At 40.1% G+C, this 144,179-nt stretch overlaps 2 protein-coding genes across 3 annotated transcripts; one reads left to right on the forward strand and one right to left on the reverse strand.

Annotated features, from left to right (window-relative positions):
• The first annotated feature begins 22,692 nt into the window (after positions 1–22,692).
• LOC129761852 (prothoracicostatic peptide) lies at positions 22,693–109,426 on the forward strand. 2 transcript variants are annotated; one of them, XM_055759658.1, is made up of 3 exons: positions 22,693–22,931; positions 108,285–108,774; positions 108,835–109,404. In XM_055759658.1, exons 2-3 carry the CDS (start codon positions 108,297–108,299, stop codon positions 108,960–108,962), a joined length of 606 nt encoding a protein of 201 aa, XP_055615633.1. In that variant the 5' UTR covers positions 22,693–22,931; positions 108,285–108,296; the 3' UTR covers positions 108,963–109,404. The 2 variants fall into 2 exon arrangements, with proteins under 2 accessions (XP_055615633.1, XP_055615634.1); XM_055759659.1 differs by lacking the exon at positions 22,693–22,931 and adding an exon at positions 91,001–91,153 and having other exon boundaries at positions 108,835–109,426.
• Positions 109,427–126,195: 16,769 nt separating this feature from the next.
• Positions 126,196–129,273, reverse strand: LOC129772005 (run domain Beclin-1-interacting and cysteine-rich domain-containing protein). Its single transcript, XM_055776175.1, has 7 exons — positions 128,891–129,273; positions 128,206–128,834; positions 127,159–128,139; positions 126,931–127,098; positions 126,683–126,880; positions 126,469–126,622; positions 126,196–126,399 (listed from the first exon to the last, which is right to left on the reverse strand). The coding sequence occupies exons 1-7, from the start codon at positions 129,137–129,139 to the stop codon at positions 126,223–126,225; spliced, it is 2,556 nt and encodes an 851-aa protein (XP_055632150.1). The 5' UTR covers positions 129,140–129,273; the 3' UTR covers positions 126,196–126,222.
• Between the last annotated feature and the right edge of the window lie 14,906 nt (positions 129,274–144,179).

Raw genomic sequence — 144,179 nt, forward strand, 5'->3', positions numbered from 1 at the left:
TATTCATTAATACTTTGTACATCACGATGCACGTAAGATTGTATTCTGTATATATATATATATACAGCCATTCCATGCCAAACTAATATAGTGGTTCTCAGCTCTTCGTCAAAAGTGGTAATTTTGTTCTTTATCGCAAAACATTAAACTCGTATTTTTTTAATTTGTCATTAGGGTGCCCATTTCCATTTTAGGGTGATCCCAAAAATCATTTTTTCCACTTTTTCCCAAAATGACTTTTTTCAAAAATTTATAACTTTCGAACCACTCAACCGATTTAGATGATCGACATATCAAATTTAAGCCAATGAGCTTTAATTGAGAAATATTTAACTTGCATATAATATGGATCCTATTTTTAATATGGATTGAAAGCTGAGAACTTTTGCATAAAATATCTCGATATCAGAGATGCTATTTTTTTCGTTTTTGAAATATGATTCATATCATCGACATATCAAATTGAAGCTTACGAGATATATTTTTTAAAAAAATATTACTTTTGCGAAAAAAAATTGAATTTTGTTTTTGTAATTATGGATTGAGTTAGTTTTTCATAGTTTTCTCGGTTAAAGATAGGAGCGCTATATTTTTTTATATTTTTTATGGAAAGCTGAGGAGTATTTACTTAACATATCTCGATATCAGAGATGCTATAATTATCGTTTTTAAGTTAGAATTTTGTAAATTTAACATGTTTTAAGTCTTCGATCAATATTCATATGTGACTAAACTAGACCTATGCTACTAGAATCCAATCTTCCCGCAAGTGTGAGTTTTGCTTATTGGCTTCAATTTAATATATCGATCATCTAAATCGGTTCAGTAGTTCAAATGTTATGATTTTTTGCAGAAAGTTATTTTTGGACAAATGGGGAAAAATGATTTTTTTTTAAATCATATCTAAAAAATGAAAAAATAGCAACCCTGATATCGAGATAATTGTGTAAAAAATCCTCAGCTTTCAAGAAAAAATATAAAAATATATAGCGCCCTCTAGTTCAAAGTCATAAAAAAAATAAAAAACGACTACAATCAATAATTACTAAAATATAATTATGTATGTCGCAAGTTAAATATTTTTTTATAAAAGGCTAGGTCAATTTTATATGTCGATCATCTAAATCGATTCAGTGATTCAAATGTTATTAATTTTCATTTGTCATTTTTGGGAAAAAGTGGAAAAAAATGATTTTTCGGACCACTTAATAACTTATGTGCTGTAAGTGTGTTTAAATGTTTCAACGATCTACACATACATACATACACATACATACACAAACATACGCGTTGTTAATTTTTATAAAACACAGTATTTCTCCGTTGATATATTGGACATCCACCAAGGCTTGCGGTCTTGTCGTTTTTATTTTTAAAAAAATGCAGTGTATATTTTCCATCCGCAATGCAAGGCTATACAAGTTTTAGACCACCACACGGCCATGAACCATGTCTGTCGTAACAATATCGAACAGTAACCCATATTTCGTCATAAGCTGACCCGAAGGCAAATGTAAGTTGTTGAAAATAGAATGAAAATTTTTATTCGATGTTGTTTAAATACATAGGTTGCATAGTCCTGACCCTAACTTAACTATTTTTCAATAAATCTCCTTGCATTTCAGCAAAACAATCTTGTCTAGAACAGAAAATAATTATCAGAGACAATTTTCGTTCAAGATTTTTCCTTACCTGCAGAGAATGCAATTCTCGCGTAACTTTTGAAAAGGTCCTATGTAACAAATGTAAACAAATCGTGTTAATGGATGCACGCTATTAGTTTTCAATCATTGAATGTATTACAAAAACAATCGTTCACGTATCTATCTTCTTCATCTTTTGTCGCCGATACAAAAAATATCCAATGTACAGATTCGAATTTTAAGCACCCGGCTGTCACTTCGGACGCCACTTTCCTCCGACGGCCGAAACGTCCGAAGTAACAAAGCAGTCAAAACAACTCGCAGTCGTTCTTCGGTCGTTTTGGAATTTGTTTCTTACAGGTGTTGTTATCGATTTCAGTGCAATTCAACGAGTGATAACAATAGTAATCAGTCTTTAGAACGAAATGCTGATATTTGGATTGTTGTTTATTAGTTAGTTTCAAATTTTTATAGTGCAACGTAATATGTCCAATGTGCAAACGCGGGCAGTCAAAACGTCCAATGTAACATTTTTCGCTCCGAGGCTTCAACCTTAATCTCAAATCACGGAACAATAGTTACGATTGGTTTTACGAAGTTATTCTTGACAGCTAGTGGTGAAAACAGTGATAAAGATTGATAGCTTTTAAGACAATTCGCGAAATAATGTTCGGGTCTTCAACTACGTTTTTCTCGAGTTGGCGAAAATGTTACATTGGACCTTTTCAAAAGTTACGCGAGAATTGTTCATTAATTGTGAATAACCGTATCCTCTTTTTCGTCTGCAGTGATGTCAAGGCAAAAGTACTTATGTGTATGAGTTCCAAACATCATACACACCAGATGGGCCAACAAGAAGGACTGCCGGGCCGCAGGTTGAGTATCGCTGGTCTAACGTCATGTGTATTGATATATATACTAAATATAATAACTTTTCTGTATTAAAACTATGGAAAAATGTCATATGATGAGTCAAATATTTTTGATGTGATGAATGTTTTACAGATATGTCTGTAAATTTACAAACATATTTGTAAATCTGGCATCTCTGGTGGTCTGAGAATTTATTGCAAGAAATCGCTTGAAAACATGCAAGAATTTGCTTGAGAATGAAGTGGATTGAGTCCGCACCACTTAGGTATTAACCACTGGTGGGCTTCCAGTATCGAGGAAAATGTGGAAATATCTAATCATTGCTGGAAAATAATCTACCAGTTCCCCTTGGAATTGAAAATTACATTCAAGCGAAAGAGTTTATTTTAATGTTTTCTATCCATAAAATATCCATATAATACATTTGGGTTTGTGATTTGTCAATCAAGTGCAGTTTAGCAGGAAAGTTTCTGAAGATTATTATTCAGAACAAGGTTTTTCGTATCCTATATTGGATGCATAAAACCTTGTGCCTCCAACGTAACGCTCTCGTTTTCAAAGTCCCCCAAATATTCATTTATTCATTCATTCAGAATGGATTTAGATTCAACTTCAAACAAATGATCTCTAAATCAACGATAGTCCTACGTCACCCTTGCGGTTATACCATACATATAACCCACTTCCTGTTTTTTTTTCAAATGTATTCAAAGACTCGTGTCAATGAAGCGCCACACAGTCTGATAAGTGAATTGATCTATTTACGTGTGCTTTGCTCTTCTCTCACAAACACTATTACCCCATTTTTACACGAGGGTTTACCTATACTACTACAATGGCTAGCTTCCACCTTCACCTTAATGCGGTCTGGACAATATATCATTAACAGTGGTAACATTGCAAATAAAAACCTTAAACAATGCTTCATAAAACTATTTAACAAAATTATTTTTGAAAACATATGATGTGTTCCTAATTCTGCGCACCCATAAAATGTAAATTTATTTGTCAAAAAGGCTCTTTTACTTGTAAAATGGGAAACAGTTTTCACGTGACAACCATCCTGAACGCTATTTGCGATTTCCACAGGAAGGCACTGTTTAAACGGGAATAATACCAATGGCGGAGCCAATATACCAGTCGCACTGACTGAAAACTGTGTAGCATTTTCACCAGCTGGTGCCAAAACCACTTCTATTATTGCAGGTGTATGACACGATTATCGCTATCTCACTCTACCTACCGTCACCGCCTATCTCACTATCCCTCTGCTGTAAAACTTCATCATCGACATCACGATATGTCAGATGGTGGTAAATTGGTAATTCGCGATGACGTCGACGTCTGGTGGCGACTTCAAGCTAGAGCCATAATTTGGGTCCCAAAATTGTTAGTGTAATCTCTACCAGATTAGAAGACACGGAGCCGGTTTTCAAATTTTAAAATTTGAATGAAAATTTTCACATTATGTTGTTTAATTATTAGAAACACGTATTTCTGACTTTCATTCAACCATATGGTCATACAATTCCAACATTGTTGCTGATTTTTTTCTTTATAATATAAAATTGTCTTCATAAACAATTTTCGTATGAGACATTTTCCCCACCTACAAACAAAAATGTTTTTATTTAAACAGAATACTAATTTGATATGGAAAAGATAATTTTCATTCATAATTTTAATTTTGAAAACGTTCATTCCGACTGAAAATCAGCTATTCTTTGACGCTCCCCTAAACTAGTAAACGAAGTTCACTACCGTCAACGCGGATCGCTGTTTTGAAGAAAACAAATACTTCTGACTTTTGAGATGTTGGCACCAAAAACATGGCGGGTGCCATACGGCTGTATTATTGGTACAAGTCTTACGGGAGGTATCGTCAATGTTGAACACACGAGAAAGCGCACTTTGAAACTTTCGGTTGATGTCGGGATGGTGTCTTAAGGCCCATTTATACGTTGCTAGTAGCTGACTTGTCAATGAGCAGCTACTGACCCGGTGGACTCGCTTGACAATTGGTTCACTCGCCTTGTCCGTTCACACAGTGTGAGCTGCTGGCAAGAAACTAGATACTACGGCACGGGTTTACCAGGGATGCCAGGCGATTTTTCAAATGTCCATCAAATAGTCAGAAACAGCAATCAGGTCCGAATTTGTCAGATGATTGATCCGAAATCGATTTCTTTATTGGCAGTTCTCATCTTAGGTTTTCAGTTGAATGTATCATTACACAATTTTATAGTGAAACACACGCTGATCGTGTTTAAAAATACATACTTTGTCCTGAATTTCTTTGAACTGAAGGTACTATCCGAAAAAAGCAGAAAGAAAAAAAAGGATTCGGGCCAGGAATTGGATGCAAAGAAAAGGAGCAACAAATACAATATTTAAGGAACTCTTCGATGAGGATCCCCGAGATTACAGAGCAGTGTTGAGAATAACATCTGAACAAGTGGAAAAACTGTTGGATTTAATTGCTTCACAAATACAACGCCAAGATACACTCATGAGGGATGCTGAACCTGCAACAGTGAAATTAGAAATGACATTGATGTGCCTTTCTTCTGGAATATCGTTCAGATTGTTGTCGATATTTTTTAGGATCTCGAAAGCATCCATAGCTAAGATAATTCCGGAAGTATGTGATGCTATAAATGGCAGTCTAAATGATTTTTTTAAATTTTATTTATTTCGCCTTGCCAGCAGTTTCGTGTATCAATTTGTCAAATGAAAATGATAGTAGATTTGCAGGTGGAATAAATACGCGTCAAAAATTAAAATAATGAATAAAAATGTGCTTTTTTAATTCGAATATGTATTCTGTTTCTTAGAAAAATACTTTTTATGCAAGTGGTGAGTGAATTTTGAATGAAAATTTTGAATAATAATTCTATATTAGAGATTCCCAAGAAAACTATCTCAAAAAAAAAGTGTTTCCCGCCAGCGTGCAAAACGAAATAACAACGATTTCGTTTAGAAACTATGAGGGTTTTATTTGTTTTTCCAATAATTTTCAAGTCTATAAATAACTTCGCATATTTTCAAATATCTTAATAATAGAGACATTTCTTTACATTTGGCATCCCTGATTCGAACGCTGAATTCTGTTTTTGACGTTTTGAGGGATGCGAGTGCGAGTAAATTCAAAAAACTTTGAATTAGCTCGCACGCCGGATCACACATGACACTAACTGGCATGATGTGTTCACACGGTGTGAGTAGCTGCACTGCAGTAACTGACTAGACCGACTCGTATGCTTACTCGCACCGTCATGTGTGATCCGGCGTGCGAGCTACTTCAAAGTTTTTTGAATTTACTCGCACTCGCATCCCTCAAAACGTCAAAAACAGAATTTAGCGCTCGAATCAGGGATGCCAAATGTAAAGAAATGTTTCTATTTTTAAGATATTTGAAAATATGCGAAGATATTTATAAACTTGAAAATTATTGGAAAAACAAATAAAAGCCTCATAGTTCCTAAACGAAATCGTTGTTATTTTGTTTTGCACGCTGGCGGGGCACGTTTTCTTTTTGAGATAGTATTCTTGCGAATCTAAATATAAAATCATTATCGGGCACAATTTTCATTCAAAATTCACTCACAACTTGCAAAAAAAGTATTGTTCTAAGAAACAGAATACATATTCGATTTAAAAAAGTAGATTTTCATTCATTATTTTAGTTTTTGACGCGTATTTATTCCTCCTGCAAATCTTATATTAATTTCATTTCACAAATTGGTACACGAAGCTGCTGTCAAAGCGAAATAAATCAAATTTTGAAAAATTTTTTAGACTGCCATTTGTAGCATCACATACTTTCGGAATTATTTTAGCTATGGATGCTTACGAGATTCTAAAAAATATCGACAATAATCTGAATGATATTCCAGAAGAAATTCACATCATTTCTAGTTTCACTCTTGTGGGTATAGCAACCCTCATGAGTGTATCTTGGCGTTGTATTTGTGGAGCAATTAAATCCAACAGTTTTTTTTTCACTTTTTCAGGTGTTATTCTCAACACTGCTCTGTACTCTCGGGGATCATCATCGTAGAGTCCCTTCAATATTGTAGTTGTTGCTCTTTTTCTTTGCATCCAATTCCTGGGCCGAATCCTTTTTTCTTTCTGCTTTTTTCGGATAGTACCTTCAGTTCAAAGAAATTCAGCAAAAAGTATTTTTAAACACGACCAGAGCGTATTTCGCGATAAAATTGTGTAATATGAAATTAAACTGAAAACCTAAGACGAAAACTGCCAATAAAGAAGTCGATTTCGGATCAATCATCTGACAAATTCGGATCTGATTGCTGTTTCTGACTATTTGATGGACATTTGGAAATTCGCCTGGCATCTCTGGTAAACCTGTGCCGTAGTATCTAGTTTCTTGCCAGCAGCTCACATTGTGTGAACGGACAAGGCGAGTCAACCATTTGTCAAGCGAGTTCACCGGGTCAGTAGCTGCTCATTGTGAAGTCAGCTACTAGCAACGTATAAATGGGCCTTTAGGAAACCAACTCAGCCGAACATTGCTAAAGGATCGTATATTATGTTTCAAACTAACCGAGCAATCAGTGGAACACAGGCTTGCGAAGGAGACACCGCCGCTTTCGACGGCAGGTCGGCGGTGGACTAGGATCGCGTCATTTTGGAGTCTCGATTACTATCCTCGCTAAATGGGGACTTCGTCCCCATTACATTGACCTCAAAATAAATTTCGAAAAACGAAAACGAGAAAATTAAATTATAATAGACACGTGAGGCATTTAAGCCGGGTTCAGACGGAGCGAGTAAGCATACGAGTCGGTGTAGTCAGTTACTGCAATGCAGCTACTCACACCGTGTGAACACATCATGCCAGTTAGTGTCATGTGTGATCCGGCGTGCGAGCTACTTCAAAGTTTTTTAAAGTTTAAGGGATGCGAGTCCCTCAAAACGTCAAAAACTGAATTTAGCGTTCGAATCAGGGATGCCAAATGTAAAGAAATGTCTGTGAAATTATCAGGCACAATTTTCATTCAAAATACACTCACAATTTGCAAAAAAGTAATGTTTTAAGAAACAGAATACATATTCGATTTGAAAAAGTACATTTTCATTCATTATTTTAATTTTTGACGCGTATTTATTCCACCTGCAAATCTACTATATTTTTTATTTCACAAATTGATACACGAAGTCGCTGGCAAGGCGAAATAAATAAAATTAAGCGAAAATGTTCATGTAAAATTTCAAAAACTGACCACGTAAATTTTTTTTATTGGCCCAAAAAAAAAAAAGTCTTACGGGAGGTATCGTCAATGTTGAACACACGAGAAAGCGCACTTTGAAACTTTCGGTTGATGTCGGGATGGTGTCTTAAGGCCCATTTATACGTTGCTAGTAGCTGACTTGTCAATGAGCAGCTACTGACCCGGTGGACTCGCTTGACAATTGGTTCACTCGCCTTGTCCGTTCACACAGTGTGAGCTGCTGGCAAGAAACTAGATACTACGGCACGGGTTTACCAGGGATGCCAGGCGATTTTCAAATGTCCATCAAATAGTCAGAAACAGCAATCAGGTCCGAATTTGTCAGATGATTGATCCGAAATCGATTTCTTTATTGGCAGTTCTCATCTTAGGTTTTCAGTTGAATGTATCATTACACAATTTTATAGTGAAACATACGCTGATCGTGTTTAAAAATACATACTTTGTCCTGAATTTCTTTGAACTGAAGGTACTATCCGAAAAAAGCAGAAAGAAAAAAAAGGATTCGGGCCAGGAATTGGATGCAAAGAAAAGGAGCAACAAATACAATATTTAAGGAACTCTTCGATGAGGATCCCCGAGATTACAGAGGAGTGTTGAGAATAACATCTGAACAAGTGGAAAAACTGTTGGATCAATCATCTGACAAATTCGGATCTGATTGCTGTTTCTGACTATTTGATGGACATTTGGAAATTCGCCTGGCATCTCTGGTAAACCTGTGCCGTAGTATCTAGTTTCTTGCCAGCAGCTCACATTGTGTGAACGGACAAGGCGAGTCAACCATTTTTCAAGCGAGTTCACCGGGTCAGTAGCTGCTCATTGTGAAGTCAGCTACTAGCAACGTATAAATGGGCCTTTAGGAAACCAACTCAGCCGAACATTGCTAAAGGATCGTATATTATGTTTCAAACTAACCGAGCAATCAGTGGAACACAGGCTTGCGAAGGAGACACCGCCGCTTTCGACGGCAGGTCGGCGGTGGACTAGGATCGCGTCATTTTGGAGTCTCGATTACTATACTCGCTAAATGGGGACTTCGTCCCCATTACATTGACCTCAAAATAAATTTCGAAAAACGAAAACGAGAAAATTAAATTATAATAGACACGTGAGGCATTTAAGCCGGGTTCAGACGGAGCGAGTAAGCATACGAGTCGGTGTAGTCAGTTACTGCAATGCAGCTACTCACACCGTGTGAACACATCATGCCAGTTAGTGTCATGTGTGATCCGGCGTGCGAGCTACTTCAAAGTTTTTTAAAGTTTAAGGGATGCGAGTCCCTCAAAACGTCAAAAACTGAATTTAGCGTTCGAATCAGGGATGCCAAATGTAAAGAAATGTCTGTGAAATTATCAGGCACAATTTTCATTCAAAATACACTCACAATTTGCAAAAAAGTAATGTTTTAAGAAACAGAATACATATTCGATTTGAAAAAGTACATTTTCATTCATTATTTTAATTTTTGACGCGTATTTATTCCACCTGCAAATCTACTATATTTTTTATTTCACAAATTGATACACGAAGTCGCTGGCAAGGCGAAATAAATAAAATTAAGCGAAAATGGTCATGTAAAATTTCAAAAACTGACCACGTAAATTTTTTTTATTGGCCCAAAAAAATGATCTTTGCAAAATTTCAGCTCAATCGGACATGATTTAGGGGTGCCTCAAAGCGCTCAAAGTTTAGTTTTTTTATCCTTGAAAATCTTCCAAGGTGGAGTAAAAGAAATTTGGAAAATCAAATTTTTTTCATCGATGCCAAATGACTTAAAAATGCATGAAACGTCGAGATCTGGCGTAATATCGAAAAAAAAATTTTGGCCGAAAATCGACTTTTTGGGACTCCTTCTTGTTATCTGAAACAAAAAATCAAACAGATTCTAAATCAATAAATATGCTGTTATTGCATGAACCTCGGACAAGTCAAAAACATCTTTTTTGACAAAATGGTGGTCGTTTGAAAAACAAAATGCGATTTAAAACGTTTTTTCTTACGTTTCCCGATTACTTTTTAAAAATAGTAAAATTAAAAAAAAAACATAATTTTTTAGAGGTTCATGCGATAGAGAGATGCATACAGATTGTATTCATATACATTCGGCATAAATCGGTTCAGTAGAACTTGAGATATGGTATAGGGGAACCGCAGGTAAGACGGACAATGGGGGTATAATGGACATGTGGTTGATTTGTATAGTTGCATTATGAATTTCAAATTTCTGTTGATGGGAACCCCTTCTACATGCTATTCTATAATATTTAAATCATCCTATGACAATGAATACTGATTGAAAGTGGAATTGGAAAACAAAAACCAAAAATCAAACATGATTCCGCGTGTGGATGTAATTTTTCCGGCTTCGCTATTAACCCTTTCGTTACGAGCGTCGTCTATAGACGACATCCGTGCCACATCCAGTGTGTACGAGTGTCGTCTATAGACGACATCCGCGCGACGAGCTGTGTGTACGAGCGTCGTCTTTAGACGACATGAAATTCATACTGCTCTTCGATCACATCAGCGTGATGTGCATACTCTTCGGCGCAGTGCTCCGTACAGGGGTAGCATTTCGGCGGAGCACACTGACGTAATGAAAGGGTTAAGCATTTTGAATGGTTTAATTGCAAAATTGAATTCGCTGATGCTTATATTTCGGTTTTTCAGTTGACAGAGAAGCGATATTAGGTATGTACGGAAAAGTAAATTCTTTCGTAAGTGGTAAATTTAAATTATTGAAATAATTGCACTGGTGGGGTTGAAATGGACAGTCACACCCATAATCACATCTAATGCATGATGGGAAGTGAAGGGAAGAATATTCAACTCTATTTTATATTGCTTTCTCTTTTTGTTCTATCTCAGTTACTGGACACACATACACTGAGAGAGAGCGAAATTATTCCTCTCGCGAGCGATAAACTATTACGCTTCGTATATTATTAACCTGTCCATATTCCCCCAACTACATGTCCATTATACCAGCATCGAACAAAATGTTCTACTTTTCGGCTTGTTTTAATTTCAGTAAAAAACATGGGAAACGCATTTTTATAAAACAGTTGGCTAATTATTTCGAAAACCAGTATATGTATGTATAAAACATGAGTTTCCAAAGATATAATTGAAGTTCTTCTTAACATGTTCGTCTTACTCCCATCTCCTCTACGCTAGTTTGAAAAACTAGTTTCGAGAAAAACACGTTTGAAGTTCATTATTATGGCCGTACCAGGTTAGATACCGCATCATTAAAATAGTGCTAACTCGGTGAATAATGGGATTTTCGGTAAGTCCTCTCTAGGGTATATTCTTGAATGACTATACTAAAGAAATATGAAGAGAAAGATTTTTGATTTTTTTCAAATTTCTAGACTAGAATACTGCCTTAAAACCTCATGATTTCGGATCTGCAATACTTTTTTTGGAAAATTGGGGAGAAGGAAGAATTTGTTGCGTCTTAGGGTGCACATACACTGTTCGACCGAAGCCAAATATTCGACTCTTTTTGACAGATAACATTTGATCAACGTGAACTGATCAAATATATTCGACCTAAAATATTTTTTCGGTCTGTTAATCAAACCTCTCGGTACACGGTTGAATTACCTTATATATTTCAGTCGAATTCTTTCCATGTTCGATGTTTGACATTGTTGATGATAATTAAAGAATGGCAAGCAAAACAGTGTTTGTACAAATTTCAAACCAAACTTTATCTGGCAAAAAGTGACAAATAATTGACCTCCGGACAAACAGTGTACGCCCACCTTTAGCGTTAATACTAAGGGTGCTCATACACTGTTTGACCGAAGCCAAATATTTGACTCTTTATGACAGATAAAAATGATCAACGTGTACTGACCAAATAAATTCGACACAGGAAGACTTGCTGAAAAGAAGCTTTTTGACCGGATTGTCCTCCGCAGTCTTCTGACTTTTGCCAGATGTGCAATAGGGATCTCTCCAGATAGAGCGTGTAACTCATGGTTAATGCGTCCACGCCATTCGGACAAAGACTCCGAGTGCGTTAAGGTCCTCAGCGAGCAACGTGGTCGTTTTAAGCCATAGAGAACTGCCGGTCTAATCAGTGTTTTGTACATCTTTAACTTGGTACTTGTTCCTTGTTCAACTTGTTCCTCAGAAACGCTAATGTCAACGTTTAGTGATGTTTCATTCGTTGTATCTCTGTATCACATCCCTCCTATCCGATCGAAAAACTACAAATGACACGAGGCGAAGGTTGTGCAGGCCATTGATCATTCACCGAGAGCTGAAAATTGTACCGCTCATGACAACTCTACACGAGCTGAAGATTGTTCCGACCAGTGACCATTCTATCCTGGATTCCTTGAGTAAAGAGAGTCGTACGGGGGGCGTTGCTGATTAATGGTCAGCTGCTGGATACGTTGCTTTGAATGTATGATTCATATTTCATATCGGCTGGGATTCAAGCGCTGGCTAAAATCAGAGCTCGGAACACATGCCATGCCACAAAAAAATCAGGTAAGAACAAATTGGTATTTCAGCCCACCAATACCAATCAATGGAATATTCACATTTAGGAAAGCTTCAAAACTAGAATGGATCTCAATATTGACAAATCAAAGCCTGGAGGTTCTGGTAACAGCAATGATGGCAAAACCGCCAGTAGGATTTTTGCGAATCCCGATACAAGTTCCGAAATAACCGGCTTGGATTTGGAATTGATTGAACGACTGCGAAATATTCTTATAGAAATTTCATGCACCGAGCAGATAGATTCAGAAAAAAATTAACGATTACTGAATCTACACAGCAAAACATCAAGTTGACCTGTACTATTGATACTATATGACTAATGCTATGCACAGAATTTTTCTTCATTGCTATAGAATTATTCAAGCCGCAATATTAAAATACAATGCTTACTTACGTTTGCTTACTTCGAGAACGATGCATGAAAAAAAAACATAATTTTTCGTACATGTATTTCTCTATAATCTAATATACTTAAGTAATCAAGTGGTAACAATATGAATGAATGTAAGCAACTTCAAGATGATTGTTTTTGAAGAAACATCTAGAAAACGCATCTTTGCATGGATTAAAGTTGAATAAATAGTACCTGTGTTATTGCAGCGGAGAATACTCAATCCGTTCGTAAAGACTTAATGAGCTTTTTCGAGTGGTCGAGTCAACAATGACGAATCCAATTACTACGGAATATAAATTCGTGCAGTCGTCGTCTCATTGATTCAATTAACCCGCCGCACCTATCAATCAATGGCGGCTCTGATCAGTGACCGATAATGCCTGTTTATGCCGTGTGTGGGTTCGTTTCCAGTGTTCGATTCAACCCACACCGTATGGTACTTGTAGCAGATGTTTGGCACATTTTATGGTCCGTAATAATATAATCAGCAATCAAAGACAGTACTCATTGACTCTAGTGCTAATCTGGAGCTTCGATTTATATTAATGTTAAAATAGATAATGTTTTCGGCGCTTGTAAATGGCGAATAAATTGGCTGATGGCGCTCATCATTCGATTGTCGCTGGTCGATCGAGTTCACAGGAGATTGCGTTGGAAAATACTGGTGTATTGAGTTTCTGTCATTCAGAAATTTGATCCAATGGAAATATTTTTATCACTTTGATCATTTTTCCCTATTCTAGTCAGTAACTGTGAGGTTTACTTAATAAAAACTGCGTGGTGGTAACATCCATGCCTCTCACGCTGAAGGTCACGAGTTCAATTCTCACTCCCGACATTCTTCCAGAAAATGGAAGTACAAGTGACGAACCAGCCAAATGAGTTGAAAATCACTATAATACAGATAAAAAAAAATTAATAAAAACTTAACGAGGCGTAAGCAGTGTTGCCACACGTACATATTTATCTGGAAAGGTAAAGTCTTTTCCGTTATTTTCGGTACAGCTTCTGTACGGTACAGATTTTTGTCATAAAGTAGATTGGTACAGATTTTACGCATGTGAAATTTCTTCATTTTTTTTGCTCAGTGCTCTTATATGAAATCACCAGAAATGCATCTCTTGGCACGGCGGAGAACAAAACAAAACATATCTGTGAAGCTTGATGTGATGAACTGATTTGTGATTCATGCATGCTTCTGTTGTTGCCCTTGTCCTACAATGGGAATTTACAAGATCTGTCGAATTACGAATTGTCGGTACTCTAAAAGAAAAATTGCGTTGGAAAGAAACATGTGTAGGATTTGATGCCTAAAATAATTCACAGTTCCCTCGCATTTTTTGCGCTTCGATGCCTTGTTTCTAACGTGCTCACTATGCCTCACTCCTCGGCAACCGTCGAGCGATTTTTTCCGAATATAATCAAAAGAGGTATATTTAAATGTATTCGAAATCGGCCCAGCAACGACACGATAAACGCAATTTTAAGATAATAGAATTTGGTTAAACATCGTAGCGGCAGCTCAAAAAATTTATTGAAGGATATTTCGCAATCTGAATTTAGCAAGACTATGTAAAGGGTATTCCAATAGGGACGGTAAAAAAGTAGACCGATAGGGACGCCATATTTTTTCCCGCTCTCTTGACATTTCTCTTCAGTAAGGTTTGATATTTCATAATGGAAAGATATACGATCCAACAACGAGTCGAGATTATTCAAATTTACTACCCATATTCGGAGCCAATGGCCTCAACTTTAAGAGCGCTACGTCCAATTTATGGTCGTCATAATCGTCTTGCCAGATCAATAATTGAGCGTCTAGTGGAAAAATTTGAATCCACAGGTACAGTACAAAATGTTTCCGTGCCAGTGAGATAATGAAGTGCCTGTAGTGTCGAAAATATTGCTGCCGCTAGCGCATCAATTGAGGAAGACTCAAATCAGTCTCTCACGCGTCGTTCTAAAGCGTTGGGCATCTCTGTGACGTCGTTGTGGTGAATTTTGTGAAAAGATATTGGCCTACATCCTTACAAGATCAAATTGAGGCAAGAACTGAAGCCTCTTGACCACCAGAAGCATCGTATGTTCGTGAAATGGGCTGAGCAACAACTTGCAAAAGATCTAGATTTTCATCGAAAAATCATCTTCAGCGAGGAGGCTCATTGCTGGCAGAATGGCTCCGTCAATAAGCAAAATATGCGATGTTGGTCAGGCAGCAATCCACACGTACTCCATGAGTCACCATTGCATCCCGAAAAAACTACGGTTTGATGCGGTTTATGGTCCGGTGGCGTAATTGGACTGTACTTCTTCCGTGATGATTAAGACCGTCACGTTACTGTGAATGGGAATCGCCACCGCTCAATGATAACCGAATATTTTTGGCCCGATTTGGATGAAATGGACTTGGATCATATGTGGTTTCAACAGGACGGCGCGCAAGCTACACAACGAATTTAACAATCGATTTATTGAAAACCACGAAATGGCCCAGTCAATTGGCCGCCTCGGTCGTGCGATTTGACGCCGTTAGACTATTTCCTGTGGTGCTACGTCAAGTCTATGGTCTATGCCAACAAGCAAGCCAGCGACGATTAATGAACTTCGTACGAATATCGAACGTGAAATTGCAGCAGTATCGTCCGATTTATGATTGAAAACCGTCAAAAATTGGGTTTTGCATCTGGACTTCTGCAAGCGTGCCCGTGGTGGTCATGCAAAGGAAATCGAGTTCCATACATAATGGCATCAAATGTACTTTCATATGAATAAAGAATTTCATTGATATCAAAAACCGTTTTTGCTTTATTTAAAAAAAACTTTTGTAGCGCTCTTATTGAAAAACCCTTCAAAAGTATAATCAAAAACTCGTGATCCGAGGTTTGCAAGTATTAATCTACGTTTAATATAAATGTCGTATTTGTAGTGAGTGAATGTAAATATAAATTAAATAAGTACAGGGGAATTTCGATATAACGTACCCTCGATATAAAGTCACTCAATATAACGTAATTTTTACCTCGATATAACGTACACATTTTCAATGTGTAAAAAGTATTTTCGGAATAGGTATTGAGAGTTTCATGTCAATTTTACGGGTTCAACAAAGGTGGCCTGGGTATAGGTTCCCGAATTTCAATTAGAGCATTGGAAACCCCATAAAAATAATCTATCTTTGTGTTGTGCATTCTGCCCATAGCCAGGGCTTTCATTCAAATTTGCATTTTTGCATTACATGCTCTGCGATATAGCTTGAACCAGGTGTATGGCACCATTATCGCTACTTCACTCTACCTTCCGTCACCGCCTATCTCACTATCACTCTGTTGTAAGAGTTCATTATCGACATCACGATATATCAGATGGTGGTAAATTGGTAATTCGTGATGACAGTGGCATGGTGTCGACGTCTAGTGGTGACTTCAAATTAGGGCCATAACTTGGGTCCCGAACTCGTTAGTGTAATCTCTATCAGATTAGAAGACACGAAGCCGGTTCTTAAATTTTGAAATTTGAATGAAAATTTTCACATCATGTTATTTAATTATTCGAAACACGTATTTCTGACTTTCATTCAACCAACTCTTATACAATTCCAATTATACTTTATTTTATACCAGCGGTCGTAGTAGGCGTATCTCAAATATTTTGACAGCAAATTGTTTGGAAACCCTCTATCTTTCGACGGTTAAATTTTCACGTTGATCCGTTTTGTTTTGAAAAAGTTGTGCAGGATGGATGCCGGGAGAAGACATTTGATTTTGAAAACCGCGTTAAAAATCCGGTGTGGTCAGGTACTCAAATTACGAAATCTTTGGCTAATTCGACAGTGCATGATATACTAAAACGTTTTCGTGAACGTGCATGTGTTGTTCTGATCAGGAGACGCGTCTTAGTGGAACATACAATCGGAAGCTGAGGATGAAGGTATTGAGATAATCAACGCAAACTCTCGGACTACGACATCGCCACAAACAGAACTCTAACCAAAGTCCATATCCGGAGAGTCTATATGGGACAAGGTTATCGTAATTCCTGTGCCTTCAAGCAAACAAACAGGACGCTGAAGCAAAATCTGGTGGCCAAAAGACACGCTCGAAAGTTGTACAACAAGGTTTTGACGAAGTATGAAGGAAACGTGCTGATTGTTCACGAAATATACGTGAAGATGGATTTTAGACAGTCCCCAGGTTTGAAATTCTAGAAGGGCATTGCTAGAGGTGACGTTCCCAGCAAATTTAAGTTCGTTTTTGCTGATAAATTTTTTAGGAAGTTCTTGATTTGGGAAGGATATTGCAGCTGTGGACAGAAAACCAAAGTTTTCGTCACAAACAAGACAATGGACTTAAGCCCCCTTTTGTACAACTTCTATGTAAGCGACATCGACAATTGTCTTACACAAAATTGCAGCCTAAGACAACTTGCAGATGATGGAGTGGTGTCTGTCGTAGGATCAAACGAATCCGACCTGCAAAGACCCTTAGAAGATAGTTTGAACAATTTTTCAACCTGGGTCATTGGGCTAGGGATCGAATTCTCCACGGAGAAAACAGAGATGGTGGTTTTTTCTTGGAAGCATAGACCAGCAAAACCAAAGCTTCAACTTTTGGGTAAACCGATCACTCATGCTATGTCATTCAAGTATCTTGGGGTCTGGTTCGACTCCAAATGTACTAGGGGGGTCCATATTAGGTATCTGAGTAAAAAATGTCAACAAAGAATAAACTTTCTCCGTACAATTACCGGCACCTGGTGGGGAGCCCATCCCGAAGATCTTAAATGTTGTATCGAACAACTATTCTCTCAGTGATGGAGTATGGCAGTTTCTGTTTTCAATCATCTGCCAAAACACACCTCATTAAACTCGAGCGAATTAAGTATCTTTGTCTCCGTATCGCGTTGGGATGTATGCCCTCAACGCATACCATGAGTCTCGAGGTTTTGGCAGGCCTACTCCCACTAAAAGATCGCTTCAATTTATTATCTCTTCGGTTCTTCATCCGGTGTAAGGTCATGAACCCATTGGTGATCGGAAATTTTGAGCAGCTGATCGAGTTAAATTTTCACTCCGGATTCATGAGTTCATATAATGAATTCATCTCCATGCAGGTTGATCCTTCTTCGTATATTCCCAACCGTGTTTGTTTCTTTAGCTTGATGATCTGTCCATGATATACAGATTACCAACGATCGAGGATCGCTCCAACGATCTTCGATGAAAAGTATGGGGGTATCAATTGTGATAATATGTACTTTACTGATGGGTCCACCATGGTTAGCACCTCACACAGTCTTCAGAATCCTTGCTCAGTGTATATTGCTGAATTGGCAGCAATTCATTGGGCGTTGGACAGCGTCGCCTCACGACCTGTTGAACACTATTACATTGTAACGGATAGTCTTAGCTCTGTCGAAGCTATCCGTTCAGTGAGGCCGGAAAAGCACTCGCCGTACTTCCTTGAGAGAAATTTTGAGTGCTTTATCCAGACGCTGTTATGTCATTACCTTTATCTGGGTCCCTTCACATTGCTCCATTCCGTGTAATGAGAGGGCTGACTCATTAGCAAAGGTAGGTGCAATTGAAGGCGATATTTATCAGCGTCAAATCGCCTTCAATGAATTTTATTCTTTAGTCCGTAAAAATACCATCGCTAACTGGCAACGAAAGTGGAATGAAGATGAATTGGGCCGGTGGTTTCACTCGATTATCCCTAAGGTTAGCCTCAAACCGTGGTTCAAAAGTCTGGACTTGAGTCGGGACTTTATTCGCACCTTCTCCCGACTCATGTCCAATCACTGTTCGTTAGATGCGCTACTCTTTCGTTTCAATCTTGCCAGCAAAAATCTCTGCGTCTGTGGTCAAGGTTATCACGACATCGAGCATGTTGTTTGGTCGTGCGAGGTGTATCTTGTCGCCAGATCGAATTTAGAAAACTCCCTTCGGGCCCGAGGAAGACAGCCCAATGTGCCGGTGAGAGATGTGTTGGCTCGGTTAGACCTTGATTACATGACCCAAATATATGTTTTCCTTAAAACTATCGATCTTCGTGTGTGATTGTCCCTATGTCTTCATACCCTTCTTTTCATCCATTGCGAGCGTTTGCCCCCCTTGGTATAAACAATAAAATAAGTTGAAATGTAAATATACAATAGATGTACGAATAGATTTAAGAATTGAGTGTGATCATCAACATTGTAACAATTCCCTTATATCCCATCCCCTTCCTGAAAGAATATGTCACCCTTCTAAACTCGAGTAAACCGCGAGTAATCGGTTTTCCACCTTACTAACCGTAGTGTTAGGAAAATTGTATATGTATAGTTTTAAAAATACATTTAAGAATTCGGCTCCTTTAAACTAATGTAACTGAGCCTGTAAAAATAAACGATTTATAAAAAAAAAAAAAAGACAATGGACTCGAAAATGTATTGGGGAATGTGCCTGCAGAAGCGTCCGGTGAAGTTTTGCCCAGATGAGCTGCCACTTCAGTCGAGGGGTGCTTAAGTGGTACCGTGATAATGGGATCGATGTCATTGAAAAAGACTTCAGTTCACCCAATTCCGCCCAATCGAAAAACGGAGTTGGTACCAAAGTGACCGAAGAGATCGTGGAATAAAGTGACCAACCGCTGAGATTGACCAACAGAGAGTCCAATCTTTGATGTAGGGTATCCGAAGAAAAGTACAAAAATTTATCAAAACTGAAAGGGAATAATTAGTACAATATTTTTTCTGAAAGAATAATAAATTATCTATATTTTGATATAAACACATTTTCTGTACCTTTGACCAATCCCGAGATACAACTGGTTTTTGATTGTTTGATTGTTTATTTGAACTATAGGCTGTAAGCCCGTTACCCTCCTTCAAATTATACATGAAAACAGAAAATACACATTTAAAACTTATACATTTAGTTGGTCTCTTAAATATAATCTTAATCTCCTTCGAATTTCATATTCACAGAAACAACATCCTGCAGCATGTTGAACTGACGCATAAATCTTGTTGACGGTTCATGCTGGGTGTAGTTTCTGTACCTCACGGGTAGGTCAAACACCCTCCGTCGACGAAGAGTAGTTCCGCTTTTGTCCGTGCGAAAAGAACTGCTGCAACCGTATGTTTTTATAGCAAAGCAAACTATTGTCAATTAAAAAAAAATCCATCACAAAAAAACTTTTTGTCTCATATTTGAATGACTCATTTGTACTTAATTGTGTTTAAACCCTTCACACAATTCACGTTTTTTGGAAAAACTCAGTTCCGAAAATTCCCGGAAAAGAGAATTATCTTTAAATTACAAACGATTTTTTAAAAAAGGTTATTTTACTTAGATCGGCTTCAGAAAAATTACTCTTTATTGTCACTTACAGGGTGCTAAATAAGTTTGTATACACGTTGAAAATGTGCTAAAAAATTAAAATGCAAGATATTCTTTTCTGCGTATTTTTTTTTGAGGCAATGTTAATTGTGAACCTTCCAGACATATTAGCAGGAAACATCCTCCCTTTGGGATGAATGACGAAAGAATCGCACGAGGCACGCAACTGGTCCATCGGCATCTCGTCCCAGAGATGCATAATGATCCTTCCCGTATACGTCCCGAAGTGCCGAGGCCACAACATTCTCCAGATCCTCGGTCTCATAGTGCGCGGTGTTCATTTTCACGTTTTTCTCAATAAACACCAGTGGGAGCTTCCCACGCCTGGATACGGCCTCCAAACCATCACTGATGCGGTGCTCTGGAGCCGTGGACTGTAGATAAACGCTGTGGGACGGGGAGATGCTGGCGTCGGTGCCCACAGCCGATCATTTGGACATTGGGCGGCTGTCGCAAGACAAAGAGTTTCTCATCAGAAAACACGAACTCCTGACCTTCGTGCCGCGAACGTATCAGTTTGGACCTGTCCAGCCTCTTCTTCGTTGTAGCCTTCGTTACCTCGTGAGCCTTGCGTTTCTTGTACGACTTGTATCCCAGGTCGTTCTTCATGATGCTGTGGGCAGTTCTGATCGACACATTCAGGTCAGATGCAGTCTTCTGGATCGAGCGGACGAACCCGCTCCCTCACAACCTTGATGGCTACCGACGGATGGTGGTATAGATGAAATTCCGCTTAACCGCGTGGGATTTCAACCACCGGAATATGTCGTCGGGTCCCTCACATCTCACAAACAACTTTACTACGACATCGCGGTAATTCTTTATCAAGCACGGTGAACAAACAATAAATGACAGCAGATCGGCACCGTGCGCGTCGGTTGACCTATACATGAGGTTTAAGCTGACACGAATACCAATACACAAAATGCACATTCGAGCTTATTGAACACCCAATATATTTCCCATTCTAAATTTTCCTTTACAATATTTATGTTTGAAAAATTATGTTTTTTGATATTGTATCATACACCACACATTGTATTTGTGTGGGGAATAAGTGGATTAGATTGGTAGTGTGGTAGAATTAATTTCGAAGCTTTGCAGAGAATAAGTGACTCTTTGCTTTGATAGGAAGAAAGAATATCTGTCTATCCTCGGCTCCACGAAATCGTTCTGGACAGACTGTGTATTCCGGCGACTTCTGTATCATAAGAGCGAATTTTCTCGAAAGCATGACAAGTTTGCAATGAAAGACGGAGTAGACGGAGTAGATATGGAATGAAGATTATTTTGATGGAAAAGCATTAGAGAAAGCCATGAATATAGTAATATTTATGCTATCTTACTCACTAATTATTGTTTTAAACTTTTTTTAAGTCTTCCGTTCTTTGCATATCAGAATAAAACGCTTCTTAAAAAGAGCCATTAAGTCACTCGAATGAGTGACTTCGTTTCATTGAACGCTTGGCTCTGAGCCGCTGGAATGAACCGTTTTGCTCATCTGTAACTTAAATTCTGTCCATGTTTAGCTTGATAATATTTGTTGAAAAGATCAATAAACTTTTATTTGCTGCTAATAGTATGAAACGGCCAACACATTTTTGTCCACCTAATATAATGGGATTCTCTAACATTACGATGCCCTGCATAACTTTCTTCGAACCAAATCATTCGAATACAAATGAAGAAAAAAGTATAAAGCTTCGAACTAGGGCCTCTGGGGAATACCTAGAACGCGAACGTACAAATGCAACCGCATCTGAAACTCACCTGAAACAAACAGTCCTCTCTAACAAGCAACACTCATTTGCGTGACAAATTACATCCGAGAGATATGCAAATTATGAAATCGCTGCACTATTTCTCCTTCAGTGCTATCATCCTCATTAAGTGCGTTGGTTTGAAGTTTGTCTCAAATCACACTAATCACTAAAAAGAATTACAACAGTTAGCCGTTTTCTAAGCTGTAAGTTTTCCAATGTTTAGCACTTGTATTAATAATTCAACTGCAATTGTAATTTTTTTCAATCACCGGAACAAGTATCGGCTAAATCAAGCATCGAGCTCGAGATAATATCGTATTCAACCGTTCCACCAACTTTTGTTTCCCCCAAAGTGCTGATGTTGTAACTATTAGGATAATTAAATTGGCTGTAAATGATGACTTGAGAACAATTAACGAATAAAGCTAAATATGTTGTGTATTCAAAGCACTCAGCATGTTGAATACCATTCCTCAATTGCACAATAAAAACGATGCTAGGTTCAACGCAAAGGATTGCCAGTGATGTGTGGTTGAAACATGACTATAGTTCGGAAAAGTGATTGAGCTTGCGGTTTTTAAAATTATCTGAAAACGGACCGTAAGCTGTAGAAATAAAATCTTAATCGCTGAAAATTAAATCTACATACAAGAAAGAGAGAAATTAGCTGATTTCGAGTAAAGTTTGTCAGCTGTCTCTCGTTTATTCATGTTTTTTCCAGCCTCCCCCACATGTTGGCACTAACCGTGAGGCAATAAATTTCCGCTCAAACAAACGCCGGCTGTCGGATCACGGTTCGCTTTTCCCCGATTCCCCTGAGACTTGCGCGGTTTTCTTCCCGCGTTGTTTCTATATAAACTCGTCACCACAGTGTCTCTGATAACAGTAGTGAAGTTTCCGGTTGCAGAAGAAGTTATCCACGCAGTAGAGAAAGTGAAAACACACGTGTGCGAATCTTCCTGGCGGTAGAAAGAAGTTTAAACCTCCGTTGCCCGGGGTGAAGCCACTAAAAGTGACCGTAAAGTGTGCGTGTATTTTTCAGCGTACAATTGTGATACATCTCCCATCTGGTTCAGTAGCCGACAGTCGTTGCAACTGGTATGTGGTGTGTGTATTGCGAGAGAGTATTGAATTACAAACCACCAGAAATAGTATCGAGGTGGCAGTTATAATTGAATATCCACAAGACATTTTTCTGATACTGTTGGTTGATTCGTAAGATACACTTGTTGATATCTCGTTCTTCCGGCGAATGGTCTGTTTATTCGTGGTGCTAACAAACGCCAGGATGAAAGGGGAAAAATATCAGTCGGTATAATTATGAACATTATGTATCGTGATTTGATCGAGAGGGCTTAATGATAGAACACGAACCTGATAATCCCGTCGATATCCCGTACATTATTCGGCGCAAATGATTGCATACTATTAACTTGTCTGACTCGTAATTGACTTGTGCTGTTCAGAGCTAAAGTCAGTAATTCACTTCCATGAATGTCTGCATTGTTATGGTGTGACTTGAATATGAGAAAACAATTATTCACTCAGCTGAAACTCATTAACTCAAACGTGCCTTAAATTTAAAACTAGCCAAGCTATTTCTTCGTTTCTGCTCTAGTTGGGGACATTTACATTGTTCATACAAGAGAAAAAACATCATATCGTCAACAGAATTAAAGAGGCATTCTGGAAATTACCCGTGGTGTCCGGTTTACATGAGAATAACGGTTATAGATAAAAATAAAAATCTTTTTTTTTTATCTGCTGGTAATTAACAGTTAATGTGTTTTCTACTTTGACATGAACGGATAATTGTAATAATAAAATGCAATGTTCCTTTCAGGATCCTATGTCCTATGTATTCATTCACCATGAATGAAAAAGGATTGAATGAAGATTCAGGCAATTGACTCCGCTTGTTGTGGTACAGGAAACGAGAGAATTTGTTTAGCCTGCAACAAAATGGTATTCTGAATATTACGTGCGATTGCTCAGTATATTTGGTGTGAAGAGTGACTTTCGAGTGTAATGACACGTTTACATTAGGGAGATCTATAGCTATAGATGGATTTATTCGTGCGAAAATAGATGTAATCACTGGTGAGAAATCACTAAAGATGGAAGCAGTTCTACTTCAGGTGAATAAATTCACCGAAAATATGAATAGTGAATTTCAGTTTGATATTTTCCTTCAACTGTCTGTCTCGTCCTATTTTGTGGGTGATTAAAATGGGCCACCACTTGCCACTAGCAATGTGCAATGTAAAATGTGGAGCATTCGAAAAAAACTCGTTCTAATTACACATGACCTAAGCACGGCGAAAGTATACTAGACTGTAGACAATTTTTTGAAAAGTGGTGGCACTCTGTGATTACCCACTAATTAAGATGAGACAAATAATTAACAAACCGTTAAATTGAAAGTTACTAATCAGAGCAACGTGGAGAAACATTGTCGTTCACTAAGTTGAAACACTGTGTGTCTCCATAATATCAGTGATATGATCTCATGGCATTGAATTCAACGAGAATTGATACTGCACTCGAAAGTCATGTGCTATGTGCAATGCAAAATGTTGAACTAAATCATTTCGATTTTTATTAGTTCATTCATTTACTCATTCAATCAACATTATTTTATCGTCTCTAAAATAGTTTTTCAATTATCTGCAATGTATGTATTTCCAGACGCATCTTCCTGAATCGATTATTTAAAAATGAATGAAATTTTTCTATTATATTCATACAGTTTTCGGCCAGAATTTAATTCATTATGATCACCATGTGATAAAAAAACGAGCTCTATAAGCTATAGGTAAAAAGTTAAATCGCGGTTAAAATCGCACCTGCATAATGAATAATTGTGCTAATCAGCGACAAAAAAAATGACTAAGTTTTTCAAATGATCAATTTTCGACAAACTTGATAGAATGTACATTTATGTAATAGAAATACCATTCAAGAACCTTTAGATTGAGTGTAAAATAATCCTACTTCACATAAAAACGGGGAATGGTTTATATTTCTACCTCGTCCTAACTTGTTCATCGAATCAAAGAATAGTTTAACTATTCATTATATTAGGCTATCAAAAAAGTCCTGCGGTATTTTTTTTGAATTTTCATTTGTTCATAAAGTTAGTTACAATCATCTGTTTTAAGTCAAATATGCGCCGTTTTGTTCGATGACTTGTTCCCAACGAGATGCCAACTTCATAATACCCCTGTTATAGAAGCTCGCTTCCTTATTGGCAAAAAATTCGGATAGCCAATTTTCACAGGCCTCTTTTGTGGCTAACTTCTGACTACCTAGCTCGTTCGCCATGGACAGGTGGTAGTCACTTGGTGCAAGGTCCGGACTATACGGCGGATGCAAAAGAACCTCCCATCCGAGCTCCCGGAGCTTCTGGCGCGTCACCAAAGAAGTGTGTGGCCTGGCGTTGTCCTGATGGAAGACAATGCGGCCTCTGTTAATCAAAGATGGCCTCTTCTTCATGAGTGCTACCTTCAAGCGGTCCAGTTGTTGGCAGTACAGGTCCGAATTGAGCGTTTGGCCATAGGGAAGCAGCTCATAATAGATTATTCCTTGACAATCCCACCAAACACACAGCAGAACCTTCCTGGCCGTTAATGAGAGCTTGGCCACCGTCTGAGCCGCTTCAGCGGGCTTCGACCACGACCGTTTGCGCTTCACGTTGTCGTAAATGACCCACTTTTCATCGCCAGTCTCCATCCGCTTCAGAAACGGGTCGATTTTGTTGCGTTGCGTTTTTTTTTGCGTCAACGTGTGTGGCACCCATACATCGTACATCGATACCCATACAGCTTCTTTGTGAATCCAAGCTTCTTCAAATGGTTAATAACGGTTTGATGACTTATCCTCAGCTCTTGGTCGATGCTACGGCTGCTACTATGCCGGTCTTTCTCGGCTAATTCAGCGATTTTGTCGCAATTTTCGACGACAGGCCTTCCGGAGCGTGGCGCATCTTCGACGACCTCTACACCAGAACGAAAACGTTGAAACCATCGTTGTGCAGTGGAAATGGAAACTGTATCGGGTCCATAAACTGCACAAATTTTATTGGCAGCTTGAGATGCATTTTTTCCTTTGTCATAGTAGTACTGTAAAATATGTCGGATTTTCTCTTTATTTTGCTCCATATTTGCGATACTGTAACTCACAAACGACTTAATCAAACAAAACACTGTCAAGGACTATATTATAGCGCGCAAAAATAGCTTTCCAACAAGCTATAGTATGACTCGATACAATGAATACAACTAGAACTACGCGCTTACAACGACACCTCGCGGAAATACCGCAGGACTTTTTTGACAGCCTAATATCATTATTTGTTTATCAATCTTTCAACAATAAAACGAAAATTGTGCGGAGCAAAAATATTAATCATTAGGATAGTTAAAATCCTATGAAGTGAGGGGATTCAAAAAAATGTCGTGCCGTACATGATTCCAGCCCTTTTGGTTATCTGAAACAAAGAATCGAACAGATTTTGAAACTGTAAAGATGCCGCTATCGCATGAGCCTGGGACAAGTCGAAGACATGTTTTTTTTTGAGAAAATGACGACCGTTTGAAGATAAAAATTCTGTTTAAAACGTATTGTTTAACGTTGCTCGATTTTTAAAAGATAGTAAAACTAAAAAAATATGATTTTGGTTTGGTTTGGTTGGTTTGTGCGATAGAGAGATGCATACAGATTGTATTCATAAAAATTCGACATAAATCGATTCGGTACATCTTGATATATAATGTACGCCAGTTTGAAAAAACTAGTTTCGAGAAAAACGCGTTTGAAGTTAATTGTTATGGCCGTACTAAATTAGAGATACCGCTTCACTAAAATGGCTCTGACTCGATAAATAATGGGATTTTCGAAAAGTCCTTTTTAGGGTATATTCTTGAATGCCTAAACATCAGAAATATGAAAAAAAAAAATTATTTCAAATTTCTAGAAACAGTCTAGACTAGAATATTGCCTCAAGGAGAGACCCCGGTCTAGAAGTTTGGTAAAAATGGAATTTTTATTTTTTGCATTTTTGGGAAGCTTATGTCCTCAGAAATGTTTTTTTTATCCCATTTATTTATTTCTTATGCTTTATAATAAATTACACAGTAGTAGTAGTAGTAGCCATTTAGACGTTAGGTTTTTCTGTTCCATTACATTATGTTAATTACACTGTAGTAGCCATTTAGGCGTAAGGGTATTCTATCTGTTCTTCCATTGTTCAGCAGACCGGACAGCGGAGACAGTTGATATTGATCATTGTTGGGTTATTTATAGAACAGAACAGCAGCCCGATGTTTCTTGCAGAGCAGAGCAGTTGTATGGATGAATCGATCTTATTTCGATCGTGGATCGTTCTCCATCGCGGATGATGGTTGCTTGGACGTAGTTATTCTATAACAACACAAAAATGGTCAATTGAGGGCCCTGAGTTTGAACTCACGATCGATAGCTTAGTAAGCGAACGCGTAACCAAGTGGCTACGAAGACCCCCTGTCACAAATGTTGTCATTAAAGGATTTTTCGATGTTTGATTTTGTTGGAGAATTACAGCCAAAAGTATGAAGTCACCTCTAGAAATATAGTATTGCTGTACGAATTTTTAAACGCGTTTTTCTCGAAATTATATTTTTTCAACTGGTGGTATCGATATTTCAGGACTACTCGACAGATTCGACTGATTTTTTTTAATCAACATGTAAACATTTTTCGATTTCTAAGCTTCTAAAGAAAAATTTTTCATGAAAAATAAATCATTTTCAAAAAATGGCTGCCATTTTGGCAATTTTTTAATTTTCAAATACTCGTATGTGGCGCTTTAGCTATTGTCCTGAAGATTCAAAACATTTATTGGAATTCGTTCTGCGAAACCCTGCTTCAGAACCGATACCACCAACAAGATTTTCAGACAGCATCTACGCATCCAGCTGTCAACAGCGTAATAATCATCATTCGTGCACTCAAAAAAATGGAAAATACATCTTCAAATATGCCTTAACCAATAACCAAAATATCCGAACACTTCACTTTATTCCTAACATCCGAAAAAAACACGAAAATTCATTATTTTTGGACCTTCCAGGCAGGGGTCCCCCCTTAATAAAATCATAAATTACGATTTAAAATGCAAAAAGATACATTTCCAGAATTGATCCTTCGGCTCCTATTTATATTCTTGTCACAAAGGCTTGAAAATTGTCACAAAATCAGATGCTCAACAATTTCTGCTAAATAAGCGTAAGCCTTATATCAATCTTCCTTATTAAAATTTGCGAGTAGTTCACTGTTTCCACGAGCCTTCAAAAACATTACGATCGCATCCTTTGATTTCAAAGTACCAATGAATAGATTTGATGCAGTGAATAATTTTGATGACTGAATAAAATATATTCAACTAAGGCTCCAGTCTTGTTTTAGCTCAACATTTTCGATCATATCGGAAAATCGTCTTCGCATGTTTTAGTTCACTAACGAATACTGTTGCACACAATTTCCCAAGAACTGTATTCACCACTTGATGACTTGATGAGAGCTACTCCTATTGTGTGGTTTTCACGCCTCGCAGGGCCCAATCTTCGAAGATGAAAAATGATCCTCTCAGTCGTTACACTTCGACTAGCACTATTTCGGCATTCGCTGTCAACATGCATTCAATTCACTAGAAATGAATTTTGCTGTTTTTTGTTAGTGTGAAATGTAGCCTTTACAACGAGCCTGTACTTGAAATTGTATGATCGATATTACGCGAGATATTGATCACTAAAGCCAACAATCGAGAAAATAATGGATAACTTTTTCCCTAACCTAATATTAGAAGATACATACTGCTGCTGAGCATTATGACTTAGGTTCCGTATACAGTTTTTCTTGTTGAATCGCATGTAGATTTTTTTTATATTACTTTTCTTTGATGGTCGAAATTTCACAAAGCATTGGAATTTCATAAATATTCAAAAATTCATATCTCAATTTTGGAGATTTTCCCACTGCACGGTTATACATCAGACTTTGTTGAATCAGAAGAGATTTCAAAAAAAAATCCGACGGGGGGATGTTTTGAGGTATAAAAGTATATAATATTAAATTCAATTTTTGATTAAGATTTTATAACAGAATATATTTAAAATGTTATTTATGTTCAATGATTTCCCAACAACTTTGTTAACACTAGGTTTACGGACGTTTTTTTTATATATCTATCTCTACGAACACCCGCCATTTTTACGCAACACACAACTAGGGATACCATTTGGTCGGAATTGAAAATCAGGACACTTTTCTCAGCTACGATTATGACCAAACCTTTGTCGTTTTTTGAGATATAAAAAATAAAAACAAATATGTCAATATATCTATTTATTTAGTATCTCGGTCGATCCGATTTTTTCGAGCAACTGTGAATTATTAGGCACTAGTAGGTACTTATAAAAATCAGCGCATGTAAACTGTTTCAAATTAAACTTAACAATTGTTGGATGTTTAACGGTTTCAACTGCTAGACGATTTCTCTCATCGCTCTACTGAGATACAATCAAAGAAAATAAATGGCTCGCAATGGGTGTTGTGTCCCGGAATCGGAAAACAATACTTAGCAATTTTCAACAATTCTGAATATACGGCAATATTGACGTTACTGTTAATAAACTTACACAGTTTTGCATTGCAATTCAAACTGAATTACACATCATCGCTGGAGCTCAAAAACCTCTTAAAGTTAACAAACTGATCAAATATGAGGTTGTTGTCGATTTGAATGTTTCTTTTTTTGAGGTATATGTTTTCTCAATGTTTTCATAGCTTATTGTCGGATTTTAGAAGTCCAGCCCCTGGAATACCTGGAAACAATTGAATATTGAGTTTTGTGGGTCTATCTATATAATGTAGAACTCTGAACTCAGTTAAAGGTTCTGTTCATATCTCCAAGTAAGTTTGTGTTGTTTTATAGACTTCTAAAGTCATTGCAATTCTGCACATTTCCGTTCTTCACCTTCCTTCCTTATCTTGACGAGTTTCGTTTTGACAGCCAGATGTACAAATTTAACACTGGTTCTTTCAGCTATAGAATAACGTATTTCATCAATTGTTCGCAGTACCTCTACTACGGTGTTGCAACCTAAGAGAGCGCGTAACAACAGATAACACTCACTTAATTCATATTTGAAAAAATTGTTAAGTAGCTTAGTTGGCTGATTTTACGACAGAAAACATGATTTTGATGCAGAGAACATCTGCAGTATTCGGTTAACTGCCGTCAAGAAACTAAGCCAGCGTGTTTTAGTGTGCTACAACAACTTGCGATATTCGATGTCTGAAAAATCGCAAAATTCTATCAACTCTGCCGTCCTTACAGTATAAATCGAAAAATAGTCAAAAATTTCTAAGCCGATGAGTCCATGTCAAAGGTCTCCATCTGATCGAGACCATGGTGGATAGCGTTATGCAGGACGTGAGTAGGGCATCCAACACCAACAAGGTTGGCAAGGCTGAATGTTTGTTTTAACAACTGAAAAATATTTTCCTTCCCTCTTCGGTTTATACCACCAAAATTAGTGTTCGTGTTGTCTCTGCTAAAAGCTACCAATTTTACTTGCGAACTGTGCTTTTTAAGCACATCTGTATGAATAAAAAAGGAGGGTTATCTCGGCCCGTAGATCAATATAGTTGAGAGAAAAGTCGGAAAATTTTAGGGAAACTCTGACGGAAGGTCGAAAAATTCGGAAAATTTAATTCCCATATATTCGAAAATTATATCATGATAAGCGTTGTTAGACAATTCGATGTTTTCGCTAACGAAGTTGATCTTTGTTCGAAGGTGGAAATGAATTTTCACGCGAAATAACGCACTGTTATACCTTCTATCTATATACATAAAAAATAGAATGTCAAAAGTGTTGCTAAGTTGCTAAGTTCGGAAGAATTCATATGAAAAAAAAATCGGGTCGAGACGAAGTTCGCCCGGTCAGCTAGTTTCCAATAATTCTAGCAATCGTACTAGCCTTTTCATTGGTTACCTCTTGAAGATCCAGAATTCGCTCTTGAATGCCACCATTCGATAAGTCAAAGTACTGTACGACGATTGAAAATAGCTTTATGTTTCCGTGATTACTCCCGCCCGTATTTAAACTGATTAACGAAGCGCCGGAAAGATCTTTCAAGATAATGTCAATTGAGTGCGACAAAAATATTCCAAAAGTAATGGCTTCTGTCTTCGTACGAGCACATGAGATTTTTTTGGCAGTTTCGCAATAGTGCCGAAGTACAATCCATGGATCTGAAACTGTTATGATACATACATTAAGCAACTGAAATTTTTAAAATCTAGAAAATCTAAAAAAAGTTAATCTCAAATCGCACTCTGACATTAATTGACATTCTGCCTTTCATTCTTTCTATTGTTGCTTTTCGGTAACAGTTGTTTAACGCTTGCTTCATTTGAGTTAGAGATGTCTGATAACTCAGAACTTTGTCCACATAACGTTCGCGTCAAATTGACGCATATCCGTAAAGAAAGGTATATCACACAGAGAATTTCGATATTCCAACACTTTTGAAGAAAATAGACTTCAATATATATCTACCTTGATCAATGGATAAATGTCATTACAACAGATAACATAGAAATGCAAACGGTTTTTGTAACTTTCCCTATAAAATTCGAAATGCGTCAAAATGACGCGTCTCGTAAACCTAGTGTTAAACATCATATTTTAGTCAGAAATCTGGATATTGAGTTACGATTTTTTTTAAAGAAAGATCAATGATATGCTTCTTCGAGAGCGTGATTCAAAGGTTTGGACGTAATTCGTGACTTTATTCGTGTAATGAGTAGTTATGTCCAACCACTACTCGCTAGATGTGCATCTCCACAGAATAAATCTTGTTCAAAGCAATGTCTGTCGGTGTGGAAACGGTTACGATGACATCGATCACGCAGTTTGGCAATGTACGGATAATTACGCAGCCAGAGAGTACCGGCTCTTAAGAATGCTCTTGAGGTCCAAGGAAGACAATATTTGTGAAACGGTCTAGTATAAGAATGTTGTGTTTTTGTTTTTTTATTTTTTTACGTTATTAGTTTGTTTGTCTTGTCCCCTCATCTCACCGTCGCCCACCCTCGACAGCTAGTCGAACACCAGATGCTATCCCTGGTCATTATGCACAATGATACTCATATTCATATCTCTAACCTGACCCGTCCCACAAAAATTGTTGCCCCTCTAACCTCGAGTAAACCGCGAGTAATCGGTCAAAACCTATTAAACTTAGATTTAAGTTGAAATTTTGTATAGACAAATCTTCAAATTAACGGCTCCGCAAAGCTTAAGCGATTGAGACTTACAAATAAATGATTTGGAAAAAGATCAATGATTTTTAATACGCTGTCCAAAAAATCAGTCGTATTTTTTTAATTGAATTGAATTGATCATATGATAATGAAAATTGTGATTTTGGGTAGCTTCCATTATATATACCAAGTTTCAATGAAATTGAAGAGAGATTGGAGTCAAAATTTGATGTTTTTCGGCTGATTTGGCGTAGAATTGCTCCATAGCGACATCTTTACTGATTTTGACACAACTTTTTTTTAAGCGTGTAGAAACTATCCGTGATCTAGGGTTCACGATTGATAGCAAACTCCGGTTCAACGAACATGTAAGCGCGACAACCGCAAAGGCCTTTGCCGCTCTTGGATTTATCCGACGCAATGCAAGTGGCTTCACCGATGCATACGCTCTAAAGGCACTATACTGTTCGATTGTCCGCAGCATCATGGAGTATGCTGCTCCCGTATGGTCACCTTATCATGCAATACAGAGTATTCGGATGGAAAGGGTTCAACGCAGCTTCATACGGTATGCTCTTCGACAACTTCCGTGGAATGATCCAACAAATCTGCCGGACTATCGAAGTCGCTGTAGACTCATTCATCTTGAAACTCTAGCCGATAGACACAGCAACCTTCAGAGACTGTTTATATTCGACCTCATCATTGGAAACATAGACTGCCCCTCTCTTCTGCAAAATATCAACTTGTACGCACCTTCTCGTCAACTTCGTGAGAGTGATTTATTTGTAGTTAGCCGTCATAGAACAATGTATGGGTACAACAATCCTTTTGATAACTGTGTTAGATCGTTCAATGATGTAAGTGCTGTTTTTGATTTTAATTTGTCTAAATACGTGTTCAAAAATAGATCAAGGAACTTAGACTAAGATTCAGTCTGTGGAGTTTTTAAAATTCGAGACCAAGTAAATAAATAAATTTCCTCACTTCACTAGCGTGCAACTATTCTAATTTTGTATATTTTTCCCTCTCAGTTCTTGTTGTATTGTTAACCAGATAGATAAACAAATATTGAAATAATGGATAGTAAAATTGTTGTATGTTCTATTTGTTCAGAGCTCGAAAAAAACGCCCTAAACACGGGCGTCTACACTAGAATATCCTCTCAATTTCGATCGATCTGTTTGAATTTCAATTCAGCTCAATTAGTACGAAAGAATATGATGTTGATGATGTGTATATACTTACGAAGCCTAACCTGAGATGGTTGTCAGAAATTAGAGGAATGCATCTTTTTCTGATGAATCAACATATGTTAGAAAGCAAGTGTATATAGAGAATATACTTTTTCCAAGTTTCGCAAGCTCCAACATTGATAAAGAAAATAATAAAGAATGAAGAGTAAACGATACTTTGATGTGCGTTAAAGTTCTCTCTGGTATGAATTCTTCCTCAAAAAATCTAATACTTCCCAGTAAGAGCATTGCGCTGTAAACACCCTTGAAACTAATAGATTCGAGAGGACTTGATTGCCTGCGAGGTCCCCTTTATTCCACTCCATACGGTGTTGTACAACATACGCGTGAAGTATAAAAAATGCAACTGCTCAGATAGATACGAGTAATAAAAACACCATCACTATCATATCGTGTCTCTGGAGTGATGTCCGAAAATGAGTTCAAAATATATAGACATATAAAAAAACAGGAATCCGCATAAATGTTCTGTTTATCAAACAGCTGAGCGATGACAAATGAACCCGGGCTAGATGATGGTCCTTGATGTGGAGAAGTGCAAAATGTGTCAGGATATTTCAACAACTAAAGTAACACGTATAGCACCCATCGTACCCATCTGAAATAGAGAGTGACTCCCATACACACGCCAGTTCACTTCACAAACAAGCATTCGAAGGAGGAGATGATGCCAAATGGCATACATATAGATAATTGCAACCATCATCCTATAGTATTTGTCGGTGGAGATAGAGTGTATGGCGACAAGAGTCAAAACACTTTAAAGTTGTCGTCTGCGGATGTAAGAGGACGACTGATGCTGAAATATGCTGAAATCGGCGCAACGGTTCATCACAACGTGACGAGAGGCTTGCTTCTGTACCGACGGCTGCCTTTCCCCGTCTGTACAGCCTACACTACAAGAGTGGATCGTTTTACGTTCTACAAATATGTGATGAAACATTCTATTATAGTTTCAATTAGATATATGCAATATATTTCAAAGCAATCGATTCGTTTTAGAACAGGTTTGAAACAATTATCGCATCGGTGGATCAATGGCGGATCGTTGAAACTTTAGTATCCTTTTAAGCTCCAAATGATAAATTTGGGATATTGGGAAAATTGGACAGAACAAGTCAAATATTGTTTATGGGGGAAGTAACAAACAACATGTTGTTAACAAGCATCAATTATGCAGAAAATTATGCGTGGCTCTTAATCTTGGTTTTGAAGGCTCATGAAGTTTGATGCAATTCCACTTCTGGTTTCAATAAGGAGTTTGAAGAAGGAGAAGCGTCAGCTATCTGATTTTTCGTGGAAACGTATTTCAGTCCGATGACTCGTTTTACCAATGGATCCGGAAATCCAGCGATGTAGCGATTGCCGCACTTTTTGTACATGAGCCAATACTTTGTAACCCGAGACGGTCGGGTCTGAAGGAATGGGGGAATGTTTATTGAACGGCTTAAGCGCCACTCCCGGAGGAGACCGTTCACCACGGTTTCTGTGCCCAGCTTGAGACTCTGCCAAAGGGCAGGTTTTATCTTTGTACCCCCAAACACAGAGAAGTTCCAGGTTTGACCGTCCCAGGCACGTTGGGAAACCAATAATTGCTGGGGTAATTGTTGCTCGCAACAATCGACCTCAGATCGATAAAGTAGATCCCACGTTTGCCTGTGTTATCATCACAGGTAAAATCTCAAGCAATGCACGTTTTCCCTTCACGTTTGGGAAACCAGAACCAACAAAAATCTCCAAAAAGACCAATGGGGGAAACAAGGCTCGAAAATCGTGATGCCATCACAAACCAGTTCCAGGGACTATAAATCTCCCACAAAACAACAAAGAACTTTAACTAAATTTCCAGCTTCTAAAACAAAAATGTATATATTTGGTAGTAATTCAACCTTTCATATTTACAATTCTTTATTTCCTATTTTATCAATCATCTTCATTTCCCTTTTTCTCCATTTTTCCCCTCTTTCCCTAGTGTAGTGATCCTTCGATTAGCTCTTAATCCTTTCTAAACTTCTCTATTAATTCATCATCTCTCAAGTAATTTCACCTAATCAATCGTGCTTTTGTCCCGTGCTCATTTCCATCTATTTTCTCCTCTTTCACCCAACAGTATTCGTCGTCTCACTCCACACACTTTCATTCATTTGTATTATTGGGGTGGGTGGTTGTTATTTGTGTGCGTGCTTATTCATTCAATATTTTTAATCACAACCAGCGGAAAAATTAGCGTCGCTGGGACCTAGGATTTTTGTATATTCGTTTCGATTCATGAAATTCATTACGTACGTGGAAATTTAATTGGTTTGTTCGAATATGATCATATATGTTGTTAACTTGGGATTCGAACCGGGTACCCTTAACATGGGGGACCGGTCGACCAACTCGCTCGGCTACGATCGCTACTTGTATGCTTTCACGACCGTACCGGCTGAAATATCGTCATGCGCATGGAATAGTTTTTGGTTTTGTTACTCACGACCTTTTGAGTGCGCTGTCCAATATACTTTCTCTGCTGTTTGGATTAGCGGAGCTTCTTCCGCTGTCGTCGATATCGCTGTCGCTCTGTTTAGCGGAGTTTCTTCCGCTGCCGTGGACGTTGCTGATGCTTGGATCAGCGGGGTTTCCTTCTGCTTAGGCCGGTCGTCGTCGTTGCTGTTACTGTTCCCTGCCAGCGCTTCGCGCTCTTCAGGCTATGGTTTCCTGGCACCTTATCGCAGCGCCGTGGGGTCTGGAGCGGCCCTAACTGAATACGGTGTGTCGGGAATTTGCAGCTGTTGGACAGAATAGATATATGTTTCCACTCACGTGAAAAGTCAGCGCACAAATCATAACGGAACAAAAGCAAGCACATGTTACCTGAGAGTTTCACCACGATGAGCACGATTTCACTCCCTATTTCTCCTTATAGAGCCACTAGCTTAGCCACTACTTCAAAGTTTCTACGTGGGGAATAAAAACCTTTAAATTAACAAAAAAGATGGGTGGGTAATGTCGGGGACATAACCGGAGTGACGTAGGACTATACAAAGGGGACAGCTTTTGCTAAATATATATTTTAAATATATTGTTTTATTGTCTTCTCCTACGTGAATATCTACCTATCTACCTGAAAAATGGATTAGTTTACTGTTTACTCTTTATGAACATGTTGGGGGTTCTGAAAAGAACCTTTGGTGTTGTGTTTTTGCGTTTTTTTACAAACTTGATTCTTGATTTTTTCCTGAAGGCTTTGTACTTAAAGGGTGTGTCACATCAAATTGCATCACGGAAAAAACGCTGTAGAAATTCGCCCAGTAGACCGATCCTTTTGAAAATTTTAGACAGTAAAATAAAAACTATTAAACAACTTTTGGCATTTTCTTTTTATTCATACTTCGAGCCCAAGCCCGTATGCTCGCACCTTCCTCTTTACCCCGTCCATAAGGTTCTGTACAGGTTGGTTGTAGTTTTTTTTTGAACAGAAATCCATTTTCTCTTGAAGTCCGCCTCCGATTTGACAACTTTTGGGTTCTTCCGGAGGGCCTGCTTCATAATCGCCCAATATTTCTCTATTGGGCGAAGCTCCGGTGCGTTGGGCGGGTTCATTTCCTTTGGCACGAAGGTGACCCCGTTGGCTTCGTACCACTCCAACACGTCCTTTGAATAGTGGCACGAAGCGAGATCCGGCCAGAAGATGGTCGGGCCCTCGTGCTGCTTCAATAGTGGTAGTAAGCGCTTCTGTAGGCACTCCTTAAGGTAAACCTGCCCGTTTACCGTGCCGGTCATCACGAAGGGGGCGCTCCGCTTTCCGCAAGAACAGATCGCTTGCCACACCATGTACTTTTTGGCAAACTTGGATAGTTTCTGCTTGCGAATCTCCTCCGGAACGCTGAATTTGTCCTCTGCGGAGAAGAACAACAGGCCCGGCAGCTGACGAAAGTCCGCTTTGACGTAGGTTTCGTCGTCCATTACCAGGCAATGCGGCTTCGTCAGCATTTCGGTGTACAGCTTCCGGGCTCGCGTCTTCCCCACCATGTTTTGCCTTTCGTCGCGGTTAGGAGCCTTCTGAACCTTGTATGTACGCAGGCCCTCCCGCTGCTTGGTCCGCTGGACGAATGAACTTGACAAATTCAGCTTATTGGCGACATCCCGGACCGAACTTCTCGGATCACGTCTAAACTGCTTAACTACGCGCTTGTGATCTTTTTCACTGACGGAGCATCCATTTTTGCCGTTCTTCACCTTCCGGTCGATGGTTAGGTTCTCGAAGTATCGTTTTAGTACTCTGCTGACCGTGGATTGGACGATTCCCAGCATCTTACCGATGTCCCGATGTGACAACTCCGGATTCTCGAAATGAGTGCACAGGATTAATTCACGACGCTCTTTTTCGTTCGACGACATTTTTCCAAATTTACGAAAAATTGACAGTGAAGCATGGCCAACGTGATCTATACACTCTTATCTGATTATAAGCGAAAGCTGAAGATATAATTCCTAAAAATTAAATTTCTACAGCGTTTTTTCCGTGATGCAATTTGATGTGACACACCCTTTATTAAATGTTCAACGCCGGGCATCTTTCGGCGTATGCACATATCGTACAATTAAAATGATGGCTGTGATAGGGAATGCATAGGTGGTCATCAGCTCATTCACTATCATATATTTCACTATTGAGCACATTACCGTACCTTAAACTGTGGTTTCGGAGACGAATGAATTGTAAGATTTGTAGTCTCCGCAAACAAAGTGAATAAAAATGAAAAAGAACTGAGGTTTTGGAGACGAACTCTACGTTCTGTCGAGAAATAAACGAGCTATAAGCGTTCTGAAAAACCAACAGTAAATACAGGGACGGATGACCTTCGGATTGAAGTTTTTTTAAATAAGAACAGAGCAGCAGGAAATACATAGCTCATCATGTTGCTCCTTAATTATTTCTATACAATGCAGATGTAACGTCAATCAATTTTCAACATAACTTATCAACCAAAGAAAGCAGTTCTTGCTACCGAGAAAATTCGTTAATGCCATCCTGCATACAATGTGTTGTAATTTGAAGCCACTTTTAATTCGGAAACCATGCATGGGTTTGTGGAAACTGAATGATCAATTTAAAAGACCCCAACCACCAATAAGTTCAAGAACAAGCATAAACAAAATAAATTAGTTTATATTATATGTCAAATTATGTCACTTTAGAATGCATTGGTATTGTGAAAAACTTTTAATAACTCTTCTTTGAAAGGTTTAATGGCCCTGAAAGGCGCCGTGTTTTACGGTGGCTGGTTTTGCTACCAAAGCAGCCCGTATAAACAAAATTTTTCCTTCTTCTACCTGCTGCCGTTTTGCGATTGCGTTTGCCACTCGCTGAAACTAGTTGTTGCCACCAAACCGATTGTGGTATGTTCTGTAGGCGGGGTTTCTTATTGTCGTGAGCAGCTACGCAAGCCAACTCGAGAACTCCGGCGGCCGAAATTCTATACGATACGATACGAATTCATTACGATTTGTTCGCTCGTTGGATTCACATGCAGGCTAAAAAGGGTCTTTTTCAGGATCACAAAATTATCTTTAATCTAAAGAGTTTATTGTTTTGTTATCACTCGATATCCTCATCTTGTTCGGTTAAACCTTCCTGTTTAGCGATTGCGTTTGCCACTCGTCACAGCTTTCACAGTTGGAAAATTTCTTCCCATCCAGGTTGTGACATGTTGTACAGTAAATTATATTTAATGCGACGTGCCGAAGCACCACTCAGTGTCGCATTGGAGGCGATTTTAACCTGTAATTGAACATTTGCGATGACAGTGGTACAGTGTCGACTTTCAATGTGGGGTCATAATTTGGACCCCGAACTCTATGGTTACAAAAATGTTCAACTAAATATGTCGCATAACATGTAGCTAAATGTCGAACTAATTGTAAATTACTGTACTTTCAATCTGGAAACAATTTAAGAATAGGTGAAAATTGAATAATCAGGAAAGTCCCCAACTATCAAAAAGCTCAGAACAACTGCCAAATTCACATACTCATTAGATCCTGGCAAACAAATTATGAAAAAACCAATTTGTGTTTTATTATTATTTTGGATATTATTTTAGAAAGCATTGAACTGTATTTCGTAAACTCTTTTTTGAAAGGTTTAATGGCCCTGATAAGCGCCTTGTTTTATGGAATGGTTCCAATTTAGAAAACTTTGTACTCGTGGTTTTGAAAAAAACCATTTCGAACGCCCTCGATGCCGCCTTGTTCTGGATTTGCCACCGAAGCAGAAAAAAGAACAAACTTTTTTCTTCTGCTACCTGCTGCCGTTTTGCGATTGCGTTTGCCAATCGCCACTCGCTGCAACTGCCTGTTGTCTTGATGTCCCCCGAATGTGTTTTGATCCGAATGCAGTTTTTCTTATCGTCGCGAGCAGCTTTGCCAGCTAACTCGATCACTTCGGCGGCCGAAACTAAACACGGTTCGAGCGGGATTTTGCCTTTCCCTTCACCTTTCCTCCTTTGCCATGTCCAGACATGGCTGCTTGGGTTGGTTTGTTGATGTGTTGTGATGCGAACCGATGTGGTGTACGGTTTGAATGAGAATGATCGTTACGGCAGCGGAGCGGGGATTTTTAAGCTGACTGGCTGGCTCGAGAATTACGCATGTGTGAGACTGCGACCAATGCTTCGTTCATTTTTTTTCTTTTTTCCTTTCCAATCGTGCTTCATTCTATTTCGCTGCTGCTCTGGTTGCCCGTTTTGGTCGGTACGATTTGAGGAGCACAAAATGGACCAATCAAAAATGGGCACATAGTGCATTTGGACAATGCTTGATATTTCACAATTATTCAATTATTTATCTCAAGAAAAATGAAATGTTATTCGTTATGATAGATGCGTAGATATATTTCCTATCAATTGATGCAAAAACCTTTGCGATCTATTGAGAAATGCTCGAGTTATAAGCGTTCCAAATCTTGCATTTTTTCCTACTTGTTCAGTGCCTAGATTTCCATTTCACCCCCTATATCTTCCGGTTAGACGTAGTCCTACGTCAAAATCCTAGGACTGGCTTGTTCAGAATAAGCCACGACTCACTGACCTACGCTAACACACCGAGGCTCTTGGCGATGTCCGCCGGGTCCAGCCTTTTCCACGATCCAGGATAAAGTGACCACTTAGAATTTTAAAATCCTCAGTTCAGTCAGGCGCGAGATCAATTTTGTCGTAGTTATGTAATTGCCACAAAAGTGCTCAAGTACATAACGTTTCTAAAGCCAATTATCGCGCGCAACAATTGCCTCAATCATTAAGGCCATCCACCTTTAATCCCAAGTGCCTGATTTTGCCGGACCTTCCGTCCAACCCATATTTGGGCACAAAGCACCTGCTCTTTTGCAGAGTTTCAAACCTGAAACAGGAACAGCTCTTTCACTCCCCCTTTGGGTGAGGATGCAGCTCAACGTTTCCACAAAAGACATGTTCCAAAACAAAGAAGGAAATAGTGAGTGCCGCGTCGCTAGAATGGAATGATTTTTGTCATCCCAGTTCTATCGACGTCTGAGCACTCAGTGGAACCCTATAAATGCCTCTTGTGGAAAGTTGCCCAAAAGAAGCAGTTCCAAAGCTTTGCAGAATCAAGGGGCCGCCATATCTGAATTTGTGTACCATGCTACAACTTTCTTTCAAATATCTAGCAGATACTTCTCGTCATTCCGATGTTCACAACCAAGGTTAAGGTTCCACACACGGCCTGATTGCTGCAAGCTAGAGAGTGCCTTGTTCACTCAACACAGATTTGAATTGTCCTCTTCAAAATATGGCGGTTGATTCAAATATATCTCCTTACTAAAATCGCCTTAAAGCAAAGCAGCAGCAGGGTCCATTCCTTTGGTTCAAGACCAACCAAGAGGCTGTTAGCTTGGTCTTATACACTTATTAGCAACTGCTAACTTTAAGTTTTTCTGGAAAGCAAAAGCAAAAAGCAAAGTTCAAGTCTCATCGCTGATAAGGGCTTCACACTCATATTGCAGATTGTCAACTTGTGGTGTTATCCCGAGATAGTGTTTAGTTAGTGTCCTATACACATACTCTTTACCTTCAAACTCGAAAAAATGAAAGTTACGAATCCTTCATTCCTAGGATACACATACACATTGTATATTGTATTTCTGGTACAATTTGCGTAGAAGTGTTCCTCTAATTTACAAATTTGTTTATTTGCTAATTTACTTTGATCGATCGGCCAAGAAAAACGGCTAAAAATTTACCGGTCAACATGAGTACTTCATTCTTCGCCGATTGCCCGAAGTAACCAGACGAAGGAAAGTCGCGTCTAAGTTTCGTTATCGGTTACCGCGTGATTGTTGTTTTTTTTTGCCGCTGAAGAGTTCATTTCGCTATCTGGATAGTGAGTAGAGTACCCTGAATGAAATCGGATAGAGGCTTTCATCATCGGAAAACCAAGGATTGGTTTTTATTTTGTCGCTGCTTCGCCGACATTGGAGTTTTCGCCGAATCATCGTGCCAATAGTACCAGTGCGGGTAAGCTTTTACCGACGACTGTGTGTAGTGGTGTCGTAAGCACATTCTCACCACCAACGAGCTTTCAGCGCGCTCCCGTTCATCTGCACTGGAGTGCGTTCATAGGTGAATAAGATTAAATATACTCTGAGAAAATATTTATTAATTATAAGTTTTTTTTTTGTTTTTGTGAATTATTTTATTGTGAAATATTGTTTTAAAAAACAAAAAATACTTAGAATATAAGTGCAAATTTTAAAATGGCAGAGAGTGGGGGACCTTCGGATATGGAGGTCTCTGACTCCAGTTCCCTCCTAAGTGATAAAAAAAAGTCACTCAAACGCGTACCAAATACGGAAGATAATTCTTCTGGGGACGAGTCAGCTAACCCTACCAAGCCTCCCTCCAAAAAACTAGCAAATCTCCCATCTGCCCTTAACGATCCCACTTTACCTTCAACCTCGTCTTCTCCCTCTGTTCTCCTCGCTCCTTCTCAACCTTCACCTTCCCACCCTACTGTCCCTGATCCCTCTCAATCCCCGTCCTCGCCTTCCTCCCCTGTTATTCCCACCCCGCGTGTGAAGGTCTATCCAGAAGATGCGCCCGGAATTGGTCCCTGGGTTGTTTTCTTCAGGCCTAAGCCTAATGGAAAAGCGTTGAGAGTCATGCAGATCGCGAAAGATCTGGCAAGGTATACCTCCGTTTCGGAAATTTCGAAGGTTAGACCAAACAAATTACGAGTTGTCGTGACTGACCGGAAAGACGCAAACAAGATTGTTGTCGATCAGCATTTTACAATTGAGTATCGGGTTTACATTACGAGTGAAGGTACTGGCCGTTTTAAAAAACTGCCCTCGACGACTGTTAAGATCTTGGGTTGCCGCCAGCTCGGAACAGTCTCCCATGAAGGAATTGACACCAAATTTACGCCGTCCAACTCGTTTCGAGTCACCTTCGCTGGTTCAGCTCTACCTGACTACGTGATGGTAGATAAATTGAGGTTAGCCGTGCGACTTTTTATTCCAAAGCCAATGACTTGTCTAAAGTGCAAGTCAGTTGGTCACACGGCTGCTTATTGTGCCAATAAAGAACGATGTGCCACTTGCGGAGAACAACATGAGGGGAAATTCTGCAGTGCGACTGGGCATAAGTGTCCATATTGCGGGGGATCCCCACACGTGCTCTCAGCTTGTGAAACATACAAGACTCGCTGGGAGAAACAGAAGCGCTCTTTGAGGGAACGCTCTAAACACACTTTCGCAGAAATTTTGAAGAACGCTTCTCCACTGGCTCAAGAACAACAACCAATCAATACACACAATGTCTTCGCTACGTTGCCAGTTGACGAAATGGAAGCGGATACAGCTAACGGGGGCACGCCGTTTATTTCTCAAGGGAATCCCCGACGCAAAAATGTGACCACTCCCAAAGTTCAAGGACAAGTCCCTCCGGTGATACCCCCTGTTAGCTTGCCCAAAAAATCGAGTGCAGCGGATAAGCAAAATCAGGTCCCTCCTGGCCTCCGTGGTAATAGTTCACCTTCGAACAACCCAGCACTCGAGGGGACATCAAAAACCCCAACTGTCCCTGTTTTTCCGTCCAGTTCAACTTCCCAATCGGGATTTATAAAGTTGACTGACCTTGTGGATCAAATCTTCACGTGTTTTAACGTTTCCGACTCCATCAGAATCATTGTCATCTCAATGCTTCCAGTGTTAAAGACAATTTTGCAGCAATTGATGCAAACATGGCCCCTCCTTGCAATGATAATCTCTCTTGATGTCTAATTTAAATAGAGAGGTCAGAGATATCACTGTTTTACAGTGGAATTGTTGTAGTTTTATCCCTAAATTGGATACATTCAAATTTCTAATTCATAAACTCAATTGTGATGTTTTTGCTCTGTCCGAAACCTGGCTCTCTTCTCAAAATGATCTCTCTTTCCACGATTTTAATATAATACGCTTGGACCGCGATGACAGATACGGAGGGGTACTATTGGGGATCAATAAGTGTCACTCATTTTTTAGAATTGAACTTCCACCTATTGGAGGGATCGAAGCTGTTGCTTGTCATGCAAACATCAGAGGCAAAGACCTCTGTATTGTCAGCTTGTAATGGCCTCCGAGAGCTGCGGTTAGCCGCAAACAACTTGATGACATGTGCTCACTCCTTCCTGAGCCACGATTGATCTTGGGAGACTTCAACTCTCACGGAACTGCCTGGGGGGAACAGTACGACGACAATCGTTCATCGTTGATATGTGACCTTTGTAACAGCTTCAATATGACCGTTTTGAACACTGGGGAAACAACACGTGTACCTAAACCTCCTGCTAACCCGAGTGCTCTTGACCTCTCGCTTTGCTCGAATTCACTATCGTTAGATTGCGAGTGGAATGTAATCCAGGACCCCAACGGTAGTGATCACTTGCCAATCAAAATTTCCATCACCATTGGGTCGAATTCTTCTGAGTCTATAAACATGGCATATGACCTCACAAGACACATTGACAGGAAAAAATATGCGGACGCGATTGCTCTAGCCATCAATTCCAGAGATGGTTTACCTCCATTGCAGGAGTATAAGTTCCTTCCTCGTTTGATCTATGACAGCGCGGTTCGCTCTCAAACGAAACCCATCCCAGGTTCCACTCTTCGCCGAAGGCCTCCCAATCCATGGTGGGATAGCCAATGTTCCAAGCTTTATCAGGATAAATCGAACGCATTCAAAGCTTTTCGGAAACGTGGAACCATTGAAAATTTTCAGTCGTATTTGGACCTTGAAAATCAATTTAAAAACTTGATCAAAGGAAAAAAACGTGCTTATTGGCGAAATTTCGTGGAAGGTTTGTCACGAGAAACGTCAATGAAAAAATTATGGAAAGTGGCTCGAAACATGAGAAATCGCTCTTCAACGAATGAAAGCGAAGAATATTCACATCGATGGATTTTTAATTTTGCACGGAAGGTTTGTCCCGATTCCGCTCCCGTGCAAAAAATTGTTCGAGTTATACCACAAGATAGGTGCGATCTTGATTCCGGGTTTTCGATGGTAGAATTCTCTCTTGCTCTCCTTTCTTGTAACAATTCGGCTCCGGGAACGGATAGAATTAAGTTCAACTTGTTGAAAAACCTCCCTGATGTGGCGAAACATCGCTTGTTGAATTTATTCAATCGGTTTCTGGAACATAATATTGTTCCAGATGATTGGAGACAAGTACGAGTTATAGCTATTCAAAAACCCGGAAAACCCGCGTCCGACTTCAATTCGTACCGCTCAATAGCAATGCTGTCTTGTATACGGAAATTGTTGGAGAAAATGATCTTGTTTCGCCTTGATCGATGGGTTGAAACGAATGGCCTACTCTCAGATACACAATATGGGTTCCGCAGGGGCAAGGGGACGAATGATTGTCTTGCGTTGCTTTCTTCAGAAATTCAAATGGCTTACGCCGAAAAAAAACAAATGGCTTCAGTATTCTTGGACATAAAGGGGGCCTTTGATTCTGTTTCAATAGAGGTTTTGTCAGACAAATTACATTCTCGGGGTCTGCCACCTCTATTGAATAATATGTTATATAACTTGCTTTGTGAGAATCATTTGAACTTTTCTCACGGAGATTCGGCAGTAAGTCGGGTCTCTTACATGGGCTTCCCCCAGGGCTCATGTTCAAGCCCCCTTTTGTACAACTTCTACGTAAGCGACATTGACAATTGCATTACACAAAATTGCAGCCTAAGACAACTTCCAGATGATGGAGTGGTGTCTGTCGTAGGATCAAACGAATCCGACCTGCAAGAACCCTTACAAGATACATTGAACAATTTTTCAACCTGGGCCATTGGGCTAGGGATCGAATTCTCCACGGAGAAAACAGAGATGGTGGTTTTTTCTAGGAAGCATAAACCAGCAAAACTAAAGCTTCAACTTTTGGGTAAACCGATTACTCATGCTATGTCATTCAAGTATCTTGGGGTCTGGTTCGACTCCAAATGCACTTGGGGGGCCCATATTAGGTATCTGAGTAAAAAATGCCAACAAAGAATAAACTTTCTCCGTACAATTACCGGCACATGGTGGGGAGCCCATCCAGAAGATCTTATAATGTTGTATAGAACAACTATTCTCTCAGTGATGGAGTACGGCAGTTTCTGTTTTCAATCAGCTGCCAAAACACACTTCATTAAACTCGAGCGAATTCAGTATCTTTGTCTCCGTATTGCTCTGGGATGTATGCCCTCAACGCATACCATGAGTCTCGAGGTTTTGGCAGGCGTACTCCCACTAAAAGATCGCTTCAATTTATTATCTCTTCGGTTCCTCATCCGGTGTAAGGTTATGAACCCATTGGTGATCGGAAATTTTGAACAGCTGATCGAGCTAAATTTTCAATCTGGGTTCATGAGTCCATATCATGAATTCATCTCCATGCAGGTTGATCCTTCTTCGTATATTCCCAACCGTGTTTGTTTTCCTGACTACATCAATTCCTCTGTGCATTTTGATCTGTCCATGAAGCAGGATATCCATGGAACATCAGATTATCTTCGATCGAGGATCGTTCCAACGATCTTCGATGCAAAATATGGGGATATCAATTGTGATAATATGTACTTTACTGATGGGTCCTCTATGAATGATTCTACAGGATTTGGAGTGTTCAACGAATTTTTTAGCACCTCCCACAGTTATCAGAATCCTTGCTCAGTGTATATTGCTGAATTGGCAGCGATACACTGGGCGCTGGACAGCGTCGCCTCACGACCTGTTGAACACTATTACATTGTAACGGATAGTCTTAGCTCTGTCGAAGCTATCCGTTCAGTGAGGCCGGAAAAGCACTCGCCGTACTTCCTTGAGAGAATACGAGAAATTTTGAGTGCTTTATCCAGACGCTGTTATGTCATTACCTTTGTCTGGGTCCCTTCACATTGCTCAATTCCGGGTAATGAGAGGGCTGACTCATTAGCAAAGGTAGGTGCAATTGAAGGCGATATTTATCAGCGTCAAATCGCCTTCAATGAATTTTATTCTTTAGTCCGCAAAAATACCATAGTTAACTGGCAACGCAAATGGAACGAAGATGAATTGGGCCGGTGGCTCCACTCGATTATCCCTAAGGTTAGCCTCAAACCATGGTTCAAAAGTCTGGACTTGAGTCGGGACTTTATTCGCACCTTCTCCCGACTCATGTCCAATCACTGTTCGTTAGATGCGCTACTCTTTCGTATTAATCTTGCCGACAACAATCTTTGTGTTTGTGGCCAAGGTTACCACGACATCGAGCACGTTGTTTGGTCGTGCGAGCTGTATCTTGTCGCCAGATCGAATTTAGAAGACACCCTTCGGGCCCGAGGAAGGCAGCCCATGGTGCCAGTGAGAGACGTGTTGGCTCGGTTAGACCTTGATTACATGTCCCAAATATATGTATTCCTTAAAGCTATCGATCTTCGTGTGTGATTGTCCTTATACCCTTAGTTTTTCCTTTTCCTTTTCCTTTGTGAGAGATCGGATCCCTTCTTAAGAATAAGATGAAATGTAAATACATATTAGATATAAGATAGGTTTAAGAATTGAGTGTGATGAGTGTGATTGAGTGTGTGAGTGTGATCATTGTCAATATATCCTCATATCCCCTCCTTTGCCTGAAGAAAATATGTCACCCTTCTAAACTCGAGTCGACCGCGAGTAATCGGTTTCCTATATTATTAACATTAGAATTAAGGAAAAATGTATATATACTAGTAACAATACAGTAAGGTGTTCGGTTCCTTTAAACCTATGTAACTGAGCCTGTAAAAATAAACGATTTAAATAAAAAAAAAACATTAGTACTTACCAGTATTGCCACATTTTCATCTGTACCAGAGAGGTTAAAAATGTTGCTCATCTGTACTGTTTCTTTCAAAAATCTGTACCAAAAATCAGTACCATAAAAAAACTTGTTGTAGCATGAAAAAAATATTCAGTTATTCACTTCAAATACTACATTTACAATTGCAAGTCATTCGTGTGTTTGATGATGCTTATACACAATTTTCTGAATCTAGATTGCATACTACCATTTATTAAAAATTTAGAGATATTTAATCAAATCTTTGGATCTTAAAATAGCGTTCATTGTAAATTTGCTGAGCCGATTTCGAAATTTATTTTTGTTCTGATTATATTCAGAAAAAAATCGCTTGACAGTTGCTGAGAAGTTAGGCATAGTGAGAACGCTCCAAACAAGGCTGATCATTTATATGAACATAAACAAAAACATGTAGTAAATATATTCGAATTTGGCTAAAAATTATGCCAAAATCGATTGAAATCTGGCCTTTATTCTGCTGAACTCTCCTTCATGGGAAGAAATTCCAAAACCGAACTGAAATTCGACTGAAATATACAAAATTATTAATTGAAACTCAGAAAAAAATGGGATTCCTAACAAAAGTTTCATTTGAATTTTATCTAAATTACTGAATTACATTACTGTCTGAAAATTATTATTAAATATTTCAATATTTTTTAGTAAATTTAAACTCGTCGAGTGTAGGGTATAGGATTTTAAGCGACTTGAGTTCCGAAATATCATGTATTATTTTGAATTGGTTAGTCCGTTAGTCCTTTTTGGGCTATAGAATATATAGGTATATATGTATATAAATCTGTGCCCTGTATCGTACAGAATCTGTACCAAAAATAACGAAAAAATCTGTACCTTTCCAAAAAAAATCTGTACGTGTGGCAACACTGGTACTTACTCCAATATGAACAAAATTACAGTAGATTTTCTAAAACAGTTTTTGTTTTGTACAAAAGTGAATATTATACAAAATTCAAATGGCATTTTTCTAAACTTCGGAAGGTAGTAGCAGTGCAGTGCGATCATTGCTTATCGTCATCGAAGACGAAATGGTAGTTTTTCATTTAATCAGAAATTTCTCTGTTGCAAAAGATCCTACATGAACGTTCCAGGATTCAAGTGAAAACTGATTGATAAGGTTTATTAGAATTGCTATCGACATCGTCATACTCAATTATACGAAACATAATCCAAAAATACACCGAGTTTCGTTTGTAGCTGGTCAAATATCTATAACTTGTAACAAAAAGACGGGTGGGTAATGTCGGGGACATAACCGGAGTGACGTAGGACTATACAACGGGGACAGCTTATTCTAAATATATATTTTAAATATGTTGTTTTATTGTCTTCTCCTACGTGAATACCTACCTCTCTACCTGAAATATGGATTAGCTTACTGTTTACTCTTTATGAACATGTTGGGAGTTCTGAAATGAACCTTTTGGTTGTGTTTTTGCGTTTTTTTTGTAAAAAATTTCTCATTTTTTTCTCACTGTCTTATATTTGATTCTTGATTTTTTTTACGAAGGCTTTGTACTCATTAAATGTTCAACGCCGGGCATGTTTCGGCGTATGCACATATCGTACAATCAAAATGATGGCTGTGATAAGGAATGCATAGGTGGTCGTCAGTTCATTGAGCACATTACCGTACCTTAAACTGTGGTTTCGGAGACGAATGAATTGTAATATTTGTAGTCTCCGCAAACAAAATAAATAAAAATGAGAAGAACTGAGGTTTTGGAGACGAACTCTACAATCTGTCGAGGAATAGACGAGCTATAAACGTTCTGAAAAATCAATGTGAATACAGGGACGGATGACCTTCGAATTAAAGTCCTTTAAAATAAGAACAGAGTAGCAGGAAATGCATAGCTCATCATATTGCTCCTTAGTTATGTTTCTATACAATGCAGATGTAACGTCAGTCAATTTTCAACATCAGTTATCAACTAAAGAAAGCAGTTCTTGCTACCGAGAAAATTCGTTAATGCCATCCTGCATACAATGTGTTGTAATTTGGAGCCACTTTTAATTCGGAGACCATGTATGGGTTTGTGAAAACTGAATGATCAATTTAAAAGACCTCAACCACCAATAAGTTCAAAAACAAGCATAAACAAAATAATTCAGTTCATATTATATGTCATATTATGTCACTTTAGAATGCATTGGTATTGTGAATAACTTTTAATAACTTTTCTTTGAATGGCTTAATGGCCATGAAAGGCGCCGTGTTTTACGGTGGCTGGTTTTGCCACCAAAGCAGTCTGTATAAACAAACATTTTCCTTCTTCTACCTGCTGCCGTTTTGAGATTGCGTTTGCCACTCGCTGAAACTGATTGTTGCCACCGAACCGAATGTGCTCTGTTCTGTAGGCGGGTTTTCTTATTGTCGTGAGCAGCTTTGCAAGCCAACTCGAGCACTCCGGTGGCCGAAATTCTATAACCGCTATTAGGTATGCTGGTGCTCCGGCACCAATCTGTTGATGCGATGTGATGTGAAACGATGCCATACAACCACACTGATTTACGGTTTGAAAGAGAATGATATATTTTTCAGCGGATCCGCGCGTTTTGTACTTTAGCGGTACACGCTCACAGGATAGAGACAAATCAGCAGACTCAGCCAAAGGGGAGAGTCCAACGAGACGAACGAATGAGCGTTAAAAGGGAGCGATGGCAAAAAAATATATATAGAGGCGAATGAACTGCAAAGTTTAAAGCCTCTTAAAAACAAAGAAAGAAGAAAAATATATTCATTACGATTTGTTCGCTCGTTGGATTCACATGCAGGTGTTTCTAACAAACACGAAGGCACCGAAGACTAGTGGAATAGTGGAAAAGCCGCCAAAAAGTTCGGCACGGCGCAGAAGAATATCTCGGAAACCGACAAGAAGAAGGAGAAGGAAGCAAACGCTAAAAAGGGTCCTTTTCAGGTCCACAAAATCATCTTTAATCTAAAGAGTTTATTGTTTTGTTATCACTCGATATCTCCATCTTGTTCGGTTAAACCTTCCTGTTTAGCGAGTGCGTTTGCCACTCGCCACAGTTGGAAAATTTCTTCTCATCCAGCTTGGGACATGTTGTACTGTAAATTACATTTAATGCGACTTGCCGAAGCACCACTCAGTGTCGCATTGGAGATGATTTTAACCTGTAATTGAACATTTGCGATGACAGTGGTACAGTTTTCACAGTTGGAAAATTTCTTCCCATCCAGCTTGGGACATGTTGGGTCATAATTTGGACCCCCATAGAGTTTACAAAAATCCAATTAGCTAATTATCGAACTAAAATTACTGTACTTTCAATCTGGAAGCAATTTAAGAATTGGTGAAAATTGAATAATCGAGAAAGTCCCCAACCATCAATAAGCTCAGCACAACTGCAAAATTCTCATACTCTTCATATCCTGGCAAACAAATTATGAAAAATCAATTTGTGTTTTATTATTATTTTGGATAATATTTTAGAATGCCTTGAACTGTATTTCGTAAACTCTTTTTTGAAAGGTTTAATGGCCCTGATAAGCGCCGTGTTTTATGGAATGGTTCCAAACTTTGTACTCGTGGTTTTGAAAAAAAAAACCATTTCGAACGCCATCGATGCTGCCTTGTTCTGGATTTGCCACCAAAGCAGTTTGTATGAAGAACAAACTTTTATCTTCTGCTCGTCACTCGCTGAAACTGCCTATTCTTGTCTAGATGTCCACCGAACCGAATGTGGTCTGTTCTGAATGCGGATTTTCTTATCGTCGCGAACAGCTTTGCCAGCCAACTCGATCACTTCGGCGGCCGAAACTATATAACGCCGACTAGGTGGACTGGAGCACTGGTACTAACGCGCTCGGCATAGGGATTTTGCCTTTCCCTTCACTTTTCCTCCTTTGTCATGTCCAGACATGGCTGCTTGTGTTGGTTTGTTGATATGTTGTGATGCGAAACGATGTGGTGTATGATTTGGATGAGAATGATCGTTACGGCAGCGGAGCGGGGATTTTTAAGCTGACTGGCTGGCTCGAGAATTACGCATGTGTGAGACTGCGACCAATGTTTCGTTCATATTTGTTCTTTTTCCTTTCCAATCGGGTTCATTGTATTTCGCTGCTGCTCTGGTTTTCCGTTTTGGTCGGTACGATATGAGGAGCACAAAATGCACCAATCAAAAATGGGCACATAGTGCATTTGGACAATGCTTGATATTTCACAATTATTCAATTATTTATCTCAAGAAAAATGAAATGTTATTCGTTATGATAGATGCGTAGATATATTTCCTATCAATTGATGCAAAAACCTTTGCGATCTATTGAGAAATGCTCGAGTTATAAGCGTTCCAAATCTTGCATTTTTACCTACTTGTTCAGTGCCTAGATTTTCATTTCACCCCCTATATCTTCCGGTTAGACGTAGTCCTACGTCAAAAGCAATGATTTATCATACACTATATATTTTTTATTTAAACATACCGTGCATACGGAAACGGTTTTTTTTTCTTATGTTGGTATGACTTTAAGACGCACATATGTCAGGTTTTAGTACCATCCGATCATTAGTGTCTGCCTGTACGTCGCAAACGGCCGGAAACGTGGGCCGACAATTCTAGGATTTTGCAAGATGATAACGCGCCATTGCACCGAACCCGAATTGTACTGAATTATTTGACCCAACGTCAAGTAAATATCATCGAGCAAGTATCATATTCTCCTGATATGGACCCGTGCGACTTTTTTTTTGTTCTCCGAGTTGAAGTTGAAGTCGGTCGAGGAGATCAAAGAGAATGAGACGAGGGAACCAAAGACCATCCCTTCGTCGGCCTACCAGGGATGCATGGAGGACTGAGCCAAGCGTTGGCACATGTGTGTCGCTTCAGATGGACCCTGTTTTGAAGGAGATAAAATAAATTGTGTAGGCATCATCTCATGATTCTGGTTAGGCTGATTTGTTGTAAATAGGTTCCGGAAAGACACACGGTGAATCCTCATAATGCTAGATATCCCATATCTTTTGTTTACTTCGGCAAAAACAAACACCAGGCAGAACAGAGATGCAGAACTTGTCAATATCACAACTCTACTCAAAGTTATTGAGAATTTTTCCCCAAAAATACGCTCACTTCATTTGTTTGTAATTCTTTCTGGGGCAAACACAAAAAAATGTTTCTTGGCGGCATTTGAAAGAGCATTTTTTATTCAACATAATGTGAGATATCTAAAACTATGTTATTTTTTTTTGTATTTGTAAATTAAAATTTAAATTATGAATTTTTGGGTGAAAACCCATCAATAACTTTGGGTAGGTCTGTCGCTAATAGTGCACCCGTGGCCGTGGTCAGCGTCCCACATTATTCGGGTTCCCGGGGGTTCGGGTTCCATTTCCGTTCTGGCCGGGGGATTTTTCGTCAAAAAAATTTCTTCCGACTTGCACTGAGGTCATGCGTATTCTAGAGATTGCCACTCCTGAATACATTCATGGCGTGTTATTCGGCACAGAAATCTCAACTAAGTAGAACTACTAACATAATGACGCAAGCAATACTCACGTTGAGAAGGCAATAATTCAACTGGGAACGTATATGCCATTCAAGCAGTAGGTCTGCCGCTATCCGACGTTTCGAATTTTCCCCCAAAATCATTTCTGGAGTGCATTTTTTACAGATGTATTTTTTCTTGTAAGTCCTGTATGAAAACATTTTGCTTGAAAATACTTTATAGATACCTTTAACGGCAAGTGCGAACTTTGACCCCACAAACAATTTTTATCTAATTCGATTTCTATTAATATTTTTTTTAAATTTTTCACTAAACGAATACGCATATGAACTACTATAGAATGAAGGTATACTTAACATTGTAGTTTCGGACTTTTTAGTTTTTTTTAAATATCTTAATCGTTATTCCGAAAATTTAATACATTATATTAAAACAACGCAAAACAATTTTTAACTTAAAACTTTCCGCCACGTAGGGTAGGGCGGGGCTAGTCGGTCATTTTTTAATAAATTTGGTTATAACTTTGTAGTACGAAGTTTTGCCTTAGAATGTTATGTACCTTTACCCTTTTACCCTTTCAATGGAAAATAACCAGATAATCAATTATTTGACATTTTTCTTTTATTTAACGTCTTTGTATTTCAGAATAAATTGACCAACTAACCCCACACACGGGGTAAATTGGTCAATAATAGGCATGTTATTTTTGAGCAAATAATAAGCGTTTTTCCATTAGAAGTTTCCTTCATTATAAATAAATTCATTAAATCAAAACAAAAACAGTTAACTATTATCATGTAGCAAGTAATAAAACAAATTAATGAAAATTTCAAATTATCATCGTTGAAAATTAGTCGAGAGTCTTTTCTAGCGATTTCGTCTCTCTTCCACTTTGTGGCGAACCAGAGATGCCAGGTTTGAATACATGTCTTAATTTTTTTTTTTCAAAATATATATTTTTATCAAGGCTCATATGGCGTTAGCCTGACGGGGCCGGAGTTCAATATTTTGACAGTTTTTCTTATTATCTATGTTAGTAATATGTAACCGATTATTCGCGGTCGGCTCGAGGTTAGTATTACAAGTGTTCTTGTAATTGGGATGTTGCTGTCTCCAATGCTCTGTACGTGTGCCCGACACGGGATACTTCCTATTGGGATGCAGCTGACCATTAATCAGCAACGCCCCCCTAGTATGTACCCCATATCTAGCGTGGTGCGTCTTCTCGACTCGAGGAATCCAGGATAGAATGGTCACTAGCCGGCACATTCATCAGCTCGTGTAGAGTTGTCATGAGCGGTACAACCTTTGGCTCTTGTTGAATCATCAGTGGACTAGACAAACTTTGACCCGTGTATCTGTAAAGAGTGTGTGTATGTATTGCCGCGACTAAGTAAAAGTTTATAGATCGGATAGGAGGGATATGAAACAGGGACACAACGAAGGAAACATCATTAAACGTTGACATCGGCGTTTCTGAGGAACAGGTATAGATGAAGCAGAAGATCAGGATCACGCTTCATTTTGAAGACATTTGATTTTGTGAAGACATTTTGAAGACATTATGAAATATGTGAAGAAATTTCAGTATGATAGCGTACGTGGATTTTTAAAAGATATTATTTCCATGGAATTCTAACTATTGGCCGAAAATATCGTCAAAAAAGTAGGGCTTTAGTCTCAGCGATCGAAGCGGTCCGAACACATATTCTCTCTAGAAGACATTAGTTCATTTGCGCTCGAAAATTCGAATGATTTTGACATTCAATTTCCACTATTTTGGCCCTACTATACAATAGATTAACCTAAATCTTTCAAACGACCACTTCACAAATCTTCCGGTTACATGCCTTTTCTACAATTAGTTTCATGGATATGGTTTGAGTTACAACCAAAATTTAAAAAGCTAAAATAAACAAATAGAGTTATCACAGTTCCGTTTTTGTGTGAAGAACTTTCCTCCGATATTATGATGAAGACATTTTCTCGTACCATGTCAAGACTTTTGAAAAAAATCACCTGGCATTCCTGCGACGCACAACCGCTTGTATTCTTGCTTGCATTTGTTCTGATGACATTTGTACCGTTCGCCCCAAAGTATATAGAAATAGCCTCCAGGTATGCTACATTACTCAATGCATTATAGTGAGTTCTGATATTCAATGATAGCGTTTATTATATTTAATGAAAATTTTACAACAAAACATATAAATATGACAATTATATTGCAAGTGGCTTGTGTGGTGGTTGTCTCGTTTCAAATACACTTCGTTTAGCAGTAAAACATATGCCTTCTATATTTGTTTATAGCTTGCGTAATGAAACACATCATACCTGAAAATTTTATATGCGTTGCTCTCAAACGATCAATTTGTGTGGCCAACTAGCCCCTCTATATATGAAAAAGAATATTCATGAAAATTCAACAAAAATAATTTTAAAAGCGATTTCTATTAACACTTAAAGCTAATACGTACAATAAAGCTTTGTTTTACGTATGAGCCGATTTTTTTCATGGTTATTAACCAGTTTTAGAACACATTTTATAATGCGCAAACCGTGAATGAGTTTTGGCGAAATCGGAACCATATCCGTATTTTTTAACCTACTTAATAAAAAGTTTTTCCGATTTGCTTATTTTGTTGTATCAGCAATTCGCTATTTTTCATCCATAGATCGCTAATTTTTTGGACGCTCAGATTCCAAGATATCGTCACTGACCAACTTACCCATATGACCAACTAGCCCCGCCCTACCCTACTATGCTATTTCTTTCAAAAACCTGTATCACAATCTGTACGATTAAAATAATTGAACTCGTGACTCTCACTTTAAAGACGACTCACACGAGTTCTCACTCCCGACATTCTTCCAAAAAGGGGAATAAAATGATGAACCAGCCAGAGAGTTTTTTTTTCATTTGCATTTGTCGATAAAAATGCTAAGCCAAAGAGTGTTGAAAGTCACTATAATACAGAAAAACAAATATATTTGTTGCACACAAAATCGGTAGAAAAAAACGGACTCAAGCCTCAAACTACTACTTTGTTTGATGATTGTTGTACATACTTTTGCTAAACTTTGAGTGCATTACTGCCGTTTTACGCATAGTTGTCCCATGTTCCGAAATCAGCAACTGAGAAAAGGCAATCAAAGATTTCTAGCATATTTGTCTACCACAAGCTTTAAGGATTTCAGTTTGGCAATGCACCGGGTTTTTTTTTATAATCAGTAAACTATTATTCAATAAAATGTGAAGAGATTCCCTCAGTTGAATCCATCAAGCTTGATTACGGTTCAAAAATACATGGTGGGACAGCTATTCCTAGAATAACAACATGGGGCAGTTGAACTTGATGTTGTTTTTTTGAAATACTGGGAACAAACAATAATATTTTTCATGTTTTTCCGAAAGATTATGCGTAAAAACATCGTTTTATGAAGAAAAGAGTAATCTACAACACCTTTATAGTATACTAGCTGACCCGGCAAACTACGTCCCGCCCAAAATTTGTTTGTTGTTATCGATACCTTCAAACATTCACGTTTTCTTACTATGAGCAAGTTCATGGGTTCAATCGCAGAATGTGTAATATTTTTATAGGACCCCATTTCCAGTCCAGAGGAACGAGGGGTGTCATGCAGGAGTTATGCAGAAATTTGTGTTTCGTTTGTATGGCACCCCCCTTAGAGAGGGGGGAGGAGTGTATTCACCATAGAAACGTTACGTGCCCCGTAAAACCTTCACATGCCAAATGTGGCTCCATTTGCTTGATTAGTTTTCGAGTTATGCAGAAATTTGTGTTTCATTTGTATGACAGCCCACCCTTAGAGAGCGGGAAGAGCATCTAACCACCATAGAAATTTTTATTGCATCCTAAAACCTCCACATGCCAAATTTGGTTTTGTTTGCTTGATTAATTTGGGAGTAATTTAGAAATTTGTGTTTCATTTGTATGGCAGCCTCTCCTTGAAGAGGGGGCTGGAGAGTCTAAAACAACAATATACCCAATTTAGTTTCATTTGTTTGATTAATTCCCGAGTAATGCAGAGATTTGTGTTTCTTTTGATAGAAAAAAAAATTGATTTCGAAGACATTTGATCGCTGCAAGAAGGACATTTCCAACTGGAATTCAAGTGAAATACTTGCTTCGATTTATGATTTTTTTTTATAAGCAAAGTTATCAATAACTTCTACTTTCAAAAGAATTATCAAAGGCGATTGATTTTAATGTTATTAATAGCTTCGCTCCAATCAAACCTGAAGAGTACATTTCTGATATGTTTGTAATCGATTTTTAAAGAGTACTTTTTGAACCATACAGTACATTTCGAAGAGGTTCGTATTGTTTCGAATGAAATTGATTTTTTTGAGGGTTTTTTTTTGTATAACTAGAAAACAACGAAAATCCCGAAGGGCGAGCAAGAAAAAAGTAGAGTTGTTCTTAATGATACTGTAAACAAACTAAATGGCAGATCGCGCTCAACATTAACATTAAGATCACTAACAGCAGTACCAAATTAAAAAAAAAAGATAAATGCTCAGCGGGAAGATTTAAAATTCCAAATTCCCGGTATACATTTGATATAATGTAGTCATGAAAATTTTTTTGTTGATGTTGTGCTTTGAGAAACAGAAAAAGTCGATTATTTGTTTCCTCTTGTTATTTTTGTTTATATACCTACACATAGTGAAATAAAAGTATAAGCGTAGAATATTCTAAAACTAGATCCTTTTGCCTTTAAATTATGTACATGTTCAACGGAATCAATGCAAGAAGATGCATTGATTCCGTTGAAAAATTTTGATGTTACATTTCAAAAATCACCCAAAAATCTCGGTGTTGCGATTTTTTTGTGTTAAGTGTAAAAATAAAGCCAACAAAATTGCCAACAACCTTTTTCTAAGCCACATCGCGGATTTATCCCTTTTCTTCTCGCTATAAGCTTGTATAATCGACGTAACAACTAATGAATCACAACAGATTATCCCTCTTGTAACATACCGTGAATGAGATTGGAATGTTCATTTCCACAGCAAATGAAAAATACTCGGGGACAGCACCGCAAACACCGTAAAGGCTCCGTGTATTACAAAGCCGGAAATGTGTTTCACACGACTGGGGTGTGATAGATTTCGACCCCGTCCATACAGCTTTTGGTCACGGACTAGTTTATGGTGTTGCTTTACCCGCATTGTCCCCTCATAGTATCCTGCGACGATGACGGAAGGATTGAGTTCGTGAGCCGCTTTTTATGCTCTCGTTTTGTTTCCTAACAGCACAAGCAAAGCGAAAAAAACAGCAGAATAAACCTCACGATAATCCACATCACTAAAAAAAATCACTCAAATGCGAGACCGGGTGGAATATTGTGGTTATTCATTTATGACCGGGCATAAATTCATCTAATTATACTCGTTCTTACATTTGTTTAGCCACTTTGCCGCAATCCAAACATTATCTTCGATTGAGTGGGCAGTGGTTAAAATCGCCACTTCATCTGCAACATAGAGATGCATCATGGTGTGTCAGTAAGAACGATTTGTGCGTAAAATGATTCTGTCTGTAGTACGTTGGGCCGACTTTTCCAACAAATTTTCTTCATTCGATCTTTAACAAACAATTTTCTCATTTCAGGCAAAGCTGCTTGGATGGTCCGAATATTATTTCAAATCTCAAACTTAGTCGGTCCTTTAAACTGAGCCTCGGCAAATAAATACTGCCAACCCTCATTTAGTCGGATATCGTGTTTGAGAAATATTAATGCAAAAAACACCAGTTTGATTCGATGTAGACGTTCCCAAATCTCTATCTTCTCGTTTTGCGTAGTGAGCGGAATAAATCCCCCCGAGGCTGCTCCCATATATCAATCAGCAGTACTCTTGCAGTGTCTGTGGTTTGTATCTAATTTAAAAATGTCGTTTCTGGCGCCCACCAGGACGACAAATTAGGTGCTGCAATCTCCTTAGATCAGATTCTCATAACGATGCGGTGGAAAATTGGGCGTAATTTAATCACGACCAGATATACACATTTTCAACATATGTATGTGTAAACGTCCGTCATTTCAATGCGAGGAACGTGCTCTCGGAAACTTGTGAATAAACCACATTTCAAATTTATGTACAGAGCATTAGAATATTTTCGCGTGTTATTTTGATTTGTGGTGAAGGGTTCTTGAAATTTGATTTTCGCATGAAAGTTAATGTTTGTTGTTGGGCTTTGCAATGATAATTGGGAGCACCCAAAACAAGGAAACATATTAAACTATGGGGAAGGATGCCATCAGTGAGGGCATTAATTCCCTGGCATGTTTAAATAGTTGCACCAGCCGTGTAAGTGGCCCTGCAGGACTGTTTGAGTGTGCATGATTGTGAATGAAATAACGTTCATTATCCATCCTTGCGGGCGATAGAAGAAATGTTGATTTAAGAGTTCGTGATGAATTTGATTGATTGCTGATGCCGATAGTTTTGAAATACTAACTGACAATTGCTCGAATGTTAAAAATAAGTACGTTGAATAGGTTTCGATTTTACGTCGGAAAATTATCAATATATTACGAAAAAATATATACATTCAGCCATTCCATGCCAAACCGATGTAGTGGTTCTCCGATTTCCGTGAAAAGTGGTAGTTTCGTTCTTTAACGCAAAATATTAGACCCGTATTTTTTATTTTTTTAGTTAGAGTGACTATTTCCGTTTTAGGGTGATCCGGAAAATCTCTTTTTTCACCTTTTTCCTCAAATGCCTTTTTTCAAAAATTTATGACTTTTGAACTACTTAACCGATTCTTATGATCTACCTCGTCTTCCGAGGAAAAATTTAGTCGCAGAAAATTAAAATTTTGTTCCCGTTATTATTTATTGTATCTGTTTTTTATAGTTTTCATGGTCTCGGGACCAATATCGCTATATCTTTGTATATTTTTTTTCTGAAAAGCTGAGGATTTTTTACAAAAAATATCTCAAAATCAGAGATGCGTTCTTTTTCGTTTTTAATGCGGTGGAAAATTGAAGGTTATGTTATGATTTTCCAAATTTAACCGATGGTTCAAAAATCATTTTTCACCCATATCCCAAAAATTCATAACTTTTGAACTACTGTACCGATTCGGATGATTGACGTACCAAATTAAAGCACTTTGTCGGATTCTGGTTGCACAGATCCAGTATAGTCGCATAGAAATATTGAACAAACTTAAAAACGAAAAAGAACACATCTTTGATTTTTGGATACGTTAAGTTAAAAATCCTCAGCTTTCAAGAAAAAATATAAAAAAAATATAGTGCCCTTGGTCCCGAAACCATATAGACGATAAAAAACAATCAATAATAACGAAAACAAATACAAATGTTTTCCAAAATAAGTCTAGCTCCTTGGCTTTAATTTGACATATCGATCATCTAAATCGGTCCAGTAGTTCAAAAGATGAGTGATTTTTCGGACCACCTTCAAACGGAAATGGTCACCCTAACGACATAATAAAAAATACGGGTCTAATTTTCTGCGAAAAAGAACAAATTTACCACTCTTCATGAAAATCTGAGAACCACTATATCGGTTTGCAAAAAACCGATCTTCAAAAAAATGGATTTTATTTTCGTAATTATAGATTGTAGTCATTTTTTATTGTTTACATGTCTAGAGGGCGCTACATTTTTTTTATATTTTTTCTTGAAAGCTGAGGATTTTTTTACATAACATATCTCGATATCGGAGCGCTTTTTTTTTGTTTTTGAGATATGATTTTTTAAAGTTAACCAATTGTTTTTATCGTATGTGTTTTCATTTAGTCCCGCTACTTATGACTCGCCCGTTAGCGGCTTTTACGCATGCTACACGAAGTCTTTGCGAAGACACAACCACGATGTGGTAATTTGCTACACAATTGACGTCTCAAAAGGAATCGTCTTCCATGACAACTTCCATGAAACTCGAACAAAAAACAGATAAAGGGTGTGTCACATCAAATTGCATCACGGAAAAAAAACGCTGTAGAGATTCGCCCGATCCTTTTGAAAATTTTAGACAGTAAAATAAAAACTATTAAACAACTTTTGGCATTTTCTTTTTATTCATACTTCGAGTCCAAGCCCGTATGCTCGCACCTTCCTCTTTACCCCGTCCGTAAGGTTCTGTACAACGTCAGGTTATAGTTTTTTTTGAACAGAAATCCATTTTCTCTTGATGTCCGCCTCCGATTTGACAACTTTTGGTTTCTTCCGGAGGGCCTGCTTCATAATCGCCCAATATTTCTCTATTGGGCGAAGCTCCGGCGCGTTGGGCGGGTTCATTTCCTTTGGCACGAAGGTGACCCCGTTGGCTTCGTACCACTCCAACACGTCCTTTGAATAGTGGCACGAAGCGAGATCCGGCCAGAAGATGGTCTGGCCCTCGTGCTGCTTCAATAGTGGTAGTAAGCGCTTCTGTAGGCACTCCTTAAGGTAAACCTGCCCGTTTACCGTGCCGGTCATCACGAAGGGGGCGCTCCGCTTTCCGCAAGAGCAGATCGCTTGCCACACCATGTACTTTTTGGCAAACTTGGATAGTTTCTGCTTGCGAATCTCCTCCGGAACGCTGAATTTGTCCTCTGCGGAGAAGAACAACAGGCCCGGCAGCTGACGAAAGTCCGCTTTGACGTAGGTTTCGTCGTCCATTACCAGGCAATGCGGCTTCGTCAGCATTTCGGTGTACAGCTTCCGGACTCGCGTCTTCCCCACCATGTTTTGCCTTTCGTCGCGGTTAGGAGCCTTCTGAACCTTGTATGTACGCAGGCCCTCCCGCTGCTTGGTCCGCTGGACGAATGAACTTGACAAATTCAGCTTATTGGCGACATCCCGGACCGAACTTCTCGGATCACGTCTAAACTGCTTAACTACGCGCTTGTGATCTTTTTTACTGACGGAGCATCCATTTTTGCCGTTCTTCACCTTCCGGTCGATGGTTAGGTTCTCGAAGTATCGTGTTAGTACTCTGCTGACCGTGGATTGGACGATTCCCAGCATCTTACCGATGTCCCGATGTGACAACTCCGGATTCTCGAAATGAGTGCACAGGATTAATTCACGACGCTCTTTTTCGTTCGACGACATTTTTCCAAATTTACGAAAAATTGACAGTGAAGCATGGCCAACGTGATCTATACACTCTTATCTGATTATAAGCGAAAGCTGAAGATATGATTCCTAAAAATTAAATTTCTACAGCGTTTTTTCCGTGATGCAATTTGATGTGACACACCCTTTAATACAGATAACAGTTTTTCCGAAGTAGCTACACTCTGTCCAACTTCTATAAGACCGGGTGATAATCTTGCTAATTTATGTCATTGTAAACAAACAATGCTTCAATTTATATTCTGGTTTGTAGGTATTGGTGACTACCATACACTGCATGATTTTCATATGTGTGTGTGCTTGGCCGTGGAGTTGCCGGCCTAGAATAGCACTTCGGGTCTTGGTCCCTGTCCCTGTCGTATGAGGCGACTTATCGGGTGACAACGCGAGTAAGGGCGCGGTAAAGCCTATTGGAGATTGCACGGGGGAAATACCGTGTACAGGAGCAACGCAAGGAGTGCCAAGCACATCAGGATCGACGCCAGTAAGATCCTGATTACGACATACTGGTTACGACATGGAAAATGGACACGTTACGGAAACGATTTCAACACGACGCTGAAGGCTGACAGTCGTACTATCCTGTTCCCTGAGTAAGGAAGAGTGACACCTTCCTGAAACGGCGTGTGGGCTAATAGTGCGATTGCCCCCGTCCCGGTAATAACTTGGCAAGTCTTCGGGTACGTTCGATGCTCGTCTAGGCTCAGGCACTAGGTACTAGGCGTCAGATGTCACATTCCTGACTTGCGCTGATCTGGCTCTGAACACGGTCCCCATGAAGGACCGTGTCAACCCCTGCATGGCCTCACTGCTTGCATAGATAACCATGGGATCACTGATAGCGACTATGTACAACGAGCGGCGATAGCGGCCCGAAGTTGGGACCCAACAGACATGAATACCTTCGAACAATTCAACAGACGAAACGACGGGAATGAAGACACACCAACAGGTGAGGCGAGCGTGTTCGCAAGGAGCGGTAAGCTCCAGAGATCACCAATTCGCAACCAGACAGCCATAGCGAATCCTACAGGACACCAACAGGATCCACAACAAGGAGAGAGTAGCCTGATACAAGTGCTAACGCATAAAGCCAACACCACCACTTCTTTAGAAGGGCTGCAGGTCGGGAGGTCAAGCTTGATGGAGGTCAAGAAAAAAGTGAATGAACTCTACGAGTTCATTAAGGACAAAAACAATGTCCATACTAAGATAAAACATTTAGTCACAAGCATCAAATCGACCGTTACGGCTGCTGACCGTGAACAGAAGGAGATGATCACGCGAGCAGAGGTTGTCGAAAAAGCACTCGCTGAAGCAAGGGTGAAGATGTCCGTCGAGATACAGGAGACGCCGAAGACGCCACGAAATCCACGATCGGACAAAAGGAAGAGGGATACCCCAGGGGATGAAGAAGACCTGAAGAAGGTTAAAAATGATAACCTGGGAAACAAAAAGGAAGGTGAAGGCAGTGGATGGCGCACTGTCGAAAAACAGACGGAGAAACGAAAGAAGAAAGAAGAAAAGAAGAAAGGGGTGCAGGAGACAAAAAAACCTAGGCCCCGACGCGAGCGAAGTAAGGGAGAGGCCCTGATCGTCGAGGTGAAGGAAGGAGTGACTTATGCATCACTCCTACGGAAAGTGAGGGACGATCCGGAGTTGAAAGAACTGGGAGAGAAGGTGGTGAAAACCAGGCGTACCCAGAAAGGAGAGATGCTCTTCGAGCTCAAGAGGGATCCGGCGGTCAAAAGTTCAGCCTTCAAGGAACTGGTTGCGAAGTCGCTCGGTGAGGAAGTGAAGGTGAGGGCTCTTTCCCAGGAATCAGTGGTCGAATGCAGAAATCTGGACGAAATCACGACAGACGAGGAGCTAAGGCGCGAGTTGATAGAACAGTGTAAGCTGGACAATACACCAATGACGATCCGTATGAGGAAGGCGTATGGTGGTACGCAGACGGCGTCGATACGGCTCTCAACAGTCGCAGCCAATAAGATGGTAGAAACGACCAAAATAAAAGTTGGCTGGTCGGTTTGCTCGCTGAAGATGGTGCCCCGGGTGACCAAGCGGATGGAGCGATTCTTCCAGTGCATGGGCTTTGGACATCAGGCAAGAAGCTGCACAGGCCCGACAGGTCTGAACTGTGCAGGAGATGCGGTGAGAAAGGGCACGTTGCGAGAGACTGCACGAAGCAACCGAAATGCCTGCTCTGCAAACCAGAGAACGGCAGCGACCATGCGACAGGAAGCTTCAAGTGTCCCTCGTATAAGAAGGCGTTAGCAGAATCGCAGTAACGGAGATAATTCAGATCAATCTGAACCATTGCAACACAGCTCAGCAACTGTTGTGGCAGTCGACAACAGAGACAAAATGCGACGTTGCAATTATAGCGGAGCCGTACCGAGTACCCCGTGATAACGGCAGCTGGGCGACGGATAGTTTAGGGATTACTGCAATACAGGTGATGGGCAGATATCCTATCCAGGAAGTGGTTGGAGGTTCACATGAAGGTTTCGTAATCGCCAAAATTAATGGAATCTTCATGTGTAGTTGCTACGCACCCCCGAGATGGACAACTGATCAATTCCACCAGATGCTAGACGCAATGACCGAGGAACTAATTGGTAGAACACCGATCGTCATTGGAGGCGACTTCAACGCCTGGGCGGTGGAGTGGGGAAGTAGATGCACCAACATCAGAGGGTACAGTCTACTGGAAGCTCTAGCAAAGCTGGAAGTAACGTTACTGAACGAAGGTACCACCAGCACTTTCCGGAAAGATGGGCGCGAATCCATCATCGACGTTACTTTTTGCAGTCCGTCGCTGTTGGCGAGTACGGAGTGGAAAGTGTGCGTGTCGTATACGCACAGTGATCACCAGTCGATCCGGTACAGAATCGGTCAACGAAACCACGTGCGAGTTCGGAGGACAACAAGCTGTGAGCGGAAGTGGAAGACGAATGCTTTCGACAAGGACCTTTTCGTCGAAGCACTTCGTCTAGATAGCGGAGTTTCAGATTGGAACGCAGAAAAGTTGACAGATCTACTGGTGAGAGCATGCGACACTACCATGCCGAGGAAAGTTGCACCAAAAAATGGAAGACGCCCAGCTTACTGGTGGAACGACTCTCTCCGCAACCTTCGCGCTAGCTGTCTTCGAGCCAGAAGACGCGCTCAGAGAGCACGAAACAGTGCTGATAGAGAGGAACGTAATACGGTGTACCGAGCAGCTAGAGCCGCCTTGAAACGGGAAATTACAATGAGCAAAGCGAACTGTTTTAAGGAGCTGTGCCGAGAGGCAGATGCCAACCCATGGGGCAACGCGTATCGAGTCGTGATGGCGAAGATCAGAGGACCTGTGACGCCCGTCGAATCGTGTCCCGAGAAGCTGAAGGTCATTGTGGAGGGTTTATTTCCGATGCATGATCCTACGATATGGCCACCGACACCGTACGCCGAAATAGCTACCGAACGTTCTCAAGTTTCCAATGAAGAACTGGTAGCAGTGGCGAAGAGACTGCATGTAAAGAAAGCGCCCAGCCCCGACGGAATCCCCAACGCGGCCTTGAAAACGGCGATTCAGGCGTTCCCGGACATCTTCAGGATAGTGCTACAGAAATGCCTGGATGATGGTCACTTTCCTAAGAAATGGAAGATCCAAAAGTTAGTGTTGCTGCCAAAACCAGGAAAGCCCCCGGGGGTACCAACATCCTATAGGCCTATATGCCTGCTGGATACGCTCGGGAAACTCTTGGAAAGGATTATCCTCAACAGACTGACGAAATGTACGGAGAGTGACCATGGTCTGTCAAAGATGCAGTTTGGATTCCGGAAAGGCAGGTCCACCGTTGATGCTATCCGGACAGTGGTTGAAAAAGCAGAGAAGGCATCACAGCAAAAGCGGAGGGGCGACCGACATTGTGCTATAGTAACGATCGACGTGAGGAATGCTTTCAACAGCGCTAGCTGGGAAGCCATCGCCGAGTCCCTACACCGTATGAAGGTTCCTGGGTACCTGTGCAGAATTCTAGGAAGCTACTTTCAGAACCACGTCCTAGTCTACGAGACGAGCATGGGGCGGACAACGTTGAATATAACGGCCGGCGTACCACAAGGCTCTATCCTGGGCCCAACGCTCTGGAACGTAATGTATAACGGTGTACTGAATCTGAAGCTTCCCAAAGGCGTGGAGATCGTGGGCTTCGCTGATGATATCGCTCTCACAGTGGCAGGCGAGACACTCGAAGAGGTGAAGATGCTTGCAATCGAGTCCATCGTCTCAGTAGAGAACTGGATGCAAGCAGCGAAACTGCAGATTGCTCATAATAAAACGGAAGTATTGTTGGTGAGTAACTGCAAAGCCGTGCAGCGAGCGGAAATTACAGTCGGGGAACACGTGATACCTTCTAAGCGTAGGTTGAAATATTTGGGAGTTATGATCGACGACCGGCTGAATTTCAACAACCACGTCGACTACGTCTGCGAGAAAGCAGAGAAGTCCATTAGCGCGATAGCGAGAATAATGCCGAATAACGCAGGACCTTGCAGTAGCAAAAGGCGTCTCCTGGCTGCTGTATCCTCGTCCATACTGCGGTACGGAGCACCAGCCTGATCTGCGGCTCTCGAAACCCACCGGAATCGTAGAAAACTGGACCGTACGTTTCGGCTCATGGCGATGCGAGTTGCGAGCGCGTATAGGACGATCTCGTTGGAGGCAGTCTGCGTTATCGCCGGCATGATCCCTATTGGCATCACTCTGGCGGAAGACAGAGAGTGCTACAGACGAAAGGAAATCAGGGGTATCCGGAAAACAGCGAGAGTAGAATCACTCTTGAAGTGGCAGCAGGAATGGGACACGGCGGAGAAAGGCAGGTGGACGTATGGGCTCATACCGGTACTATCGACCTGGCTGAACAGGAAGCACGGGGAGGTGAATTTTCATCTGACACAGTTCCTGTCTGGACATGGCTGCTTCAGGCAATATTTGCACCGGTTCGGGCACGCAACGTCGCCACTCTGTCCGGAGTGTGAAGATGTGGAGGAAACACCAGAACACGTGGTATTTGTGTGTTCCAGGTTCACCGCAAGACGCGAGGGGCTGCCTGCCCTTCATGCCGGGAACATAGTAGAGAAAATGTGTCGCGATGAGGGCACCTGGAACGCTGTGGACAGTGTAATCATACACATCATGTCCGAGCTACAGCGGAAGTGGAGGGCCGACCAGCGTAGTAATAACCCCTGACCATAGAAGAGGAACAAATGCGAGGGCTGTTGCAAAGTGTAGTACCCCACGAGAGTCGTTGTGACGGAGTGCGCGTTATGTTGGAGGGCACTGCCTAATCGGCGCTCCGTTGGGAAGAGAAATCCTGCGAGGGTGGTTGTGACGGGGCGCGCGTCAAGTTGGAGGGCGCTTCCTAATCGGTTCACGTCTCGACAGGTGAGAAACCCCGCGAGGGTGACTGTGACGGGTTGCGCGTCAAGCTGGAGGGCAATTCCTAATCGGTACACGTCTCGACGGGTAAGCGGAATCTGGGGTCAAGAAAATGCTGGCAATGCCTGTTGGTGGATGGAGAGAGGAACATTGCGAGGATCGTTTCGGCGGAGCGAGAGCCTAGGAGAGCATCATCAAATCGGCGGGTACCCCACGAGAGTTGCTGTGACGGAGTGCGCGTTATGTTGGAGGGCACTGCCTAATCGGCGCTCCGTTGGGAAGAGAAATCCTGCGAGGGTGGCTGTGACGGGGCGCGCGTCAAGATGGAGGGCGCTTCCTAATCGGTTCACGTCTCGACAGGTGAGAAACCCCGCGAGGGTGACTGTGACGGGTTGCGCGTCAAGTTGGAGGGCAATTCCTAATCGGTACACGTCTCGACGGGTAAAAGGAAGCCTGTGCAGCAGATGTGCGTGGCGGAGTACAACGGAAACGTAAATGAGATGTATAGAGAAAAAGGGAAGGATCAACGCTAGTTAGCGTTGAAAACTCGTGAAGTGCATGAGCACAGCCGCCCCCTGAAGTAGTCGCCTAGATGTGGTCCCGGGAGGAATGAGGCTACGAGTAGAGGGCTTGGTTTTTGTGGGTGCGATCCCCACTCGACGTCTGGGTTATCCCTTCCCAGATAAGGCTGGAAGAGCGTTCCTCACCTCTATAAAAAAAAATATATATATATATGTGTGTGTGCGAGCGCTGAGCGTAAACGAATGTTTTTGCATTTTTCAAGTGTCAATTCCGTTTTAGTTTTATCAATACATCAGAAAAATAAACAGGGAAATGGTATCAGAAAAATTGCTCGTCGGATTGGACGATCCCATCAAGTAGTGTACAATTATTTGGTGGCGAATCATCAAGATACGGAAAGAAGGAGAGAACTCCACGTAAATCGAAGCTCTCTGACCGGGGTAAGCGGGAAAAAGATAGAACAGCTTCAAATACCTCAAAATCGCTTATGCAAATGAAGCAATATTTGAATTTAAATGTTTCTCTGGTGACAATACGTCAAGTTATAGTAAAAAGTTCTCACATAAAGAGGGCTTAGAAGGTTAAAGCTCATAATCATACACCATCTCACATCGGAAGACGTCTGAGTTTTGCCAAAGCTCACATGAGCCGACAGTGGGACATGGTATGTTATGACAAAGAATGTTTCCAAAAGAATACATTTTGCTATATACCATTACGAAAAGTTCTTCAATGTATAGGTTGTCTTCACTGACGAAAACAGTTCAGTTTGGATGGTCCTGATGGTTTCAACGAATACTGGCGTGACGGAAGGAGGAACAGTATTTTTCAACCAGGAATTTTAGTCGAGGCTCGTGTATTGTTTGGGCGGGATTCTGTACAACCGGAAAACTCAAGATAGCTTTCACATCATTCAAGAATTACATACATGTTCTGGAATCCTCTCTCCTCTCTCGTATTTGCGTGGATATTGTCACAAAAATCACATTCCAGCAAAACAAGGCTACCAGCAAGGAAACTAAGCAATGGATTAAGGACCAAAAATTTATTTTTTTGGACAGGCCGGCTCGCTCATATGGACAGAGTGTAGGGATGGACAAAATTTTCAGTGAGAGAACTTCAACGCGTACAAATTGATTATCATGTTATATTCATCCGATTGACATTCAATGACGTTAATCTCTGTTTCTATGAAATTGGTGAACACAACGGAGAATCATCCTCGATATTTTTTTCTGATGTTCAATGTCACCAGAAAAAGATTTCGATAATTAACAATAGAATATTGGAAGGAATAGTTGACAACAAATGAAGGTTCATAATTAGCAGTGCCCTCAATGAGCCATTCTGTTGAGCTCTCGAGACCTGACAAACTTTTTCTTTGTTATCCTTGTTGTCCTACGACTTTCCGTTTTATTTTTCCGTTTAAGCGATTTCCAAACATCCACTGTTTGAAAACAATATTCTGAAGCACTTCAAATATATTGCACGCAACGGAACAAGAGCATGTCCAAGCTATGAGAGGATGCAAATGAAAAGGTCCACAACTTTCTCCTTCTTCACACACGTTGCTCAAAATAGACAAGGATGAGGTCGCTTCCGACTTTGTGCTATTCTTGTACGAGAGACATTGAGTTATTTTGTGTTTGCACAAAGTATTACAATTCATTGGAACTTTTTTCCCGTATCTTGAACTGGAGTCTGGAATTCATTTAGCATCATGGGCCATCGCATAGATGATCAGTGATGGTGTTAATGTAATGTTGATTTCATTCCAAACTCAAGTCCTCATTACATTCGAATACATAACAACATGTTTGCGGGATTATTCCAAGCTGGAAATAATGCATTTTCATTCGTGTTCCTGTTCACACTGTGTCATTTGCTAATAATGTGTTTCGAAAATCATTCCACTGTTCATCAAACCAGGTACTTTGGTTGATGTATTTCGGAACATACGCGACGGTTTTGCCCCGGGGGAGGCTCAATCGTTAACAAGTATTTATTCCAATAATTGTACACATAAAGCTCCACCCCAGAAACCAGCAATCGAAATGGAGAAGTCATAATGGCATTGAACCGGAACGAAAAGCAAGATCTTGTACGAGTGATTCGAATATTTTGTTCTCCTCACCTCGGGTGGGCAGATGTGTGCTTATGCGCCTGAGAAAAAAGAAACAGAGTGTAACACCGCAAGAGAAAGTAAAAGCTTTATCGAATATATTTCAATTGAAGTACTGGGAACCTGTTGGTGATGTTAATCTGTTGTTTCAATTACAATAAAATTGTAGGCAGCAAATTGTAGGCAGAGCGCTGTAGACGATTGGTGGTAATGTAGGGGAAGGTAGGTAAAAAATACTAGAATAGGTTAGATTCATTCTATACATGAATATTTTTGCTGTGTGAAAAGTGTTCAAGCGGACTATCTAATGTAATTTTTAAATTTATGTTCTCTGTTACATAAAAAACTATTCACAAATCGTAGTTTCTGAAAGATGATGGAAAATATGAATAAAGTATGAGAAAGGTGGACATTTAGAATAATTCACATATACAGAAATGATATTGTACCGTCCTGTCTCAAATTCCGAGCACTTAAGCTTTGCTGGCCATTGAACAGCGTCTCATTGCTCAAAATGGTACTGTTTCGTGAAATTAATTTGATTTTTGGATACAATATTTTTTTTCATTTGACTACAATGAAACTGATTCATAAATACACATTCATGGTAAAAAACTAACAATATGTTTAATTACATTTGACCCAAATTCCGAACATCATTTTTTGTCACTGACCCATATTCCGAAAACTTTTGTCTCAAACTCCGAACAGCAAAAATGCAATTAAAAAATCATAGCTTTTGAACTACCGGACCGATTTAGATGATCGATATATCAAATTGAAGCCAATTATTTCATTAGAAATGCAAAGCTTGTATTTCTTGTAAAAACATTATACTCACTAAAAAATTGGATTTTTTTTTAACTTTATTAATTCGTTTATTTTTACAGGCTCAGTTACTTAAGTTTAAAGGAGCCGAATTCTTAAATATAATTTTCAAACTATATATATAAACAATTTTCTTACATCTATGGTTAGTAAGGTGGAAAACCGATTACTCGCGGTGTACTCGAGTTTAGGAGGGTGACATATTTTTAGGAGAAGGATGGGATATAAGGAAATTGTAACAATGTTGATGAACACTCATTTCATAAATCTATTCGTATATCTATAGTGTATTTACATCTCAACTTATTCTACTATTTATAGCAAGGGGACGAATTACCCGCAAAGGAAGGAAAGGAGGGTATAAGGATGTAGGGACAATCACACACGAAGATCTATAGCTTTAAGGAAAACATATATATGGGACATGTAATCAAGGTCTAACCGAGCCAACACATCTCTCACCGGCACATTGGGCTGTCTTCCTCGGGCCCGAAGGGAGTTTTCTAAATTCGATCTGGCGACCAGATACACCTCGCACGACCAAACAATGTGCTCGATGTCGCGATAACCTTGGTCACAAACGCAGAGATTGCTGCTGGCAAGATTGAAACGAAAGAGTAGTGCATCTAACGAACAGTGATTGGACATGAGTCGGGAGAAGGTGCGAATAAAGTCCCGACTAAAGTCTAAACTTTTGAACCACGGTTTGAGGCTACCCTTAGGGATAATCGAGTGAAACCACCGGCCCAATTCATCTTCATTCCACTTGCGTTGCCAGTTAGCGATGGTATTTTTGCGGACTAAAGAATAAAATTCATTGGAGGCGATTTGACGCTGATAAATATCGCCTTCAATTGCACCTACCTTTGCTAATGAGTCAGCCCTCTCATTACCCGGAATGGAGCAATGTGAAGGGACCCAGATAAAGGTAATGACATAACAGCGTCTGGATAAAGCACTCAAAATTTCTCGTATTCTCTCAAGGAAGTACGGCGAGTGCTTTTCCGGCCTCACTGAACGAATAGCTTCGACAGAGCCAAGACTATCCGTTACAATGTAATAGTGTTCAACAGGTCGTGAGGCGACGCTGTCCAGCGCCCAATGAATTGCTGCCAATTCAGCAATATACACTGAGCAAGGATTCTGAAGACTGTGTGAGGTGCTAAAAAATTCGTTGAACACTCCTGTGGACTCGTTTATAGTTTATAGTCCTGTGGACTCGTTTATAGTGGACTCATCAGAAAAGTACATATTATCACAATTGATACCCCCATACTTTTCATCGAAGATCGTTGGAGCGATCCTTGATCGTTGGTAATCTGAATATCCATGGATATCTTGCTTCATGGACAGATCAAAATGCACAGAGGAATTGATGTAGTCAGGGAAACAAACACGGTTGGGAATATACGAAGAAGGATCAACCTGCATGGAGATGAATTCATGATATGAACTCATGAATCCGGAGTGAAAATTTAGCTCGATCAGCTGCTCAAAATTTCCGATCACCAATGGGTTCATGACCTTACACCGGATGAAGAACCGAAGAGATAATAAATTGAAGCGATCTTTTAGTGGGAGTAGGCCTGCCAAAACCTCGAGACTCATGGTATGCGTTGAGGGCATACATCCCAACGCGATACGGAGACAAAGATACTGAATTCGCTCGAGTTTAATGAGGTGTGTTTTGGCAGCTGATTGAAAACAGAAACTGCCATACTCCATCACTGAGAGAATAGTTGTTCGATACAACATTATAAGATCTTCTGGGTGGGCTCCCCACCAGGTGCCGGTAATTGTACGGAGAAAGTTTATTCTTTGTTGGCATTTTTTACTCAGATACCTAATATGGGCCCCCCAAGTACATTTGGAGTCGAACCAGACCCCAAGATACTTGAATGACATAGCATGAGTGATCGGTTTACCCAAAAGTTGAAGCTTTAGTTTTGCTGGTTTATGCTTCCTAGAAAAAACCACCATCTCTGTTTTCTCCGTGGAGAATTCGATCCCTAGCCCAATGGCCCAGGTTGAAAATTTGTTCAAAGTATCTTGTAAGGGTCCTTGCAGGTCGGATTCGTTTGATTCTACGACAGACACCACTCCATCATCTGCAAGTTGTCTTAGGCTGCAATTTTGTGTAAGGCAATTGTCGATGTCGCTTACATAGAAGTTGTACAAAAGGGGGCTTAAACATGAGCCCTGGGGGAGGCCCATGTAAGAGACCCGACTTACTGCCGAATCTCCGTGAGAAAAGTTCAAATGTTTCTCACAAAGCAAGTTATATAACATATTATTCAATAGAGACGGCAGACCCCGAGAGTGTAATTTGTCCGATAAAACCTCTATTGAAACAGAATCGAAGGCCCCCTTTATGTCCAAGAATACTGAAGCCATTTGTTTTTTTTCGGCGTAAGCCATTTGAATTTCTGAAGAAAGCATTGCTATTGGGCGGTACGAATTGAAGTCGGACGCGGGTTTTCCGGGTTTTTGAATAGCTATAACTCGTACTTGTCTCCAATCATCTGGAACAATATTATTCTCCAGAAACCGATTGAATAAATTCAACAAGCGATGTTTCGCCACATCAGGGAGGTTTTTCGGCAAGTTGAACTTAATTCTATCCGATCCCGGAGCAGAATTGTTACATGAAAGCAGAGCAAGAGAGAATTCTACCATCGAAAACTCGGAATCAAGATCGCACCTACCTTGTGGTATATCTCAAACAATTTTTTGCACAGGAGCGGAATCAGGACAAACCTTCCGTGCAAAATTAAAAATCCATCGATGTGAATATTCTTCGCTTTCATTCGTTGAAGAGCGATTTCTCATGTTTCGAGCCACTTTCCATAATTTTTTCATTGACGGTTCTCGTGACAAACCTCCCACGAAATTTCGCCAATAAGCACGTTTTTTCCCTTTGATTAAGTTTTTAAATTGATCTTCAAGGGCTAAATACGTTTGAAAATTTTCAGGGGTTCCACGTTTCCGAAAAGCTTTAAATGCATTCGATTTTTCTACGTAAAGCTTGGAACACTGGCTATCGCACCATAGATTGGAAGGCCTTCGACGAATAGTGGAACCTGGGATGGGTTTCGTTTGAGCGCGAACCGCGCTGTCATAGATCAAACGAGAAAGGAAGTTATACTCCTGCAATGGAGGTAAACCATCTCTGGAATTGATGGCTAGAGAAATCGCGTCCGCATATTTTTTCCTGTCAATGTGTCTTGTGAGGTCATATGCCATGTTTATAGATTCAGAAGAATTCGACCCAATGGTGATGGAAATTTTGATTGGCAAGTGATCACTGCCGTTGGGGTTCTGGATTACATTCCACTTGCAATCTAACGATAGTGAATTCGAGCAAAGCGAGAGGTCAAGAGCACTTGGGTTAGCAGGAGGTTTAGGTACACGTGTTGTTTCCCCAGTGTTCAAAACGGTCATATTGAAGCTGTTACAAAGGTCATATATCAACGATGAACGATTGTCGTCGTACTGTTCCCCCCAGGCAGTTCCGTGAGAGTTGAAGTCTCCCAAGATCAATCGTGGCTCAGGAAGGAGTGAGCACATGTCATCAAGTTGTTTGCGGCTAAGCGCAGCTCTCGGAAGCCAATACAAGCTGACAATACAGAGGTCTTTGCCTCTGATGTTTGCATGACAAGCAACAGCTTCGATCCCTCCAATAGGTGGAAGGTCAATTCTAAAAAATGAGTGACACTTATTGATCCCCAAAAGCACCCCTCCGTATCTATCATCACGGTCCAAGCGTATAATATTAAAATCGTGGAAAGAGATATCATCTCGCGAAGAAAGCCAAGTTTCGGACAGAGTAAAAACATAACAATTGAAGTTATGAATTAGAAATTTGAATGTATCCAATTTAGGAATAAGACTACGACAATTCCACTGTAAAACAGTGATATCTCTGACCTCTCTATTTGAATTAGACATCAAGAAAGATAATCATTGCAAGGAGGGGCCATGTTTACATCAATTGTTGCAAAATTGTCTTTAATACTGGAAGTGTTCGGACCCGTCTTTGATGGTCAGAGGGTCTGGGTTCACCAATTTCGATACTTCCTTCTTCAGTACACGCACTTAAAAACCGAAGCAATTTTCTCGAAGTAATTTATTTTCTACACAATTTTTTAAAGGGACTGACGCGGTTGGCTGTCTTATTCCGAATGATTTTACTATTTCTATGGATACTATACAACAGAAAAAACATAGCTTGCTTAGTAATATTTTAACGCGGGTGCTCGGAAGGAGCATTACATTGAATTCACGCGCGGCATTTGATGTGCGTGAACAGGAAGCATTGAGATGACAATGGTTCTGATGGAGTCGGAAACACTTGAAGATTTGATCCAAAAGGTCAGACAACTTTATAAATCCCGATTGGGAAGTTGAGCTGGACGGAAAAATAGGGACAGTTGGGGTTTTTGATGTCCCCTCGAGTGCTGGGTCGTTCGAAGATGAAATATTCCCACGGAAGCCAGGAGGAACCTGATTTTGCTTGTCCGCTGCACTTGATTTTTTAGGCAAGCTAACAGAGGATATAACCGTGGGGACTTGTTCTTGAACTTTGGGAGTGGTCACATTTTTGCGCCGGGGATTCCCTTTGAAAATAAACGGTGTGCCCCCGCTAGCTGTGTCCGCTTCCATTTCATCAACTGGCAACGTGGAAAAGGTATTGTGTGTTGATATTGGTTGTTCTTGTTGTTGGGTCAGTGGCGAAGCGCCCTTTAAAATTTCCGCAAATGTGCGCTTCGAGCGTTCCTTTAAAGAGCGCTTCTGTTTCTCCCAGCGACTCTTGTAAGTTTTACAAACTGAGAGCTCGTGTGGGGATCCCCCGCAATATGGACATTTATGCTCAGTCGCACTGCAGGATTTAAAATTGGATTTTGTTTTTGTTATCATTTATTGTATTTGTTTATTATAGTTTATATTGATTCGGGACAGAGGGCGCTATATTCTTTATATTATTTCTTCATATTATTTCTTGAAATATATACAAAAATCAGAATTGTAATTCTTATCGTTTTTGAGTTATGATTTTTTTAAAATTAACCGATAGTCCGAAAAATCAAACTTTTCTTTTTTCCATGAATACCTTTTTTTCAAGAAAGAAGAAGCTTTCAAGAAAAAAAAATCCAAAATATAACGCCCTTGGTTCCGAAACCGTGTAAACTATGAAAAACAAATACAAACAATAATTACAAAAACTTGGCAAAATTGGTTGTACAGGGTTTTCCATTTCGGGCTTCCGAAAGTATACAGCCCTGTGCTGACAACCGTTTGACATAGCTGTCAACCAAAGCGTCATATTGTTAGTTGAATGTCTGCCATTTTACAATATGGATCGTTTTAGCATCGCACAACGTGTTAATTTTGTTAAATTATACTATAAAAATGATGAAAAACCGGCAAATGTTTTTCGAGCATTACGGACGGATTTTGGTCGTCATGGACGGCCTACAGAGCACACAATCGCTAATGTAGTGCGTAAATTCGAACAAACTGGATCCGTAGCGGATATTGTGAAACCTGTGCATCATCGTAATGTGCGTTCGGCCGAAAATATTGCTGCTGTTGCTGCCAGTGTGGAGGATGAGGCGAATGTTTCGATTCCAAGGCGTGCTCAGCAATTGGTCTTGTCAAACACATCATTGTAGCGTATTTTGCAATTGGGCTTGCACCTACATCCATATAAAGTCCAACTGGTACAAAAATTAGAGCGTGGTGACCATGAAATGCGTCGGGCATACGTCGATTGGGTGAACGAACAACAGCAGCAAAATGCTGAATTTTCGTATCAAATTTTCTTCAGCGATGAGGCACATTTCGAGCTCGGTGACTATGTGAACACCCAAAATTACCGTATATGGGGCTCAGCAAATCCACACGTGATTGTTGAGAGACCATTGCATCCGCCAAAAGTCACTGTTTGGTGCGCATTATGGTCTGGTGGAGTCATCGGGCCGTATTTATTTGAAAATGAGGACGGCGAGACGATAACTGTGAATGGTGAGCGCTATGGCCGCATGTTAACCGATTTTTTTTGCCACAAATTGAAGATATGGATACGGATGACATGTGGTTTCAGCAGGACGGCGCCACGTGCCACACAACACGACCGAACATGGCCATATTGCGAACGAAATTTGAGGGACGCATAATTTCGCGTTTTGGTGATGCCAGTTGGCCGTCCAGATCATGCGATTTGAACCCGCTAGACGTTTTTTGTGGGGTTATACGAAAGACCGTGTCTATGCCAACTCTCCGCAAACTATTGAACATTTGAAAGACAACATTCGTGAAGTTATGACCGAGATACCGCCCCATATGTGCCGAAAAGTAATCGAAAATTACCTGTTCCGGATCAAGGTGTGCGAGGAAGCCCTAGGTGGACATTTGAATGATGTTGTATTTCACACATAATGGCATAAACCAAACTTTAATTTGAAATAAAAGTTTCATCGATATTCGAATTCTAAGTGTGTTTTATTTCAATTTACTTTCGGAATTTAAAGTTGGAAAACCCTGTACATCAAAAAGTACGTTACGTAAGACGATTCCGTTACTTCCGTTTGAAAAATGAGAAGAAAATATATTTTATCTTTCTATATTTTATATTTTTTATAGTTTAAATGGAACAACTAAATTGGGAGATTTTAGGAATATTTTGAGAGTAGATAACTTAAATATTAGTGTTTTTTAGTTATTATTAATAATTTTATTCCAAAAAATGCATAATAAACTTGATTGTTTTTATTAATTAAATTGAAGCTCTTTCTTTGTTCTTCAACATCTTACTCCCATGTTTTATAATTGCGCTGCAATATCATTTTAAACAATTCCTGGTGGGCCTTCGATAAGAATCTTCAAAAGCCACGATTTTACTCCATTGTAATCACTCCATAATAATCAATTAACTTTCACCCTAACTTTGAATTATTACTTTTTTATTCATGAAAAAAGTCATGTTTTAAATATAGAACTTTGTGTTTCAAACTGTTTATAAGAGAGTCCGGAATTGTATATAATCGAATCATATATAATCGTGTTAGTATATAATCGACCAATCTGTTACTTCCGGTTTCGTTATTGTGGTTTTATTTGAAAACCTGTCCAAGAAAATTAATTGTACTCTCGTTGGTTTGATCCTGCGATCTACGTTTTGCAAGGAAAGAATTTACAAACATCTCTATATATATATATAAATGTTCTGTTCGTTTGTGTACGCGTCAAAAACTCGAAAAGTGCGGAACCGATTGAGCTCAAAGTTGGACACAATATACAATCCACTTCAAGGAGTGTTGTTACTGCATAAAAAATTGGAAAATTGGAAGAAAAATGATTTTATACATGACCAGAGTGCGTTTCTGAAATTGAACTCCTCGAAAATCGACTATTCAGCAATGAATATTTGTTCTGTGTAATGGAAACATATTTTTCCACGTGTTTGACAAAATTATGAACTGAAATTGTGTTTTGAAGTGAATTAAAATTTATTGTTTTCCCTCATCTATGTCTATATACATAAAAATGTTCTGTTCCTTTGTGTGCGCGTAAAAACTCGAAAAATACGGAACCAATTGAGCTCAAACTAAGATACAATATACAAAACAACCAAACACATCTAGGATTGTTGTTACAACATAAAAAAATTAAAAATTCAATTCAACCATGCCCCCACAATGTGCCACAGCAAAGCGTGGCAGGGTACAGCTAGTTTGTTTATAAATGGGGTTAGGTCTTTTTATATTGTTGCTCCAGAATTGGACTTTCCTTGTACCCTTATTTGTGAACTATTGCTGTATTTGCCTCAAAGTAGAGTGTTCAAACATCTACTCTTCGGAATATGAATCATGCCCTGAAACTTGATTCAAATTCCGAACATTACTTTAATACTAATTTGAATGATGATTTCTGCATAAAAGATCAATTTCTTCATCCGTTTATGGTAGATTGCTTTTCTAGAAAGTAACATGAAAACAGCAAACAAAATTGTAAAAACAACTACAAAAACTGAAAAATAAACTATGCTCGGTTTGTACGGAATTTGCTAACGCAAACATTTTGTACCTTTTTTGCAAATGCTTAGCATTATAAATAACAGGCTGTATCGATACCTGCAAATGATGTTAAAATGAAGCCTGTACTCCAAAGAATGCCTGGGCTTCCATTATTCAATTATTCATAATATTAAATTTAGTAAATTTACATATCAAAATGAAGTGTTCGGAATTTGAGACAAAATGGTACGTAACGAGAATGGGTTTTCCTGTGCGATGAACAAAAGTTTACATGAGTTTTATTATCATATATCTAGCTGTCACCCATATTCCCGAATCCTATTGGTTTTAAACTCGATCATATTTCATGATTCGATCGAAATTGACTTCTGCATTCTGAAATCACAATCGTTCGACTCAAATTCAAATGATCTATGCAAATCTGGCAACCTTGCATTGACGCAAAACAAACGTCAAAGTAATTCATCCGTATTTGTGGAGCAATTTACTCATCAGATTATCAGTTTTTTCAGTATATTTCCTTGTATTCCCGTCAAAACTTTATCCATAATATGGGATCATTGTCATCCACATTTTTGATTGAAGATTGTTACTCTGTTAAATAGAACACCTATTTAATATGTACAGCTAACTCTTATTAAACGGTTTTATTTAGCTTGCCCTGTAATATGTTTGTATGTTTGTAACATGTTTGTAACATGTTTGTCTGTAGCGCTAACCCACATTAATAGAAATTTGACCCCCTTTCTGTTGACCGATTGATCTGAAATTTGGAACACACTTTAGTCTTTATAAAACTGCGTACTTCATGATCTCAAAAATTCCAAATCCCCATCAATATGGGTATCAAATGAAGGGGTTTACTAGTAGAATGCAGTTATTTATGAAAAAAGCAAATCCAAGATGGCTGCCACTACAAAATGGCGGACTACATATTTTCTCAAAACTCTATTAATATGGGTACCAAATGAAAGGGCTTGCTGGTAGTTATTTATGGAAAATGCAAATCCAAGATGGGTGCCACCACAAAATGACGAACTACATATTTTCTCAAAACCCTATTATCATGGGTATCAAATGAATGGGATTGACTAGTAGAACACGGTTATTTATGAAAAATGCAAATCCGAGATGGCTTCCACTACAAAATGGCGGAACACATATTTACTCAAAACCTCATTAATATGGGATTCAAATGAGAGGGCTTGACTAGTAGAACACGGTTATCTATGAAAAATACAATCAAAGATGGCTGCCACTATCAAATGGCGGACTACATATTATGTCGAAACCCCATTAATATGGGTATCAAATGAAAGAGCTTGAATAGATCATGAAAAATCCAAATCTAAGATGGCCGCAATCACAATTTAGCAAATTACTTTATTAATTATTATTTATTATTACTTTTGAACTGTTTGTATGTATGTAGGGTTGTCCCACATTAATAGTAATTTGACCAATAGGAAATGACCGAATTTATAAAACACCTTTATCTCTGCTGTCATTTGAAGGTCACATAAAACTGCTTATCCCATGATCTTGATAAATCCAATTTGGCTGTCGCTACAAAATAGCTGATTCCATATTATCTAAAAAAAATGTTGATTGAGATATGTGTATCAAACGAACGAACTTGACTTGGAGAACAGACTATGTATATTTGCAATCCACTCAATATCGGTATCAAATGAAATGAATTGACTAATAGAATACAATACAATGGTTTTATTGTAGATAAATATTCTTATGAAACCGATAATGTACTAAAAGCTAGAAAATAATTAGGCAAGTAGCAGTTAGCAGCTATCACACCTCTTCTTCATTAGACTAGAGCATTGATAAGACTAAAATAAAATCGTGGGGCACGTTGGATTTCCATTATCCAAAATCAGCTACTTCATCATACGTCCCATGTAATTATCATTTTGCAATCCAAGCATGTATGATTTGAATAATATCAATAATTCATTGTGCTCATTCAGTTTCCAGTTCGCCGACAATGCGCAACGTAAATAGAATACCAGGCGTATTACTCCCCGCTTTTTTCATGTGGTGGTGGGCAAAGAAAAAAAGCAAAAAATAATCTCAACATGACAGTTGTATAGACTTTTTAAGTATACAAATACTTAATCTACTTCTACTTATACAAAAATACTAAAATCGCGATTAAAAATAGGGAATCGGGGTGAAAAACTACCTCTTTTGTCTTTGATGATGAATTATTCAATGAAAAATCATCACACTGCAAAACAAAAGGCAGTTTTGAAAACTCTAATAAATTCTGCACAAGGATAATTTGTTACTTAACAAAAAAAAATTATTTTTTTAACGAATTCAAAAAAGTGTCGAAAACAGGATTATTATAGTGCTTTACAAAATTTTCTGCAATTTTAGAAATATCGTAGTAAGTTCTAATGTTTGCAGTCAAATTTTTAGCCTGTATTCCCTAAACATCTGTGAACGTTTCATATTGATACGTTTAGCCGTTTTTGCTAGCCGATTTTCCAAAGTTTGAATGAACGATTCGTAACTCTCGTTTTCATGCATTTGTAGACACGAGGATTGCAAGAAGTGATGATACTCACACGTATACATACGCATTTCCACACATACACGCACTCCTCACCCAGCTCGCGAGAAGGATAACTTCGCTCTCTCTCTCATCGTTTGTCTGTTCAGCACCAGAAACAGAGAAAGCGAGCGAAAAAAGAGTTGAATACTCTTTCCATCACCAGGCTGACTAAATAGTTCAAGAATGAAAACGGGATATATTTTGAATATAATCAAAAAATCATATTTTTTGAAGAATTCTCAGTGAATTCAGTGAATAAAACCGGCAATGAAACTAATCAATCAAACATTCTTAGATGTCCTTGCTTTGTTCTCCACAAAAAAGGATTTTTTGATTTAGTTGAAGAGACTTTGCGAAGGAGGTTACGATTTTTGGAAATTTCATAATAAAATTTGTCAAAGTTTTGTTTGGCGTTTATAATAGTTTTTATGGTTTGAACACTGAGTCCACAATATTGTGGCTAAATATGGATCATTAAGAAGAAAAGTCTTCAACAGATGCGGTACAACCACGCAAACACAGAATAAAATCAATAACCTTCAAGAATTCCTTATATTTTAGAAATTTGGTTTTCCGTGTTGAAAATATTTGCACACAACGCTCTGCGATCTGGTAAATATTCTTGTTTCCACTTTTTCATTTCATTATTTATAATTCCTGTAATCAATATAAACAGGAAGTTTTTTTGCTAACGCTACTTTAAATCTCTGGCTATTCAGGAACACTTGTGATGATTAGACTGTGCCAAAACCTATAACATCGAATCTGACGCTCGCTCATCATAGTGGAACGTCTCGATGTGCTCGTGTTTGGTCCGTGCTGTAGAAGTGAAATCATAGTGCGAGTGATTGATATAATACTGTTATGTGTATCTTCCTCCTCATATTGTAAATTCGCTAAGAATTGTTTGATCTTCTTCTTCTTCTTCTTCTTCAATGGCACTAACGTTCCTAGAGGAACTTCGCCGTCTCAACGTAGTATTACTTGCGTCATTTTTATTAGTACTTAGTTGAGATTTCTATGCCAAATAACACGCTTTGAAGGCATTCTGAGTGGCAAGCTCTAGAATACACGTGATCACAGTGCAAGTCGGAGGAAATTTCTTTGACGAAAAAATCCCCCGACCAGAACGGGAATCGAACCCGAACAGAATTGTTTGATATGTTATATATTATCCAACTTTAGTCCGTAAATGGTTTAAATTAATAAAAGTTGGAAGCACACTCATTTTTCCATATATTTGTTATGTGCATAACAAATAGTACACAAGTCATTCGTGATTTGTAATGCTCAGTCTCGCTCCAACTAGCGAGCAGTCAGCAGTCTCACCTACGGTTTTGCTTGACACAAGCTTCAAAAGCGAAATCGTTTCAAGTGTTGAATCGGTCTGAAATGCTTAAACGGTCAAAATCTGTATACTGTAAATTTTGGAGAGTGTAAACATAGTACAGGGCTCCCTTGGGTTGGAATTTTTATTTGGATATTTGAACCTCCCCTCAGGTGGGAGCGATCCTCATCATTATTTGGGAAAACGTCTGTAAAGGGGTTGTCTGAAGAATTTCTTTACAAAGCATTTTGCGACTGGCATGATCACGTCCAGAGATGCCAACATTCCTGATTTTTCAGGATATCCCAGACTTTTTGCCACGTTCCCTGATATCCTGACAAACATTCAATTTTGCCTGATTTTTATCAAATGATCCTGATTTTTCCTGATTTTTGTACTTTTTTATTTTATCAGATAAAAATATCCGAACTAAATATACCTGGATCTCTACCAGAATTTCTCTGGTGCAAGGCAATACCTAACTTCTCATCATACAAATCGAGTTTCAAATCGACTGAACAAGCTTTACCAGAATGAAAATCCCGAATCATATTCATTACACTCAAAATGTTAGATTTTCTAAAGAAGGCTGGATAATTTCCTTAAACCAGAATGACGAATTGAAGGGATTGTAACGAGATTATGTTACCATTCCCTTAGTAAAGATTAGCCGCAAAGTTATTGATGAAGAAATTCGTTTCAGAGTGTAAAATCACACAAGAGACAATGTTTGAATTGAAAATCAATATAATAAGATTTGTATAATCGAACCAATTAACATCAAAATTTGAAAACAATCTTCAATTCTTCCACTGCTGATATGCTTTCCTCATGTGGTGAGTAAATATTCAGTCCAAACATGCATGCAAAATGCAGAGCAATTCTGAATATTATTTTTTCTGTAATTGTGCTGCAGGTTTTGAGGAAAAAATATTGACCATTAAAGAAATTCGGCGAATTTTTACTTAAATCTTTACGATGTGTGGATCCCACACAATTTAACCAAAAGATCCCTTAATTGAAATCATTTCGGTTTGCGACTCGCTTCAAGAACGTAACGAAATGCCATTTTAAAGCGAATCGTGAAAAATTGGCTAACTCCAAAGTTGATCTTCACCCGAAGAAATTCATACCCTGTGTCTGATGGGATTGAGAAAGAATTCTGTGTTACGAGCTTCTTTCAAACAATCAGTCGATACTTTTCCATAAGTACTGCTCGCAATTGGACAACTTAAATGCGGCGATCCAGAACCATAGTCCACAATTAGTCAATGTGATAGGCGTTTTGTTCCATCAATGAAACAGTAAACTTCTGTCTTTTTGATCACTCTATAAATTATTTTGGAGTCTGGCTAGGAAATGCTATCTCTCTAGCCGAATTGACCGGCTATTGCACTTTCAGATTATTTTAGGTTCATGTTCAGGTCTTTGCAAAGTTGTCTCAAGGGCAAAAACTCTATGGAAAGCATAGAATATACTGTGAACAGTTTTCGATGTAAAATCAAACATATTCTGGGAGGATAATTTTTTTTAAGTTACGAGAAAGGTGGAAAATGATTATGGAACAAAATTGTGCATTTATCTGTCTATAAAAATTTTGCTTTTGTTTTCCCAAAAATCGTCACGAGCTTCTCGGATAACCTAATATGACCTATCCTGATTTCTTCCCGATTTTTTATTTTTACTTATCCTGATTGTTGAAAATTGTAGTTGGCAACTCTGATCACGTTCATTTAATTCTTGATTTTGTAGAGATGCAACAAATTTTGCCACAAAATATTTGCGCACAGACCGTCTCAATGACTGCTCAATTGAAACTCTTATTCGTTCCACATTTTCAGGTATTCTTCAACTCCTATGCCTTTCGATTGGGCTGCCAGAGTTGTATAATCAAACAGTTTAAACCCTTTCGAATTGATTTAAGAATCGGGGACCGGTTTTAAATGGGGAATGTCACAATGTCGACTGAAGCCTCTTTGTTTCGTCAACACAACATTCATAAAATTCGGGTATAAAGAAGCCCTGATGTTCACCCAACCAAACCATTATAGAGATTGAAAAACGAATCTCAAGACGGCATGGTTCCGGCCTTTCCAACATGTGAACAACAGTGAACAACATTCGGAAGGCGTGGTGCACAAATTACGTAACGCTAAAAACTAAGATTTTGAACCCTCTCCACCCTCTTACGTTATGCAAATACTATCTCTAACACACGGTAGGTAACCCTTGACTTCCCTCTCCATCCACCTCTCGTTGCCTAATTCGTGTATGACGCCAAAGTGCCACTTTCAAGTGAATCATTCAATATTGCTGTCAACACACCGTCTTGAATTTGAAAATAATTTATTAAGGAAAGAAACGAAACCCGATCCCATGAAGCTACTGCGAATCACAAACTGAATGATTGGATCATCTCAAATTGCTAATCATTTCTAAAACTTTGTTTTCTTTGTTTTTTGCTCTATATGGATCACAAATGGACGATAACTTTTGTACAAAAATATCATACAGGTACTCCCGCAACTAGAAAAGATAGATGGTCCTCGGATATGAAACAGTGTGACAATGATTTGTGATTTCCGCCTTGATTGATTCTCTAGTATTAATAGCCCCATAAATGGAAAAGCATTTTTCCACTGAATGTGTTTTTATCCACTATCCGCCTACCAATTAGTCAGCATCGGCACGGTATTCGTGTTAAATAAAAGTTGTAAATTGAAACGGTGTTTGGTTGGGAATCAAAATTTGTATCTGGAGAACACACAATTGTATCTTTGGCTAAAAAACATCCAAAAGTTGATCTCAATAAAATGATGTTTTGAGGGAAAGATTCTTCACATTACGATGTGCAATCTACCAATAACTTTTCTAGCATTGCGCCAACTTTCAAATGAGATGATGGAAAACCAGTGTAGAGCGAAAGTTCTCTTACGGCCAGCTGTCTTATTTTTTGTTCTGATGTTTAATTGAATTTTATTGCTTATTTTAAGAGGGCGCCTTAAAAAATTGTAGCACAAAGGAATGACACTTGTGAAGAAACTGGGAAAATGTGTTTCTTAAACTTACCTCATTGTATGGTCGTAATAATCGAGTGGACAAAGTCCGATTGGCCATATTTGTCATCGAACTACCGACCCGGTGAACACGGGTACACGAGTTCTGTTCGGGACAGTTCATGGGCTGGCGGAATCATTGATTCGTATTTTTCAAAGATGAACGAAGAAAAACGAACCTCATAAAAATCACCCTTTTTCTCAGATGGAAAGCCAAAATGGAAGAATCGAGATTCTTCCTTCATGGTAAGCTGAGACAAAGCAAACTTCTATCATAGCTAGTTACGTTGAATTGATGTACATTTTTCAAATAAAGCTAACCAATCAAAGATTCCTCGTGGAGTGAAACTGATTCTTCTGGATGTTATCTTGATTCGTATTCTCACGCCGCACGAATCAGAAGATAAATCTTTTTCTATATATGTCGATGTCGACAAACATACTGAAAATACATCAAACCGAAAGGTTGAGTGTTTATTATCTTTTGAACTTGGGCGGAAAAAGTGGTCAATGCGGGCATCAGAGTAGAGCTGCAGAAATAGAAATTCTGTCCAGAATCGGTTAACACAAAGCTTCCGTTCTAGCAAATCACATCAAAGAAGTTGAATGGTGTTTTATTATGGCTAAGCGAAAATTTTCATAATGTGGGTACAAATGCATTTTGCAAATTACCTCACTGGTATAGCTATTCTCACATCGGCCGTTTGACTGTAGTTCTCAAAAGACACACTATTTTTAACCCACTAGAAGGAATTGAACTCAAATGCTCAAGCTCGAAATGATTGACTAAATTTTAATTCCACCTCCGATCTCCAGGAAAATTCCTTGTGAAGCGAGTCGAGCGGTATCGGAAGTTGCTGTCGTGCTCTGGCTTAGAACCATTGACCCATGATAAATTGAGAAGTATCGCTCTATCAGGGACGAAACAGGTACAGGTACGCGTCCGCAGCAATGACCCGGGGGCCAATGTTTCCGAAGAAAATGTTAAACACCTTCACCTTACGCGTAATCCGCACAAAAGCGCTATGCAAATTAGGGGTTTCAAAATGAGATTAGTTTCTCCTGATTGTTGCACCCAGTGGGAAGGATGGAAGCAATCCAGTCTGCCCTTGCCGAATCGGATTGTTTTAATTGAACGGATTTTGTGTGAAAATTATATTCGCCACCATTAATATTAATTTGGAGTGACTTTACTGACGTGGATAGAAGAATGTGTACTTCGAGATAAATGTTATCGCTATGGGGTTCATAGAAATATAAGTTGAGTATGTAAATGCAATATATTCAGACCATAATAAATTTTATGTGTTAATCGCATTTGTATTCTACGTTTTCAAATCCATTTCAAAAAGCATCTAGGCCGAACATAAAATTATGAGGGTACGATTTACAAATGTGATTAGAATGTAACAAAAAGATAAGTTCACTCATAAACATAGTTAATATACTAGATTTGGAATTAATATATACAACATAGTGATCAGATAAGAAAATAATACTTCAGACGAGCTGGACTGGACGAGTATCCTGTGGAGAGCCATTCATTTTGAAAATTTTGAATGGTTGCAATTTACAACAGGATACAACGTAGCGTATACTTTCAACCCTGCTTCTCTCACTAATTTGCTACCGGTAACGGTATTTATATTTTATTCATTTATGAGATACTACTGAGGAAGCTTTGGACAAGATAATTCGTAGCAAATTGGAGTAACTGATTATTTTCTGTGGGAGGAAATTCTGTCTGCTCAATTTTCATGTTGGTCGTGAATTGTTAATCATGGTCTAATCGGAGTTAATTGCTCCAGAGCGACTACCTCGGAATCAAGAAATGATTGTAAAAATCTATTGCTGGAGTATTTTGTCAATAAGGACCAAGACTTCTATGATAGAGACATTATGAAGCTACCTCTAGAATGGCAACAAATTTCACGGTGTATATTTACCCCAAATCGGAAAATCCAAAGCATATTAAAAATAGTTTTGAAATTCACCTGAAAATAATTGATAACATTTTCCCCAACCTAATATTACAAGTATTACTATACCGTACTTGGTTTATGATGTATCATTCACAGGTAAAAATACAATGGGAACAACTGTGGTGTTGTACACGGATACGAATACGCACATTTTAATCGCGAAAATAATATTTTATTGTTGCAAATGCATTTGAATCGTATTATCAATGTATTAGGCTGTCAAAAAAGTCCTGCGGTATTTTTTTTTGAATTTTCATTTATTCATAAAATTAGTTACAATCATCTGTTTTAAGTCAAATATGCGCCGTTTTGTTCGATGACTTGTTCCCAACGAGATGCCAACTTCATAATACCCCTGTTATAGAAGCTCGCTTCCTTATTGGCAAAAAACTCGGATAGCCAATTTTCACAGGCCTCTTTTGTGGCTAACTTCTGACTACCTAGCTCGTTCGCCATGGACAAAAACAGGTGGTAGTCACTTGGTGCAAGGTCCGGACTATACGGCGGATGCAAAAAAAACCTCCCATCCGAGTTCCCGGAGCTTCCGGCCTCTGTTTATCAAAGATGGCCTCTTCTTCATGAGTGCTACCTTCAAGTGGTCCAGTTGTTGGCAGTACAGGTCCGAATTGAGCGTTTGGCCATAGGGAAGCAGCTCATAATAGATTATTCCTTGACAATCCCACCAAACATACAGCAGAACCTTCCTGGCCGTTAATGAGGGCTTGGCCACCGTCTCAGCCGCTTCAGCGGGCTTCGACCACGACCGTTTGCGCTTCACGTTATCGTAAGTGACCCACTTTTCATCGGCAGTCACCATCCGCTTCAGAAACGGGTCGATTTTGTTGCGATTCAGCAGCGATTCAAATGCGTCGATACGGTCAAAGATTTTTTTTGCGTCAACGTGTGTGGCACCCATACATCGAGCTTCTTTGTGAATCCAAGCTTCTTCAAATGGTTAATAACGGTTTGATGACTTATCCCCAGCTCTTGGCCGATGCTACGGCTGCTACTATGCCGGTCTTTCTCGGCTAATTCAGCGATTTTGTCGCAATTTTCGACGACAGGCTTCCGGAGCGTTGCGCATCTTCGACGACCTCTACACCAGAAAGAAAACGTTGAAACCATCGTTGTGCGGTGGGCATGGAAACTGTATCGGGTCCATAAACTGCCCAAATTTTATTGGCAGCTTGAGATGCATTTTTGCCTTTGTCATAGTAGTACTGTAAAATATGTCGGATTTTCTCTTTATTTTGCTCCATATTTGCGACACTATAACTCACGAACGACTTAACCAAACAAAACACTGTCAAGGACTATATTATAGCGCGCAAAAATAGCTTTCCAACAAGCTATAGTATGACTCGATACAATGAATACAACTAGAACTACGCGCTTACAACGACACCTCGCGGAAATACCGCAGGACTTTTTTGACAGCCTAATATAAACATGTGGACTGTTATTCCATCTGAAATAGCAATTGCTTGGCAGCAAGCCATTTTTTGAAACAATTATTTCAGTCCCTATTTCACAGTTGGCTTCACCAATAGTTCAGTCTGTTTATTTGTCTTATATCTTTAACAAACAAATTTCTAACTGCGTTAAATTGGGAGTAAATCGATCTCTTTCTTACGACGGGGAAATAAAGCACAGTTTTTAATACTCTTTTGAGCGCAAAAGAGTTGAGATACTCGATATCATTCTCCGAGAATCCTACGTTTTCAGTACAAACTTTAAAAAAAAGTGGTAATATACAGGAAAACCTGTTTTTGTACGGTTTTCTGTTCTTGCGCGGTTTTTTTGTGCGGTATATTCTGTTATTTATTGGAGGGAAAAGTCCACAAAGTGGGCGCAAAACCTCATCTTTTACGTATCAACAGACTACATAAAATCCTACAGATACATTTACTTAAACCTAATCTTAAACTAAACGCGAACACATTAAAAAAGGTTTGGATACAAAAACAATCAATTAATAAGAAGAACACCGTAAAACAAATTCTTAAGCCTAACACGGGACAGATTGAAATCTAAACAATTGTAACACTTATTGAACGCCTTGCACATGCCGGTTATCGGCTCATTTGCACCGTAGTTCGTGCGAAAGACTGGGATGTTTTAAAAATAGTAAGAACGTAGATTCACGCGTCTGATGTTATGTTCAGTTGTTGCAATAATGCACCAACATCAATATCAGACCGCAACAGATCAGCGATAAATATAGATTTTGAAACGTCGCGGCGAACGCTTAGTAACTGTAGGTCCATCAAAATGCATCGGCATTTATAATCTGGAAGATTGAGCCGATTCCTCCAAGGTAACCAACGAAGAGCAAACCGAACGAATTTTCGTTGGATGGATTCGATGCCATTCACACTGTTACCGTAAAAAGGAGCCCATACTACCGAGCAGTACTCCAGTGTTGAGCGAACCAAAGATGAGTAGAGAGCTTTATATATATATATATGGTATATGAAAAGAAGCATATTTGACGATCCTGTTTACATTGTTACTCAACTGGAACAACTCTATTTCGTTTGCGTGTCGCAATTACACAACATCTGACCCAGAATTATGCATGACATAATTTCTAACAACAGTCAGCTCGCGCAGTCCGAAGCCGCCGGACGCAAAGTTGTTCGTGTCCGTTATTGTGTTGGAACAATACCGTTATCGGTTTCGCTGAAGTGATTGTGTCGCTCTAACGGTGTTTTCTTTATTGCGAGAGTGAAGTGATAAGTAATCACAACCAGCGGGAGGGAGAAGTCCTCCACTGCGGGCGCTGTGAGCGTGTGCCGTTCCTCGTCATCGTATTGTGGTGCGATACACCATTGCTGTTGTGCCAAGCGATCATCACGTGGTTCGATTGGAGCACCGTTACAAATCATCCGCACCCGTGCACTTCAAGTATTTTAGTTTATATATATATTAGGTTAAGGATTTAAAAAAAAAAAAAAAAGAAAAAGTATAATTGTATATCTGCCATAATGGCAGAGTGCGATCCTCTTGATATGGACATTGAATCTGATGTTTCCTCCTCACTAACTACTGGGAAGTCGCTTAAACGCGTTCCCCCCTCAGACGATGTCTTTTCAGAGGAAGAGTTAATCAACCTCAACAAGCCCCCTTCAAGAAAATTGGCAAACTTTTCCACTTCGCCCCCTCAATCTCCCGCTCCCGCTTCCGATTATCTCCCGAACTTGCCTCCCAGCCCAACTGTTCCCGCTCCCGCTCAACAATCGACCTCGTCCTCCCCCGCAGTTGTCCCCTCTCCGCGTGTCAAGGTCTATCCAGAAGATGCATCTGGATCTGGCCCATGGGTTGTTTTCTTCCGGCCAAAACCCAACGGAAAATCGCTCAACGTCATTCAGCTCATGAAAGATCTGACAAAAAAATATTCCTCCGTGGTCGAAATTAGAAAGGTTCGACCGAACAAACTGCGTGTTGTCGTGGCTGATCGGAAGCAAGCTAACGAGATTGTTGTCGACAATAGGTTCGTACTAGAATATCGCGTCTATGTGCCCTGCCATAACGTAGAAATTTCGGGGGTGATCACAGAAACGGGTCTGACGAGCGCATTAATAAAAGAGGGAGATGGCAGATTTAAAAAGCTCCCTTTGACGAAAGTTAAAATTTTGGACTGCCATCAATTAGGAAAAGTGTCCCAGGAAGAGGGAAAAACAAAATTCACGCCGTCCGACTCGTTTCGAGTAACTTTTGCTGGTTCCGCCCTCCCTGACTACGTTATGGTGGACAAATTGAGGCTTCCGCTGCGTCTCTTCGTGCCAAAGCCCATGACTTGCAACAAATGCAAGTCAGTTGGTCACACAGCAGACTACTGCGCCAACAAGGAGCGCTGTGCCACTTGCGGAGAGCAACATGTGGGCAAATCCTGCAGTGCGACTGAGCATAAGTGTCCATATTGCGGGGGGACCCCACATGAGCTCTCAGCTTGTGAAAATTACAAGAGTCGCTGGGAGAAACAGAAGCGCTCTTTAAAGGAACGCTCGAAACGCACTTTTGCGGAAATTTTAAAGGGCGCTTCTCCACAGGCCCAACAACAACAACATCCAATCTCCTCACACAATATCTTTTCCACGTTGCCAGTTGACGAAATGGAAGCGGACACAGCTCACGGGGGTACACCGTTTATTTCCCAAGGGAATCCCCGGCGCAAAAATGTGACCACTCCCAAAATTCAATCACAAGTCCCTCCGGTGATATCCCCTGTTAGCTTGCCTAAAAAAACGAGTGCAGCGGACAAGCAAAATCAGGTTCCTCCTGGCTTCCGTGGGAATAGTTCACCTTCGAACGACCCAGCACTCGAGGGGACATCAAAAACCCCAACTGTCCCTATTTTTCCGTCCAGTTCAACTTCCCAATCGGGATTTATAAAGTTGTCTGACCTTTTGGATCAAATCTTCAAGTGTTTTAACGTTTCCGACTCCATCAGAACCATTGTCATTTCAATGCTTCCAGTATTAAAGACAATTTTGCAACAATTGATGCAAACATGGCCCCTCCTTGCAATGATTATCTCTCTTGATGTCTAATTCAAATAGAGAGGTCGGAGATATCACTGTTTTACAGTGGAATTGTCGTAGTCTTATCCCTAAATTGGATACATTCAAATTTTTAATTCATAAGTTCAATTGTGATGTTTTTGCTCTGTCCGAAACTTGGCTTTCTTCGCGAGATGATCTCTCTTTCCATGATTTCAATATTGTACGCTTGGACCGTGATGACAGATACGGAGGGGTGCTATTGGGGATCAATAAGTGCCACTCATTTTTTCGAATTGACCTTCCACCTATTGGAGGGATTGAAGCTGTTGCTTGTCATGCAAACATCAGAGGCAAAGACCTCTGTATTGTCAGCTTGTATTGGCCTCCGAGAGCTGCGGTTAGCCGCAAGCAACTTGTTGACATGTGCTCACTCCTTCCTGAGCCACGATTGATCTTGGGAGACTTCAACTCTCACGGAACTGCCTGGGGGGAACAGTACGACGACAATCGTTCATTGTTGATATATGACCTTTGTAACAGCTTCAATATGACCGTTTTGAACACTGGGGAAACAACACGTGTACCTAAACCTCCTGCTAACCCAAGTGCTCTTGACCTCTCGCTTTGCTCGAATTCACTATCGTTAGATTGCAAGTGGGATGTAATCCAGGACCCCAACGGTAGTGATCACTTGCCAATCAAAATTTCCATCACCATTGGGTCGAATTCTTCTGAATCTATAAACATGGCATATGACCTCACAAGACACATTGACTGGAAAAAATATGCGGACGCGATTACTCTAGCCATCAATTCCAGAGATGGTTTACCTCCATTGGAGGAGTATAACTTCTTTTCTCGTTTGATCTATGACGGCGCGGTTCGCGCTCAAACGAAACCCATCCCAGGTTCCACTATTCGTCGAAGGCCTCCCAATCTATGGTGGGATAGCATATGTTCCAAGCTTTATGTAGAAAAATCGAATGCATTTAGAGCTTTTCGGAAACGTGGAACCCCTGAAAATTTTCAGACGTATTTGGACCTTGAAAATCAATTTAAAAACTTGATCAAAGGGAAAAAACGTGCTTATTGGCGAAATTTCGTGGGAGGTTTGTCACGAGAAACGTCAATGAAAAAATTATGGAAAGTGGCTCGAAACATGAGAAATCGCTCTTCAACGAATGAAAGCGAAGAATATTCACATCGATGGATTTTGAATTTTGCACGGAAGGTTTGTCCTGATTCCGCTCCTGTGCAAAAAATTGTTCGAGATATACCACAAGATAGGTACGATCTTGATTCCGAGTTTTCGATGGTAGAATTCTCTCTTGCTCTCCTTTCATGTAACAATTCTGCTCCGGGATCGGATAGAATTAAGTTCAACTTGCTGAAAAATCTCCCTGATGTGGCGAAACATCGCTTGTTGAACTTATTCAATCGGTTTCTGGAGCATAATATTGTTCCAGATGATTGGAGACAAGTACGAGTTATAGCTATTCAAAAACCCGGAAAACCCGCGTCCGACTTCTATTCGTACCGCCCAATAGCAATGCTGTCTTGTATACGGAAATTGTTGGAGAAAATGATCTTGTTTCGCCTTGATCGATGGGTTGAAACGAATGGCCTACTCTCAGATACACAATATGGGTTCCGCAGGGGCAAGGGGACGAATGATTGTCTTGCGTTGCTTTCTTCAGAAATTCAATTGGCTTACGCCGAAAAAAAACAAATGGCTTCAGTATTCTTGGACATAAAGGGGGCCTTTGATTCTGTTTCAATAGAGGTCCTGTCAGACAAATTACACTCTCGGGGTCTGCCGCCTCTATTGAATAATATGTTATATAACTTGCTTTGTGAGAAACATTTGAATTTTTCTCACGGGGATTCGACAGTAAGTCGGGTCTCCTACATGGGACTCCCCCAGGGCTCATGTTTAAGCCCCCTTTTGTACAACTTCTATGTAAGCGACATCGACAATTGCCTTACACAAAATTGCAACCTAAGACAACTTGCAGATGATGGAGTGGTGTCTGTCGTAGGATCAAACGAATCCGAACTGCAAGGACCCTTACAAGATACTTTGAACAATTTTTCAACCTGGGCCATTGGGCTAGGGATCGAATTCTCCACGGAGAAAACAGAGATGGTGGTTTTTTCTAGGAAGCATAGACCAGCAAAACCAAAGCTTCAACTTTTGGGTAAACCGATCACTCATGCTATGTCATTCAAATATCTTGGGGTCTGGTTCGACTCCAAATGTACTTGGGGGGCCCATATTAGGTATCTGAGTAAAAAATGCCAACAAAGAATAAACTTTCTCCGTACAATTACCGGCACCTGGTGGGGAGCCCATCCCGAAGATCTTATAATGTTGTATCGAACAACTATTCTCTCAGTGATGGAGTATGGCAGTTTCTGTTTTCAATCAGCTGCCAAAACACACCTCATTAAACTCGAGCGAATTCAGTATCTTTATCTCCGTATTGCGTTGGGATGTATGCCCTCAACGCATACCATGAGTCTCGAGGTTTTGGCAGGCGTACTCCCACTAAAAGATCGCTTCAATTTATTATCTCTTCGGTTCTTCATTCGGTGTAAGGTTATGAACCCATTGGTGATCGGAAATTTTGAGCAGCTGATCGAGCTAAATTTTCATTCTGGATTCATGAGCTCATATCATGAATTCGTCTCCATGCAGGTTGATCCTTCTTCGTATATTCCCAACCGTGTTTGTTTTCCTGACTACATCAATTCCTCTGTGCATTTTGATCTGTCCATGAAGCAGGATATCCATGGAATTCCAGATTATCATCGATCGAAGATCGTTCCTACGATTTTCGAAGCAAAGTATGGGCGTGTCAATTGTGATAATATGTACTTTACTGATGGGTCCTCTATGAATGAGTCCACAGGATTTGGAGTGTTCAACAAATTTTTTAGCACCTCACACAGTCTTCAGTATCCTTGCTCAGTGTATATTGCTGAATTGGCAGCAATACACTGGGCGCTGGACAGCGTCGCCTCACGACCTGTTGAACACTATCACATTGTAACGGATAGTCTTAGCTCTGTCGAAGCTATCCGTTCAGTGAGGCCGGAAAAGCACTCGCCGTACTTCCTTGAGAGAATACGAGAAATTTTGAGTGCTTTATCCAGACGCTGTTATGTCATTACCTTTGTCTGGGTCCCTTCACATTGCTCAATTCCGGGTAATGAGAGGGCTGACTCATTAGCAAAGGTAGGTGCAATTGAAGGCGAAATTTATCAGCGTCAAATCGCCTTCAATGAATTTTATTCTTTAGTTCGTAAAAATACCATCGTTAACTGGCAACGCAAATGGAACGAAGATGAATTGGGCCGGTGGCTCCACTCAATTATCCCTAAGGTTAGCCTCAATCCGTGGTTCAAAAGTCTGGAATTGAGTCGGGACTTTATTCGCACCTTCTCCCGACACATGTCCAATCACTGTTCGTTAGACGCGCTGCTTTTTCGTTTTAATCTTGCCGACAGCAATCTCTGCGGTTGTGGCCATGGTTACCACGATATCGAACACGTTGTTTGGTCGTGCGAGTTGTATCTTGTCGCCAGATCGAATTTAGAAAACTCCCTTCGGGCTGGAGGAAAGCAGTCCAATGTGCCGGTGAGAGATGTGTTGGCTCGGTTAGACCTTGATTACATGTCCCAAATATATGTTTTCCTTAAAGCTATCGATCTTCGAGTGTGATTGTTTATAAATCCTTTTCCCCTCCTTTTCGTCCTTCGCGAGCTATCGGTTCCCTTCCTACTAACATTAGAATAAGTTAAATTGTAAATACATATTAGATGTAAGGATAGTTTTAAGAATTGAGTGTGAAGTGTCAGTGTGAATGAGAATGTGAATGTGAATGTGAGTGCGAGTGTAAACACAAATCTCCTTACATCCCATCCTTTTCCTAATGAAAATGTGTCACCCTTCTAAACTCGAGTCGACCGCGAGTAATCGGTTTCCTATTTCATTAACCATAGAATTAAGGAAACAACATGTTGATATATGCTAGTTGAAGTATAGTTAAGAGTTTGGCTCCATTAAACTTATGTAACTGAGCCTGTAAAAATAAACGGATTAATAAAAAAAAAATAATTTCTAACAGCAACAAGTTTCGACATGCAACTAAAAGCACAACACAGCCACGCGCAACTGAAAAGGCAAACTGTCGCATGGCAAAGCAGGGAAACAAAAAGAAATCGAACGGTGAATGACTTGGATTTGAGTTATTTTCTTGGGGGAAACTTTTTTTATGCGGTCCCTGTCTACCGCTCAAAAACAGTTTTTTTTTCGAACTGCCGAACACGGTTTTTAAAGCTACTGGTAAAGTTTTGTACGATTTTTTGTGCGGTCACTATCCCCCGCATAAAAAAATGTTTGCCTGTAGTATCGTTTGATTTCATCTCACCATTGTCCAATCACATAGACGAATTAAAATGAAAAATAATACCTTTCAATCATTTAATTTTCGGAATGCTTCTATAATTGAAATTCGTTAACACGTCGGTCCCTAGGAACTGACGTTGAGCTTTTCGTTAGAAAAATGTTGATCACTGGGGCTGACAGTTACAAAACAAGGCAATAAAAAAAAAATGGTTTATTTTCGGATGTTTTACGATATTATTAATATTAGTGAACTCATCAACAGGCTGTAAAGGCCCTAATGATGTAGCTTAAATCTAAACACAAATAATACATTACAAAAAGTCATCACATAGTCATCACATAAAACAATAATCACATGGAAGTCTGTTCCATAAAGAAAGAACAAAATCTCCGACGAAGAAGCTTTCGGGATAGATGAAAGTCGAACAGCCAGTCGCATTATTCCGGAGAGCTCGAGGGCGAACGTTGATGTTTTCCAAAAGAACGGGACAGTCGATGCGTCCTTGCAAAACATCAGCTATCAGCAGAGGTCTGGCTGTGTCTCTACGAACCGACAGAGATTCCAAGTCGATCAGCTGACAACGACTCCCGCAACTCGGTAGACGGAAGGGGTCTGTCCACGGCAAACTACGAAGTGCGTATCTCACGAATCGTCGTTGCACTGATTCAATTCTTTCGACGCCGTTGTTGTAATGAGGAGTCCAAACTGCTGAACCGTATTCTAATACAGAACGAGTTAGAGAGCAATAGAGGGATTTAAGACAGTAGATGTCGGTGAAGTTTTTGGCAATCCTGGAGATGAACCCCAGAGTTCTGGACGCTTTATTGACCATGAACGAGATGTGCGGTTTAAAAGAGAGTTGCGTGTCCAAAATAACTCCCAGGTCCTTGACTTCGCTGACTCGCTCAATTACCGTGTCAAACAAGACATATTTGTACGATATGTTCTGTCTCGTGCGCGCAAACAGAACATTTAGCGGGGTTTACATCCATTCGGTTGAGTACACACCAATCGGCAAAAGCATCCAGCTGTCGTTGAAGGAAATGACAGTCTTCAATTGAGCAGACTCGAAGGAAAATTTTCAAATCATCTGCATATGATAGTCGTGATCCTTCGATTACCAGATTTACGTCATTGAAGTAGATCAGAAAAATTAACGGACCCAGATGGCTGCCTTGTGGTATCCCGGACGTAGCATCAAAAAGCGAGGATTGGCAACCACCAATAACGACGGCTAGTCGACGGCCAGTTAGGTATGAATGAAACCATTGCAGAAGGTTGCCGTTAATCCCAAGCTTAGCGATAGCTATATGGTGGTTCAATTTATCGAAGGCTGCTGTCAAATCAGTGTATATGGCGTCCGTTTGAGCGTGCTCAATCATACTGTCAGTAATGTAAGAAGTTAGGCACAGCAAATTTGTGGTAGTGGAGCGACCTGTCGTGAATCCGTGTTGTTCGGTGCTAATGTACTGCTTGTTGAGAGCATCTAGCGGCTCCATAATAACAAGCTCAAACAGTTTTGCCGAAGCACGAAGCGAAGTGATACCACGATAATTGTTAACATCCCGTCTACTTCCTTTTTTATGGACTGGGAACATATGGGAAAGCTTCCAACAGGTTGGAAAGACACCGGTGGCCACTGAAAGATTGAATATATGGAGCAGCGGGGGCAACAAGTCATTCATGTGCGTTTTGAGTAAGGCAGATGGGATTCCGTCCGGTCCTAGATTAAACGACCTTGAGAATGACCTAGAAATCATCTCCGTACTGATGTCAACTATTCTCTGGGTTTGGCTAGAATGAGGGACGAAACTAGCGGCATTCCCGATGTGGTCGTCGCTTAACCTTTCATCGGTGAAAACACTGTTGCTTGAACTGTTTGTTTTGACTGAACCTAGCTTGCACTGACTCTCCTGAGGCTTGAGAAACTTCGTTGACTTTTGATGTAAAGCCACGAGTTTAGACGAACCCTATTGCCCCTTTGGTTCTTGCTCCGCCACCTTCCAACTTTATGCAATTGCACGTACCTCCTCGAAAGTGAAAGCCTCGAAGAGAAGTGTCGTCCGAAGGCTCGAATTGTGAACACCGACCACGAACTGATCTTGCAACGCCTCCGGCAGAAACGCGTTAAACTCACCGGAATGTCCCTGAGGCTCAAGGACAGTCCTTCAAGCTCAAGACTCAGGGCTTGAATGGGCTGGAAATGAACTCAGAACCCATTTGATTCGATGACCCCTCCATTTTCTGGAATTTGTAATGCTCAGCAACCACGTTGACTGTTGGTGCCAAATGTGACTTCAGCAGCTTTATCAACTCGTCGTAAAGCATGGCGAATGGCTCGTCGGTTGAGCAAACTCGTGATGCGATAGAATAAAGACTTGCACCGGCCATCATCATCAACATCGCCACTTTGTTAATATCTGGAATGGTTAAATCAGCTGACGTATTCCTCATGTCGCTGGCATACAAATGAAACACAAATTTCTGCATTATTCGAGAATTGATCAAGCAAATGAAACCAAATTAGGCATATGGAAGTTTTATTTATTTATTCATTTCGTCAAACAAATGTAGACTACACACTTATACACTAATGTTACAATGTTTTCTTAGGTTAAATATTATTTTTATGGTACATGTTTCTTTTTAGCTGTTTTTTTATTCATTGTTGTTGTCAATTATTTCGCAGTGCTGATTGTATATACGCATCATGCGATTGATAGGGGCGTTATTTGCATAATTTGTTCTGGATGTTTTGGTTAGAAACAAATTTCACGTTCTTAGTTGACGCCCAGGTACATAGAAATTTAGTTTTTCTAGTAATTCAGCTGACTGTACTCGTTGCGAAATTAGGTCATTAACAAAAGAAAGCATTGCAAATTCACGGTGTTCTTTTAGTTTTTGGATGTTTATGAGCATGCAACGTGCTTCATATGAAAGAAGTGGAAATGAGGTCCAGTTGAGTTTACGAAGTGCAAATAGAAGAAACTGTTTCTGGACTGACTCAATGCGTTCTTCATGTACGACCATATACGGGTTCCAAACGATGTTACAGTATTCCAGAATAGGCCTTACCATAATATATAATAATAGGCCATATGTAATATATAAAAGCTTTATTGTGTATGGGTCCTGGAAGTTATGTGAGAAGCGTTTGACAAAACTTAACACACTATTCGCCTTATTTATTACAGAGTTGTAGTGTTCTATGAATGTGAGTTTACAGTCCAGGACGACGCCTAGATCTCTAACTATTTCACATTTTTCTACATTTTGATTTCCAAGACATATTACAATATTTGGTACATGTTTTTTTCTGCTAAATGTTATAGAGTTGCACTTTTTCACATTCAGTGTTAATAGATTTTTATCACACCAAGTATGGAATACATGTATTTCGTTTCGAAATGCTTCGATGTCGTTTTCATTTCCAATTTCCGCGAAAAGCTTCATGTCGTCGGCATACACAAGTACATTGATACGCTTGAGAACGAAGGAGATGTCATTAACGTACAGAATGAAAAGAAGAGGACCAAGATGAGAGCCTTGTGGGACTCCCGAAGTGACTTTTACTGGATTTGAAAGAGAATTTTGAAAATGAACAATTTGTTCACGGTTTGTTAGATAAGAATTGAGCCAGTTTAAGAGTCTTTGTTCCATTCCTATTTTCTGCAATTTGAAGAGTAGTAATGGAATGTCGATGCGGTCAAATGCTTTACTGAAGTCAGTGTAAAGAGTTTCTACGTGTTTGCCATTTTCCATTGCATTCATAATAAATATCACAAAAGCCAACAGATTAGTTGCAGTTGAACGGCCATTGAAGAAGCCATGTTGCATACACGTAATTCTATTCTTTACTTGTTGGAAGACTTTTTCGTTGACTATTGCTTCGAATAGTTTAGGAATGCAAGAGATAATGGCAATTCCACGATAATTACGTACGTCAGATTTAAATAGCGCCTGATTTAAAGATAGGTACCAAAAAAGATTGTTTCCATTTTTCTGGGAATATTCCAGTTTGTAGTGACATATTGAAAATGCAATGTAAGGGAAGGGTGAGTTCCTCAGCCAGGTTCTTTAGGAATATAGGTGCTATTTTAGTGCATGGCATATTTCCTGTTGTGAAAGATAGTTCACCGATATGTCATTTGGATAATCCGGTAAAAATGAAAAGTAGTTCCGATCGCGATTTTCTTCGGAAAATGTGGTATATACTTCCTGAAAGAAATTTGCAAAGAGATTACAAATTTCGTTCGAAGAATTCCTCACATCCTCATCGAGATGCATCTGCGATGGGAAGTTATTGCTTTTGAGCTTAGACTTTACGTAATTAAAGAATTTCTTCGGGCATGATTTGACTTCAGTTTCGACCTTTCTATTGTACTCTTCGTGTGCACTTTTAATTGCAAAATATAATTCTTGGAAAATATTTTGATATTCAAGCAAATTTTGATGACTTTTGTCTATTTTGTATTTTTTATGTGCTTTTTGTTTTTTATTCTTTAGATTTCTTATTTGAACGTTAAACCAAATAGGATATTTGCTGGTTGAATTTCTTCGTCTTCTTTTCTTCGGCACAAATTCTGATATTATGTTATTCAGAATTTCGTGAAGAATATGTACAGTTAAGTTGACATCACGTTCGCTGTTTAATAAAGTTTGCCATTCTATGGCTTGTAGGCTACATTTGATTGCTTCAAAGTTCGTCTTGTTATATTCCGGTACTTCTTCATACTCCCAGTCGATGGGCAATTGTCTATTATGTATAAAGATTGAGTATTCAATTGCTGTGTAAAATTTTTCATTTTTCCAAAGAGGAGTCATGGACTCATTCACACAAAAGTCGTCGGTGATTTCAGTGATTAATAGGTCTAGATAATATTTTTGGAAATTTTTTACATGATTTATTTGGTTAAGACCGAGATGTGCAATTTCGTCAAATATATATTGTAGGGTTTCATTTTCCCCGACGACTGGGAGTAGAATGCATTCATTATCATTATCGGGAATGAAGTCTACTTTATTTTGATTGAAGTCGCCATAGATATGCAATTTCACTTCTGGTTCTAGTGTTTCTGCAATTCGATTTGCCGTCTGAAAAAATAATTCATACGACTTTTTATTTGCATGTTCGGGTGGGAAATACACAGAAGCAAATATGTGTACTTCGCCAGCTATAGATAATTTTGCCCATACATGCCCAAATTCTTTATGTTTTTCGTTTATAAGTTCCTCAGAAGTGAAATTTGCAATAAATGATTCTAAGGTGGTTAGACACTCTACCCCCTCTCTAAGGGGGGCTGCCATTCAAATAAAACACAAAGTTCAGCATTACTCGAAAATTGATCAAGTAAATGAAACCAAATTAGGCATATTGAGGTTTTAGGGTGCAATTAATGTTTCTATTGTAGTTAGACACTCCACCCCCCTCTGATTAAACAAACTCGTGTATTGGTGTATTGTTTTTCGCCTACAGAAGAGAAACAATTTGATGCAGCGAAACTGTAAGTTTGATAACAATAAATTAAATTACAGTAGAATCCCGATTATCCGCGGAATAGTCTGGCTAGGTCAACGCGGATAACGCAATAAACGACTAAAAAAGAGATGCAAACACAACAAAAATATATTTCATCGGGATAACTATGTTTTATCAATACAGGAATCATTAAACTATCCATCTATAAGCTCGTGTACATCAGAAATCAAATAACGTGAAAGCCATGACTAAAACAAAAAAAGGAAAATCCTACCACTCACTTATAAATTCCGGGAAAGTCCATAGCATTACTATGGAACTCGCTTACGCGGATCATCCGCTCGCGGATAATCGAGGTTCCACTGTAATTGCATTTGAATTTTTGCATGTTGTGTGGGGTGACATGGACACGTTTCTGTGGGGTGAATTGGTCCTACAGGTTTGAGGCTTTTCTTTGGTCTAATTGATTCCAGATGCCGCAGAATTACAAAAGAAAGAATGGACAAACAGCGTTGGAAGAAGAAGGAGCTTGAAAGAGCAACGGAGGCCAAACATTCACGTTTCCTTACTAAGCACACGTTCATGGGTCCAATCGCTGTTCATTGATTGGTCTTCTAATCGATCCTTTAAAATTACCTTTTACTATGAAATTCCTGGTACTTCTACCAAAACTGTTCATTATTCAATTTGCTTGATTAGTTCTCGAGATATGTAATTCTTCCTCCTTTAGAGAGAGAGGGGAGTGTCGAACCACCATTGAAACGTTTATTGATCCCTAAAAACATTATATGCCATGTTTGATTCCATTTGCTTGATTAGTTCTCGAGTACTGCAGAAATTTGTGTTTCTTGAAACAGAGCTTAAATTTTTGTTTTGTTTTATAAACGGGCGAGTCGCCTCAAACATACAAACCAAATGTCAAATTACATGGCATGGGTACGTTCGTAATTCTTCCGATCGGATTACGTTTACTCGCAACCAGTGTGTTGCCACACGTACAGATTTATCTGGAATAGTACAGTTTTTTTCGTTATTTTTGGTACAGATTCTGTACGGTACAGAATACACATTTTTGTCAAAAAATACAGATTGGCATAGATTTTTTTCACGCGTGAAATTTCTTACATTTTTTTTTTTATTTATTCTGATTTATGCCGTAGTATCGCTTGGTGCTGCTGATCATAAAAGCATTTACAATGCAATGATTGATCAGTCTTACGTTATTTCAATGTCCAATGCTATTTCATATGAAGATCATTTGAAAAGCGACAAAAATTGTAAGTTGGAATAGCAACAGAAGAAATTATCAGAACAATGGACAGCGAGATTTCAAAGGATATTTCTCGCAGTTTTTTTCGTGGAGCTAATCAAACAAATGAGAAAAAGATTCGATTTTGATGATTCGACGCTCAAATCCCAAAAACTTTTCCAATTTGACCAGCATTAACTTTGTGTTAGAAGCGTTTCCAGGATACTACAATGGGAATGTTCAAGATGTGGAAAAAAAGATAAAATTACTCCGTAAGGAAATCACAATTTCGGAAAACGAGCATGTGCAGAGTTGGTGGACAAAAGGTGGGTGCCTAGAAAGAATTGACTGTTCGCTCGCATTTTCGGCGCTTCGACACCTTGTTGGATAACCCAGAGGTAAAAAGGGCCTTCGTCGAACAGCTTGAAGCCCGAGCCTCTGAATTACCACCCGGTGGAACAGTTGAAGAACAATGGACAGGCATCAAGAACACCTTTACCACGACAAGTGATGAAACTCTCGGTAAGCTACGTAGTGGGGGAGAGAATGGATGACGGATGAAACCTTGAGGATCGTCGATGAGCGGAGAAAGCCGAAAGCCGACATTGGGCAGGCGCGTACTAGATCGGCTAAAGCAGCTGCCCACCAGCGTTGGGAGAGCATTCTATAATGCCCCTTGCTCGTGTGTTAGCATCACACTCCCACAGTAATGCGAGGAGCGAAAGAATGAAAGAAATAAAAAATTCACTCTCGCCAGTTGTTCCTCTGTTTTTTCTCTGAAAACATACCAATGCATCGTTGGATGTCAATTGAGATTGAGATTGAGATCACTAGTTCAATTGATAGGGACAAACGTAAATCACAAATAATAGCAAGACAAGCGGCTTGAATGGAGGTGTGATTATTCAATCGAATGGATGGGATACAGTGAGAAGAGATCCGTATGAGTGAAACATGCCCGTATATCAAAGTAGCCAATGATCCCGCGATGTTGGTTAGAAGAGAAGTGTTGTCAAGTGATGGCTGATGGTATTTGTCGTTCGAATTCAAAAGAATGAATTGATTTTTTTCAGCACTGGTCAGGACAAATGCCAGAATGCGACCGAAAGACCGAGCAGGTCAATTAATGACAGAACGTACAGATCACTTCGGCGAACTTCCGAGTTCCAAGCGACGATGATCAACAAAACCCGCAGCGTACGGTACCTACAGTGCGGCGCATTAACCGCGACCCAACAGTGTCAGCGCAGATGTTGCATCAACTTTTCACAGATATTTGGGAAACCGCGATATTTCCGGCCGACTGGATGCAGGGCATTTTAGTAAAAGTCCCAGAGAAAGGAAATCTTTCCGAATGTCGCGTTGCTATGTGTGACTCTGAAAATACTTTGCAAAGTTATCCTTAATCGGATACAAGAGAAGATCGACGCTACTCTCCGACGGCAGCAAGCCGGATTCCGTGCTGACCGATCATGTGTGGACCACATCACCACGCTCCGGATCATACTGGAGCAAATCAACGAATTCCAGGGTTCTCTCCTGCTGGTGTCCGTTGATTACGAAAAAGCGTTTGACCGACTCAACCACAAAAATATCTGGGATGAACTTAGGCGTAGAGGAGTCCCGGAGAAGCTAGTCCATCTCATCGAAGTACAATACGAGTCATTCTCGTGTAAAGTCTTACATGATGGTGTCTTGTCGGATCCTATAAGGGTTACTGCTGGAGTGAGACAAGGATGTATATTATCATCGCTACTCTTTCTCATCGTAATGGACGAGATTTTAGTTGGAGCTATTGACAGCAGACCGAACCGAGGATTACCGTGGAATCCTTTAACCATGGAGCAACTGAACGATCTTGATTTGGCCGACGACGTTGTCTTGCTCGCCCAACGTCGAGCGGATATGCAGAGCAAGCTTGATTACCTCTCTGAAAGCTCCAAAGCAGCAGGTCTCAAAATAATCGTCGGAAAGACAAAGTCAATGGAAGTAAATAGTAACAATTCCTCCAACTTCACAGTATCAGGGCAAGAGGTTGAGAAGGTAGAAACCTTTCAATACCTTGGTAGCCAGTTTACGTCAGATGGTGGCACTAAGGCCGATATAAACACACGGATTAGGAAGGCTCGGTGCGCCTTTACGGGTCTCAGAAACATTTGGCGATCAAGCCAAATCTCGTTACGAACGAAAACCCGATTTTTCAATTCAAACGTCAAAACCGTACTATTATACGGTTGCGAAACGTGGTGTGTCTCGACCGAGACAACGCAAAAAATGCAGGTATTTGTCAACAGATGCTTGTGATACATCATCCACGCTTGGTACCCAGGCAATTTGATTTCCAATGTGGATCTTCACCGCCGCTGTCAGCAAAGGCTGGTTGAAAAAGAAATTCGGGAGCGCAAGTGGAAGTGGATTGGGCATACATTGCGAAAGGGCGCAAACGAGATCTGCAAAGAAGCACTCGACTGGAATCCCCAAGGACAACGGAGAAGAGGCAGGCCCAGAGGCTAATGGCGGAGAGGCTTAACGTTGGGCATCCAGACTGTCGATGAGAACCTCACCTGGCGTCAAGTCAAGTGCAAAGCAGGCAATCGTCAGCAGTGGAGATCTTTTTGCTCGGCCCTATGCGCCGACCATCCGGCGCAGAATTCATAAGTAAGTAAGTTGGATGCCTTGTTTGTAACGTTCTCACTATGCCTAACTCTTCGGCAACTGTCGAGCGATTTTTTTTCTGAATATAATCAGGACAAACATAAGCTTCGAAATCGGTTCAATAACGATACGATGAACGCTATTTTGAGATCATAAGATTTGGTCAAACATCGTTGCGGCAGCTCGAAAGTTCTAATAAATTGTAGTATGCAATCTAGATTCAGTAAAACTATGTATAAACATCATCGAACTCACGAATGACTTGTAAATGAAAATTTAGTATTTGTAGTAAATGAATGAGTATTTTTTTTCATGCTAATATATTTTTCTCTACAACGAATATTTTCGATGGTACAGATTTTTGGATAAAAATTACAGATGAGAAAGATTTTTGACCGCTCTGGTACAGATTTAAATGTAGCTCGCAACCTAGAAACTGACAACATCTAAACCCGGCTTTATTTTGTTTCGAGTTAAAATTCCTTTGCTACATGTCAATACAAGGCAATGTCGCCAATAATGCATTGTGATGAGGATATTACAATTAGGGCCAGGGGGTCGTGTGCGACCATCTTTTCGGAGCAACATAGAAAATCAGGAGCATAGATATCATAACCTCAGATTAAGAATAAAATGCATAATCAAATGTTGAACATATATGACTCTATCCTATTCTAACCAACTCAATTTGTGTTGGTTAGGATAGGGTTGCCAGAGCCACGGTTAGAGCCATTTGTTGGCAAATTCCGGTTTTCTACTCCATTCATAGTTCTGGTACATCGTGGAAGTGTTAAGAGACTTCTTTTGTAAGTTCACTCAACAAATATACTGTATACTCGCTTCAAATTATTCGACATTTTCAGCTTCAACCACTTCTTTTCATGCAAATGCGATTCATGATATGATTTTATCCATATGAATGTAATCGAATGAGACATTCTCAGTAATTATCAGAACGACATCTGCTCGTATGTCTTCAATGATTATTGCTTAGGATATGTAGAAAATGTACCAACCAATTAAAAAAAGTCGACACAAACTAACGCACAGCAGCCGATTTCTGTAAATTATATTGACTTACACGATGTGGGAAGATGAAAGCGATTGCGAAAAAAACAATATTGGAAAATTCTTGAAGCAAATAACTCACCCGTTCTTTTTATCCCGTTATCATTACACGTGCTATTGTGAAGTTCCATTACTAATAGGACACGGTACATTGCTGTTCCGCTGTTCTAATAATAGGAGTCTGCGATTTGGCAATACAATGTAATAAAAAAAAAGTTCCTTGCATTCGAAACAGTAATCAGTAGCTGATCTGAAGCCCGTGTTATGAATTATGCTGCTCGTATGTTTTCGAAGGTGGTTTGAAATAATTTGCTTTTGTTCTACGAACTCTCAAAAGTTTCTGAATGTTCTACGTATTATGAATAATAAAGGTTGTTTTTAAGGTTCATCATAATAGTTTGTCGAGTCCTAGTAAAGCATTTACAACGAAAATGGTGTTTATTCTTCATGATGCTGAACAAGACACAGGTTGGGAAATAACTATTATTCATTTGTTTGAAACCAAACCAATGGTTTGTATTGACGAAACTATGTCTTGTGGTCTAAAACTGTTTCTGGAAAGTGTACATGGAAACATAAAAAAATACATGGAAACAATGGAACATGGACATGAAAACACAAGAAAACATGGAAACAATATTTCTTCATATTTTCACCATCATCGTTTCAGCATTCTGCCGATATGATAAACGAAACCTCGCTTCAACACTCGTGTGCAACATTCATAAAGATCCTTCTGCTTGTCCTACTCTGTACGGTAGTTAGGCATAGTCAAGCTGATGAGACTCCCACGGAGCAACAGCAAATTGAACATGCCGACGATGTGATGCAGCATAACCTTCAAAAGCGAACCTGGAAGAGTCTACAAGGCGGTTGGGGAAAGCGAGCCTCAGATGAACAACAACGAGAATCTGATGTAGACTACGAAGGATACAGGAACAGGGATGAAACAGCCACCGACTACAGTGGCGGCCATGAGTTAGACAAACTTGACAATTTTCTCATCAGGAGTATGATTGACCAACGGCTCGAGCAAACAGATACACAATATGATGGAACGGACGATGAACTTCCGATGGATAAGCGCGCATGGAACAAAATGAACGGTGGTTGGGGCAAACGTGTCAACGCCGGACCTGGACAGTGGAATAAATTCAGAGGTGATACAATGAATCAAAAAAAAAAAAATAAAATGATTCAATTTTCATTTCTAATTTTAGGAGCATGGGGTAAACGTGAACCTGGATGGAACAACCTGAAAGGACTATGGGGCAAGCGATCTGAGAAATGGAACAAACTAGCATCATCTTGGGGCAAACGTGATAACAGCAATAGCAATAACTACTAATCACTAACCAGAGATTCTAGCTCACAGACTTTGTATATATCCACAGCATTCCCATTGCTTGTTATAGCATAAGATGTTTTCGATATCCTATTTACGTTTATATACGTCAAGTATAGAACAGGTTATTAACAAATGATGAACAAAATGCGTGAAGAGCTACAATTTCAATTTACTATACATCGGACGTTATCACAGTTTCTGTTTATGAAGTATGATGACTCTACAGAATACAAACAATATATCAATTGGACTGTGTCCGTGGATAGTTTATACAGTAATGTGACAAAATTGCATGTGTCATGTAAAATATTATAGTATGTTATTACTATTGCATATCTGTATAGTCGGCGCATTTCGACAAGGCTGATGTGCAGAAATAAAACAAAGAGCATAATATATAATGTACGGTCTCTGAAAAAGTGTTTTATTATGATCTATTGAATAACAGAAGCCCAGTAGAAAGGTTTTGATTTTTTTCCATTTTTTGACGTAGGACTAAGTCTAACCGGAAGATATGGGGGGTGAAATGAAAATCTAGGTACTGAACAAGTAGGAAAAAATGCAAGATTTGGATCGCTTATAATTTGAGCATTTCTCAATAGATCGCAAAGGTGTTTACATCAATTGATAGGAAATATATCTACGCAACTATCATAACGAATAACATTTCATTTTTCTTGAGATAAACAATTGAATAATTGTGAAATATCAAGCATTGTCCAAATGCACTATGTGCTCATTTTTGATTGGTCCGTTTTGTGCTCCTCAAATCGTACCGACAAACGGGCAACCAGAACAACAGCGAAATACAATGAAGCACGATTGGAAAGGAAAAAAGAAAAAAATGAACGAAGCATTGGTCGCAGTCTCACACATGCGTAATTCTCGAGCCAGCCAGTCAGCTTAAAAATTCCTGCGATCATTCTCATTCAAACCGTACACAACGTCGTTTCAAGCAGCCATGTCTGGACATGGCAAAGGAGCAAAAGTGAAGGGAAAGGCAAAATCCCGCTCGAACCGTGTTGGTCTTCAGTTCCCCGTAGGTGAATTCGCCAATTGCTCCGCAAGGGTAGCTAGGCCGAGTGCGTTAGTACCAGTGCACCAGTCCACCTAGCCGCCGTTATATAGTTTCGGTCGCCGAAGTGATCGAGTTGGCCTGCAAAGCTGCTCGCGACGATAAGAAAACCCGCATTCAGAACATTCGGTTCGGTGGACATCAAAACAACAACAGGCCGTTGCAGCGAGTGGCGAGCGACAAACGCAATCGCAAAACGGCAGCAGGTAGCAGAAGAAAAAAAGTTTGTTCTTTATACAAACTGCTTTGGTGGCAAATCCAGAACAAGGCGGCATCGAGGGCGTCCGAAATGGTTTTTTTTTTCAAAACCACGAGTACTAACTTTCCTAAATTGGAACCATTCCATAAAACACGGCGCTTATCAGGGCCATTAAACCTTTCAAAAAAGAGTTTACGAAATACAGTTCAATGCATTCTAAAATAATATCCAAAATAATAATAAAACACAAATTGATTTTTTCATATTTTTTTTGTATGTGAATTTGACAGTTGTTCTGAGCTTATCGATGGTTTGGGACTTTCCCGATTATTCAATTTTCATTGAAAGTACAGTAATTTACATTTAGTTCGACATTTAAATAATTGAACGGACCTGTAGTGCGACATAGTTGGTTGGACATTTTTGTATACATACTGTCATCGCAAATGTTTAATTACAGGTTAAAATCGCCTCCAATGCGACACTGAGTAGTGCTTCGGTACGTCGCATTAAATGTAATTTACTGTACAACATGTCTCAAGCTGGATGGGAAGAAATTTTCCGATTGTGAAAGCTGTGGCGAGTGGCAAACGCAATCGCTAAACAGGAAGGTTTAGCAGAACAAGATGGGGATATCGAGTGATAACAAAACAATAAACTCTTTAGATTAAAGATGAATTTTTGGTCCTGAAAAGGATCCTTTTTAGGGTTTACTTCCGAAACAGCAGTCGGAAAACGCTCTTTATTTGGAGCTGGTATACTTCTTCACTGCTTTGGTACCTTCGGAAACCGCATGCAAGTTCACCGGGCAGCAACAGACTGATTGCGATTTGAATTTTCCACACCGTAATGGTTGACCGCTTATTGTAGTGGGTCAGACGCGAGGCTTCCGCTACGATACACTCAAAGATGCATTGACGATGCTCATAACGCTCATCGCCTTCGATGAGAAACCGGTGTCGGAATGAACCTGCTTCAGCACTTTATGATGCAGATAGCATATGATTCCTTCTCTTCCTTCTTGTCGGTTTCCGAGATATTCTTCTGCGCGGTGCCGAACTTTTTGGCGGCTTTTCCACTATTCCACTAGTCTTCGGTGACTTCGTGTTTGTTAGAAACAACTGCATGTGAATCCAACGAGCAAACAAATCGTAATGAATATATTTTTTTGCCATCGCTGCCTTTTAACGCTTATTCGTTCGTCTCGTTGGACTCGCCCCTTTGGCTGAGTTTGCCGATTTGTCTCTAGCCTGTAAGCGTGTACCACTGGAATACAAAACGCGCGAGCCCAAAAAAAATATCTCATTTTCTTTCAAACCGTTAACCAGTGTGGTTGTATGGCATCGTTTCACATCGCATCGCATCACATCAACAAAGCAACACAAGCAGCAACGTGGACGTGTGGACGTGACAAAGGAGGACAAGCTAAGGCAAAGTCCCACTCGAACCGTGCAGGTTTGCAGTTCCCTGTTGGTCGCATTCACTGATTGCTCCGCAAGGGTAACTAGGCCGAACGGATTGGTGCCGGAGCACCATTATACATAACAGCGGTTATAGAGTTTCGGCCGCCGGAGTGCTCGAGTTGGCTTGCAAAGTTGCTCACGACAATAAGAAAACCAGCCTACAGAACAGAGCACATTCGGTTCGGTGGCAACAACTAGTTTCAGCGAGTGGCAAACGCAATCGCAAAACGGCAGCAGGTAGAAGAAGGAAAAAGTTTGTTTATACTGCTTTGGTGGCAAAACCAGCCACCGTAAAACACGCTTTCTTTGGTTGATAACTGATGTTGAAAATTGACTGACGTTACATCTGCATTGTATAGAAACATAACTAAGGAGCAACATGATGAGCTATGTATTTACTGCTGCTCTGTTCTTATTTTAAAGGACTTTAATCCGAAGGTCATCCGTCCCTGTATGCTCAGTTCTTTTTCATTTTTATTTACTTTGTTTGCGGAGACTACAAATCTTTCAATTCATTCGTCTCCGAAACCACAGTTTAAGGTACGGTAATGTGGTCAATAGTGAAATATATGATAGTGAATGATCTGATGACCACCTATGCATTCCCTATCACAGCCATCATTTTGATTGTACGATATGTGTATACGCCGAAAGATGCCCGACGTTGAACATTTAACAAGTACAAAGCCTTCAGAAAAAAATCAAGAATCAACATGAATCAACACCAACATGTTCATAAATTACCCACCCGTCTTTTTATTCTTCCAAAAGCGCTGAATACGAACGCAAAAACAAACTCAAGAACATACGATTTTCGCGGGAAAAAATACTTCGTCTTTAGAGGCGATTCGAGGATCAATCGAGCAATTTTTTTGTTTTCAAATTTATTATATTTCAAAGCTATTTACAATATACAGTTGAATTTCAAAATTCAACTCGTAAATGGAATTTAATTTCGCCTAAATCTATCAGTTTATCTATCTATCTATTCCGGTGTCAGTGCGCCGTCTCCGGCGTCTGCCCAATACGTAAAGAACCAAAACGCCAAAGAACTGTCCAAAGAATTTCCCCGTGCTGCTGAAGCCATAATCCACAAGCACTAGGTGGACAATTATCTTGATTATTCCCGAACCGTCCAAGAAGCAATAGAGCGAGGTCAAAATGGTACATTCGATGGGAGGCTTCAAGATGCGACACTTCTTGTCGAATAGGGTAGAGGTTCACGTGGTATCGGAGACGTTACAGACGCGGGAAGCAGGAATCTGTCGTTGGAAAGAGCCGGCTACCAGAAGATGACGTCTTTACCTACTTCTTCTTTATGAGAGACGATCTCAAGCGGATATTGGAGGATAGCCATGTTCCAACGAAGCGCGAAGTTGTTTAAAGTGTTGATGACATTATTTGATCCTCGGGACTTTCTCGTTCATGGGAATGTCTTGAATCGGATGCCAGAGGAGTCGAATGGAACGATGCCATTCCCAACGATCTATATGAAGGCTGGCGTACTTGAACGAACCTTTTTCCGGAGCTGGACTTACTTCGTATTCCACGATGTTATTTTCGGTCAGCTCTTCCTGTAAACGTACACAATCTGGAGATTCATATTTTTTGTGATGTCAAAGAAGCAGCGTTCTCATGTGCTGCCTACTTTTGTGCAAAATTAGAAAGTGAAACACAGGTGACATTCATCGGTTCCAAGACTAAGGTTGCTCCACCCAAAACTATTTCGATTCACCGGCTCGAGCTGAATGCCGCCATGCTCGTAACTCGCTTTCTGGAAACTCTACATATTATCACAGATTTGTAGACATCAGTACAGCCGAAACTGTACGATACTGTGGTGCTCTATGATTTTAGCCAGATTTTTTTTGCTATGATTTTTAGCAGTTAGCCAGAGAAGAATACTCGCGATGCACACTGAGTGCGCAATTTGCATTGCCAATAATGACACAAATCTCGTGTATTGTCTCCGCGTGAACAAGGATGAATCATGAATCACCCATCTTCAACTGCTTGTACAAAGCCAACCAATAGGTCCTTTTCAGACCGATTTTTGTTGCTGGAAGACATTTTCGGGGAACTCAGGAGCGTGGTGTAATTATGATGATGTTTTGAATTATATAAGCTCTCTTAGGGTGGGTTTAGACTAGTGATATATACGTGTGAAGAAATATGATGAGATTTATAGAAATCGCATCAACCGTTTACACTAGCGCGAACTTATATACGGTTGGGGAAAAATAAATGTCGTATTTCTGATCGAAATTTGACGCTTTATTTAACATACTTAAATTTATCCAATTCAAGTCAAATATGGGGGGTCTCCGTAGCCACATTGGTTGCGCGTTCGCTTAGTAAGCGATCGATCGTGAGTTTAAAACTCAGGGCCCGCATTGACCATCTTTGTGTTGTTACAGAATAGCTACGTCCACGCAAAAATCAACAGCGATGGAGATCGATCCACGGTCGAAATTAGATCGATTCATTCATACAACTGCTCTGCTCTGCAAGACACATCGGGCTGCTGTTCTATAAATAACTCATCAATGATCAATCAACTGTCTCCGCTGTCCGGTGGTCTAACTGGATAATGGAAGAACAGAAAGAATACTCTTACGCCTAAATGGCTACTGTGTAAATGTACCATATGCAATGGTATAGAAGGAATACTGGCGAATGGCAACTGTGTAATGTAATGTGCTATAATTATAGATATGATAACCATGTGACATGTACACGATTAAAATTCGGCTCTGTTACAGCTAAAATGCTAATTGAGCCTAAAATAAATAAATGGGATAAAAAAAAAGTCAAATATGCGCCGTTTTGTTCGCAAACTTGTTGCCATTTAGAAGGCAACTTCATTATCCTCCCCCTTATAAAACCCCCTCCTTATTTGCAAAAAAACTCAGAAAGCCAGTTTTCGCAAGCCTCTTTTGAGGCCAACTTAGTATCACCAAGAGCGTTTTGCATGGACCGTAAGAGATGATAATCACTTGGAGCCAGGTCCAGGATGTGTCAGGCCGAGCGTTGTCACACTATTCCTATTGATCATTTCTGGCCGCTTCTGGTCAATCGCCTGCTTCAAACGGTCAAGCTGCTCACAGTAGAGAACCGAGTTGAGGGTCTGGCCATAGTTGAGTAGCTCATAGTGGATGATTCCCTTCCAATCCCACCAAACACACAGCAAAACCTTCCTGGCCGTCAATCCGGACCATCACCAGTCACCATCTTCTTCAAAAATGGGTCGAGTTCGTTCCGTTTCGGCAGTGCATCGCAGGCGTTGATTCGGTCTAAACGTTTTTTTTGCGTCAACTCGTGTGGCACCCATACATCCAGCTTTTTTTGGAATACAATCTTCTGCAAATGGTTCCAAACGGTTTTATGGTCTATATCCAGTTCCTGGCCAATCGAGCGAGTGCTCACATGCCGGTCTTCTTGGATGATTTCAACGATTTTATCGGTTTCCACGACGATTGGCCTACCAGTACGGGGTGTATCTTCGACAGCCACTACACCAGAACGAAATCGATCAAACCAACGCTGTGCTGTGCGAATCGTTACAGTATCGGGTCCATAAACTATACGAATTTTTTCAGCCGCCTTCGTTGCAGTTTTACCTCGCAGGTAGTAAAAACGTAAAATATGGCGAATTTCTTGCTTGGTGGACTCCATCTTTGACGCGCTATAACTTGACACTGAAAAGGACAATCACAACACTGTCAAAACGACACTTGTAGCACAGATTGTCGTCTTTAAACAGCCGTATAGTATGCGATAAGTACAACACAAGATATGTTTAAGTGTTGCCATATATTGACAATATACGACATTTGTTTTTCCCCAGCCCAATATAATGAATATATTCATATTTTCGATAAATTTATTCACCTGAAGTAGAACTGCATCCAACTTCAGTGATTTCTAACCAGTGAGAAATTCACCAGCGTTTACATATATCTGAATTTATTCTATACAATCTATACATACAGGGTTTTCCAACTTTGAATTACGAAAGTAAATTGAAATAAAACACACTTAGAATTCGAATTTCGATGAAACTTTTATTTCAAATTAATGTTTGGTTTATGCCATTATGTGTGAAATGTTAAATGTCATCCGTATCCATATCTTCAATTTGTGGCAAAAAAAATCGGTTAACATGTGGCCATAGCGCTCTCCATTCACAGTTACCGTCTCACCTTCCTCATGTTCAAAGAAATACGGCCCGATGACTCCACCAGACCCTAATGCGCACCAAACAGTGACTTTTGGCGGATGCAATTTTGGGTGTTCACATAGCCACCGAGCTCGAAATGTGCCTCATCGCTGAAGAAAATTTGATGCGAAAATTCTGCATTTTGCTGCTGTTGTTCGTTCACCCAATCGACGTATGCCCGACGCATTCCATGGTCACCATGCTCTAATTTTTGTACCAGTTGGACTTTATATGGATGTAGGTGCAAGTCCAAATGCAAAATTCGCCACAATGATGTGTTTGACAAGCCCAATTGCTGAGCATGCCGTGGAATCAAAACATTCGGGTCATCCTCCACACTGGCAGCAACAGCAGCAATATTTTCGACCGAACGCACATTACGATGATGCACAGGTTTCACAATATCCGCTACGGATTCAGTTTGTTCGAATTTACGCACTACATTAGCGATTGTGTGCTCTGTAGGCCGTCCATGACGACCAAAATCCGTCCGTAATGCTCTAAAAACATTTGCCGGTTTTTCATCATTTTTATAGTATAATTTAACAAAATTACACGTTGTGCGATGCTAAAACGATCCATATTGTAAAATGGCAGACATTCAACTAACGATATGACGCTTTGGTTGACAGCTATGTCAAACGGTTGTCAGCGCAGGGCTGTATACTTTCGGAAGCTCGAAATGGAAAACCCTGTATATACCTCGAAGAAGTGTATCATATATATTCTCACCCGTTTACATCTGTTTTCGGGTGAATAAATCCATCTCCCTAATGTGAACCCGCCATTAGACTCTCAAACTTCTTAAGTTCTTTCGCATCTAGTCTGAAAAAAAGATCTGTCTTTTTAGTGCTGAGTAGGCTGGCTGCCGATCAACACAAAGATAAGTACGAGGGTCATTCAAAAAATAAGTTTCAGTGCCTCAAAAATCGCGGAAAAATAAAGTTAGGACAAAAAAACAATGATTTTTATAATCTACGTTTTATTTTCTTTTGACGTAGGACTACGTCTTTCATTTCTATACCGGGGTGTAAAATCAAAGTTTCGAAAACGAAAGCGTTACGCCGGAGACCGAGATTTTGAGCGTTAATAGCTCCTAAACAACTGAACGAAATGGTATGATAAACACTTCATTCGAAAGATAAAATGTCTACGCGTTATATACTTGTTACTTTTTGATCCAAAAACTTGTTTCAATAGTCTTAAAATTGCTTTCAAAACAGGCTATTGAAATCACCAATCGGTATATAAGCGAGCGGCGCTCGGAAATCCACTCAGTTCTAATTGAACAGCGATTGGAGCATGTTGTCGCTGTTGCGGTGAAGCTCTTTATTTATCATGAAAGCGCGGATGAACGGTGTCACCAAGAGCCTGTTTGTGCACCCTAGGACAGAAGGGAATCTATCAGGAGGAGAGTGATGCCACAAACGGTTCCCTGGGAAGACATCGCTACACACACATACACGCGCGGCTATTAACAGGTGGTTATCGAGTTGGCATTAACCACTGGTGGGCTTCCAGTATCGAGGAAAATGTGGAAATATCTAATCGTTACTGAAAATAATCTGCCAGTTCCTTTGGGAATTTTCAAAATATATTCAGGTGAAAGAGTTTCATTGAATGTTTTCTATCCATGTAACACTGTGACCAAATATGTTTCAATCAAGTGCTATTAACAGGTGGTTATCGAGTTGGCATTAACCACTGGTGGGCTTCCAGTATCGAGGAAAATGTGGAAATATCTAATCTTTACTGAAAATAATCTGCCAGTTCCTTTGGGAATTTTCAAAATATATTCATGTGAAAGAGTTTAATTGAATGTTTTCTATCCATGTAACACTGTGACCAAATACATTTGGTTTTGTGGTTTTTCAATCAATCGCAATTAACAGGATAGCTTCAGAAGATTATTCTTCCCCATCAGTAGGATATTTCCGTATCCAATATTGTATGCGCCCGCAATCGATTATTGCTCAGTCGCCGAAAGTTCCGAGCTCAGAGAGTTCATTCCCCTCTAGTTTTCCTTCCAAATTGCCATCGTAAACCACACCTTCTCTCGATTCAATCACACACAAAAAGCATACTTAGGCGATATTCTGGTGGTGAGACACATTCATTTTTCGTGAGGACATCGACAAGACAACATCGTTGCCTAACGTGCTGGAGGAGGTGGACGGCGAAGGATCGACACATACACGCGCAGAACTCTTTCCGTTAGGATGCCATTCAGCATCGGGAAAGTTCCGGAAAGATCTAATCATTGCTGGAAAATAATCTGCCAGTTCCTCTGGGAATTTTCAAAATATATTCATGTGAAAGAGTTTAATTGAATGTTTTCTATCCATGTTACACTGTGACCAAATATGTTTCAATCAAGTGCTATTAACAGGTGGTTATCGAGTTGGCATTAACCACTGGTGGGCTTCCAGTATCGAGGAAAATGTGGAAATATCTAATCGTTACTGAAAATAATCTGCCAGTTCCTTTGGGAATTTTCAAAATATATTCATGTGAAAGAGTTTAATTGAATGTTTTCTATCCATGTAACACTGTGACCAAATACATTTGGTTTTGTGGTTTTTCAATCAATCGCAATTAACAGGATAGCTTCAGAAGATTATTCTTCCCCATCAGTAGGATATTTCCGTATCCAATATTGTATGCGCCCGCAATCGATTATTGCTCAGCCGCCGAAAGTTCCGAGCTCAGAGAGTTCATTCCCCTCTAGTTTGCCTTCCAAATTGCCATCGTAAACCACACCTTCTCTCGATTCAATCACACACAAAAAGCATACTTAGGCGATATTCTGGTGGTGAGACACATTCATTTTTCGTGAGGACATCGACAAGACAACATCGTTGCCTAACGTGCTGGAGGAGGTGGACGGCGAAGGATCGACACATACACGCGCAGAACTCTTTCCGTTAGGATGCCATTCAGCATCGGGAAAGTTCCGGAAAGATCTAATCATTGCTGGAAAATAATCTGCCAGTTCCTCTGGGAATTTTCAAAATATATTCATGTGAAAGAGTTTAATTGAATGTTTTCTATCCATGTTACACTGTGACCAAATATGTTTCAATCAAGTGCTATTAACAGGTGGTTATCGAGTTGGCATTAACCACTGGTGGGCTTCCAGTATCGAGGAAAATGTGGAAATATCTAATCGTTACTGAAAATAATCTGCCAGTTCCTTTGGGAATTTTCAAAATATATTCATGTGAAAGAGTTTAATTGAATGTTTTCTATCCATGTAACACTGTGACCAAATACATTTGGTTTTGTGGTTTTTCAATCAATCGCAATTAACAGGATAGCTTCAGAAGATTATTCTTCCCCATCAGTAGGATATTTCCGTATCCAATATTGTATGCGCCCGCAATCGATTATTGCTCAGTCGCCGAAAGTTCCGAGCTCAGAGAGTTCATTCCCCTCTAGTTTGCCTTCCAAATTGTCATCGTAAACCACACCTTCTCTCGATTCAATCACACACAAAAAGCATACTTAAGCGATATTCTGGTGGTGAGACACATTCATTTTTCGTGAGGACATCGACAAGACAACATCGTTGCCTAACGTGCTGGAGGAGGTGGACGGCGAAGGATCGACACATACACGCGCAGAACTCTTTCCGTTAGGATGCCATTCAGCATCGGGAAAGTTCCGGAAAGATCTAATCATTGCTGGAAAATAATCTGCCAGTTCCTCTGGGAATTTTCAAAATATATTCATGTGAAAGAGTTTAATTGAATGTTTTCTATCCATGTTACACTGTGACCAAATATGTTTCAATCAAGTGCTATTAACAGGTGGTTATCGAGTTGGCATTAACCACTGGTGGGCTTCCAGTATCGAGGAAAATGTGGAAATATCTAATCGTTACTGAAAATAATCTGCCAGTTCCTTTGGGAATTTTCAAAATATATTCATGTGAAAGAGTTTAATTGAATGTTTTCTATCCATGTAACACTGTGACCAAATACATTTGGTTTTGTGGTTTTTCAATCAATCGCAATTAACAGGATAGCTTCAGAAGATTATTCTTCCCCATCAGTAGGATATTTCCGTATCCAATATTGTATGCGCCCGCAATCGATTATTGCTCAGTCGCCGAAAGTTCCGAGCTCAGAGAGTTCATTCCCCTCTAGTTTGCCTTCCAAATTGTCATCGTAAACCACACCTTCTCTCGATTCAATCACACACAAAAAGCATACTTAAGCGATATTCTGGTGGTGAGACACATTCATTTTTCGTGAGGACATCGACAAGACAACATCGTTGCCTAACGTGCTGGAGGAGGTGGACGGCGAAGGATCGACACATACACGCGCAGAACTCTTTCCGTTAGGATGCCATTCAGCATCGGGAAAGTTCCGGAAAGATCTAATCATTGCTGGAAAATAATCTGCCAGTTCCTCTGGGAATTTTCAAAATATATTCATGTGAAAGAGTTTAATTGAATGTTTTCTATCCATGTAACACTGTGACCAAATACATTTGGTTTTGTGGTTTTTCAATCAATCGCAATTAACAGGATAGCTTCAGAAGATTATTCTTCCCCATCAGTAGGATATTTCCGTATCCAATATTGTATGCGCCCGCAATCGATTATTGCTCAGTCGCCGAAAGTTCCGAGCTCAGAGAGTTCATTCCCCTCTAGTTTGCCTTCCAAATTGCCATCGTAAACCACACCTTCTCTCGATTCAATCACACACAAAAACCATACTTAAGCGATATTCTGGTGGTGAGACACATTCATTTTTCGTGAGGACATCGACAAGACAACATCGTTGCCTAACGTGCTGGAGGAGGTGGACGGCGAAGGATCGACACATACACGCGCAGAACTCTTTCCGTTAGGATGCCATTCGGCATCGGGAAAGTTCCGGAAAGATCTAATCATTGCTGGAAAATAATCTGCCAGTTCCTCTGGGAATTTTCAAAATATATTCATGTGAAAGAGTTTAATTCAATGTTTTCTATCCATGTAACACTGTGACCAAATATATTTCAATCAAGTGCTATTAACAGGTGGTTATCGAGTTGGCATTAACCACTGGTGGGCTTCCAGTATCGAGGAAAATGTGGAAATAACTAATCGTTACTGAAAATAATCTGCCAGTTCCTCTGGGAATTTTCAAAATATATTCATGTGAAAGAGTTTAATTGAATGTTTTCTATCCATGTAACACTGTGACCAAATATGTTTCAATCAAGTGCTAATAACAGATGGTTATCGAGTTAGCATTAACCACTGGTGGGCTTCCAGTATCGAGGAAAATGTGGAAATATCTAATCGTTACTGAAAATAATCTGCCAGTTCCTTTGGGAATTTAAAATTACATTCATGTGAAAGAGTTTATTTTAATGTTTTCTATCCATGAAACACTGTGACCAAATACATTTGGTTTTGTGATTTTTCAATCAATCGCAATTAACAGGATAGCTTCTGAAGATTATTCTTCCCCATCAGTAGGATATTTCCGTATCCAATATTGGATGCATAAAACCTTGTGGCTCCAACGTAACGCTCTCGTTTTCGATGTTCTCCAAATATTCATTCATTCAGAATGAATTCAGATTCAACTTCAAACAAATGATCTCTAAATCAACGATAGTCCTACGTCACCCTTGCGGTTATACCATAGATATAACCCACTTCCTGTTTTTTTCTACATAATCATAGGCATAGGCATTTTTCTATTTTTTTAACAACCCTCGTAGATTGAGGATCGAGGGGCCTTTTCTTTAACTACAGTATCATCAACGTGCATTGCCCACACGATGAAAGACCGAAGACGAAAAAGAATCGTTCTACACGCAGCTGGAGCAAGTGTATGACAGCTGCCCACAGAAGGACGTGAAAATTGTCATTGGAGACATAAATGCTTAAGTATGGCGAGAGACATTGTATACACCGGTGATTGAGCCGAGTAGCATGCATGCCGTATCAAATGATAACGGCCAACGATGTCTAAACTTTGCATCCTCTCGTGGTTTGGTAGTCCGAAGTACTTTTTCCCCCATAAGGATATAATATAATAAAGCTACTTGGAGATCATCTGACCAACACACAGAAGATCAAATCTACCACGTACTAATCGACGGAAAATTCTTCTCTGAAATCATCGATGAGCAACTACGTCACCGCTTTTGCCACGGAATACTCGTAGCGGCGGGAGGCAGCCTACCAACGGAAGAGCAACTAGGCTCATCTACTTCTGAAGATGGCTGGAGAAATATCCGTACAGCCATAGAATGCACTGCTATGGCGGCGCTAGCTACGACGGCCCCGAGCCGGAGGAATGACTAGTTTGACGGCGAATGCAAGCAGTTATTTGAGAAGAACACAACATTACGACGAACACCTTAACAGCGATGCTATAGTGGATGGAAGCGGTACGATGATAGATCTAGGAGCACGTGCAGTCGATGATAGTTTTCGGCCCCTGATCTCCAAGACATAGAGGAAGAGATTAAGCGGCTGAAAAACAACAAAGCCGCTGGTACCGACAATTTACCGAGTGAGCTACTAAAATACGGTAGTGAAACACTAGTTAGAGCACGGCACTAGGTAATCGTCAAGATTTAGTAAGATGAGCGCTTATCGAAGGAGTGGATGAAAGGGATCGTGTGTCCAATCTACAAAAAGGGCGCCAACTACCGTGCGATCACGCTGCTGAGTGTCGCCTACAAGGTACTTTCTCAGATACTTTACCGCCGCCTATCACCGTTTGCAATGGAGTTCGTGGGGAATATCATGCAGGATTTATGGGTGTTGGAGCCACCATGGACTAGATTTTCGCAATACGACAAGTTGTGCAGAAATGTCACGAGTTAAACGTAGCCACACATCATCTTTTCATCGTGTTGATTCGATAGTTCGAGAGCGGAGGCTCTGGTCGGATGGTGTACCGTTTCACCGGGGGAAACGTGCCTCTGGACGCTTGAACTTGTAAAGTTCACAGCAGAAACACTTTTGGGGAAGCAATTCTTAAGAGAATTGATAAGTTCGGGAAAACGAACACGGAAAAACACGATGCGACTGGTTTGCAGTATAAAAACATACGATGTCCTTTATTTCACCTTTGACAGGATTCTAAACTATCACTCTAAATGTTTGGTTGGGAAAAAACACGTTTCAACACGTTCACGTTCTGCCTCACTGCACTTATTGAATAACTCTCTTTCGTTGTTCGCTGCTTTGCGGTTGGAAAATTATTGCCATGCTCCTAGCTACTGAGCCGCCGTGCTCGCTGACAGGAGAATCACAAAAAGTGGAGAAGATGAATTTGCGACGCAATGTTTCTCTCCTCTTCAGGGACTGAACACATCGACTTCAAATCAGCTTATGATTCAATGGATCGGGACAAGCTATGACAAATTATGTACGAACACGGTTTTCCAGATAAACTGACACGAATAATCAAGGCGACGATGGACCGAGTACTGTGTGTGGTTCGAGTATCGGGATCCTCTCGAGTCCTTTCGAATTTCGGAGAGGGCTACGACAAGGTGATGGGCTTCCCCGCTGGTTGTTCAATATCGCTTTAGAAGGTGTGATCAGAAGAGCGGTACGATTTTCCGAAAGTTAGTCCTTCTTTGTCAGTCAGATTTGAGACGATGAAGGAGACTTACATCAGACTGAGGACTGAAGACAGTAGGGTTGGACTTGTAATGAATATGTCGACGACAAAATACACGCGAGGAAGAGGCTTCAAGGAGACAAATGTTAGCCTCCCACCAAGAAGTCAGATTGGCGGTAACGAAATCGAAGTGGTAGACGAGGTTCGTGTATTTGGGCTCACTGGTGACCGCCGATAATGATACCATCAGAGAGATATAAAGACGCATTATGGCATCACAAAGTTAACCATCTATAAAACACTGATAAGACCGGTAGTCCTCTACGGCCACGAGACGTGGGTTATGTTCGCGGAAGACCAGCGCGCCTTAAGTGTGTTCAAACGGAAGGTGTTGCGTACCATCTACGGTGAAGTGCAGATGGATGACGGAAAGTGGAGAAGGCGAACAAACCATGAGTTGCACCAGAGAACCACCCATCGGTCATACAGTGAAAATCGGTTGGCTGCGTTGGGTTGGGCACGTCGTAATAATGTCGGACGACAGTCCAATGAAAATGGTCCTCGACAACGACTCGATAGTATTACTGCTCTTCGGTTCTTCATCCGGTGTAAGGTCATGAACCTATTGGTGATCGGAAATTTTGAGCGGCTGATCGAGCTAAATTTTCACTCCGGATTCATGAGTTCATATCATGAATTCATCTCCATGCAGGTTGATCCTTCTTCGTATATTCCCAACCGTGTTTGTTTCCCTGACTACATCAATTCCTCTGTGCATTTTGATCTGTCCATGAAGCAAGATATCCATGGATATTCAGATTACCAACGATCGAGGATCGCTCCAACGATCTTCGATGAAAAATATAGGTGTATCAAATGTGATAATATGTACTTTACTGATGGGTCCACTATAAATGAGTCCACAGGATTTGGAGTGTTCAACGAATTTTTTAGCACCTCACACAGTCTTCAGAATCCTTGCTCAGTGTATATTGCTGAATTGGCAGCGATTCATTGAGCGCTGGACAGCGTCGCCTCACGACCTGTTGAACACTATTACATTGTAACGGATAGTCTTAGCTCTGTCGAAGCTATCCGTTCAGTGAGGCCGGAAAAGCACTCACCGTACTTCCTTGAGAGAATACGAAAAATTTTGAGTGCTTTATCCAGACGCTGTTATGTCATTACCTTTGTGTGGGTCCCTTCTCATTTCTCAATTCCGGGTAATGAGAGGGCTGACTCATTAGCAAAGGTAGGTGCGATTGAAGGCGATATTTATCAGCGTCAAATCGCCTTCAATGAATTTTACTCTTTAGTCCGTAAAAATACCATCGCTAACTGGCAACGCAAATGGAACGAAGATGAATTGGGCCGGTGGCTTCTCTCGATTATCCCTAAGGTTAGCCTCAAACCATGGTTCAAAAGTCTGGACTTGAGTCGGGACTTTATTCGCACCTTCTCCCGACTCATGTCCAATCACTGTTCGTTAGACGCGCTACTCTTTCGTTTCAATCTGGCCGGCAGCAATATCTGCGTTTGTGGCCGAGGTTACCACGACATCGAACACGTTGTTTGGTCGTGTGAGGTGTATCTTGTTGCCAGATCGAATTTAGAGAACTCCCTTCGGGCTAGAGGAAGGCAGCCCAATGTGCCGGTGAGAGATGTGTTGGCTCGGTTAGACCTTGATTACATGTCCCAAATATATGTTTTCCTTAAATCTATCGATGTTCGTGTGTGATTATCCTTATATCCTTATACCCTCCATTTCTTCCTTTGTGAGTAATTGGTCCGCTTGCTATAAACAGGAGAATGAAATGTAAATTCACAACAGATGTACGAATAGATTTAAGAATTGAGTGTGTGTGATTATCAACATTGTAATAATTTCCTTATACCCCATCCTTTTCCTGAGAAAAATATGTCACCCTTTTAATCTCGAGTCCACCGCGAGTAATCGGTTTCCCACATTACTAACCATAGATTTAAGAAAATTGTTCATATATATAGTTTTAAAAATATATTTAAGATTTCGGCTCCTTTAAACTTATGTAACTGAGCCTGTAAAAATAAACGAATTTATAAAAAAAAACGACTCGATAGTAACGAGCAGAAGAGGTGCGCAGCGGGCAATGGGGTACGACCAAGTAGAAGCCGACTTGCGGGTCCTACGCAGACTGCATGGCTGGCAATAAACAGCTATAGACCGAGGTGAATGGAGACGACTTTTGTGTACAGCACAGGCCACTGAGGTTTTTTACTGATTAAGTAAGTAAGTATATTTGTGAGCCATGGAAATGTAATGTTGCTTAGAGATACTGAATAACTAGTTGGATATTCAGTAAGTTCAGTGTTTCAGTATCGCTCTAATCAGCGAGCAATCAATAGTTCAAGTCAATTCTGAGAGTTATTTTGAAAATCTGCTGAAAACGTTCGCACCCCCACTCATACCATGATTGCATTTATTCAGAGGTTCTTGTACACAATGCGGTCGTATCTTTGACATAATTTTTCTTTATCTTTTGGCTCGGCTCGTGACACCATAACTAACCCGTATTTGTGGCCCCGCTGCAAAAAACAAATGAAAAGTTTTCTGTTAAAATATGGATGTCATCAATTTTTAATTGAATGAAAATTTAATATTGAATCATATCGAATGATTTTCAGCGATTGTGGCAATAAAGACGAACAAAATAAATCTGAAATGTTGTCTATTGTGCACTACTTCTTGTTGGAGCGACGTTTCAACAGCCTGTCGCACTTAACACAGATCGGTGTCACGCATGCCTCGTGAAAACAAGCGCCACATTTGCCACATTTGACTATTCGCTTCTGCCACGGGAATATCACTTCCTTTCGATCACAGTTTTCGCAAAAGAATCCGTGCGCTATGCAAAGCTTTAATGAGATGGAATTTTTTATTTTAGTAAAGTTGTTTTCAAACAAGAAACTACAAAAGGTCCTAACCTCACAGTTGAAAATATGTTTCTCACATCGCCTCATAAAATCCATCTTTTCTTTCTGGAAAGAGCCATTCCCAACGGATATGAAATCCGACATAGACCAGCTATCCAAATCCGAAGTTATGTGATCAGGAATGTGACTGAACGACAACTTTAAACTTGAGAATAGAAGAACATTATTAGCGCATAACACAGCGACGGGAATAGCAGTAACTTACTCTTCCGCAAAGCGACAACTAAATATGAAATCCCTTATGTATCGGAGGTTCAATCTAATGTTTTGAGCTACCTGAAGAATGCGAATTTTTTCGAACAACTTCGGATTGAGATGGTTGATTCGGTAGAGTGGGCATGCGGCGATATCATTCAACAAATGATACGCGAATGTACTCACGGGATGAAAAGCGAAATCCCATCTGAAATAATCGACTATTATACTTGCCAGAAGAACGAATCATCACGGTACCTTTCGATGACCTTTGACGGAAGGGCTGACATCTGATTTTTGTGACATCCCGAGCAATTGTATTTTCCTAAATAGTGACAATACCGAAAACGGTTAGAATATGCAGCGGCCACTTTCATCCCACAGCCGGCGCATCGATAATTTTGTTTCTTCATTTGTGCTTGTCGGCTTAAAAATAAAACTTAATCAAATATACAAGTTCAAGAACGAAACTATGGTTTTATATACTCTGGCGATGGACTGCTGTAAGTGAAGATGATTTGGGGTCTTGGTGGTGCCCACTCTCTGGTGCCTCTAATGATCGTGTTCAGTCCGATATAATCATCGGGATTCACAATCTGACCATGCGGAGGAATAGGTAAAATTTGCTGGGGTGTGTCCTGCTCCGAAACCAGCCACAACAAATCGCATGCGGTTGGCAGTTGTTTTTCGTTAAACTTCGATAGTAAGCTGAGCGCAACTGCTTCCGCGGAGTATGTTTTCATATCGTCACATTCGCTCGCTTCCATTGCCTCCAGATCATCTAAACGCTGGTCGGGATTCGACTTGATATGATTGATGCACCCAGAAGACATTCCCACCGATCCAACACTGCTTCCACTATCGGAGAACGATGAAATTGCCGTCGAAGTGCTCCCCTTGGAATTGTTAGATGGACTCACATTGTTCGAAATAGAATTGGTCGACTTGCTAGCTTGATTGAGAAACTGCGGGGAACTTTGATAAGAAGACCATAAATTTGAACTGGATGTATGCTTTCGATAGTCTTTGTGGCCGTTGTTCGTTTCACCCTCATTCCATTTGAGCTGCTCGAATGTTGATATCAACGCTTCCGATAGACTGAAATGAGCATTTTCTCTGTCCAGTTCGGTATTAGTGCGAGAAAAATAGACGGTCTTCAAAAATGAAGTTAAACTTTGTCCTGGAACTGGACGGGATGGAAGATCACTCAATATGTTACCAGCTATTTTACTATCGGCAGTTTTAATTATCTTTTCTCCGCACTGCGGAATGAAATCGTTCAGCAAGACTCGCGAGCTATCGGTCAAAGCTGCTAAACTAAACATATCCGATCGATTGCCGACATCACATTTCTTAATCGTTTTATGTCTTTGCCAGCATCCTTGAGTTTCTGGACTACTACTCGTGGATTCCGTGTAGATTTTGATATTTTCACAATTCAGTATATTGAGCCCCGGCTTTGGAACGCTATAAAATAATATCAAACAAATTAAAATACTATTGAAACATTTAAAAAACGGATGTGCATCTTACCTATTATCAGTATAATTAAAGCTTGGCACGTTTGGTTCGCTATATCCATCCAACATCTTTGCATCAATGCAGTCGGGTGGTTTCTTCTTAACCGCATGAAAATGGTCTTTCAAAGCTATGTTTGGTAAACTTCGAGATAACTTATTCCTCTTTTTAAATCGACTATCGCTTCTGAATTTCGAGAGATGTATCGTTTGGCGTCTTCTGATAATCTGTTTTCCGTTGGATGGTTTAAATATATTCTTCGAGAGCGTCAGATTTGGATGAGATTCAGAACGCTTGATAGTGCCAATGATAACACAATGCTCTTGATCGTATAAGTTTTGATTGATTTGTGACAATAGTGCTGGTTGACCTCTTTCCATAGCATTGAAACAAATCATCATTGCTTCTGCATACTGGTCACTGCGTAGAAAAGCTGTTGATTCGTAGCACATTGCCATATGTTCATTATCATTGATAAGCCAGTTCAAATTTTCCGATAGACAACATTGTTCCACACATTGGAATATCCAGAGTAGACCTTTATCGTCTATTGTAACGCCATGCAAAGTTTGATTTATGTCTAATGAAATGGATGGATTCGAGAACTTAAGTCCCTCAATCACTTTCCAAACGTCGGGAGCATTCTAAAAAAAAACATAACACATTCTAGATATACGCTTTATTATTCCACAATGATTACCTTTTCGTTGAACAGCTTAATTTTATGTGAGAAAATCCTTCCGATGCATTGATATAATGGTGCGAGTTTTTCCGAAGAACACCCAAATTTGGGCACATCCTCAGAGGCTGTTTGCTCATTTTTTTGTTTAAAACGATTTCGAATTTGTAACTGGTTGATCGCTGTTATCAATTGTAGTAGAATCTCCTTACATTCGGCGGAATCCGTAGCATTCGGAGTCAATCCCGTGAAATCCATATTACTTTTCATCACCCGAAGTACAATGATTGTAATAAATCATCTTTAATCGAATGCTAGTCAGAAAACAATGAAAAACTACGTCAAATCAAGTTGAACCTAACGCATCTATTAGTCACCATGAATGAAAACACCATTTGTAATGACGACATACATGTCACTGACAGCTAGCGTGTTTACGTACTTAGTGGAAAATATATGGGTCGAGCAATCATCACACTCATACTAGCAAACAACTCCGACAATTTTACCAAAACAAATACCCGTTGGTGAAAACAATTTTTTTTTTTACAACTTAAATGCATTTTTATTCAGATGTTTTGCTATTTGCATACATATTTTACAGTTCAAGTGACACAGTCTGGGCTTTACATCTTTGGTTCAGCTTTTGGATTTAAAATCATACTGTTGAGCAAAAGTTCCTTATTTATAATTTGACAGTTGTTCACCATTTTAATGGTATTGTTTGAAATTGGTGAAAACTATGTTTCATTGAGCGATAAAATATGTCTTCTTTAAGGTTTAAAAAAGTACTTAATTGAGATATTCATGCAAATATGACACCTTCATTGAATTCTGATTGCAGAATGTGATATTATGCATATATTGAAAAGAACGATGATTACCTCTTGCTGTATACGCATTACATCCGCACCCCTTCCCTAGTGAGTAATCGTTGATTCAATTGATATACCCCTAGATAAATAGCGTGTGCTCTCATTCGATAAAGCACTTTTCCCAACTACAGTTCATTCAATCGTTTATCCTAAAATACAAGTTATCAAGTGTAAACTCGCGTGTTTTATTTCACCGTGATCAATCTGAAACTGGTTCCCTGGTCCGCCGTGTTAATCTGCTAGTCGTATCGTCGTCAGGTTATGGGACCAGGAAATAGTAGGATTTGAGAAATCTCGGAAGAAATAGTCCGTTTGAAAAGTGACGGAGTATCGCGAAAGTTCGACGGCGTTTGTGTGTGTTGGTGTGCTGCTGCTGTAAAGTGCAGAGTCATCGTCATTTTGAAAAAGTTTCGTTTTTCGACAAGCGTCGCTAGTGCTTGATAACTGTACTGTTTTTCGGACGTGTTTTGCCAAGATGGCGGATTCTCGTTTTGCATTTGCCAAGCTGAATGGCACAAATTGGAGAACCTGGAAAGTGCGTATTGAGATGCTGTTACAGCGCGAAGATTTGTGGACTGTGGTGAGTGAGCCGCTTCCGCCGGAAGAACGGGACGATGAGTGGAGAATTGCCGACCGGAAGGCGAAGGCCACTTTAGTGCTGCTGCTTGAGGATAGCCAGCTGTCACTCATCCGAAACTGTGTTAGTGCCTATAAAGTGTTCAACGCATTGAAATCGTACCACCAGAAAACGACACGATCAGTACGATTTCTTTGGTGAAGAAATTGTGTGCGGTAAACCTCCCCGAGCGTGGTAATTTGGAAGAACATTTGCGCGAGATTGACGAACTTTTCGATCGTTTGGACGCTGCCGGAACGGAGCTGGATAAGGACACGAAAGTGTGTATGCTATTGCGAAGTTTGCCACCCTCGTTTGATGGCATTGTTGCGGCTTTGGACAGTCGTGAAGATGATGATATCTCACTGGATATCGTCAAATCCAAACTGACGGATGAATATTATCGTCGTTTGGAGCGTGAGGGTGCCGGTACCGGGTCGAAATCGGAAAAAGCTATGCGGTCGGTGGATAACAAACCGAAAGAGTCTCGCGTGTGCCACTTTTGTAAACGTCGGGATTGCCGAAAGTTCAGGAATCAGAAGGGAGAAAGTTCAAAGGAAAAAGAAATTCCCAAAGCGAAAGCCGCTCAAGGCGATGGAAAAAGTGTTGCGTTTATCGGCAGTGAAAGTGTTCGGTCGACATCGTGGGTAATTGACAGTGGGGCAAGTGCCCATATGACCAACAATCGTGAATTTTTCGAATCGTTGAAAGAAGTTTCCGGTGGGTGTGTTGTGCTCGCTGACGGACAAAAGACGGAGATCCACGGAGAAGGTTGTGGAATGCTCAGTGGTGTGGACGGTTCGGGCAACCCGATGAAGATTAATATGAAAAATGTGAAGTTCGTTCCGGGATTGTCGACGAATCTGATATCGGTGGCCAAGTTGGCGGAGAAGAATCTTGCGGTGAATTTTGATGGTAACGACTGTCGAATTGTTGAAGCAGGAGGAGACGTCGTGGCGACGGGCTTTCGCTACGGTGGTCTATACTACCTTCGTACGGTGGAAGTTTCCAACAAGGCTGCAACTGGTGAGCATCGGGAAAACTGTCAGCATCAGTGGCATCGGAGATTTGGCCACAGGGATTGGGCAGCAACTGAGCGACTCTTCAAGGAAGATTTGGCAACTGGCGTTAAGGTAGGTGACTGTGGCATGCGCCTTGTATGTGAATGTTGTCTAGAGGGAAAATCCGTGAGACAGCCTTTTCCCCCGGTAGCCGAACGTAAATCCAGACGAGTGCTTGACATTGTACATACGGATTTGTGCGGACCGATGAAAACCGTTACTCCAAGTGGTAATCGATTCGTCATGCACTTGATTGACGATTATAGTCGCTTTACGGTCACATATTTGTTGAAGCACAAATCGGAAGCAACACAGATGATAAAAGATTACGTTCGATGGACAGAGAATATTTTTGGACGAAAGCCTGTAGCTATTCGTTCTGACGGAGGGGGTGAATTTTGCAACAACGAGTTGAAGAACTTTTATCGTGCGGAGGGAATTATGCCGCAGTTCACGACTCCCTACACTCCTCAATCCAATGGTGTGGCCGAACGTAAGAACCGGTCGATTACGGAGATGGCAACATGCATGTTGATTGACTCTGGCATGCCGAAGCGGTATTGGGGAGAGGCAGTGCTGACTGCAACGTATTTGCAAAATCGTTTGCCTTCGAGAAGTATACCAAAAACGCCCTACGAACTCTGGTGGGGCCGCAAGCCGGATCTGAGTCATCTTCGCATCTTCGGCTTAGAGGCCTTCGTACATATACCGGATCAGAAGCGCGGAAAGCTTGAAAGTAAGTCAACGAAGCTTCGTTTTGTGGGATACTCGATGGATCACAAAGCCTACAGGTTTGTGGATTGCAAGACTGATCTCATCACACTCAGTCGTGATGCACGTTTTGTCGAACTGGGGAATGGTATGTCGTCGGTTGATATTCCGTTGCATTTTGAAGCTAGTAATAAAGAAAGAGCAGCCGTCGAGAAGGAGATGGATCCATTGAAGCTCGAAGAAGAGAAGCCGATCCCTGAAGCAGAGTACGAAGAAGAAGAGCGGATTGCGGAACCAGAGAACGAAGAAGTGGAACCTGTTCTATCGCTTCTGCGTCGCTCGCAGCGTCAAACGCGTGGTGTGGCACCGCGGAATCTGGGTGATTACGTTCTCGATTATGCCGTTGCGAATATGGCTTGTGCATCGGAGGAACCGATCAACGTTCGGTATGCACTGGAAGTTAAGGAATGGCGGGACGCGATGTGGGATGAGCTTGACTCTCACGAACGGAATCAAACATGGGAACTGGTCCCATTGCCAAAAGGACGTAAAGTTGTAGGATCGCGATGGGTGTACAAGCTAAAGCGTGACGAAAAGGGGAACATAGTGAAGCATAAGACGAGAGTCGTGGCCCAAGGCTTTTCACAAAAATTCGGGGAAGATTTTGAGGACGTGTTCGCTCCTGTCACCCGACATGCGACTTTTCGTACGCTGTTGGCCATTGCATCGAAGCGGAAGATGGCGGTGAGGCATCTAGACATTAAGACGGCCTACCTCTACGGTATTTTAGTAGAAGAGGTTTACATGCGCCAACCGCCAGAGTGTGTAGTACCTGGCAAAGAAGGTTACGTCTGCAGGCTTAAGAAGAGTATATACGGATTACGCCAATCCGCGCGTTGTTGGCACAAACGGCTCCACGACGTGCTCAGCAAGCTACAGTTCCAGCAATCGTCGGCTGACCCTTGTCTGTATGTGCGGGATTGCGGTGATACCAAGGTGTTTTTACTGGTTTATGTCGACGATATTCTTCTGTCGTCGGCGTGTACCGAAGAACTGGAGGCAGTAACGGATGGGCTGAAGAAGGAGTTTGAAGTTACGTGTCTGGGAGATGTTCGCCATTTCCTTGGCATGAAAATTCGTCGTGAGGAAAATGCATATACAATTCGACTGCAGAACTACATCGAAAAGGTTTTGAAAGATTGCGGTATGAACGAGGCGAAACCGGCTAAAGCGCCGATGGATCTAAGCTACGTCAAGATGGAAGATAAAACTGAGTTTCTGAAGGATGCCTCCAAGTACCGAAGTGTGGTCGGAAGTCTCCTTTACCTTTCGGTTGTGGCTCGCCCTGACATCGCTAATAGCGCAGCTCTTCTTGGTAGAAAGTTTGCTGCACCCACGGAGCAGGATTGGGTGGCGGCGAAAAGAGTAATGAGATATCTCAAAGGTACCATCGGCTATAGTCTACGATTGGGCGGCAGAGAAGATCAGGCATTGCTAGGCTTTTCGGATGCCGATTGGGCTGGCGATTTGGCAACTCGCAGATCAACATCGGGTTTTGTTTTTCAATTTTGTGGTGGAACCATTTCGTGGGCAAGTCGAGGACAAACCAGTGTAACGCTTTCATCTATGGAGGCGGAATATGTTGCGCTCAGCGAGGCCAGTCAGGAAGCAGTCTGGTTGAGGCAACTGTTGTCGGACTTCGGAGAGCGTTAGGTAATAGCAACAACTATACGCGAAGACAACCAGGGCTGTATCGCGTTTGTCAAAACGGAACGTGTCAACCGAAGATCAAAGCATATAGATACTCGGCAGAAATTTGTTCAGGAGCTGTGTTCAACGGGGCAGATTGCGTTGGAATATTGTCCGACGGATCAAATGGCAGCCGATATACTGAGTAAACCACTAGGACCGCTGAAGCATAACCACTTCTGCAAGATGTTAGGTCTGGAGTAATCTAATTCCGGATAGAGGTTGATCATCGAGGAGGAGTGAAGAGAACGATGATTACCTCTTGCTGTATACGCATTACATCCGAGCACCCCTTCCCTAGTGAGTAATCGTTGATTCAATTGATATACCCCTAGGTAAATAGCGTGTGCTCTCATTCGATAAAGCACTTCTCCCAACTACAGTTCATTCAATCGTTTATCCTAAAATACAAGTTATCAAGTGTAAACTCGCGTGTTTTATTTCACCGTGATCAATCTGAAACTGGTTCCCTGGTCCGCCGTGTTACTCTGCTAGTCGTATCGTCGTCATATATCACTGCAAGTCGAAGTAATTTTCTTTGACAAAAACAGGAAGTGGGTTATATCTATGGTATAACCGCAAGGGTGACGTAGGACTATCGTTGATTTAGAGATCATTTGTTTGAAGTTGAATCTGAATTATTTCTGAATGAATGAATATTTGGGGGACTTCGAAAACGAGAGTGTTACGTTGGATGCACAAGGTTTTATGCATCCAATATTGGATACGGAAATATTCTACTGATGGGGAAGAATAATCTTCGGAAGCTATTCTGTTAATTGCGATTGATCGAAAAATCACAAAACCAAATGTATTTGGTCACAGTGTTACATGGATAGAAAACATTAAAATAAACTCTTTCACATGAATGTAATTTTAAATTCCCAGAAGAACTGGCAGATTATTTTCAGTAACGATTAGATATTACCACATTTTCCTCGATACTGGAAGCCCACCAGTGGTTTATGCTAACTCGATAACCATCTGTTAATAGCACTTGATTGAAACATATTTGGTCACAGTGTTACATAGATAGAAAACATTCAAATAAACTCTTTCACATGAATGTATTTTTAAATTCCCAGAGGAACTGGCAGATTATTTTCCGGATCTTTCTCGATGCTGAATGGCATCCAAACGGAAAGAATTCCGTACGTGTATGTGTATGTGTAGCGGCTGCTTCGATGGTCACCTTCTCTTCTCCTGAAGGATCGGCTTCTCTGTGCTCCCTCAAAGGTTCAAACAAACTGCCTGCGTTTCAGGGCAGATCTCGATCCTTCGCCGTCCAGCACCCTCAGCAACGATGTTGTCTTGTCGATGTCTTCACGAAAAATGAATGCGTCTCACCACCAGAACATCGCTTAAGTATGCTTTTTGTGCGTGATTGAATCGAGAGAAAGCGTGGTTTACGATGGCAATTTGGAAGGCAAACTAGAGGGGAATGAACTCTCTGAGCTCGGAACTTTCGGCGACTGAGCAATAATCGATTGCGGGCGCATACAATATTGGATACGGAAATATCCTACTGATGGGGAAGAATAATCTTCAGAAGCTATTCTGTTAATTGCGATTGATTGAAAAATCACAAAACCAAATGTATTTGGTCAGTGTTACATGGATATAAAACATTAAAATAAACTCTTTCACATGAATGTAATTTAAAATTCCCAGAGGAACTGGCAGATTATTTTCAGTAACGATTAGATATTTCCACATTTTCCTCGATACTGGAAGCCCACCAGTGGTTAATGCTAACTCGATAACCATCTGTTAATAGCACTTGATTGAAACATATTTGGTCACAGTGTTACATGGATAGAAAACATTCAAATAAACTCTTTCACATGAATATATTTTTAAATTCCCAGAGGAACTGGCAGATTATTTTCCAGCAATGATTAGATCTTTCCGGAACTTTCTCGATGCTGAATGGCATCCAAACGGAAACAGTTCTGCGCGTGTATGTGTCGATCCTTCGCCGTCCACCTCCTCCAGCACGTTAGGCAACGATGTTGTCTTGTCGATGTCCTCACGAAAAATGAATGTGTCTCACCACCAGAATATTGAATTTTTGTGTGTGATTGAATCGAGAGAAGGTGTTGTTTACGATGTCAATTTGGAAGGCAAACTAGAGGGGAATGAACTCTCTGAGCTCGGAACTTTCGGCGACTGAGCAATAATCGATTGCGGGCGCATACAATATTGGATACGGAAATATCCTACTGATGGGGAAAAATAATCTTCTGAAGCTATCCTGTTAATTGCGATTGAATGAAAAACCATAAAACCAAATGTATTTGATCACAGTGTTACATGGATAGAAAACATTCGAATAAACTCTTTAACATGAATGTATTTTTGAATTCCCAGAGGAACTGGCAGACTATTTTCAGTAACGATTAGATATTTCCACATTTTCTTCGATACTGGAAGCCCACCAGTGGTTAATGCTAACTCGATAACCACCTGTTAATAGCACTTAATTGAAACATATTTGGTCACAGTGTTACATGGATAGAAAACATTCAAATAAACTCTTTCACATTATTTTCAGTAACGATTAGATATTTCCACAGTTTCCTCGATACTGGAAGCCCACCAGTGGTTAATGCCAACTCGATAACCACCTGTTAATAGTACTTAATTGAAACATATTTGGTCACAGTGTTACATGGATAGAAAACATTCAAATAAACTCTTTCACATGAATATATTTTTAAATTCCCAGAGGAACTGGCAGATTATTTTCAGTAACGATTAGATATTTCCACAGTTTCCTCGATACTGGAAGCCCACCAGTGGTTAATGCTAACTCGATAACCATCTGTTAATAGCACTTGATTGAAACATATTTGGTCACAGTGTTACATAGATAGAAAACATTCAAATAAACTCTTTCACATGAATATATTTTTAAATTCCCAGAGGAACTGGCAGATTATTTTCCAGAAATGATTAGATCTTTCCGGAACTTTCTCGATGCTGAATGGCATCCAAACGGAAAGAATTCCGCGCGTGTATGTGTGTGTAGTGATGTCTTCCCAGGGAACCGTTTGTAGCATCACTCTTCTCCTGATGGATTCCCTTCTGGCCTAGGGTGCACAAACAGGCTCTTGGTGACACCGTTCATCCGCGCTTTCATGATAAACGAAGAGCTTCACCGCAACAGCGACAACATGCTCCAATCGTTGTTCAATTAGAACTGAGTGGATTTCTGAGCGGCGCTCGCTTATATACCGATTGGTGATTTCAATAGCCTGTTTTGAAAGCAATTTTAAGACTATTGAAACAAGTTTTTTGATCAAAAAGTAACAATTATAGAACGCGTAGACATTTTATCTTTCGAATGAAGTGTTTATCATACCATTTCGTTCAGTTGTTTAGGAGCTATTAACGCTCAAAATCTCGGTCTCCGGCGTAACGCTTTCGTTTTCGAAACTTTGATTTTACACCCCTGTATAGAAATGAAAGACGTAGTCCTACGTCAAAAAAAAAATCCAAAACGGGAATCGAACCCGTACCTCTCATGATAACATGTGAAACGGTAACCGTTCACTCATGGGACCCATTAGTTAGGCCGATTACACATTATCCGGTTTCAGCCGGACCGGCAAATTTCCCAAATGGCAAATTTCGACCGTACCAACCTCTTTACGGCGCCGTGATGCATTTTATGCGATTTTAGATATATATGATCGATATTTTGATTGATATTTTATGCGATTGTGATTTGATACCAAATAATATGTGACTTATCATGTGCAAAGTTATACGATTTAATGTTTGCTGGGTGGTGTCTTTCGACAAATTAAACGAGTTTTTAAATTAACTTCCGTTTTTGTTTTGTTCACAGATTCGCTACTGAACGAGTTCGATGATGTCAAACAAATTTCCTACTGGTTCATCAAGGGGCATATTTTGAGTGAGCTTATCGAGACTTTATGAAGAGGTTAGTTTGTGTTAATTTGAGCACACCAAAAATAGCTCTCTCCTAATATTATATTTATATTCTTTCAGACAATTTGACCTGACTCGAGACGCGATCGACTACGAGGTGGACGAGGTTCGGCTCGAGGATCTCAAGCCCTAAATGTCCGATCTGTGATCGGTGATCGAGATGTTTACCTGTCCGACGCCGAAGCATCGGTTCTGTCAGAGCGAAATCATCCAATATATCTGAGTCGGACATTCTTTGCCCAAGATCCGCGTATAAATAGCTGTGCGTTGATTCACGCTCGAGTAGCTACTCCTGCCCCAGGAGTACGTGCTCGATAAATTGCGGTATATGCTGAGCGCGTTTCTGGGCGAAGATCTGCGTAAACAGCAATAAGATAGAGTTCGAAGGAAAATTATGACGTTATTTTAATCATAAAGATTGTCAGTGCAATGGTGAAATAAAGAAAAAACACAAAAATATGGGCACACAATACATGAAAATAACTTCATCGAGCTGAATGTGAAGGTGAGTTTTTGTTGATTTGAACACACCAAAATAGTTCCCTCTTCTAATATTCTTATTCGGTATTCCAGACAGTTCGACCTGACCCGGAACACGATCGACGATGAGGTGGCCGCAACTCGGCTCGAAGAACTCCAACCCAAACTGTCCGATCTGTGCTCGATGATCAAGATGTTTCCCTGCCCGGCGCTGAAGTATCGGTTCTGTTAGAACGAAATCACCCAGCTGTTGGCACATATGATTTGGCCATTCTTCGCCCACGATCCGATGTGCGTTGATGCGAAATGTGCTCCAGAAGCCGTCCCTGCCCCAGGGGTACGTGCTCCAGGAATTGCGACACATGATCAGCGTGTTTCTGGACGAAGATCTGCGGAAGCAGCAATGAGATAGTGTTTGAAGGGAAATGATGTTTTTTCAATTAATTTATTTGTAAGGCTCAATCGCGTGTGAAATAAATTATGCTATTTGTGTATGTTTGAAAATAAAATAATTTAGCGTACGAAAAAGTACACCGCGACTGGACCAAAGTTAGTTTTTGTAATACCGTTGATGACACCTATGTGTTTTGTCCAGTGTCCAGTTCTTTTTTATCATTACAAATTTACATTGCCGCTTTTGTGGGAACTGTTGTAGAACCATATGTGGCCAAGATAAACGTGTGTGTGTGTGTGTGCTGTGCGAATTACGGAAAATGCTCGTAAACGTATTCTGAAGTGGGCGTAAGAACACCGTCCTGATGCAGGGTGCGCGTAATGTCCTGGTGTGCCACACTCCAACATTCGGCCGTCTTCTCCAAGGAACGCAAATACGAGAAGGCTCGTAGTTGCTGCAGCAGCTGTGGTTTCAATATTTTCCGTATACAGTGGAACCTCGATTATCCACGAGCGGATGATAGTTTGCCTCATACAAACGTCTTAGATAAAAATTAATGTCGTATCCAGACCATACACCATTCCGCCCTCATCGCGGATATTTGCAGCAATGTTTATCTGTCATTCCGCTATATAAATGAATGCATGTATGTGTATGTGAGAGATGTACGGTTTTGTGTAGCGCAAAGTCTCTTTCACATTGTTATTCGGTTATCCGTCCAAACCCAGCGGGTGCTTTTTGAAACCGGTCCGGCAGAAACCGGATAATGTGTAATCGCCCTTACAGTTGTCGTTCGCCAATCGGATTGATCTTAAACAGGACGTGCGTTAACTAGGCTGTAGCACATTCACGTGTCATTAAATGACGTAATATTCAATTTGAAGTTTTGCTTATGCTGTTTTGCAACTTAATTAGGGAACGAGTACTGTAGTGCTAATTCGTTTCAGACTATTAAGTGACACATACAGTGTCACCGTCACCGTTCCGTCAACTCTTCTCTAATACTTATGACAGACATACAGCTGTACTTGCGTTGTACTTCGAAAATTGTATGTCTGTCACCATGTACAGCGCTAGAACCATGCAAGCAACTCGGTGCAATCGCTGTACCTGTACCGACCTATTTTACCGCTGTACATGGCTACAGTTGTACTGTGCGCAGCGCCATAGACGGTTAGTGGTGGGTAGCATGAACAAAACGAATCAAAACATTTGGTATACATTCTTTTCATTGACTTTCTCTTGAGTTAATAACTCAGATTGGAAACATATTTGTTGTGTTCGATAGTTTAGACGCTAAATAAAAACCTTTTGACGTAGGACTACGTCTTTCATTTCTATACCGGGGTGTAAAATCAAAGTTTCGAAAACGAAAGCGTTACGCCGGAGACCGAGATTTTGAGCGTTAATAGCTCCTAAACAACTGAACGAAATGGTATGATAAACACTTCATTCGAAAGATAAAATGTCTATGCGTTCTATACTTGTTACTTTTTGATCCAAAAACTTGTTTCAATAGTCTTAAAATTGCTTTCAAAACAGGCTATTGAAATCACCAATCGGTATATAAGCGAGCGTCGCTCGGGAATCCACTCAGTTCTAATTGAACAGCGACTGGAGCATGTTGTCGCTGTTGTGGTGAAGCTCTTCGTTTATCATGAAAGCGCTGATGAACGGTGTCACCAAGAGCCTGTTTGTGCACCTTAGGCCAGACACGAATCCATCAGGAGGAGAGTGATGCCACAAACGGTTCTCCGGGAAGATCTCGAAGCAGCCGCTACACACACACACACACACACACATACACGCGCGGAATTCTTTCCGTTTGGATACCATTCAGCATCGAGAAAGATCCGGAAAATAATCTGCCAGTTCCTCTGGGAATTTAAAAATACATTCATGTGAAAGAGTTTATTTTGATGTTTTCTATCCATGTAACACTGTGACCAACTATGTTTCAATCAAGTGCTATTAACACTTGATTGAAACATAGTTGGTCACAGTGTTAACGGTTCTCCGGGAAGATCTCGAAGCAGCCGCTACACACACACACACACACACATACACGCGCGGAATTCTTTCCGTTTGGATACCATTCAGCATCGAGAAAGATCCGGAAAATAATCTGCCAGTTCCTCTGGGAATTTAAAAATACATTCATGTGAAAGAGTTTATTTTGATGTTTTCCATCCATGTAACACTGTGACCAACTATGTTTCAATCAAGTGCTATTAACAGATGGTTATCGAGTTAGCATAAACCACTGGTGGGCTTCCAGTATCGAGGAAAATGTGGAAATATCTAATCGTTACTGAAAATAATCTGCCAGTTCCTCTGGGAATTTAAAATTACATTCATGTGAAAGAGTTTATTTTGATGTTTTCTATCCATGTAACACTGTGACCAAATATGTTTCAATCAAGTGCTATTAATAGATGGTTATCGAGTTAGCATAAACCACTGGTGGGCTTCCAGTATCGAGGAAAATGTGGAAATATCTAATCGTTACTGAAAATAATCTGCCAGTTCCTCTGGGAATTTAAAACTACATTCATGTGAAAGAGTTTATTTGGACGTTTTCTATCCATGTAACACTGTGACCAAATATTTTTCAATCAAGTGCTATTAACAGATGGTTATCGAGTTAGCATAAACCACTGGTATGCTTCCAGTATCGAGGAAAATGTGGAAATATCTAATCGTTACTGAACATAATCTGCCAGTTCCTCTGGGAACTTAAAAAATACATTCATGTGAAAGAGTTTATTTGAATGTTTTCAATCCATGTAACACTGTGACCAAATATTTTTCAATCAAGTGCTATTAACAGATGGTTATCGAGTTAGCATTAACCACTGGCTTCCAGTATCAAGGAAAATGTGGAAATATCTAATCGTTACAGAAAATAATCTGCCAGTTCCTCTGGGAATTTAAAATTACATTCATGTGAGAGAGTTTATTTTGATGTTTATATCCATGTAACACTGTGACCAAATATGTTTCAATCAAGTGCTATTAACAGATGGTTATCGAGTTAGCATTAACCACTGGTGGGCTTCCAGTATCGAGAAAAATGTGGAAATATCCAATCGTTACTGAAAATAATCTGCCAGTTTCTCTGGGAATTTAAAATTACATTCATGTGAAAGAGTTTATTTTAATGTTTTCTATCCATGTAACACTGTGGCCAAATACATTTGGTTTTGTGATTTTTCAATCAATCGCAATTAACAGGATAGCTTCTGAAGATTATTCTTCTCCATCAGTAGGATATTTCCGTATCCAATATTGTATGCGCCCGCAATCGATTATTGCTCAGTCGCCGAAAGTTCCGAGCTCAGAGAGTTCATTCCCCTCTAGTTTGCCTTCCAAATTGCCATCGTAAACCACGCCTTCTCTCGATTCAATCACGCACAAAAAGCATACTTAAGCGATATTCTGGTGGTGAGACGCATTCATTTTTCGTGAGGACATCGACAAGACAACATCGTTGCTGAGGATGCTGGACGGCGAAGGATCGAGATCTGCCCTGAAACGCGAGCAGTTTGTTTGAAACTGTGAGGGAGCACAGAGAAGCCGATCCTTCAGGAGAAGAGAAGGTGACCATCGAAGCAGCCGCTACACACACACATACGCGCACGGAATTCTTTCCGTTTGGATGCCATTCAGCATCGAGAAAGATCCGGAAAATAATCTGCCAGTTCCTCTGGGAATTTAAAATTACATTCATGTGAAAGAGTTTATTTTGATGTTTTCTATCCATGTAACACTGTGACCAAATATTTTTCAATCAAGTGCTATTAACAGGTGGTTATCGAATTAGAATTAACCACTGGTGGGCTACCAGTATCGAGGAAAATGTGGAAATATCTAATCGTTACTGAAAATAATCTGCCAGTTCCTCTGGGAATTTAAAATTACATTCATGTGAAAGAGTTTATTTAAATGTTTTCTATCCATGTAACACTGTGACCAAATACATTTGGTTTTGTGATTTTTTAATCAATCGCAATTAACAGGATAGCTTCTGAAGATTATTCTTCCCCATCAGTAGGATATTTTCGTATCCAATATTGGATGCATAAAACCTTGTAACTCCAACGTAACGCTCTCATTTTCGAAGTCCCCCAAATATTTATTTATTCATTCATTCAGAATGGATTCAGATTCAACTTCAAACAAAGGATCACTGAATCAACGATACTCCTACGTCACCATTGCGGTTATACCATAGATATAACCCACTCTATGTTTTTCATTGAAATATTGGTGAAAATACAATGCAATAAATTCAAACTTCTGATTGTCAGTCTGACATGCGGTACAATGTACAACCAAAGTATGTGTGTCATGCTATCGTGGTACCTGTACAACGCTGTACACGTACAGCGCTAGTACAGTTGCATGTCTGTCCATGGTATAATACTTATGACAGACATACAGCTGTACTTGCGTTGTACTTCGAAAATTGTATGTCTGTCACCATGTACAGCACTAGAACCATGCAAGCAACTCGGTACAATCGCTGTACCTGTACCGACCTATTTTACAGCTGTACATGGCTACAGTTGTACTGTGCGCAGCGCCATAGACGGTTAGTGGTGGGTAGCATGAACAAAACGAATCAAAACATTTGGTATACATTCTTTTCAATGACTTTCTCTTGAGTTAATAACTCAGATTGGAAACATATTTGTTGTGTTCGATAGTTTAGACGCTAAATAAAACCCTTTTTCATTGAAATATTGGTGAAAATACAATGTAATAAATTCAAACTTCTGATTGTCAGTCTGACATGCGGTACAATGTACAACCAAAGTATGTGTGTCATGCTATCGTGGTACCTGTACAACGCTGTACACGTACAACGCTAGTACAGTTGTATGTCTGTCCATGGTATAATACCATGGTATAATACCAGGGACAGACATACAGTATTATGCCATTAGCCATGGTTAGGCCGTGGAGTTGCCGGCCTAGAATAGCACTTCGGGTTTTGGTCCCTGTCCCTGTCGTATGAGGCGACTAATCGGGTGACAACGCGAGTAAGGGCGCGGTAAAGCCTATTGGAGATTGCACGGGGGAAATACCGTGTACAGGAGCCACGAAAGGAGTGCCAAGCACATCAGGATTGACGCCAGTAAGATCCTGATTACGACATACTGGTTACGACATAGAAAACGGACACGATACGGAAACGATTTCAACACGACGCTAAAGGCTGACAGTCGTACTATCCTGTTCCCTGAGTAAGGAAGGGTGACACCGTCCTGAAATGGCGTTTGGGCTAATAGTGCGGTTGCCCCCGTCCCGGTAATAACTTGGCAAGTCTTCGGGTACGTTCGATGCTCGTCTAGGCCCAGGCACTAGGTACTAGGCGTCAGATGTCACATTCCTGACTTGCGCTGATCTGGCTCTGAACACGGTCCCCATGAAGGACCGTGTCAACCCCTGCATGGCCTCACTG

The sequence above is a fragment of the Toxorhynchites rutilus genome, chromosome 1 (genome assembly GCF_029784135.1).
Source record: "Toxorhynchites rutilus septentrionalis strain SRP chromosome 1, ASM2978413v1, whole genome shotgun sequence".
Taxonomy (NCBI): domain Eukaryota; kingdom Metazoa; phylum Arthropoda; class Insecta; order Diptera; family Culicidae; genus Toxorhynchites; species Toxorhynchites rutilus.

Bases quoted from the DNA above. Each gene is read 5' to 3' on its own strand.
- LOC129761852 (XM_055759658.1), top strand. From the start codon at position 108,297: ATGATAAACGAAACCTCGCTTCAACACTCGTGTGCAACATTCATAAAG. The intron at 108,775-108,834 runs GTGATACAATGA...TTCTAATTTTAG, and splicing joins ACAGTGGAATAAATTCAGAG to GAGCATGGGGTAAACGTGAA.
- LOC129772005 (XM_055776175.1), bottom strand. From the start codon at position 129,139: ATGAAAAGTAATATGGATTTCACGGGATTGACTCCGAATGCTACGGAT. The intron at 128,835-128,890 runs GTAATCATTGTG...GTTTTTTTTTAG, and splicing joins TTAAGCTGTTCAACGAAAAG to AATGCTCCCGACGTTTGGAA. The intron at 128,140-128,205 runs GTAAGATGCACA...ATTATTTTATAG, and splicing joins TTTAATTATACTGATAATAG to CGTTCCAAAGCCGGGGCTCA.